The sequence below is a fragment of the Brienomyrus brachyistius genome, chromosome 12, assembly GCF_023856365.1.
Source record: "Brienomyrus brachyistius isolate T26 chromosome 12, BBRACH_0.4, whole genome shotgun sequence".
In the NCBI taxonomy this organism is placed as follows: domain Eukaryota; kingdom Metazoa; phylum Chordata; class Actinopteri; order Osteoglossiformes; family Mormyridae; genus Brienomyrus; species Brienomyrus brachyistius.
In genome coordinates this window covers 9,133,778-9,270,333 of record NC_064544.1, presented here as the reverse complement: position 1 = coordinate 9,270,333, position 136,556 = coordinate 9,133,778, and the positions used below count along the sequence as shown (strand labels likewise).

At 46.9% G+C, this 136,556-nt stretch overlaps 3 protein-coding genes and 1 long non-coding RNA gene across 9 annotated transcripts; 3 read left to right on the top strand and 1 right to left on the bottom strand.

Moving 5' to 3' along the window:
- The first annotated feature begins 21,223 nt into the window (after positions 1–21,223).
- On the top strand, positions 21,224–97,518 carry LOC125704542 (protein phosphatase 3 catalytic subunit alpha). 4 transcript variants are annotated; one of them, XM_048970214.1, is made up of 15 exons: positions 21,224–21,746; positions 58,045–58,245; positions 71,801–71,925; positions 73,252–73,363; positions 73,991–74,136; positions 76,204–76,343; positions 79,689–79,766; positions 80,845–80,939; positions 86,134–86,259; positions 86,572–86,643; positions 88,060–88,086; positions 89,848–89,932; positions 90,360–90,457; positions 93,108–93,137; positions 95,713–97,518. In XM_048970214.1, the coding sequence occupies exons 1-15, from the start codon at positions 21,686–21,688 to the stop codon at positions 95,904–95,906; spliced, it is 1,590 nt and encodes a 529-aa protein (XP_048826171.1). In that variant the 5' UTR covers positions 21,224–21,685; the 3' UTR covers positions 95,907–97,518. The 4 variants fall into 4 exon arrangements, with proteins under 4 accessions (XP_048826171.1, XP_048826172.1, XP_048826173.1 ...); XM_048970215.1 differs by lacking the exon at positions 88,060–88,086 and having other exon boundaries at positions 21,225–21,746; XM_048970216.1 differs by lacking the exon at positions 93,108–93,137 and having other exon boundaries at positions 21,226–21,746.
- Positions 97,519–101,915: 4,397 nt separating this feature from the next.
- On the bottom strand, positions 101,916–103,966 carry LOC125704546 (uncharacterized). The gene is made up of 2 exons (XR_007381170.1): positions 103,794–103,966; positions 101,916–103,290 (listed from the first exon to the last, which is right to left on the bottom strand). It is a non-coding gene; the product is annotated as an uncharacterized LOC125704546 (long non-coding RNA).
- A 4,407-nt stretch (positions 103,967–108,373) lies between these two features.
- Positions 108,374–121,826, top strand: LOC125704545 (mucin-5AC-like). The gene is made up of 13 exons (XM_048970225.1): positions 108,374–108,569; positions 111,260–111,337; positions 111,774–111,854; positions 115,068–115,109; positions 115,195–115,236; positions 115,331–115,372; positions 115,465–115,560; positions 116,284–116,352; positions 117,419–117,451; positions 118,106–118,204; positions 118,371–118,398; positions 118,823–118,905; positions 120,361–121,826. Exons 1-13 carry the CDS (start codon positions 108,518–108,520, stop codon positions 120,375–120,377), a joined length of 762 nt encoding a protein of 253 aa, XP_048826182.1. The 5' UTR covers positions 108,374–108,517; the 3' UTR covers positions 120,378–121,826.
- Positions 121,827–131,694: 9,868 nt separating this feature from the next.
- Positions 131,695–134,105, top strand: LOC125704950 (DNA damage-inducible transcript 4-like protein). Of its 3 annotated transcripts, none has more exons than XM_048971133.1 (3): positions 131,695–131,793; positions 132,049–132,176; positions 132,613–134,105. In XM_048971133.1, exons 1-3 carry the CDS (start codon positions 131,774–131,776, stop codon positions 133,101–133,103), a joined length of 639 nt encoding a protein of 212 aa, XP_048827090.1. In that variant the 5' UTR covers positions 131,695–131,773; the 3' UTR covers positions 133,104–134,105. The 3 variants fall into 3 exon arrangements, with proteins under 3 accessions (XP_048827090.1, XP_048827092.1, XP_048827091.1); XM_048971134.1 differs by having other exon boundaries at positions 131,721–131,793; positions 132,052–132,176; XM_048971135.1 differs by having other exon boundaries at positions 131,710–132,176.
- Positions 134,106–136,556: the final 2,451 nt, after the last annotated feature.

Below are 136,556 nucleotides of genomic sequence, written 5' to 3'. Positions count from 1 at the left end.
CGTCTGACATCGCCTGTCTTCCCCTGGATTTGTGATCTCCAAGGTAACAAAAATGGTTAAAAAAAGAAGCCCAGTAGCTGGGCAATTGTGGCAGAACTCTACTAATGACTGCCCCCCCCTCCCCCCAGTATACAAATCTTCATTATTGTATTATCATTTATTATACAGTTTTAAAAATTTTATTGCCGCTGGCACGGCCGCTACATGAGCCTCATAAATAATTAATGCCGATTTCTGTGTGACATCGGGAGTTTGTCATTTCTAATGACTGTCTAATTTAGTGTTTCCCAATCCGGTCCTCGGGGACCGACAGACGGTCCACGTTTTCACTCCCGGTAGGGAGCTGGGAGCTAGCAAAAAATGCGAACTGTCCGGTTGGGAGCTCGGAGGAAGCAAAAACATGGACTGGCAGTGGGTCCCCGAGGACCGGATTGGAGAACCCTGGTCCAATTAATAAAAACCTGCGCCGTAAGCTTTGGCTCTGGTGATATGAGTCTTCACAGTGAAAACAGACTGATTTGAGGGTGCAGTGTCGGCTACCTGACATGAGTCCCTGCACAGTGAGCCAGCTAGACCTGGGAGAGAAATCGAGCACTGCGTCCACTGCACGGAAGCCGCCGGCTGGAATTATGAACTGATCTCTATTAAAGAGGCCCCTTAAGTCATTCAAAGCTAAAGCACATGACTTTAAGCTGGTCAAGGCGAATTCATGCGCGACAATAAGTAGCAACCTGCCCAAGCACGGGTAGAATTAAATGTGATTGTAGTTAATTGATGCGGGCCAGCCTTTGGCTCCTATAAGTATGGTTACTGTTAACTAACAGGACAGCTCCCAAGGGCTGGTCATTAGGAGAATGAGCAGCGAAATAATGCAGTCAGTCCCTCACAGCCTTAGACCAACAGGACCTTAGAGTAAATACTTAATCTCGAGTTCAATAAAAAAAACTCTGCATCATGGCTATTATATAAATAATGTATCAGGCCCTTAATTAAATATTTGTATGCAGAAAGCATTTAAGCAAGACCGCCGGACAGATATTAAAAGGCAGAATAAATTAGGCTTAATGGAGTGGCTCTGCTTTCCTTACCCTGGCAAGCTGCACCTATTTAAGGAGCAGTACAAACACACGCTGAAATAAAGTAAAATCAGCACTATTCTGATATATTCATAGTTTATCCTGCTCTGAAAATAGTCACAACGGTGTGAAGCCTGCCATCAATCCACGCTTTTAAATACACACTTTAAATTCAAACAGGACATGGGTCGTTCTGGGCGCGCTGACCCAGCAAGCGCTCGGAGACCAGAGGTGCACTGGGGAATAACAGGTGCAGTGATGAGCGTACGGGAAGCAGATGACCAATCAGAGGGAAGCTACTATTCGCAGGCCTCCAGCAGCACATCACACGCAGGCCGCCATTGGCCAGAGCACAGTCACACCTGCCTGGCAAAGGGAGTCTCTCGCTGATTGGATTTCCTGCACTTCAGCTTTGAAAAACTTTCCCTCCAAAGCCCCTGCATTGTTTACATAATCCATTACTCTCTGAAACATATTCATTAAGTATCTTTTTTTTTTTCCTGAGGAACACTGGGTTCCTAATTGCAAAGACATTTAATAATTTCGTGTCATCACTTTCAAACACTAACATTGTAGCTCTTCAGCACGATTCTCCTGCAAAATAGGCACCGGGGTTTCTAGAAGCTTTTAAAATGGTGGGACTAGATTCTTAGCATCTCTTGTAGAATCTCTTATTGGCTTGATTGGCTACAGAATGAAATGAAATGGGGGGGGGGATAACTAACCTCAAATTATAAAAAACAGCAGGAGGAAAGATCATGGCTGTTCCACGCTTTTGTTGTCCTGGAGATATAGACTTCTGCGAAAACGCTGCCTGCCTCTGACCTGCTGCAAAGCTCACAGAGGCCCTGCCTCTCAGCCAGTGAGGAAACTTCCACTGTAACAAGCCCAGTACTTTCAATAGTGAGGACATAGGAGCTTGAGAGCACCCTTTGCAATCAATATGAACAAGTGTTGAATGAAAGTTCCATGTTGTGTTACTGATACTGAGTGCATGTGTGGGGATCCTCACAAACATAATCCATCCATCCATTTTCCAAACCGCTTATCCTACTGGGTCAAGGGGGATCCGGAGCCTATCCCAGAAGCAATGGGCACGAGGCAGGGAACAACCCAGGATGGGGGGCCAGCCCATCGCAGGGCACACTCACACACCATTCACTCTCACATGCACACCTACGGGCAATTTAGCAAGTCCAATTAGCCTCAGCATGTTTTTGGACTATGGGGCAAAACCGGAGAACCCGGAGGAAACCCCACGACGACATGGGGTCACAGACATAATATTGTGTCTAAACATGTTTACACATCACTGTGAAAGATGACTCCCTTAACTTATGAAGGGCTCATGAATTGCATACTAATACGTATTGTGTGCTATACGGACCCCTTTTTTTTTAGAGTTTTATTTGGATTTCAGTACAGAAGGGTAACAGAATGCAGCCCCCCCCACCCCCCCACCCCCGTTTCCATCTAATTCTGTGCCGGATGCTCTGTTCATTTTCCATGCAAAGTGAACAGACAGCTGATAAAAGCAGATGAGACTAGGGGAGCATTTGACACCTAGTCACGCATAAAGGCTCTAGTCAAATAAGGACCGTGTGGAATCCCTGTGTCTGAAACACAGGAAGTGTCTCAGAGGCAGCCAGCAGCATCTGAGGCACTGTCACAGAGCAGCACTGGCCCTGCGCTCCCACGTAGTCGGACGAGGAAACTCTCGATGCTAATTGTGCCCGCAATGTGCGTCTCCGCATCAGCACCTTTCAGGGGTCCTCGTGTCCCTGACGACGGACAGCCGAGACTTTCTTTCGCTGCTTGACTCGTTAATTAAAACCACCCAAAATGCCACTATTTCACTCGTCACTAATTAAGTCTGCATGCAGGAAGAAAACGAGGGCTTTCTGTTTCCCCCACTCATTTTCTTATTGCAGATGTTAACTTTCCTGACGCTTCTGACAAGCCGAAGTAAATACTACGAATCCGCAGCAAGCGATCAGTGATTCCTGAATATGTAGATGTTTCTTGAACTTTTCTGGCACCGATATGGCATTAACTGCTACGTAGGTGTAGTTAAATGTTGAATCTCTATGAGCTCTGAGGTGTGTTTACACACTGATGGGAGCTTAATAATGAAAGATGTTCCTTGTGGATCCACTTTTATTTTGTCCCAGGGTTCGTCACCGGGCCGTGGTACCAGCTGAGGTAAGATGCACCGGAAGGTCCAGAGATCACCCAAAGAGGAGAAACAGAACCGGAACTGTGATTTGCAAACAACATTAAACATACGAAGAAGCAAAAGCAAGCTACAGTAAAGTGGCTGACAAGTGGCTTGGTGGGTTAGGCTGCTGTAGTTGCGATTGGATGGTCGCTAGATCAAATCCCATGATCAGTAGAGTAATGTTCTTGGCCCCTGAGTAGGACTCTTAGTCTCCAATTACTCCGAGGACTGTATGACCCAACATTCAGCCAAATTATAAAAAAAAAATGTACCTCACTTTTGACAAAAGCTTCTGCCAAATAATGTAAGAAGTCTCTTCGATCCATCTGTGGTTTTATCCTGAATGGCTTGTACAACACAAAATTGCAAATCAGTAAACAAACATTACTGTGTATTACTGTACAAACGTCTTAGGCATTCAAAGAAAATATTTAAAGCTATACCTTGGCAGTAAGTGTATATTTATCTTGGTAGTAAGTGTATATTTGCTGAAAGAAAAAAAAATGACATTACAATATATGAAAATTAATAGAACGATAAAAGGTAACAGGAATTTCTTCTGCTTTGCAAAAAGTTTCTGACATCTCGCTGGATGGCTACAAGAATAGCACTTCTGTGTATTCGTTAAATTTCACCAGCAACTCAATTAATTCATTAACTCAGTGAGTTAAATAAGTCATCAAGTCAGAAGTCATTGATTAGCCAAACAAGGTGCATTTAGTGTTCAAGTCACAAAATGTGTGTGGCACGGGTGCGCTGGAGGGTCGATGCAAATACTGGGGTACGGACACGTTTTGAGAGTGTAATATAGTTTTTACACCAAGGCAAAAATCATTTAAACATCTTTGCCTGCCTATACCGTATATTCATGTGTATATGGGCAGTGCAGTTTCAGCATGTGGATAGACAGCTGCTGGCTGCAGATCAGATAGCGGTAAGACAGCGCGCCTACGGCAAAGCTGGGCTGCCGCAGCAGGGGAGTGGTGCGTGACCGTCATGAAGGGACGCGGTCGGCTACCCGCTGGCCACGTTAGGCTTGCCGTTTTGTCAACAGCAGCGTCCTCCCCGCCCAAAACAAACACGCCGCGCCAGCGTGCCAGCGACCAAATCAAAGACCCATTGTGCCCAGTCATGAGGAAGTGGGAGCCTGCAGATGCAGGGATCGCATCTTGCCAACCAGGAAGAGGCTGAGTGGCTCAGTGCCCAGGAGGGAATCAGCAGAAAGACCCCAATCATTTGCGCCGTGTTTGTGTCTCCCGGTTTCTGTGTCATCATTCCGCGCCGCCACTCAGATTCACGCAGACCGGCGATGCTCATGCCCGCACGCACACGTGCAACGTCTAAATGTCTTTTCATGTCTCTCCTTATCACTGCCTTGTGGTGGGGTTTAATTCAGGGCATGCCCCCCCCCACCCCCCCTCCCGCCCCCACACATCCATTTTTTTCAGGAGGGGGACAGAGCTGCAGTCTAGATCATTGCAATCTAGAGTGGCAGCCCAGTGTGCTCCCATGTCCACCTAGGGGTAACTGACCTACTTAGCAACTACAACAGACGGCACGGCAACCGCCTCAGCACCGGTGTGGGCTCATGCTTTTGCGCTCTCTCTCTCTCTCTCTCTCTCTCTCTCACACACACACACACACACGCAGCTCAGCCACATACACATCAATGCTCTGAGGAGATGAGGAACAATGACAGCCGTCTGCTTCTCAAATCTTTTTGATATTCTGGAATCACCACCAGTCTACCTGCGTGTTCACCTTTGAATACAAACAATTCATCCTTTTATTTTCAGTTATGATTTTTTTTTTTTTTACAGAAGGCTTCAATAAGACCACTGGGACAGAATAAGGTGGTGTATTAAACACGAGCCATTTCATCCTATTCCTTTACAAGGCCCTTTATAATGTAAAGTATGCTTGGTAAGCAGACCGGCATTAGATCTGCAGATGTAGCAAAGTCAGGCTCTGACCTTTAGTCACGCGGGGGGTTGGCAGCTTGCAGATTCACTTGCGTTCTGGACAGGGTCACATGGGGAGGGAAGAGAAGCCTGGTTACTCTAAGGCAGTGTCTCCCAATCTGGTCTTCAGGGACACATAGACAGTCCATGTTTTTGCTCCCGAGAATGGAGCTGGGAGGGAGCAAAAACATGGAATGTCTGTGGCTGCTTGAGAACTGGTTTTGGGAAAACTGTAAGACGGGATTGTGGCAAAAAGAAAACAACGTAACAGAAACGCAGTGTTACATTACAGTGGCCAATGTTTACACTTCTGGCTTTTTTGAACACTAGAGGCAGTGGCCTCAGGGCTGGATCCTGCCACAGCAAGGCGAGAGGCAGCAAAATCTCGGTGGTAACCCCCTTGTTTGGATGTATGAAACATGGTCAGTTTGGTTTATGGAACCAAGTTCTGGCATCGTATATTCACAGTGGGACTAACATGACTGCAAACTTACAAGCCAAAAAAACATTCAAAATCCTGGAAAGGAAATGGACAGCAATGTGTACAAATATTTACACGAATCGTTAATGGCCCACAAAAGAGCCTTTAACTCTACAAATAGTGTTTCTTTGGGCAGTGCCACAGGAGGGCTGACAATGGAGCAAGTCTGGATGGTGGTTGTTTTTTGTTGCCATGGTGATTGATCTCCAGCCCTGTGCCAACATTCGCCTGCATTAATGAAATTTAGCTAGCCCAGATTAAGCTCGTTATACTGCTCAGTACAAGTAGGGCCAGCGAGGTGCTTATTTTAGAGGAGGAAAAGATAAGGAAACATTTGTTGTGGTCAAGTTTGATTTAAATATTTTGTATTTGGCCCATATGTGAGAATATTGAGCCTATTTTTTTTTATTTTTAGTAAAAAAAAAGTCTATATCTCATTGTAACACGACTCTGCTCTTCCTCTTGGTTCTGCGGTCGACTTCCTACTTGAAAGGAGCCACGCCTCTTCGGTTCAACAGCCAATCGCATTGAATGATACGAGACTTTCAGCGTCATGGGTTATGCCCCTACAGAGGTATAGATGCTCCTTAGGTTACGATACGCTTACATTCCAATAAACCCATCGCAAGGCGGAAATACCATAAGGAAAAATGCATTTTAACACAGTACACCTAACCTAGCAAACATCGTAGCCTAGCCTAGCTCACCTTGAATATGCTTAGAACACTTACATTAGCGTTAGGCAAAATCATTTACATAATTTTACAATAAAGTGTTGAATATCTTATGTAATTTATTGAATGATGTACTGAAAGTGAAAAACGTTTACCCATCGTAAAGTTGAAATATCGTAACACAGACCATCGTAAGCCTGGGAGCCTCTGTACACTGTATGGTTTATGCATCCTTACATTTCTCCATTGTATCTGTGTATTGTATGCTAGAATCTTGTATTTAAAATCCTTTTAGGTTGTTTTTTCTATGGCATATTAATAGATATTCTTTTATTGCATTCCTCTTTAGATTCCCGAAAATATTGCAACCAAGGGATTTCCGCATGCCTGCACGTTCCTAATTATGGGCAGCTTGTAGAACTAAATGAAACTCGAAAGTGCCTTTTTTGCCCCATTAATTGTCGAGTCATTGTGATGTTTAACTCTCTGTTGTCAGCTAGTGCTGCCCCATATTTTGAAGTTCTACATCATGCTGATGTTTATCGCTCGTAAGAAACATATCGAACTTGCCAAGGATGGTTTAGGCTAAAGATGCAAGCCAGGAATTCAGACAGGTTCTCATGGGAAGTAGAACTCAATCCAAAGCTGTTGGATCATTGAGTTCCGCAAGGCAAGAGAATTTCTTTTCTTGTCATGTGACTTGTCATGTTGTTGTCATGGAAACTTGAATGAAGTCCCTTTATCAAAATGGGATAACCATGAATTCATATTGAATTCATATTGAGTTCCTTATAGTTTGGCTACTTTTATTTATAGTCAAATTACTGTCAAAGATGATTCTCATTTCTGTATATTTAGGTTTTGGATCAGTAGATGTTCTCATCCAGGGTGATGGAGATGGCGAAAAGATTACTATACATTCAGAGTGTTAAGAACTCAATCCATTAACCCATTTTCTGAGACTACTTGTCCTATTTAGGATCACAGGGGGGCCTGGAGCCTACAGGCGCAAGGCAGGGAACAACCCAGGATGGGGTGCCAAACCATTGCAGGACACCATTCGTGTTAAGGACTCACATCAGCAAAATGTAAGCATTCATATTGAATGAAGTAGTAGATTGGCAATGGAGTAATTATGCTTTTCGATTCTGCGTTGAGGTGCAGTACGGAGAAGTGAGTTTTCAGCCATATTTGGAAGAGGCAGTTGGTTCAAAGCCTGGATGGTTAGCTGCACACTTGCTCCTCCAGTGGGTGTTACTGGCTATTAAATGTGTGACCACTAGTGGTTGGGCTGGGTGATTGTCTTACAGATAGTGTGGCACAAATGTTTTTCATGTCCTGGTTATTGAACTTCGCTCTGGCTGCAACGAGAAGCCAACAGCGAACTCTCAGGAGAGTCGTGATAATCTGTGGATCTTCAAAGTCAGACTGACAGCTGTGCTTTACATCAGCTGCGGGCCCCCGTCCGATTTATCTGTCTGATTTATCTCTGTTTCGGCCTCGCGCGGCCGCACTCGTCGCGAGCATCAAACTGCGGTACGTGCCACAGATCCGGGGATTGCGGGTTCGTCTCCCCGGTGGAGCGTGGGTTTGAAAAAACCGGGAGTCGTGCAGCACAGACATGGACTAAGTGTGCTGCAAACACAAATGCCTGCACTGCGTACCAGCGTCTGCTATGCAAAGAAATTATGAAAAGCGAGCAAGCAGCTGTCTCCAATTAAGGAATTGCTGCTTTTGCGGTTTATGTCAACGTTAGAATAATCTATTAAATCTCATGAAGTCAATATTGTGACATCAGCCCGGATACGGTCAGCCCTTGCTCTAGAAGCAGCTGCCCCTGAAAGGCCGATCGACGTGGTAACATTTTGTACTAAAGTTGTTTGATGTTTTATTAACGGTTCCCGGTGTCCAGCATGTGTCAGACTGTGGCGGGTTTCCCAGCAGTGGCACGGGTAGCGAAGGGTTACGGCACAAGAAAACCGACCAAGCAGCCCTGATAAAATGCACGGTTAAAATTCTTTTGCATAATGTAATTAAAAAAAAAAAAAGAGCATGGGGCTTTGTGAGAAGAAGTGAGAATTTGTCAGACCGGGCGAGACGCCTCTGCATGAGTACAGATTGGGATCTGTCATAACATTTATTTTTTCATTGGTCAATGTGTTTATGTACTGCATGCTAATATTTGGACGCTTCCAGGCACGCTGATTTGAATACAGGTACTGCAGAAATAAGGCAGCATTGTAGAGCCTGCTATACTTGTCCAGTTTTGAGCTCTAGAATATGCAATGCAAATTAAATTAATACTTGGACGTATATTCCAAGATCTCGCATGCATCTGGCCGGCCACAGTCGTAAGGTGATCCGGGGTTAGAAGTTCCAGCTTCTTTTCTCCAAGTAAAATACTGGCTAGCTGTAGCCCTCAGAGAACATTAAATAGTAGGCTTGCAATACATCAAGTGAAACTCTAAATTCAGCCATGGCCGCTGTTCTTTTTTCTTCCCCCATCGAAGGCCCTCACTGACAGTGAACATCAGGGGCTAGCATGGAGATGCTAACAGAGCAGAGCTAGCAATGATGCTAAGAAGGCGAGTCATGCTAACAGAGCAGCGCTAATCCTGATGCTAAGAAGGGTATCCATGCTAAACGTCACAGCGACAGTTTGGGGGTCGCCCTGAGTGATAACATTTCGGGGGGCGATATGTAAATCTGCCACTGGAGATACATCACCCTTGTTATTGCCTTTTAAAGATTGGTTCTGAAAAACCATTGCTCACAGTCCTTTTACTGAAGTGGCTGTTGGCTATATATCTCCCCAGCTCTCTTGGCAACCCCCCTATTTTGTTGCTGTTATGGTATAGGCCTGCCAAGCAAAGGCGAGAGAGAGGATCCTTGTGTCATGAGCAGAGCCTGTGTTTACATTGCTTTTATAGAGGCATTCTTAAGCCTGCTGGAAATCATCAGAGGTTGACGATATAAGGAGCTAACAATTAATTTGACCGGGAACGTTCTTTAAAAACAGGAAAAGTGACAGTCAGTTGCAGTGCTTTTCTAAATTATATCTAGGTCACAACAAGCCTACTATGTGTTGCCTATTCAAATCAATGTCAGGAAAAAAAACTGGAAAAAAAAAAGTTTTTAAATTCTAAGTTTTCCTGAGAAAAGACACCACTAGGACCATCCGGGCACAGTCATGAATATTCATGATCGTTCGGTGTCTCAGTCCCTAATTAACTGTACAACAAACCAAACTGTCGTTAGTCTATTAACACAACAGCCACTGTTTGTGTGAAGAAAGGTTCTCAAAATCTCCAGCTGGAGTCACCTGATCAGTAAGAGAAGTGTCTATATTTACTGCCATTCAATAAATCACAATGACAATATCTCTTGTCCTGGTTGTGCAAATTCAGGGGAATCTGAATTTTGATTTGATTGTGAGTGATTAATGCAGTAACAAAATAGCTCGAAAAAGGTTTACAAGTTTGGGCATTTGTCTGTCTTTGCATATTGCTATGTGAGCCCGGACCTCACTGCACGCTCAGGACCGAGCCAGAACAATCACCAAATGATTAAAACTACCATAATTTGCTGGTCGGCCAGACTGTACATAAAATCTCTTTCGATAGCTTTTGAACCCATATCTTAGCAGCTTTTATATCCCCGCTGAATGAGAAAAGCATTTTCCTCTCGCAGACAAAGGCACCTTCAGGGTCCCAGGAAAACGAAAAATTGAGGCCATACCTGTTCCAGCTGGAGCCCTTGAAAAGGGTTTGGGGGAGGTCTGGGAGGAGGGGACGTGCCTGTTTTTAAAAGGGGAGGGTGTCCATCAGCATAGAAGCCTACCCTGCCCTCCCCCTCTTGCCAAGTCATATTTGGGAAATTTACAAGAGGAGAAATAGCAGAGTTTCAGGATCCTTGACAACAGACTCTTGGCCTAACCTGAATCACGAGGGAGCCTCCGCCCGACAGCTTTGGGACACACTGACCGCAGAGTGAGAATCATCACCTGGCAGTGATGCCTATGTAGGGCGCTCTGGGGCACCTCACAGCGCGGCGAATGTAAACAGAGTCATGCTTACCAGCGTCGCTTTCCCCCCCCACCCCCACGTCCTGGCACAGCTAAGGGGCTGTGGATATGATATCATCCTTCCTGGAGAACGGGACCAAGGTCTTTGGCTAATAACAAATAGGCTTCACCATTTCCACTCATATCACGCCTAATGATCTCACCCCATCTCCATTTTTGTCAGCACAACCCCCACCTCCAGGGGGCGCCAGCCACCTCCAGGTACTTGAATTGGTACTGTGTGTTTTTTTTTCCTTTGAAAGCCCTGAAATGCTGGGGATAACCATGTGGCTGACTGAGCCCCGATGGTCGGCTTTTGGCAAATGGCTAACCGGGATCTGGTGATCTGGTGATCTGGTGCTTTGCTCGTCGTGTCCAACTGATGGTCTGGAGATCCAGCATGCCCATGTAAACAAAGCTTAACTTCATTCCAAGTTATAGTTTTGAAGGATGAAAAAGGACTGCTTAAGGAATCACAAGCCGTAGGGACAAGATCTATAACAGTCACGTATGTTTAGCTTTTTTGCATATGTGTACTATTCTGTGTATATGCATTACATGTTGTATATATTTTGTATATATATCAATAGTTCTTGCCCCATAAACAGTATGTGTTTCATAGATTTTTTTCATAGCAGTCAGAAATAACACATTACTTGCACATGATTTTTTAATGCTTGTTAAAATCGAGAGACTGAAATTCACATTTGGCTATTTTCATTTGATATTGCATCATATTAACCATTTTCAAATGATATCCTTCAAGACATTAAAAGCAACCAAATCATGCCATTTTGAAGACATATATAAATAATTCAAAATCTCTGTGTAAGTTCCAATTGATTCATTCAGGTTCAAACCAGCGCTCCAAAAATTAATATTTATAACCTTCTGTCCATAAAAGAGGGTAGCAGATTACGTCAGTTTTGTTTATGACTTGGCGTCCGGCAGGGGAAACTTTGTGTGTGTCTTTCAGGCGGAGCTGCTGATTGGCAGTAGCTGAGACGGCTCTGGCCCCCATTTCAGGACCGAAACAGATGCCCCTTTCTGTCTTGTCTGGGGAGGAGTTGCTCGGTTACATCACTTAATCTGTTGCTGGAGATGACGGGAGACTCGCCAGTAACTGGCAGCATATGGCGGACATCGTGATCGCCGAAGCCTCCTGCCATTGGTCAGCTTCAGCTCCGGGTCACAAGCTTCCCTGGCTGCGAGTTGGTCCCCGTTTAATGCGCCCTCGCCGTGAGAAATTATTTCATCACGTTTGTATTGATTTTTTGTTCCCGTCGCACAAACGCTTCAAGATTAAGATTCTACAAATGTGGGGGGGAACATGTGTATATATGCCTGCAGAACAAACACGACAGGGCTACTAGACAGCTACAGGATAAAAAAATGCAGATGAAAGGACACTTTTTGAGGCTTTTCTGATCTGGTGTGTTATGTACATGTAACATTACTCTTGGCAGCGATATTAATAGGAAAGAAGCTTCTAGATGGAAGAATGGGCCCTTTGAAAGCGCTGATGTGAGTGTGTTCCCTCACAGAGCACTTCCCCTGCATAGCTTGGCAGCCCTGAGACCCCTTCCCTCTTCCCTCTTTCCTGGGGGTCTCTGCGACACATTAATGGTGTGGCGGTCGAGCATGGGGGCCTCTCTCCCGAGGCGTTTGGGACGCGTCACCTGCCGATGTCGTTTGGCTTGGCAGTAATGTGGCAGAGGGGTTAATGCGTGCGGTTTTGGATTCGTTACAGTGATTATTCCGGGGCCCTTGATGACAACATGACCCTCCTTAATGATATGCTGCATTATCAGTGTTTGCCAGCCCCCCAGACAAGAGGGAAGCAGTACCACACTTCACTGCTGTCACGGCAACAGCCGCCCTCCAGGCAGTGACTGCAAAGAGCGTTTATGTGCGGTGGGCGTGTGTGTGTGTGTGTGTTTATGCGGGCACATGCGCGTATGTGCGCCTGTATGTGTGTGTGCGCTCGAAAACCACACAGAGAGCATTATGGGTAGTCTATTGGTAAAAAACAAAAGAAACATGTAAAAGTACTGATTGGTGTGATTTCGGGTAACGTGCCTTACAGAACTGGGAGGGAACATTTTTAAATAATCCCAAGATGTATTGATGGATTTTATTCTTACTCTTTTCAGATTTTTTTCTTTCATTGAAGTTTAGCTAATACACCCGCATACATGTATATATATATATATATATACATATATATATACATATATATATACATATATATATATATATATATATATATATATATATATATATATATATATATATATATATAAAATAATTAGAGTATATAAAAAAATTCAGGTAAAAGACCTACATAGGATCACCAAGGATGGAGATATATAATTAAAGATCAAGTACAAATACTGATGGAAACACCAGACCTCTTTAATAAAATATGGCCCCAAAATGTTCACAATAACCTGAGACCCTACATGAATGATATCAGTTTGTTTTGAAAATATGAAATTTTAAACAGGCGATAGGACATTTTAAACATAGCTGTTTCGCTACTGACGGTAGACATAAGCGCTGAACCTCGGGGTGCCTCCAAGATGTAGATTCCACTCTCTCACTGCAGGGCGGCGCCCTCCGTGCACCTCCCCAGACAGCAGACAAAGTGTCACTTCGCTCTTCCTTTGTGACTTGATGTTATCCGGAAATGCCCCCCCCGTGCCCAATTTATTGATCAGGCTTAGGATTCCCTCTGTGTTCAAACACTGCATCAGATCAGGCTGAAACCGTATCCAGGAGCCAGACACCACCATACATGTGTATATGCTTCTTTAATGTAACGCTATATGGTTGTTATTGCCCCGGTGAGTCAAAATGTTTTATTGGGTTTAGGTCTAATTCGCAGATGGAATTTTACATGGAGAAAGACTCCTTGAATTTAGACAGACCCACATGCATAATTTAACCATTGCGGCAATAAAAGAAATCGCACAACCTGCATGAATAAATCACATCGTTTTGCTGTGTTCAGTGGCCATTTACTCTCAGTCCCTGCTGTGCCAGGGAGGTGTTGCTGGCATTTTGTTTCTCTGGGTCTGCGGCCATGCGCTCCCCTGCGGCACGCTGTCCGGCCCCTTTTTTTAACCCTTGCTGTCCGTGACATCCCCCCCCCCAATCTCTCTGCTAGCACTGGGGAATGGGGGCCATGCTTGCGACTGTTCTCATTTCATTGTTCTCAGTCCACTGAGGCCTCTCTGCACAGCAAGATCCAGACTGAAGCTAATAAACACAACCAAAAAAAGATGCACACAAACAAACAAAGATGCACACAAACAAACAAACATGCACACAAACAAACAAACATGCACACAAACAAACAAACATGCACACAAACAAACAAACATGCACACAAACAAACAAACATGCACACAAACAAACAAGCAATGTGCATACAAACATGTCCCACGTTCACAAATGTGTTCCACTTCTACCCACCTCCCAAGCCAGCGTGACACCTCTTGGGTCCATTATGCATTTACTGCGATGCCGGAATCTTTTTTGCATCCTAAAAAAAAACGATTCATGGAACTTTTTGTTTTCATCTGAGGCCATTTTTCATTTTGTCTCCACAGCAGCAACTGAGCAAAACCAGTCAGCTGACTGCGATTTGAATGTGGTTAAATAATGGCCAGGGAAAGACTGGCAATAGCCACCGTGCCCCTCCCCTCCCCCCCCCCCGCCTCAATGTCGAGGTAATAGGACCTACCCAGGAGCCTGAACGTCATGACAAGGGCATCGCAGAAGCTGGAATATCGTCCCGGTAAAATCCTAACAGCGTGATATACGGGACGCCATCCCAGAGCCTCTAAACATCAAACTCATCACTTCACTTTGTGCCAGAGTCACATTGCATGAGCTGTCTGGGAACAATCACACTCGCAGCTGATATGTTTTAAAGTTTCAGCTTATCGTGATGGGGTGGCTCAGCGGGGAGTGCTGCTGGCTCACATCTACAGCGTTTGGGGTTCCAATCCCACACCCACTAAGTATCTGTATGAAGCTTGCACATTTTACCTGGGTTGCATATGATCACAGAGAGGCTGTTAGGAGATATTTAAGTGGACTATAGTGTGTGTGCGTGCGTGTGTATGTGTGTGTGTGTGTGTGCGTGCGTGTGTGGTGGCATGGATCGACATCCAAGGTCTTCCCCAGCCTTGTGTGCCTGGGCTACAGGCCTGTGATAAATTACATGACATCTTTATTGTCATTGTTTTTAAAAGACAATGGAAAAAGGAACAAAATTTAGAAATTAATTTTACAAAAAATAAATTAATAAAAAACAACAACAAAATTACGTTTAGGGGGTGTTGGGGGGTGGTGTCTGGCAACCCTAAATTTTGGTTGTTCCCCCTCCATAGATTTTGGTGACTTGGGGACCTGAACAAAATTTCGAGGGGGGTGTAAACTTGTAATTGGACTACCTGGCTATGTGCCTGCTATGTGTTGCCTAGGACAGCCTCCCAGGCCACCCCCGTGACCCTCTACTGTGGTATATTGGTATATTCCAAGGCACAGGCTTCACTATCTAAAAGCCCTTCAGTACTTCGTGGCTGCAGTTTCCTTCTTCATCATGCTGGAACCCAGGAGCAAATCGACACTTTTGAGCGCAGTAGCTGATTCTCTGCTGTTCCAGAATCAGCCAATCAGAAGTCAGTCAGACAGAGATGGATGCTGGCTGGAGACGTTGTGTAGCTTCGCCTTGACACCTCATGATAATCTATCGAGAGCTGTGCTCAGTGTCTTCATGTTCTCTGCCAACATGGAGAACAAGAGAGATATTACTAAAGACAGGCATGTCAAAGCGACGATGGTTGTTCCGGAAATCCTAGACTTCTGGTCTGCTATTAATCCACTCACTTCACTATTCAGTCACTCTTTATTAGACAATGTAAGCATTTCTTTATCTGTCATTCTCAAATGACTGACGGTGTACCGTTTTTACAATATCCAACCAGCTGCACGTATAAGCATTTAAAGCAATTTTCCACAAGTAGAAGCATAAGATTCATCCATCCCTCCATCTATCCATCCATCCACCCAGATTCCAAAATCATTTATCCAGTGTCGCACTGTGGCATCTAAGTTACCCAACAGGAAATGTATTACTTGGATATTTTACTTTCTCACAAAGTGTTTCTGGTGAAAAGTGACCGGCATGTGTTCCTAAATCCGCCTCTGATATATAATATGCTGTATAATATGATGTATAATGGTGTAGACACTGCCGTCTAATTCCAGCTCTGACAACAGGAACAGCCCACATACCGAACGAATCAATTAGGTTTGTTCTTCCTATACAGTATGTTGTCTCGGCCTAATCTTGTCTTTGTATTTCAGTTTAAACCTGGTTTCGCTCCTGGTCCCAATGCACCTACAAAGATTTTACTTCAAATAGTTTCTGTCACCTATCGAAAAAAAAGCCTTAATAATTTCCTTCTATCGCCGCAAATATTGGTTCTTTATTTATTGCTTCGTTTAGCTTTGCTCTCGATCCATTGTCACAGTCTTCGGTTTCAGACGCAATTTCTGCCAGAATCCCCCATTTTGCCACCGCCCTGTCTGACTCCCGGGACGGCTATGATGTCTGGGATGTGAGTGGGGGGTTTTGACTTATTACAGACAAAATCCCACGTCGCACTGCAGCACAACTGTCAATAAATTGCATTAAGTGCCTACAAATTATTGTATTACATCACAGATGCTAAAGAATCCACAGGAAAGGATTTTAAATCAGGTTTGTTTACTGATCCGGCAGATAAATGGATCTTAGTGATTAATTATGGAGCCACTTAAATAACTGTATGAAACTTGTGTAAGTACTCTAGACAGCTCTCCTAAAGATAACAGTTACAGTTTCGTTTACAAACAGATCGGCAATATCAACTGAATTAATGGCAGGCTGGCTCAACATTTTAATGACTTTTTAATGTGCAACTTGTTGAATGTTGTAAGTTATGGCCATGTAATTTGCAGCATCTGAATGTCACGCATATTTGCTTAGGAATGTGTTTGTCAGACTTCTGCAGCCAGAAGGAAAATTGTTCATTGTTCAAGACACCTTGATACTCAGTCCCTGCAAATCTCACAGTGATCCTCTGCTCTAGGGTGACCAGATATTCCATGTCAGAGGGGACACTGTGAGCTACTTCGGGTTTTACAAACTACTTTCAAACCGAAAGGCTCCTGTGCTCAGCTAAACAGTTCAGCTCTTCTTGTGCTTTGGCTGGTTTGTTTCCTTGATTGACAGACTCATCCAGCTGTTTCTCACATTAGCATTAGTGACACATGCGTGATTATGGGAGACTGACCAATCAGCACACAGCAAGAACTCAGTGCTGAAGTGAAATCCAGGTCCTTTTAATTAAAACGGCAGCCCTGTCCTAGCAGAGTGTCCTGCCTGGCGTGGATTAAGTGGTGACCCAATTCTGCTGTCGGTTTATCACCCTAGACCAGTTGTGAGTGACTTTACATCCACACATAACATGGTTGAAGGTGCCAGGATAGTCTTTAGAGGGCAACAGAGAATACCCTGTCATATATTATATTGTATATATTTTTTATTTATTCCTTTCTTATTGCTATTTTTATTATGGCAGAGTTGCCCACTGCAGGTTATAGTCTGACTGTGTATCCACCTACCTTGAAAGTAACAAAAATTCTTGACTCCTTCTGTATCTCAGGCAGGCATCACTAAAGAAAACAGTTAAGGGGGGGGTGATTTATACCTTTCTACATATTTAGCAGATGCATTTATTAAAAGTGACATACAATTTAGACAGCAGGGTGAGCCAGTCCCTGGCCCAATGATGACATCATTCTGCGACCCGTGGGACCGGAACCAATAACCTTCTGACCACAGGCACGGTGCCCTTACCCGCTGAGCTACACACCACCCCCACTCGTTCATCCGATGTGAATATTTTCATGTCTTAAAATCAGACTAATTACGTTGCAAATATTTATAGGGCGCACAAGCAACAATGTGAAGGATCTGAGCGACCCAGTGGGTGTCATTGGCGGAAATGGTGTGAGAAGAACTATATTTTTACATATCCATCCATGCATCCATCCATGCATCCATCCATGCATGCATCCATGCATGCATCCATCCACGCATCCATCCATGCATGCATCCATCCATCCACTCACCGCTTATCCGGGTCCCGATTGCAGGCGCAGCAGTCTAAGCATGGATGCCCAGACCTCCCTCTCCTCAGCCACCTCTTCCAGCTCCTTGGGGGGGGGGGGGTACCAAGGCGTTCCCAGGTCAGCTGTGACATATAATCTGTCCCACACGTCCCAGGTCTGTCCCAGGCCCCTCTTCCTGTCGGACATGCTCGGCGCACCATTTCTAAAAAACATTTTCTCGAATTTCTAGTTTTAATTTAGGTTTGGTAGTTTACCCCTATTAATAAAACTTGCGGCTTTCAAAATCCCAGCGATGGATATCGATTACCCCGACTGGGTTTTGTATCTGTACACCTGCAGCTGAGGAACGATACCGACTTCACTGGAAAACACGATCATTCCAGTCCTGTTTCTCTTTATTACCACGTTGCTAATGTTGCACCGGCCCTGTTGGCACTGCGCGGTTTCCTCATAACGGTGATCCTGACATCTACGCTGATGGACGCTTACCATGTTTCATGTTCACTAAAGCACATTTGCAGCTTCGCAGTGAGGGAGATTATTATTCTTTTATGTGCCACCAGTTAAATGTGATTTTTCCCTCACGCTGCCTTCTTCTTTACCAAAACACTGTAAATCAGAGGTGGCCAGTCTTATCCGCAAAGGGCCGGTGTGCAGTCGCATTTTTGCGATAACCTTTAGGTCAGCTGTTCAAATCCAGGACTGAGGACTCTTCAGCCAATCAGTGCTCTAATCAATAATGTAATTAGGGATCTACATTGAAAACCCGCATACACAGCAGTCCGTTCAGGATAAGATTATACTCCCTTGACATGAATATTTTCTACTATTTGTATAATGCCAGGAGCTGGGAGGGAGCAAAAATGTGGACCAGCTGTGGATTCCTGAGAAGTGGATTGTGAAACGCCGATATAATGCATCCATCCATCCTTTTCAATAATCACTCATCTATTTGGGGTTACAGTGATCTGGAGTTGATCCAAGCTAAGTATAAGTATAGAGCAGAGCAAGCTGTCAGCATGTCACTGGACGTTGCAGGAATGGCATGCAACCATGATCCTTGGCTCTTGATCAGGTCATAAATATCTTTCCCGTCAAATGTAACAATATCAATCTTTTCACAGATATAAGTTGATGACATTTTTCAATTGTAAGAGTATCTGCTCATTCTGTATTCGGTCTTCTTCCGGTCATTGGTTAGGGCAGGTCAGTTACACTAAAATGTACTTTTCGTTCTACAATCATCTGAAGCGGATGATTGGGTTTTAAGGACGATGATGTCCGGTCAGGCCTCAGACACAGACTTAGAGGTTCTGGAGATGTAGCTGTGGATGGCCCAACTTAGGCCCAGGTTTTCCTAACTCCCCTACTGTCGGTACCAATTTGCTCATCACTGGGGCTGCACCCTCAAGGTTTGCCAAATATACCCTAGTTGTAGCTTAATGTACCTTTTAATATAATTTAAGGTACAGAAATGGACTCTGAGTAACATCCCAAAGGTACAAACAACATTAATGTATCAGCAATGGTACAAAAAATGTTCTTCAGAGTCCATTTCTCTACCTTAAAAGGTACAGTTACCTACACCTAAGGGTACAAGCCCTTGAGGGTACAGCCCCAGTGACAAGCAAAGGTACAAGTTGCTACCCTTTCTTTCTAACGGTGTATAAAACAAACCCACAGTGTTGAATTAGTTTGATGAAGGAGACGGTTGGCCTAATTATGCACCTAAAGCTCAAGAATCAAAGCCTGCAGGTGCGCGGGGGACGCGGCTGGCTCACAAGGTGGCGAATCTGCTGGATCAGGTAACAGCGAGGCAGTTTTGGCCGCGGTACAGATGGGAAACGCTCATGGCACAAACACAGTGTAGCACTTACCAATCCTCATGCGTCTGGAGTGCAAGCCAAGAGGTGGCTGTAGTTCACAAGGGGCCCACCCTTCTCGAACCCGGGACATCGATGGCAGTCCTATTAAATCCCCACCCCTACTGGGCACTGTGGATACAGTTTCTCTTTCAAACCTTTCTCTTCCCCACAGAGGTCCACTTCATCCTTAATTATGACTTACCTCTGCTTTCCGTTTAAGAGATATGGCAGGTTCTTCCACACTAATTCAGGTACCGTCTCGGAAAGTACAAAAAGGGGTATGGATAATTATCTCCGAGACATGGCTAATTAAGTAATTACGGGGCCAGGTTGGAGGTTCTACCATAATTGTACCTTGTCAGGTTTCGTGCTTCAGAATCACAGCCAATATTTGGCATTGCATGGTAGTACAGTGGTTAGTACTGTTGTCTCACTTCTCTGGGACCAGACCAGCGTTGACGTCTCCCCTATGGGTCCATGTGGGTGGAGTCGCCATGTTCTTCCTGTGTTGTAATGGGGTTTCCTCTAAGTGCTCTGCCCCCCCCCCCCCCCATGATCCAAAAACATGCTGAGGATAACTGCAGTTACCCAGTTGTCCATAGGTGTGCTTGTGTGAGTGAAAGATGTGTGGGTGTGCCCTGTGTTGGGTTGGCACCCCATCCTGGGTTGTTCCAATAGCCTCCCCGGATAGGCTAAAGACCCCCCAACCCCACCCCACCACAGGATAGGCTCCAGAACAACCTTCCCCCACCCCCCACCTCACGCAGTTACAGACGATGGATGGAGGAGACAAAGGGTCAGCAAATGCAGTTCTCAGGTGTCTCTTTGAGTGCTTGTATTTGGATAGTAAGTCACTTTACTTCATGTTTTCAGTGCATATAAGATTTTTATTAAAACCCTACTCCATGACCTGAACCTCAATACATATTTCAAGGTGCACCTTCTAACCCCTGAGACAATATAACGATATTCCTCCCACTAAGACCGAATGTGTTAACGTAGACACTGGAACCTGCGAACGCGGACTGATACCTGCCGGGTTGCGTAATCATGATGGTAGATCACATTATTTTAATCTATTTTCACTTTGTCCCAGTTCGTTTCTAAGCTACACCTTTGGCAAGTGTCAAACCGAGATACTTAGGTGACGTATTCAAGGAATGCGGATGAGCGAACACCTCATTTACATGACATCACACCAAGGAGTGGCGCTACGGTGAAAGACAGCGTCCTGTAAGTAAACGTGCCAAACACCTGAGAAGAAAAAACAGACCCTTTTGAAAGTCAATACTCAGCTCATTTATAATACGCGTTTATTTTGTTCTGCACAAACGGCACGTATTTCCTGCCTCACATGCAAAATCAAATCAAATCCTTTTATAAATTTCACCACCGAATGGACATTTCCACCGTAATTTACACCAGAAAGGAGTCTTAGCTTTGGGATCGTAAATGAGGGTCATTTTTGTTCATTATCGCCTGGGATTAAATACCATAGCTATTCAGTCGCATTGTGTGCCTCAGATTTAGTCCATTTTAAGGCATGAATGTGCTGATTTTCTGTGTCATAACTGTCTCCAAAATGACACCTCCCTTGCCCCCCCCAAAAAAAAAACGTATGACGAAGCTCAACCCGCATCGACGATTAAATAATATGCTACCTCTACCCTTACCCACAGTCAATGTGCTGTTGCTTCTACCAGCGTGACAACTGTCTTCTGCAGCAATATACTGTAACAGAATACACTATTTAGCGAGCGAGAGAGCGAGCGAGCGAGCGGCGTAATCTAACATGAATTTTAACCAGGGATGATTGACAGGCGCTTCGTCCGTACGGCGAAAAGAGAAAATCTGAACAAGATGTTTACAAGACCAATTGGCAGGCGCGTCTTGATAGAAGGCGGATCTATTTGAACTTTAAACTAGGTTGCGCCCAACGTTGGGAGACAGAGAAATTGATACAGTGTAGCAGTAAATCAGAGAGACCTTACAGTGTAGAAATTTGTAACACTGTTGCAAGTATTTTTGGCGACTGAAGGAAGCGAGTGAGATCACAGCGGCTTCCCGTTTGGGAAAGACTAGAGTTGTTGAGCGAGGACCACCGCGGATCGTTTCCAATCACAGTTTAAATTTAATTGATATATATCACGCTGGAAATGTCCGAAAACAAGCCGAATGATGATCCGAAGTTGTCAACGACGGACAGGGTCGTGAAATGTAAGTATATCTGTACAGCGATCGCCAGTTCAAGGGATTTAATCGCGTTTTGCTTTAAAGACGGTAGCATTTTAGGGCCACCAGCGGTTATGTCTGCGAAAGAGTATAGTCGATGGTCATTTCGAACTGTGTGCTATACCGAAAATGAGAAGCCTTTGCACTGGGGGAAAGGCTGTTAGCTAGTCGTATTAGCGTAAAGTAGGAAGTAGAGGTAATTATGTCCAGAGTTTGTAATGCAGTCCCCCCCATATTTCCTACAGTTGTTGGATATTTGGCCATCTGTATCACACCCTTGTTTATGTAATTCTGGAAATGTGCTTGCATTACCCGCGATCTGCCAGTTCCTGCTTCCCCTGCCCTAACGGTGTGTTATTTGTTGTATTGCTGCTCGGTCCGCCAGCAGTCAGACGGCTGCCGCCGCTTGCACTGTCAGGCAGAAACGTCACACCGTTTCCGTATTTCTTACTTTGTTTTATTACCGTTTTTTATTAAAAAAAAAAAAGACGGTGTATGCTGTTGCGACAGGTTTGTTTTGCTACAACACCCCCCCGCCCACCCGGAAAAAAAAACCAAAATTGCACACGACCATATATTGGGAAAAATACGTCGTTGGATCCAGGTCAATTACTTCACTCTCCACTGAATTGTAATACAGATACTGCTTGCGAGGACGGTGCATTGCTGATAGTTAAAAGAGGAAACTGGTATACTTGAAATCGTATTTTCTTCCAAAACAGATGCGAGGCAGTGTGAATGCATCCCTGTGCCCTGATTACTGTTTAGCTACACGAGTCAGTAAATTATTAGCGGTGCGCCGTATGCGTGGTGGAGTCTGCGATGATACCGAAGCAGACCGCATTCATACCCGGGGTAACTTACTCTCTCGCAGCCCCCTGCTTCCCGTCTCCACATATGGATACAGCATCTTTTTTCTTCGATAGATTCCTTTAAAAATCATTCCACCATTTCTGTCATTGTGGGTGTCTATCGGTGGATGCAGATCGTTCTTTTATAATATATAAGTGGTTTACTCCAGTTGCATTTACGGTGTCATCCTTATGCGTAGATTAATTTATGCTGTAAATCCGTTACTATGTTTGTCTATGGGCGTCTTGCAAATGTAATGGGGGAAACGATCCCGGCGTCGCATTAACTGAGCCGATAAGAGGTATGCATGCTGAGAACACGTTTAACGGGGGGTGTATGTGTGTTAAATATTTCAGAAGAACAAGCAGGGGTGAGTGGTCAGGCGGCCGAAACGCCATGGCCGCGAATGGCCTTGGCTGGGAAGCCGCTGAGAATCGGAGCGTAATGGTCACGCACTTCCTCGTGCTATGCCCTATTTCAGATTAATATGAGTGAAAGGCAGTAATGCAGCCTGACTGCTGGCTCATAATTTTCCCATGCAAAGGTCAGAGGGCACCTTTCACTTATTTTTTTTATACATGTTACATAATGTATGTATAAATCTAACGGGTATACTTTGTAATGTTTATTTGTAACGTTTATTGCATTTAAATTAGCATTTTAACAGCCTTGGATACTTCCATGCACTTATTATGCAGCTGGGAAAAAGTCTTTTGCTAATTAATTTTTCTGTTTTGCATTTCCGTTCGCAGTTCCGCTTTCGGATTAGTTTTTATTGCTGTATGGCCCTGCAGTTATCAACAGGTATAGAAACGTCTCCATGAAAATCTGGGGGAGGGGCAGTATTTCTGTTTTCAAACATGATTGCTGATTCCTCCGTAAATTCTGTGGGCGAACTTTTTTTTTCTTCGAAGTCTTGCTCGTGTTTAGCGGTGAACGACCGGACGTCGTGGGGGGGTTCCATGTTTGGGCTGTATGTGATGTCGCCGCGGCTTGCGGGTGGTGTCTCCCCCCTGTCCCGTGCGGTCCGTTACGCACCGTGCAGCTTCTGAGCCGGGGGTCCCCGGGCCCCTCCCGTTAGAGCTCCGCTGTCACCCTGAGTCTCCTCTCCTCTGCCAGTTTAAATTCTGCTGCTTGCTGGGAAAAGCAGTATCGTTTTGTCTCACTTGGGGGGAGGGGGAAGTGGGGGGGGGGAGGTATTATGTATGCCTTATTCTTCAGTGTGGTTTATACTCCTTAATGAAAAATGCAGGCCAGATAGGATGACACTGTACATTTTTATCTTTTTTAAATTAACATTTTTTTCCGACAGTGTCTGCAGCTCACAGACACGCACTTTGCACAGTTAATCGTGCCTCCACTATTTTTAGTGCTAAGCTTGTGCGTGTGGCTCCTAACAGTAGACACCCACCTGTGCATATTAATTTAAGGTGCAATACCTGTGATGCACATGCAAGAGCCCCCCCCCCCCCAGTAGTACTCTGTGACTTCCCTCCCAGTAAGGTCCCTTCCACCACCCTGAATGCATACTTCTCCAGTATAACGCAACAGCTTCTAACACTGCAAAACCCGCGACGGTGCTATTCTCAAATGGAAGCCAGCAGCGGGGCGGCCGCCGCACGCGTGACGCAGCAGGTCTGACGCGGTGCCATGCAGGGGTGCCGCCCCTGCGACTCCTCACGCGCGCAGACGCCACTCTCCGTGACGGGCGCTTTTCCAAAAGTCACGGGGCTGCGATTCCGAGGGTCCCCACCTGACGCGTGGCATTCTGCAAAACTGCTGATTCTGTAGCGGCGCATTTTTCACGTTCTGGCTGCGCGGCTGCTGCCAACCGCTGCGCCAACAAGTCGCAGAGCCATCACTGGGTGACACTTTTTTTTTTTTTTTCTACCACTCTTACATCTGTATCGCTGTAGTGATTTGCTTTTCGGTTATTGACTACAAAAACAACATGTTTTGAAATATCCAGATGCCGACCTGCTTTTTTGTAAATCGGAAGAAGCAAAACGATTGGCTCACTGCACAATCTCTCAGGCAGCCTATCAGATTGTGCGATTGTTGTTTTCTTTTTCATGAATTTTTTGTGCATTGTCATTGTACGGCTCCTGTCTGAGGTGTTTTATCAAGTGACACAAATGGCACCTGATATCTGACCTTTTGAAGAGGGACTGGCCCTGGTTGCTGACGCCCGCAGCTCTACCCGGGCGACGGCCACCGGCAGTGTTGGCTCCAGTGCACCTTTTACGGAGAATGCGCCAGAAGCTTTCAGTAGGTGCAGGCATGCTGCAGCTTGCCTGTGCTTAAACCCCCCCCCCCCCCCACCGAATCTGTTAGTGCTCCTCAGTTTTGACTTCTGTTTGTCCTGAAGTCTCGCGTAAGCAAATAAGCTCACGTCACCCGGCAGGTATGGTGTTGCTCTGCCACCCACCTGACTCTCAGCCCACCCACCTGATCGGATGATGGCCTTGTAACCAGGTGAGTGTTGGTTTGTGTGTCATGAGGGCGTGGCACAGCGTGGGGCAGGGAAAGGAGGCCGCGTGGGGCTCGTTGGAAGAGCGCGACACGCCGTTTGATGCGTCGTAAACAGAAACCCCTCACCCTGCCCCCTCGGCACTGACTGCACGTGGTTTGCGAACGTGCAGCGGCCGGACGTTACAGAAACAGACCGATGTTGCAGATTCCTCCTCTGGGGGGCGGGGTGAAAACTACCCCCGTGGGAAGACCTGCCAGTGGTGGCACCCCATGGGACACCCCCTTGCTGGACATATTCATTTCCTCCTTGCTTGGACTCCTTGCAGGAATGTACTCTCCTTATCCAAACGCTACTTTTAGCTGTAAAGCTTGCAACACTTTCTCTCTCTGCCTCCCCCCGCCGTCCCTTTCTGTCTTCCTTTCTCTTTCTCTCCTCTATCGCCGTTGAGGTGGGAAACCCTTTCTGGAACTCTAAAAGTAGCCAATCTACGGCCCCGCCTCCCTGGGGGGGTAATGTGATCCACGGATGTATGGTGCTGGTGTCCCGAAAGCGGACCTCGCTATCCGGATGTGGCCTGGCTCTTTCCTAGGTTACTGTGGCCCCGTACAGGGTGCAGCTAGAGATCTTGGACCCCATGAAACCGTATCATATTGGGCCCCCTATTCAGAGCAGTCCACTTGTGTTCCACTTTTTTAGGGCCCCTGTCACTCTTGCAGGCTCTCGCTCCTTCCTGGATCTCCCAGCGATCGTGCCTCGTATTCCGCCTCCCGATGTGAGGCCCGTTTTGTTGGCAGGCCCCCGATAGAGGGCCTGACATTAAAGCAGAGCCACGCAGAAATGAGTCACAGCTGGTACCGCGGTGCCACGTTCCGGTGGCTTCCCCAGTTCTCCCTCTAATAAGAACCCTTTTGGTACGTTCCACACCAACTTGCCTGGCGTCCGGGCCTCTGCACGTGCTCAGTGCTGCACCTGGAGCAGAACAAGAAGTAAAGATCATCTGCTGCTCTGTGTCAGGCGTTTCCCCCGGCGAATCGCGTGTCCCAGTCGCGTGGTTTTCGGACCCGGCTCCCTTGGCGTCCAGCTGTCGATTCCGCCCTTAAATGGACGCGGGGGTTTTGGGGAAGCTCACCGCCGAGTGTGAGAAGTCTGCCCTGTAGATATTTAAAACCAGCAGTCAAACTGTAGTATCTTTACTATCATCAACATAAGGACGATGAAGAAGGCCATGTAGGCCTGTTGATATGCAGTTGGGCACCGGCATCGTTGAATACTCAGCTTGGTAAACTGAGTCAAACCTGGAGGGAACTTTGTAAGCTTCTGGTAAAAATATCTGCTAAACAGTTCGGTAGTAATGATGCTAACCGGTAGTAATGCGGGTAGTAATAAAAGTTGATGATGAGTCAAGCAATGGTCAGCAATGTCCGAGACATTGTGTAGCCAGTTTTCTAATGATGAAAAGCAAGAGTAATAGTATTATGTATAATAGTACTCTAATACAGCTATTACTCAAATATAATGGTATGATAGTACTAATAAGCTATTTAGGTATAAGGTTATTTGTAAGAGTCAACACTGTGGGAGGTAATGGGTTCTGGTGAAATGTTATATTAACAAAGGAATCTAGCAGCCCGGAATACTGAAGTCTCTTTGCTGTTTGCTTGTGTAAAATGTTGCTCCCCTGCCTGTAATTTCAGTGGCCGTTATAGAAATAAGCACCACCACCGGTCCTGAAGATTAGTAACACCTTATTTGACATCCTGGGCCGGGAGGTTTGCTGTTTTTCGATTATCTCCGTTAGCAGGATTCCCTGGAAAAACAGGCCGCAGATTACAAAAGAGGAAGAAATGATATCATCTCGGGGATAAATTGCGGTAGAGTGAGGCTTAGACAAGTAATGTTTACTTTTTAATTTGGCCGTGTTTAATAGCTTGTGTGATCTGGCATTGTCCGTGTTTGGTATTGGTAGCTATTGTCTCCCCCCTGTTGTATGCGGCCTGCCATTCAGCGAGCCTTTATGGGCTCGTTTCGAGCACTCGCCAGCCGGTATAGCAAGTAAACATACCCAGGAACGTAAACACGTACAAGGCCGCGGAGGCTCGCTAAGTAAATAAGCACGAGAGTTCCTGACAGATAGCAGGCTGCGTTCTTTGCTTTGAACTGGATACTGACGCTGTTTGTCCTGCATGATCTTGATAACTGCTATTCGCTTGCTTTACTGTCCTTGAGTGTTGGCTTATTCCATCTTTTTAACACGAATCTTTTCTTGCGAACTTCGGGGGCTGGAGGCACGTTACACACAAACATGACTGTTCTGTTTATTGCATCTAAACTGACGGCAGGAATATGTCCTGTTGGATGATCCGAGTCACCCTGCTTGGTCCCAGTTCGGTGTCGGACCCCTGCTTTCTGCTCTGGTATTAAGTGAAACAGTTTGGCATTTTTGCCGATGTTTGTTTGTCTTTTGTTTTCTCCGTTTGGGTCGTGTGGCGACGGCGCTTCCGGATAATTGGAAGCGCTGGTGTGTCAGCCGGGTTCTGAAGTGTCCCGCGTCGGTCCATTTTGGTTCTGCAGTCTGAGTGGAGGAGATATTTTGTGGTGTTTATACTGACATCGGCTCTCCACATGACGCCCGAGATCAGGGATTGTATTCTGATGGGGGTCTTAAGTAGCCCGACCGCCTTGGCATAGCCGGCGTCTCTCTGCCCCTCCTCTCCCTTCCCCCGCTGGATGCTCTCTTCTCCCCATCATCCTGACCCGTTTTTCTTCTTCCTGCATGTGGGCAGGGCCCGTTTTAGTGTTGACTCCGGGACCGTGGGCTGAGATCTTGGGGCCGAGCGTGAAGCTTGGAGTGGGAGGGGTGTTTATATAGCTTTAGCGTATGGAGGTGGGCGGGGCACTCGTAGTCTGTACAATCCCTGCTCCACCGTTCTGGCCGCGGTGCTTTCCGACAGCAAGATCCCTGGTCCGGTTCTGTTTGGGTAGACCTTTTGGCGGTTCTTTGGTAGTATCAGCACGTTTGTTCTGTGACGAGCTCTGAAGCCTGCGGGGAGGAACAGGAAACTGCCCACGGTTTAGATTTAATCAGGTGTTAGGCAGCCCGGCCGAAGCAAAGACTGTCATGTTAGGCAGGGGAGTTTGGCGCTTTGCATTGTGGGATACTTGGGAGCCACAATGTGTATCTCTGCATTCTCTCTCCATGCCTTCCCGTTGTGTTCTATTGCGGCTGCCCGCAATAGACTCGTCTGATATGTTCTTTGCTCTCTCACGCTCCGTCAGAAGCCCCTTCGATTCATCTACACTGGACTCGCCGCCTTTTCTTTGTGCCTCTGTCGTTGTCCCCGGCTCCTGAGGTGCCAGCCTGGCCCCCCCCAGCCCCCTGGCGCTGCTGCGTTTTCTGCTGTCTTTGCGCCTCCGCGTGTTCGTTTATTGCATGCATTTTTAATGCGCTGCCATGCATTATTCAGGGGTGGGTTTAAAAACCGGCCTCTTGCAATGACTGTTGGATGGACTCTTAGTTTGGGGGGGGGGATTGATGGACTAACTGGTGAGTGCTGCCTTCGGGGGCTTTATTTAAGAGAGGGACAGCACTGGGAAAACATGCAACCAGTTTTCACCAACTGTTTTCTGTTATTGTTGTTGGGTTTCCCCCCCCCACCCCTGTTTTCCTCCAAATATTGAAATCTGTGGTCAGCAGAAGACCCAGCAGGCAGAAATGTCGGTCGCTCTTATACCATGACCTCATGCGGGTGTGATGCCTGGGGTTCCGAGGTCATTCCTGCATCCCGTCAATCAGCAGGCGTCGGACGATTTACCCATCGAGGGTGTAATGTGATCTCCGCGGTTAGGCAACTCGAGGCGGCCCACAGCAGCCAGACCCCCTCCCCTTCTGCGTGTGTGTGTGTGTGTGTGTGTGTGTGTGTGTGTGTGTGTGTGTGTGTGTGTGTGTGTGTGTGTGTGTGTGTGTGCCTCTATATGTGTTTTTCTTCCTGGCCATTTGAAGGGTTTTTCAAATGTAAACGCACGCCAAACTTGTATTTTGCCAACTGCTGTTTTTTACCCATAAGTCTCGGCGACGGTGTTTTTATAAAGGGCCTGGCGTTTGTTTAACGGCTCAGGTATTAGAAAGGGGCATTGTCTCCCCCTGTCACCGTGCTTTTGTGCACGTGATGATGTCATAAGGGACACAGATAAAACCACTGTTCGAATGTGCCTTCTTTTTCTGAGAAGTTCTCAGTACTTTTTTTTATGTAATAAATATCGGCGATTAAAATAAAAAATGAGGAAAGGTGGTTCCTGTCGGCTGCTCAAGGAAACCTGCAACGGAAGAAAAGCAGAATATTTTCGTAGACGTTTTTGTAAACGCATAGCGGGCTGTTACAAAGCCCGCTGCCATATGTAATCACGCAGGTTCACAAGTGCGGTCTCTGCGCTGAGATGGGTTTAGCGTAAGGGAAGGTGCTGGAATGGCTTAGGTTCCACCACTAAAGCAGATGTTCCTGCGATTTTGATCAGATGTACATTGATCAGTGTTTCTCAGCCCGGTTTTCAGGGACTAACACATGGTCCTCGTTTTGAAAGGAAGCAATAATGTGGACTATCTGGGGGTCCCTGAGAACCGAGTTAAGAAACGCTGATCTGTCTACTTCATTAATCCCAAAGGAAATTGCAGGCTTACAATACAGCAACACATTTAGACGGTAAATAAGCCCTTAATAGACAGTAACGGACAGTACCAGTAAATAATAAATGACAATTAGTAGTATAAGTGCAAAGAATGTGTTTAAGTATAGCATGACATTCCGTGGTATATAAATAGAAACAAATAGTGTCCAGTGAACAGTTGAATGTTTTGTGATTAAATGTGTGATTGAGCAGAGCACCTCTCAAGCATCAAGGACTGATAAACTAATTTGCTCTCTGCTGTATGTAAGTGACAAGCGTGCTTTTGAAATGGCCCTTTGCTGTTGTGCTTGGCTGTGAAGTTGTTTATCTGCATGTGACTCTGGTGTCCCACGACGCCCTCAGCGAGCCTGGAGCGTGTGCCCCGCCCACACGCCCCGCCCACACGGCAGCCATGGCAGCCGAGCGGGCCCGTGTTATCCGAGGTTACCGGCGACAGACGCCGTAAGACTCGGCCCCCGGACTTTAGTCCCTGCAAAATTGAATCCCGTCGCCACCTGTCATCTTCCGAATGGATTTCTGCATAATTTGCTTGAAGTTTTTCGCCCTGTTCCGCTGCCGCGTCTTAAGCGTGCAGCGTTACGCAACGCAAGTGAGCCTGGGACTCGCGCTGGTACGTGTGTGACCGTGCGCGTGCGGCTTTGTGTGTTTGGGCGGGGTTTTCCTTTTACTAACGGTCCAAAATGACGACATTCAGGCACCAGCATAGATTTCTCTTTTTCTTCCACGTTTGCTTTCATCCAATGAGTCCGTACATGTTGTTAAATTGGAATCCATCGTTCGGCGTTGTCCTGTAGTTCGTCAGGAGCTCTGCCGTGAAAGTGTGCGGAAGAAGAATTGCGAGGGAGGGAGAGAGAGAGAGAGAGAGATGGAAAGGAGGATTGAACAGAGGAGTGCTTTCAGATCTCCTTGGGTGAGGGAAGCGCGGACGCTCCCGCCCACCCCCGGCCTACGGTGAGACGCTTGGCCCCCTCCAAAAAAACGTGTCCGCTCACTGTGTTTTTTCTGGCTCTGCGGAGATGTGTGAAGCTGCCTGCAGAGACGCAAGCAGCTTGTTCGTTAGGGGAATGTGCTGAGCTTTCGAGGATTGCTTTCCCCCCCCCCGGCCCGCCACAGGGCCCTCCTGCCTGGCGCCAGTGGTCTCTTCCGGTGTCTCCGGCACGTTAGCCCGTTTAGCGGTGCCGCTGAGACCCCAGCTGTTTTTCCTGCTGTACCTCCTCCCTTCCAGCGGGGGCTGCGCGCCTTGCCGTCCGCAAGAAAGCGGCAAGGAGCCGAGTGAGAGCACGTACACAGGCGTCCCCCAGGGTGACGGGAACCTCGGAGATGAGTGCTGCTGTCATCCTCGCTGTGAACAGGTGCCGAGAGTGTCACTCATACACCCCTGTAGAGAACCCACCCTCCACCCCCCCCCCCCGCCATTTATCTCAGCGTGTGAGTACGCAGAAACGGTGGGGGTAGTTAATGCACAAGTCACTCTGGCCGATAACTGAACACCTGAGCCTTTAATGATTGTTCCCGTGGTGTGTGAAGACCTCCACTGTGCGCGCATGCAAAGGTACGTTTTGTGCGTATGTATGTGAGCGTAATTTTTCCAGAATATGGACTCGGAACGTTGTGGGAATATCCTCACCGAATACGCTTGCTTGACTAAAAAGTAGCAATACATGTTTAAAATCTTTTTTGTTTATATTTATTTCCCATTAGTTTCCTTGGTAATCATCGATTTATTTTGCTAATTAAGTCCCCAAACTGTGCAGATTGAGTGTGTTCTCCTCAGCGTGTCATCTTCAAATAGTGAGCAGTGATGTCTTAATAGTTGGGGAAGCGCACTTGTAATTGAAAGATTGCAGGTTCGAATCCCAGACCAGCAAAGCACCACTGAGCAAGGTACTGCCCCCAAGCACTGCTCCCCGGGCGCTGAATTAGCTGCCCCCTGCTATGTCACGAAGTCATGTATGGATTTAATACAGAGGACACAATATGTTGTTGTGCGCTGTGTGCTGTGGTGTGTCAACAATGACCACTAAATTCTAGACCGTCACATGACCGGACCCCGTGAGCATAAAGGGAAGGTGCCAAAATTGGCGGCTTAGACCCCCCCTCAGCCGTGCCGGGGATCCCAGTGCAAAGAACCTCTGCAAATCGCCAGACGTAGAATTCTGCTCCTCTCTGGGTGCTGGAATAACATCACAGGAAGTGTGTTGTAATGAGATTTGCCCGTAGAAACCCCTGGGAGGCCGGCTTCAAAAGTGCTTATTTAATAATTCTGCACGTAGGCACGCTTTAATTAAATCCAGCCATGGCATTATTCTCTCAACAAGTAATTCACTCTTAATTACCAATTACTGTATATCCAAGTCAAATACATTCACACATGTAAAGAGCTTCATTCATTATGAATTAAGCATTTTTTTTAAATTAGTTTTTACATGTGTGTTCCAGGAAAAATGAACTTTATGAAGAGCAGCTCAGTGTTTCACTGTAGCTTGCCAGGTGATCTGTGTGCCAGTGTCCTGTAGTGTAATTTTAATGTGGTTGTGTAATATCTTGATTGTGGCTGAAATGATGACTGATCATGGAAGTGAAACCTCTGGATGTGGCGTCACCCGGGAGACGGTCTCATCATTTCCATGGCGAAAGACCGGAGTGTCGTAGAGGCGAACGTGGGTCCCGGTTCATCGTCGACGTCTAAACGAGTTATCAGCCTTGACAACTTGTGAGTCTGTGGTAAATCTGATCCCTCCCTGCATAACGTCGGTAACCCTCTGCTGGAACTTTTGGCATCACTAAAAGTCTGTTTTTTTTATTTATTATTATTATTAAATGTCCCAGTGTTTTGTGTTAATGACTGTCTGTGTCAGGGAGATCCCAGCTGGCTCTGGTTTGGGGTATGTAGAGGTGGCTCGAGTTGCTTTCTCATGGTGACCCCCAGTTCAAGTGGGAGAGAGTTTTATCCAGAATGCATTGCACGTGTTCGAAAACTCCGGTCGTTTGCCATGGAGAGTCGTGCGCCGTCAGAGTTTTTCCTCATTCTGTATGTTAAAATTAGAGCAAAACTCTGCCCTTTGCATATTCCGTGATGTTCATCTGTCTGTGTGAGTGCTGGACTCTGGATATCTACACTTACTAATTAAGCCAGCCAGCCTAATTGTGGTACGATAACAAGGGAAAGAGACTTAATAGCCTGCAAATGGACATAAGAGGCTGACATCTGACCGTAACATTGTCCTGCAGCAAAGAATTCTGGGTCATGGGCATCGCGTTCTATCCAGTGCGTTTGACATTTGCACCACTGAAGCAGTCCAGGAAAATGTGTTAAGCTGCGTAACAAAGGCTGAGTTTAAGGCAAGCCCAGAGGTCCTAATTGCATGCTGGGGATTGCGTTTCAGGAAGGAAAAAAAAGATAAATCCTGTTGGGCAAATCGCCTTGATATTTTTCTACCTCACATCTACTCCAGTAGCTAAAAGGGAGACTGTAAAGCTCAGCTTTTGCCTGCTTCCATGAGCAATGACAAGTCGCTATCACCAGATGTGTGTAGCGGGGGGCAGATAAATTTGTGTCCTCGTACCTCCGCCCCAGAGAACCATATTCCCTAAGAGATCAAACCCGGCAAAGTGGCTCGGGAATGCTCTTCAGTCTGTGTCCGTGGTTCCAGTAATTCCTGGGGGGGGGGGGGGCTGTATATTTTTGGTGCACAATAATAAATATCTAGGAGGGTCCCCCATCTGCCATTTGTGGGAGGGGCCATACTGGTTTGAATATCCTTGCATCAGCTGACGGCTGGACTCTTCAACCCCCCCACCTGCCATGACCCACGTTAAATCAGTCTCAGGAGAGGCTGCTGTGTCCTTTTCCGGGGCGACCTGCTGACTTACTAAGGAGGTGTCTGTCAGACACCACAAGCCTGGCCTCGGGATAATTAATCAACAGGGTGGTGGGGCTAGACGAGGGCAGCTCTTAGCAACCGCGGTCAACAGCCCCCAAAAGCTGGGAGTGGGCTTTGGAGCAGTGCCCTACTCTGCCACCTGACCATATCGAGATGGACCCCCTCCTTGGACCTGCCCACCATTGGTGCTCGACTGCGGTGGCCCACGCACGTTCTCTCTCCCCCACTTCGTTTGTTTGTTGTCATGGCTCGCTGTAGCTTATCTGAATCCCCCCCCCCCCCCCCCCTGGCGTGGGTGTCTCTGACAGTGTAGGCGCTCCTCTCGGGGCCCACTGCCGTGTGATCTTCCGGCTCCCTGGCCCACGTTCAGCTTGGATATCCGCAAGAGGATTCTGCTTGCCAGCCTCCCTCTGCCACCCCCTACCCTCCAGACCCCCACGTGAAGGTGCGTGCTAGGGGTTTGACAAGCCATCTTTGTCCTGCCCGGCCCTGCGGTATTACCCCTGGTGGGTTTCTCACCCGGCCTTTGATTGCCCGCAGGAGCAGAAACAGTCGTCCGCTCGATCCAAGGGCAAACCCTTGCCCAACAAATTGGCGACTCTGCTCCGGAATCCTCTTCATCAGCTATTGCGCACCTCGGCCACCCTGCTGGTCATATGAAGCGAGCGTGACATGACAGGAGGGTGGCCCGTCTATTTTGGTGCGACCTAACTAGACATGAGTCCAAGTGGACCTTCAAGCAAGGTGCTGTCTCGAGTTACAGGGCGCCTTCTATTTATACGGCTTTAAAGCGAGCCGAGCGATTAGGCGCGGCGATTTGCTCGGCATCCGTGGAGTTAAATTGCTGCATAATGGTGGGGGGAACCCTCTGGGTTTGTCGATAACCCCGGCCTGGACAAAGCCTTCCGTCGTGTTTCTGGGTTACTGTTGACCCCGGAGACAAAGTGTCCTGACGGCACTTGCTGAGTCAGGGTGCTTTTGGGGTCTGCCCCGGCTCCCCTGTCTCGTCTGGCTGGAGATGGTGCGTGTTTCCCGCCAGCGGGGCCCACGGCTCGGTGCTGCTCCACGGAGCAGAGCACTGGCCTACTTTCGGGGACGCGGGAGAAGAGCAGGGAGAGAGGGGCAGGGGGCTTGTTTGGATGGGAGATTTGACCGAGTGCCGGCTTCATTCCTGTGTTCGGCCACCTGTCTCCCCTCCCGCCCACCCAACGAATGGCAGCGCCGAACGCGAGCCCTCCCTCCCTCCACCAAGCAGCCCCTCCCACCTTCCGGCCCGGTCCGATCCGCTTGCGCGAAGAATGCCATCTCCTGTTGACACGGGCTTTGCCAGAAAACACAGTGATTAGGGGGGGGCTTTGTCTAATTAATCCTTTCCACCTCGATGAAAGGGGACAGATTGCCAGGGTGCAGGGGAGGCTTTGCAGCCTAGCCGCAGTGTACCGCAGCCTAGCGTAGCCGCAGCATTACTGCAGCGTGGTCATAAGACTGCTGCAGTGAAACCTTCACGTAGCTGCACATAGGTATAGCCTAGCCTAACCACAGCTTTGCTGTATCATATCCTTAGCATAGTTATATCCTTAGCATAGTTATATCCTTAGCATAGTTATAGCCTGTCCATAGCATAGCATAGTTATCGCCTGTCCATAGCATAGCATAGTTATAGCCTGTCCATAGCATAGCCATAAATTCTACACCTTAGTCATGGGCTAGGATTCACCTGTGACATTATGCCAGCTTAATAAATCGCACTGTGAACACAGGAAGTCTTATGGCAGATCTATATTATGCCATTATAAACCTAAAATTAGCTACATGAAGTCTTGGAATATTTTGCAGATCCTATAGACTGTTTACAAGGTAATGAAACTCTTACATACATGTAAATGTGCATGCAGACTTGTCTCGAATTGAAAACCTCACGCCATCTCTGCCGTGCCATGGTTGTCTTTTTGCCAAATATGTCAGGTTTTTCAGGTACCATAAGTCACATTCCTGATGTGAGTCGTCTCCCACGCCGACAGCTGAACCCGGCACTCGGATGATAGGAATTTGGCTCCAGAGGGCCTTGGGTGACTTTATTCCCCGCTTGGCTTTTATTTCTCTACAGATTTTGACCTTCACCACCCGGAAGCAACTAAAACGGGCAAATGTTTCTCTGTGCAGTTTGTGCCCCAGCCCAAGTGCATCTTTTCAGACAATCCAAGGGTACCTGATACAGCACTGACACTTGCAAGGCCCCTCCTCCTGGGCAGCTTTGTGGTGGGGGCTCAGCCTGGGCCAGGCAGCATCCTGGGCTGGGTTACCCCCTGCATGGGATGCCCAGTCTTCTCCCGGCACATACCCACGTTTATGTACAACATCCTATTTTAATATGATTAACCTGGTCAACCTCACTGCATGTTGTTGGCGGGTGGGAGGAAACCCCCTGTGATACTGGATGGATGTGCAAATTCCACAGGTAGGATTAGGTGCCCCCCCCCCCCCCCCGTGTTGCCGTGCCACTTGTGGTATCATTAACACCGCACCAATGGGGGATTCTTTGTTAGAAGATGTGAGGTACTATGGTTCTATGCAGACAGGTGTGAGATGATCAAGCCTGTAATGGTAGCCTGTAAGTGTACAGCTTACTGAAGAGAATTCAGAGAGAGAGCCAATCAGATTGGTGAGGAGGTGGGTCCAAGCAGCTACAGTAGGCTGATTGGTTGGTCCCACCTCCTCTCCAATCTGATCTAAAACTCCTCCCCCCTCATTTCGTCATGAAATAGTCTGTTGTCAGATCAGCGGCGCTTTGGCTGTATAATCAGCATTTATTTGGCCCCCGCTGCTGGTTTCATTAAGGTGGTGTTTCTGTGTTTTTCCCAGGGGGGATTGTTTTCATTTAATCTGCCTGTCGACCTCATGGTCTTTAGTGGCCTCTTAATGCGACGAGACGACAGGCGGATTGAAACGGTGGGGCAGGGTGATGGAGGCAGGACTCGGGCATCCGGCGCGGTGACGATGGTTGGCGCCGGGCCCGCTGGGCCAGCCCCTGTCTCTCTGCTGGAGACTGATGGGGACCCCACACAGATTTGCTGGGTGGCCAAGATGACGGTGTGGATGGCAAGTCGCGGGAGGGGGATGGCTTTGGATGACGGCTTCTTCATCTGTCTAGCGGTCAAGCTTGCCTGGGCCTGGATCTTCCTCGGTTTTTGTGGGTGCAGTCGGTGCTGACGAACGTAAAGATGCTCGGCGTCCACGTATTTTCTTGCTTTTTAAAACGAATAATGTGCCAGCCTTAATTATGGCATATTAATTATTGCTCGAATTCTCTGCCTTTCTGCAATTAAGATCCTGGAAGATAGATGAGTCTAATTAACATTGGATGTTAATTTGTATTATTTTCTTGCAAGTGAATTTTTGCATTCAAATATTTTTCGGCGCTTGCAGTTATTAAATACGTGCAGATCTATAATTTATGATGACCCAATCAAACTTGATTGATTGATTAATTAGTATCTTAATTAAGACATTGGTGAGGTTGCAAGGTGGCATAGATCTGTGTCAGTTTTACTGGGGGGATGCTGTTGCATTTGCGTGCTCTTAATGTGAACAGTAGGGGGCGACGTACGGCTCGGTGGCATAGGACTGTACCTATGATCAGGATGTCACTGGTTCAGATCTTGTGGCTGGCAGAGTGATGTCACCATTGGGCCCTTATGCAAGGCCCTTAACCCCAATCCCCCCCCCCCCCGGGGAAACTGTCCGACTCTGCTCTCTCATATTCACTCGTGCATCACTTTGTACGAAAGAGAAATACATTTAAGGTGTGATTTCTGTAGAGAATGTTATGAAAGTAACGCAACACAATTCTGCAGATTTTATTTTCTCTCTTATGCAGTGAGGAATGCTCATGGCACTGCATTTGTGCATGTTAAGGAATGCTTTGTAATTTCCTGTACAGCGATCCACGCTAAGGGCGCTTTCAAACTTGAAGGAGTCTGGCTCGGGGAAACCTGTTATTTTTCCTGCTCTGAACTCATGGTTTCCTCGGCGACGGAGCAGTGGGGTTTCACCTCAGACCGCGAGAAGCCAGTTTTGCCTGTTCTCAGTTTGCACCTTGACAATTCAGCACAGGAGGTATTTGCTCCATCTGTGATTTCTAGGTTTTGGACCCGGTTCACTGCCATCATATCACATGCGTCCCATGCTTGACATGGTAGCTGTACACTAATGAAACTGAGCCCCCACCCTCTGGTCATGGGATGGTGTAAATGCCAGTGGTCACATACCTAAAACACCCCCATGTGGACGTTGCGTGTCTGTTATACCTCCCATAATTCTCACATTGATCGCCTGGTTGCGGAAACCCGTTTTTGTGAGTTTCTGAGAACCCAGAGCCAGTTCTCGGCATCCAAACGTCCTTTCAGTCGTGTAGAGTCACTTGTCCGCATGGTACTTGCTGGCGTGTTTCCTGCCACATGTGACACAGGGAAGACCCTCATACTCAACAGGGGGCGGTTGGTCATCGATACAGCTGATGGTGACAGGCTCTTCAGAACCTTCCTGCCCCGTGTTGCTTTAATAAGTTCTTCTTGGCCCAATCCTCAGGCACCCCCCAGACACTTCACATTTTTGCTCCCTCTCAGCTCCCGTCAGACCAGGGATTCTGTGTTCTTGGTTCCTTGTTTGCGTGATTCGGGTGTGCTGAGAAGGGGCAGAAATGTATGCTGAGAGACACCGGTGTGGATGATTCAGAGGGAACGGAGTTGTGGTGGCAACGAGATACGGTGGGGAAGGGTTGAAGGAGACCGGGCCCCAAGCCGATAGTTACCAGAATGCTGTCAAATCACCCCAAACACACACGCACCCCCTGTCCCTCAGACCGTTGCCCCATCGTCTTCTCCTGCAGGCTGGTGACTGGTTTGCCGCCGCAGCCTTCGAGTTGCGAACCTTGGATCGATGGTTATGGTGATATGGCGCATCGAGCTCCAGGGGGCGCTAGAAAGCACTGCCTCTTGGTGCCGACCCGCACGTCAGCTTATGTGCAATTGTGAAGCCGAAAACCATAACAAAGAGCTTGGGGGGAAAAATAGATGGACCACTGGAAAAAAAATCTGCTTGAATGGGAAATATCCTCTGTTGTTCTTTTTGGTAGCTCACTCTTCCTGTCTGGGCAGGATTTTCCTGGAGCTCAGGGTGCCAGAACCCCCGTGATCAGAGCTGATTTGCTCACCCCCGCCCCCATGTCACTATGCATCACATCTTATTATCTCTGCAGGTTGCCCCATTAGCTAACTACCCTAATTACTAAACCTGTAGGTGGAGTAATGGCTAAGAACTGGAACATGTAGTTCAGAATCGGAAGCAGAATCATTTTAACTTGCCAGTATACGATAGGTACAGGAATTTTGCTTTTCTAGGTCACCCTAGGGCAGGGGTAGGGAACCTGATCCATGGAGGGCCGGTGTGGGTTTTTGGGATGGCCTCTCAATCAGCCAATAACAGTGGATTCCAAGGACTGGAGTTGAGAATCGCTGCTTTATTATTGGCTGACTGAGAGGCCATCCCAAAAACCCGCACCGGCTCTCCATGGATCCGGTTCCCTACCCCTGCCCTAGGGAGAGTCAGTGCCAGAGTCCATGAGTTAAGGTATTTAATCGGAATCATTCGCGGGAAGCTCCCAGCTGTATCAAAGGGTGAAACTCTCACGTCGCTTTACGACGAAGGAATGGGCTCGGCGGCGGCACGTGAACGTGGATGATGGATCTGCGGGGAGCAGCGTGCAGTATTCGCTTGTCCAAACGCTTTTTACAGTAATGGCATCTCTGCGGAGTATTATTTCCTATTGTTGCCCCCACCCCACTCTGCGAAATATTCTGACCCTCTCGTCTCATGCCTCGGTTTCCCTGGCAACCAGTTACATTAGATCACTCGGCGTCGTAACCTGGCGACTGACTCCCGGGAGACGCAGGGCCAGCGTAGGTGCCACGGCGGGTCAGCCGGAGCCGGGATCCGGACCGGGGAGGGATGGCTCAGAGCGAAATCGCATTTCGGCTTTGAAAAAGAGTATCGCGAAATAATGTGTTGCTGCCTGCGGACCTGGAGCAATAAAGTGTAATGGAATCAAGTGATGACCAGCCTTAAAAACAGTGAAGTGTAGGAGCTCTGTCAGTCCCACCAAGAAAAGCAGTGTGATGAAACTAAAGGGGCAGATAATTCATAGTTCTGTTTGCTCCTCTTGTACTGTAGGATTATTATAGGATTCCTCTGATATTCCTTTTTATTACTTTTCGTAATGAAATCTTCAGGTAACTTTGAATGATGGGATATACTGTGACGTGCGATAGCCGAGTTTATCAAACGTATCCCAGAATTCCTTGCATCCCATTCTTTTATGCGCTTCAGCATGCTGAGCTTATTAAGAAATAATTAAAACTCGCACAGTTAACTGGATGGGGGCTCTCTTGCCTGCAGTTTGTTCAGGATACATGTTGAAATGTGAGCCTGCGAAGCCTTTCCTTGTGTGTGTGTGTGGGGGGGTGGGGGGGGGTGTTTTTTCCTCTTTTTCAGTCCCTCTGTGTCTCGGAGAGTCTCTGCTTGGATTTCGCGGGGAGGTGCAGTTGTTTTTCATTCCGCTTCTCCCCCTGTTCATTCTCCCTTTTCAGCCGTGTACTGGGAGCGCCCAAAGCATGTGTGGGAGTTCATTTGGTGTCCGCCCACTTTATGCCCCTAGCCTTCATATATCGGGGTCCCACCCTCCACTATATCCACCCACACCCCCTGCTACTTTTCTCCTGTTGTGAATCCGAGCTCGGGCACATTAAAGTTGCGTTGCTGACTGATCGCCCGCTAATGCATGTTAAAGAGCAGCATGTAGATGTTTAAATGACCCCTTCCTGGCCTGCCTGTAACCTTTTTATGGGAGGGGGGGTAGTGCTCAGCCGAGTTGGGTAATTCAGGTCCAGAATGTAAAAATCTAGACCAAGATTTTGTTTCAACCAACCAGTTAAGTATAAAGAGTCACAGTCACAGAGTAACTCAACTGGTTGGTTGAAACAAAATCCTGTTCTGGACTTTTAATTTCGGAACCTGAATTACCCGACTCTGCTGTTCAGATCTCCTGTGCATCGGACCCAACCTATCAGAGCTACGGTTCCTTGGTGTTCAAAACCAAAGTTGGCAGCAGAAGCCTGTTGTCTCCAATAATGCTGAAATATTTCCTTTCGTATCGGAAGAGAGACCCTCTGTCTGGCCTGTCCCTCGGCTAGCGTTCCGTCCTTTGATAGCTCGGCTTTCAAATTCGCTCTGAAGTGAAGCTTCGCCTTTGCAATTTCTGTTTTTTTTTTTGTTCGCAGGCATTTAAAGTATCTGTTGTGGGAAACCCGACGCTTTGAAAAGGGACAGATTCAGCACGATGTTTTTGCATCTCCTTGTGCGTGACGATCGGATTCAGAGATAAGGAGACGAATAACTGCGACGGTGTTAATGCGTTGCACGGAGAAGGCAATTTCACAGGAGTCACAAGAGGAAAAAACAGAACACCCAAGGAGAATTACTTAATTGTAATTATTGCTGGTACCTTGAGGCCGGGTGTGTAATTTCAATCACTGCTGGAACATCTGCACCATCATAAGCAATGTGCACGTTTTCTGATACCTTCTGATGACTAAGACTCGTCACTGAAGGCATGCACTATGTTGGAGGTAAATCACCTACCCGGATAATGCAGAACCACTTTAGCCTTTGGCTCTTAATCGCCTTGGCAACGCGGCAGATTCTTGCATTGGGTCCTTGCAGCGTTCGCTGTATTGGATTGAGATGGAGCAGGATGCGTATTTGAATCTCAATCAGGTGCCTGTCTTTGTACCCTGTGTGTCGGCAGGCTGCCGTGTGAATGAAAGTCCAGAGGTTGGATCCTGGTCAATACCAGCGCCTCCTCAGCCAATATTGCTTATTTTTGCCCCCCCCCCCCCCCGTCATTGGGTTTCGTGTCCTGACGCTTGAGCAAGGCTGTAACGGTTTTCAATGGTTAGTGTCACTGGTAGGCCATGGTACGCCGTGACATAACCATTAAACGGTGACTCTTCTCCCGGCCAGATCCTTCTCGCCGTGTCTTATTGATGCGTCTGCCATGGAACATGCTGATGTGTAAGCAGCAAAACCGTGTGTGTGTGTGTGTGTGTGTGTGTGTGTGTGTGTGTGTGTGTGTGTGTGTGGTTTTTTTTTTTTTCCCTCGGAATCAATATACTGATTATTAGTCATAGGACTTGCGCTGGATAATTAAATCATGTTCATATTGCTCATTCATTTGTTGTTCCTTTTTGATCACTGATCCCTGAAAGATGGAGATGCAAATTCTGGAGTTGTGCATCAAGAAATATGGAAGGCGTGCGGCTCGGGGGGGGGGGGGGAGGGGGTCCTGGCCGCGTGCTGGTGACGGGCAGGTATCTGGGGGAAACGAAGGGGGCGCCAGGCTCGAGGGGTCTGGGCCGTGTGCCGCCGATTGCCGGCCCTCTGGGGGGGGGGGGGCAGTGCACTCTCTCTCCTCAGCATGGAGATGAGTCACCCACACTCTCCCGGGGTAGGATCCGCGTTGGCGTTGATTAAGAGCCTCAGCGGTGTTTGCCGTGTTTACGGCTTTCTCCCTGGGGCTCTTCAGAGCACTGAAGCGATTTTAAAGGAGGTTTGGAGCGGCCGGCCCCATAAAGAGGGGGAAAGCCCAGTGGCAGCGTCTCTCTCTCGTGATAAGTGTGGTGGACGGCAGCAGATTGGGAAAGGAAGGGAGGCTTGAAATCCGCATGCATTCAGGGATCACTCTGCCCGTTCGTCTCGTTTAGTGTCATGGGAATCCACGTCCCGATTCCGTGTTGTAATTTCATCGGAAGGTTTTCAAGATATTTCGAATGTTGAATTATTGATTAAAACATTTATGAAATTCTTAATGAGGGCTTTTGTGAATGGAAGACACCTCGGTATATAAAATGAATATATCGCACGTTCATCTTCCAGTTTCTTGTACTGGTTGAATTTGTTGGGGGGGGGGGGGGGGGGGGTCTGGAGCTTATCCCAGGCAGCATAAGGGCACCAGTTTGGGGTCCAGTCCCATCACAGGGCGCAGGCGCTATGGACAGTTTAGAGATGCAGGGAGAAACTCGTGCACATGCACTCTCACGCGCAGAAGTCTGACATCACACGTGCATTAAACTGGCCATTGCCGAATATTCAAATGCAGAGCACAGGAAACGTAAATCCCTGCAGGACTAATGAACAGTGTACATTTGCTCTGCGCTCCCTGGTCACATGACCTCCTTGTGGTTTAGATGAAGATGACATGGCACTGTGCTTAGTAGGGTGACACGTGGCTGCAGTCAGTGGTGGGCAGCAGCGATCACCACCGCCGCCCCCTGCTGGTAACGGGACCCCAGTGCAACCTCCTCACCGGGGAGCTTCGGCAGAGCAAAAGAATTTTAACGAAAACTGAGCCACAGGTTTAAAATGCAGTGTTTGAATAAAATAATAACTGTGCGTTAAAAGAGCACGCCTGGAGTGGATCCCATCCATGGCGCTTAATTAGAGCGCACTGCGAGAGCCGCGTAATCGCCGTTGGTGTGGGGTGGGCTTTGTGGTTCACTCAGCACTTGGCAATTCAGCATGAGGATTCACAGCGCCTGTACTGGGGGCGGGGCTGGGGGGGGGGGGTGGAATCGCAGATGTGTGGGTTATGGAGATCTGTTGATAGATGCTGGTCTTCGTCAGCGATTCTCTCTCTCTCTCTCTCTCTCTCTCTCTCTCTCTCTCTCTCCTCTCTCCTCTCCTCTCTCTCTCTCTCTCTCTCTCACACACACACACATACACACTTTCAGTCACTCAAACCATAAGTACAGGAAACGGGCAAACTCAATTTCCCTGATGCATGCTGGGAAATTTCATAACTCCAGCAGCTCGCTGGAGTGTTTGCTCGCTGTTCAGTGGATCCCCCTCATGTCCCCTACAGTGTACCTAAGGTACAGGAAAAATGGCTTTACACCTTTTACGTGGGAATCGCACGTTAATCGAGCTAAAGCAAGTCTCTTCCCTTGCTTCTCCTCCATCTCTTTCGCTCGCACCTCATTTGAGACCCACCCCTCCCACCCTCCCCCGCCAACGAGGTGGGTCTTTCCCAGAAGACGAGCTCAGTCCGGCCATAGCCCGGGTGACCGGTGGGTGCTGCCCGTTAAGGCCTCCCTGAATCCTCCTTATCAGGTGTCCTTCTCAGCCTCAGCTGCCAGCTGTTTAATATGTATGCAGGCAGTCCTCACTCTTATGACTGTTTGCAGCGGTCACTGTGGTCTCGGTTTAAAATGATTGCATTTTTAATGGACCCACCAGGCCCTGGCCTGCAGCCGAAAGCTTTGCTGCTGCAGTCACTTGCAATTGGACCTGGCGCCCGCTATATATCTATATTTATATATCTATATTTTTTTTTTATCGGTTTCTTTTCCAAAGGAGACCAATTTGTAGCGTGTGACCTCAGGCAGGTTGGGATGCTGCTCGCGTAATTGGCCCCATGGCTGGGGGAGCCCCGCGGAGCTGGGGGAAACCCCCACCTCTTCCCGTCATCATGCCAACACCCTCTGACAGCGGCATTGATGTGCGCTGCCACCCCTCCGCCGCCGCTTTGCCCGCCAGGCGGCATGTCGAGGGCGGCTACGCCGGCCAGCGACAGAGCCTGTAAACAATCGGCCCGCCGCGACACCCCACCTTCACGTGGGTCGACCCGCGCGGCCCATTCCTGTCTGAAGGGGGCGCTGATGTTTCCGTCTGCACTTGGCCGTCGCCGACATCGCTCGGAGCCTCCCCTTCCCGTGAGGTTTTTATTTTTCCTTTGTGCGGCGCAAACTGGATTGTCGGGACATTGCTAACATTGTTGTCATTTTTGTTATCCGAGCCGGTCAGGCCTGGAGCTCAGGAGCTTGTTTCCAAACAATGTCCTCCTCATCTTTCCGCCACGTGGGGGCCTGTAGGGACGACTTCGCTGAGGGCGTCTCTGTACAGAGCTCGGCTGTCATTCACAATACGAGTAGCTGGTTTTTTATTTTTTTTGCACTATGAAACACTCACTGCTCAGTGGTTTTGTCTGATTTCAAATTGATACATGATAGAGATTTAAGATTTTGGCTTAAATCCTTCCAATCTTAAACCTTTCGATGACGCATCAGTGAAAACTGGCACTTGGTAAATTGTCCTAAAAATGCCTGTCGCAGTAATTTCTGGTTGGCCAGCCAGTGGGATCCTTAGAGGTGTTGGAGGTGCCAGCTGTCTTTTCGAGGTCACCGCTATCCGATGCCGTCCGCCATAAACTGCGGCTTGTGTTTTGCTTATAACGCTCCTCCTGTTTTGGGCAGCGGCACTTATAGTGATGAATGTAGCTAAGTGGAGTAGCATGGGGGAGTAGCTGTCCTGATCGCTGCTCCAACGATCTTACCGCTCCTTCCTCTCTGAGCCGCTGTGACCATACAGGCCTCCGGCACTATTGATCTTGAAAGATCTGTTATTACAACATCCGCATCGTAGAGGACCTGCTCCTTCCACCAGTGCCACAGCCACCCCCCCACCCCCCCCCCTCCCCAGGCAACCGCATCCTCTCCTTCTGGAACGGTCCTTCAACGGGCTCAGGACCATTAGGAACGAAGCCGCGGAAGATGCCATAATGGAGCTTTTAGCTGCGGATACCGGTGGAAGCCAGACCTCCCCACCGCATACTTACCCTCCCGACCTACTCAGGACACTCAGGGGTGGGGGGTAGGTTTCCGGGCCTTTCTGGGATCCGCCACCTTGGCGTGCACGCTGACAGGGGCCTCAAAAGGCGAGGGCTGCCACGGTGCCCAGCCTGCGTCAGAGGGCCCGCGCGCTCTCTTCAGCCCGGTTACATAACACTGCCTGGATCCAGCACTTGGCCGGCACATGCGGAGTCGGAGAAAGGAGGGCTTGCGGGAGGCACCACGGGCCGGGCCGGGCCCACATCGAGAGCTTGGCCAGTGCCGGCATTGTCTTCTAATTGGCCTGCTGTATGGGGCCATGTTATGCTCTCTTCAGTTGCGGGATGGTGTATACTGGGATAAGATGTGAACCGCAAAATGCCGTTCTTTCCCCCCCTCGTTTCGCGTTGCTGGCTTCGCCCCCGGCCCGCTGACCCAGACGACCCCCCCCCCCCCCCCCACCACCCCCGTCTCCCGTGGCCCGGCTGATGTCATTTTCATTCAGTTCCACACACCACACAGGTGGCAGGAATTTGCACCAAAGCCGATGTTATTGCTCCTATTTTTAGTCGCTTTAGTGACACGTGCATCCAAACCTACTATGCAGTTTTTTTTTTTCCACACTCAAACAGATACAAACTTTTTGCCAAATTCGGGTTCGGATTCCTGCTCCATCCTAACGCTACAATCGCTGGCCTCGGGGTTGTGATTCCGTGCCTTTAATCAATGTGTTATACAACCAACGGCATAGGGATGGACTAAGAGCCCCGGCCTGGGTATTTACAGCAGTCCTGGGCGGCACTGCGGTCGATCCAGCCAATATATGGACTGTTCGCCGCGGGATTCTGGCACCTCGCGGACGTGTTGTGATCAGTCAGCCAGAACAGGCTCGCTTCCATGGCAGCCTTCCTATTGGCCATTTTCTGGCTGCTTCCAAGTGTGTGGGAGGACTGTGTCCTTCCGAAACCTCGCTAATGACACTGAGGAGGCCGGGGCACATCCTTGCAAAGTATTTCCAACTTCAGTACCTGTATTGCCAGAGGGAGAGAGATAAAGTGAGAGATTTCCTAACACTGCTTAATATCTGGCCGCTGTTGGAACTAGACGACTTTGTGCTTGTGTTTCGCTTATCGGAGTCTGGCCATATACTTTGTTTGTGCCTGTGTGTGTATTTATAAACAGTGCAAGCTTTATCTCAGCGCTACGAGAAGCAGAGAATGGTCCCCAGGACATGATTTAATTCAGAAACAAGATATCCACTATCCAGCTTTGATGACCTTCACGGTTTTTAATAAATTCTGCCGATTTTCTCATCATGGCAAACTCCTACTTTGTGTCCACAGACAATGCAGAAGGGAATTAATTACTTTCCCTGCACCGTCGGAGCATTTCGGTCCGGGAATCGGCCTGAACTCCTCTATGATCTCTGTGCATTCCTGCTTTTTCTCTGCAGTCCTCGGACTCATGTGGAATAACATGATTATACAGCGGCAGGACTCAAGACTGTTAAGAACAGTCTAAGAATGAATATCCATGTACCTGAATTCAGCCTCCTCTCCTGCAATTTTTATGCCTGATGTGGGTTTTTTTTTTTAAATTCCATAATACCTAAGCATTACTTCCTGACTAAACCAGTTAAGAAGAAATGAATACAGTAAACATTTATTCATTCAGACCAGTGAACCGACAGGGAACAGGGTAAATATACTGGTCGTTTCAGCGGCTTTTCAGTGTTTCCAGTCCAGCACGGCACAGATGCTGACCTCTTGTTCTGTCACCAAAGCGGAAGGACTGTTGCCTAATGTCGGCGAAAGCTCCATCCCTTACTTCCTGTGGAACATTCCCATGGTGCCGCGGGGCTGCACTCGGCGGAGCCTTGTCGTCGCCTGCCGTGGCCCCGGATGTGTGGGCCTCTCCTCCCCTTCGCGATCCTGACCGTGTGCCCTGGCCGGCAGCCCCGGCGTGAGCCTGGCACCGTCAGAGGAGCAGGTGTAGGGCCTGCCTTGTGACGCCCCAGTGGTATCCTGTAAACAAGCACTCTGTGGTCCCTATGAAGAGAGGGAGGACCGCTGCTAGTCCAGAAGGGTGCCAGGGGCCCGCCTGCGGTTGATCTAAGGGGCTGGTAGCCATCTTTCTCCTCTGACTCTCTCTAACAGCTGGAAATGCCTGATATCAGTGGTTAGTTCAGGGGTGGAAAAAGCTGATTGGCCAACAAAGTGCCCCTCCCCCCGTCACTCACTGATTCAAAACATATCATTGGCTAGTGATAATGTTGGTCCCGCTGTGTGAATTATAGCCCCTCTACGGCAGCACCTTAAATCCTACAGTCGCCCCAAGGATGAGTTAAGTCTCTGCAGATCGAGAGCAGGATCTGAGCCTTATTCCACAGGCCTGCTAGATGTAATCCCACCACTTCCTGGTAGGATGCCATCCTCGATAACAGCTTTAGGTATCTGCTCCTGGGTGAGTGTGTCTCATACGCGGAAGATCCCCGTGGCTGGTTACTCTGCCGGGTTCTGCGTTACGTAAGAGGCGTCTGAGCGATGACTAATGCCACGGCCACAGGTCCGCGCCGATGGCCATTGTGTAAGTGACACAAATCGCTCTCATGGATAATTTATGTGTGGGTAGAAACACTGCTTCAGATCAGCCCTGCGCTTCGTGAACCGTCCCGCTCTCGTGTTCCGGTAGCCTTCTTTTTCCCGTCAGCTCCGTTTAATTAATGCTTTATTTATGTCCGCATGTCCCCCAGAATGGTTTGCCTGCTTCCCAGTGGTAGATGGCGTCCTTTGGCGATTCTCCTCTATCGTCCACGTATTCGCACATGAATGGGAGTGAAATACCTGTTATTACTTATTAAACTGTCATGTCTGTCAGTTTAATACCCGACACCTGCTTCATAAATGTCCACAGAGATGCAGGGAAGGCAGAGTTGTTCTGTAAAAATGGCAGTTGGGTCGCTGACATGCTCGCTTAGAGAGAGAGAGAAAGTGATTTGTTCCCCAGTTCAGTTCAGATGTTATGGAAAGTCTGTCTTGGCTGTCTTGAGGAGAGCCAATCACGGCGGCCGTTACATTTCGACCACGTGGGCGCCTCAGTTCAGTGTCATTGAAAGCCTCTCTTGCAGAGAGCCAATCGCGACCTCCGTTATATCGTGAACCTGCGGTGGCCACCTGCAGCGAGGTTAGTAAACATTCGCCGCTTGAGATCGAACAGCTGTCAATTCACAGCACAACACCAGCCGACAAGCCTTAAAATATAGACGACAGAGGAGCAATTAAAAGTTTAATGCGCGTCGCATGTACGGTGTGTATCACAGTTCAGGGAGTATTGTTCTGACTGAATATTGTCCTCCTTTTGAATACGTTTTGAACTGTTGGATTTAGTGCGGCGTCGCTGTGTATTACATGTTTAACTCACACTTCCGAGGCTTGAAGTGTGAACATGTTAGATGAACACCAGTGCAGTGTGTACTGTTCTTGTGCCCTGCGTGGCTTCCTGCCCAGGGTGTCCCATGCCCTGTGCTTCCTGACATAGGCTCCAGATGCCCCCCTCCCTCCCCCCCCCCCAACCCAGGTCTGGATAAGCAGATGGATAGTTGGGCCTGGCTTTCAGCCTGCATGCGAGTGCGTTTCATTTTTCAGCAAAGCTCATTAGCGCCGAATGGGTGCCGAGGAACGTTCGCCGGGTTAAAGTGGGTTATCCGCCCACGCGCCGGTCACATGATCGCCCAGCACGGCCTCAGGGCGCACACACACACACACACACACACACACACACACACACACACACACACACACACACACACACACACACACACACACACACACACACACACACACACACACACACACACACGCGCGCTCGTGTGAAAGTTGGAGAGCATGGTGATGAGCAACAACATTTTCAGTCATCAGAGGCCAGTTACAAAACATACAGCCTCACGTGACAGATCTATATCTGGAGTTTATGCGACCATCAAGCCAACTTGAGAGTTCTCCGCATGCTTTAGTAATAATTGGTAATTAATTTCGTTAATGATTAGTGCACATACTGCTAGGTACAGTCTCAAAGTGTTTACTAGGGGGGGGGTCTGATTTTAATCCAGATGAATGAAAACACACAAGTTAAATGAATTAGTGTATGTTTATTTTGCGGGGGGGGTAAAGAACATTTAAACTCCCTAAAACAGCCCTAAAGACACCCCCCCCGTCATCTGTGTCCATGGTAATGGTTTCTGTGGGCTACATTTCTAAGCAGCACGGGGGGGGCAGTCTCCCGTTCGCAGCGGCAGTAAAAACAGGAACGCATCACGGGACGTTACCCAGCAAGCTCCACGGATCTGATGTCGGGCCCAAATTGGATTATGATCTCTGAGCGCAAACGAGCTAAATCCTAAATTAGACCGTATTACTTTCTGCTCGGGTCTGATTTCTTGCAGCACGTGAGGAGAGATGCATTGTGGGATTTGGTGTTTGGGACCTGCTTGGGTCACGATCGACACCCTGCTGTCCCAGATGGTGTGATCCGGCATTCATGCGATGGTTACTGTCTCTCCCCTCGCTGATGTATACACGAATCGGACCCCCCCTATTCCCCCCCCCCCGTGCACCTTAGCAGTGACGCCTCAGGTCTCCATGCAGCAAGTGGGCCATTTTGTCAGAGTTTCTGGATTAGAAGCTGTCACTGTGGCTGCTGCGTTTGGGTGGTGCGGGGGGGGTGTGGATTCGGTTTCATCCTTCCCCCGCGCAGGATGGTGGCGGCTTCGCTGGTGCCGCTTTCCATCCTGTCCTGATTTATTAAAAATGTGGGGGGGGGGGAATCCATTCTCCAAACTGCAGACTAAAAACAGCCTGGAAAATGCAGGCTGGGGCTCTCCTAACAGCACTTCCCTCCAACCCGACCAATTCCACTCGGATTTCTCCATCTATCACTCAGGGCCCAGACGGGTCATGTCTCGGCGGTCGGAGGGCATCCTAGCCAATGCTGATGCGAACCAATCTGTTCCAGGTTTAGGGGCGTGCAAAATGGGCAGCCAATCCTAGCCTGTAGCGGGTCTGCCCCCTGGCCTTTTAAAACCAATGGCAATCAGGCAGCTCTCCATGAAGACTATTAAAGGAGAGTGGCCCGGTGTAGCTATTAGCGCTTAGCGATCACCGCACATGCCATCGGGAGCCCCCTGTTGTTCTGGTGGGACGTGCCCCCTTGCCGTTCTATACCGCCTGTACGGTGGCGCAATTCCGGGGCACCAGTGTCCTGGCGCGTTATCAGTCAGTCAGTCAGAAAGCCAGATGTCTCTCAGCGTGTTAATTAGTGGTATAAACGCACCCGTGCTGGACACCTGGATACCCGTGTCACCACGTACGCTCACAGTTGCCCCTGCCCTGCTAGCCAGGTCATCAGGATCTCCCCCCCCCCACCCCCCCGACCATCAGCATCCGTGCACCAGCCACTCAGACGACCCGTTTCCATAGTTTCTGCTAGTTGTTTTTTTTTATAGGTGTATACCTCAAACGTCGCCGGCTCTGAAGGGGTCTGAGCATGTTTCTTCCCATGCATTTCTGGAACCGAAATACTGTAAATCACGGTAAAACGCTGCTTTGTAAAGATACGCCGTCATAAAACGGAATGTGATTGATAGGCGGAGTAAACCTGCCGTAGTGGAGCAATGGGGAGGAAAGGGTGTCCTGCTCTCACATGTTTGCGCACGGCTTCTGCTGTGATCCATCATTTCGATGATAACACGAAAGCAGCCGTAGAACTAGCCGCAACTGAGCACGGCTCAGTGCGTCCTTAAGGGTGACCTGCCTGCACACGTATAGAACTCGAGGGTAGTCTGTCCGTGCCGCCTGTTTAAAATCCCCTTCAGGATCGAAACGCACGCCGTTGGACGCATTTCTGTCAGTGGGGAAACATTGTCGATTTTTTTATTTTTCCAGAATGTCCTGTTCATGCCGATCCGCGTAATGTTAGCTGAGAAAGCTCCAGAATAATTTCCCCTCTAAATCATCCACCATGTCAGGTTCTCCTTTAATTGTTCTTCCTAAGATTAACCCCATGCTGGTCTTTTAAGCAGGAGATCCACCTCTGTAGCCACGTTCAGTTGTATTAAACAGCTGTACCCCAAAGCGAGCCCCCCCCACCACCACCACCACCGGAGTGGTTCTGTCCGGAATCTTTTATCTTTTCGTTTGTTCCATGTACACATCCATGATGAGCATAATTGACCTTTGGGCAAATGATGGCAGGCACAGTGGGAATTCCACTCCTAACCCCCCCCCCCCCCCCCCATCATCACTGCCATCCCAAGAAGTAATAGTTTTTGGTTTAATGTGTGTATAAATTTCATTTCTCCGTACCACCAGGCAAGTGATGGAGGGGAGGCTGATGAGGGAAAAAAACCGCTGACTCGGGCAACACCTGAGCACAGCTCCGGTGGGGGGGGGGGGGGCTATAAAACACGAGGGGAGAGACAGGGTGGACATCAGCAGGCCCTGCACATCGATACCATCTCCATCGGGATGGCTTTGCAGCTTGTGCTCTACAGCGCCTCACGGTGGCCAAGTGGTGTTTTGCATCCAGTTTTTTCTGGATTATTTTTGCCTGGTGTCAGGGTAACAGGTACTTTGCCTCTGGAATGTAGATGTGCAGACTCTGTGGATGTTTTTGTGCAGGGGATCTTTCCATCAGGCTGGAGTTTTTTTTTTTTTTTTTTTTTCTATCTTTAATACCTCCCTCACCCCCGTGTTCTAACGTGCCGTGCGCCCTCTTTCGATCGTGGTCCACGTGCTCCCGATCTGTGATCATCTCACCATGCCATGGCGAGCCTGGGGCAGCAGACACAGATTTGGGGCGTTTACACACCAGCGATGAGTGTGTAATTGGCCAGACGCGCCGTGCCAGCCTGGGATTCCAGGGCGACGGCTGAGGCGTCTGTGCATGCGTGTGCGTGCTCATGGTCTGCAGGGGGGGCAGGACAGCGTGGAGCGTGTTCTCTGGGCCCGGATAACACATTAAAGCTTCAAACTCAGCCGCCTGCAGGTTTCATTCGATTTCTTATATACCAGGCACCCCCCCCCACCAACGGGGAGCATTTATAAGAGGGTAACTACAGTCTCCCTTGCTCTCTGTATACATTGGTATGTTTTGGGATGTACTATTCTGTATGTGTGTGTGTGTGTGTGTGTATGTGTTTGGGGGAGGGTCTTCACCTCTGGTGCTCCTTGAGGAGTTCCTTGCGGGGGAGGTGTTCATAGCTGTGAAACTCCCTGCCCCCTTTTGTAACGTTTTGTTTATCATTTTGGCCGGCAGTGGTGACACAAAAGCGGCAAGTCTGGGGACGTCAGGTGCTGTGGGCGGCCCGCTTACCCATTCCTGCTCCTGATAGCCCATGATTTATTCTCCCCTCTATTATACCCACCAAAAAGGGCTTTGCACAACCCCCCCCCCACCCCCCAAGGCCAAACAGCGTAATGACACTTTCACTGCAGCAAGATTCATTATTACCATCGTGCCACTGAGCTGAGCTCTAACTGAGCTTTCATTTTATTCAACATTTTTATTCGTATTGACCTAAACCAGATTTCAAAAAGATTATATTTAAGGTCTATCATCTAAGGTGTCTAAGTTCTTCATTCACTCCAGGCAGTTGAAGATTCCATTAAAGAGTCAGGCCACTGAGGTCCCCCCGTCACCTTAATTCCACCCAGGGTGGTGTTTAAATGTGCCATGCGTCCGATAAGCCCGCATCCTTGCAATATTCTTAAGGTGTCACTCGGTGTCTGTCTAAGAAATGACCCACCCAGAGCTGTGATTGGCTCTCTGTACTGAATGCCACTGGCCAACCAACATGCATGTTACAGGGATTTGGTTTGATATGCAAAATGGTATCTTGCGTGTCCGATCACTGCAAATCTTACCGATTTACCTTATGTCAGTGTTTCTCAAACCAGTCCCTGGGGGGCCTTCAGACGGTCCACATTTTTTGCTCCCTCTCAACTCTCAGAGGGAGGGAGCAAAAACGTGGACCGTCTGGAGGGGGGGGTCCCCAAGGACTGGTTTTGAGAAACGCTACCAAAGACCAATCAGAGGATATCATAGTCCTGGCGGCCCTGACATATCGCTGACAGTGTCACAAATGGGGGAAAATGAAGAGTGCAAATGAGATCCGTGTGGATGGAAGGGTGCAAATTGGTTCTCCAGTCCGGCCCGTTCCCCGCCATCCTCCGTCGCCATGGCAGTGATAACACCAAATGGGCCGTTCTCAGTTCGCTGCGTTGTAGCCGTTCCTCGCTCACTTATCGCTGCCCCGCTCGCATATTTGTCCTGTGCTCCACTCCTCCTTTGGTTACCATGTCCAGCACAGTATCCAAGGAAACCTCTCACTGGCCACAAGGGTTTCACAGTGTACGAGGGGTCGTTACAGCAGAGATCACGTCGACAGGTGGATTGCCGCTTCTGCGTTGCACTTGTGCTCTTAGAAATAATTAAGCTTTTTTTTTGTCACTGTCCTGAACTCGTTTTGAGCCCATGGTTGGGTCTGCTTCACGTTGATGGATATATGTTATTACTCTTCCTTGGGGGACATGGCGAGATGTTACACCCTCCCTTCCATGCCCGAGAATGCTAACCGGGGCTGACAAAGGCCTTCATCCATTTTCCCACAGTTTCAGCCCGTACCTCATGACTGGCCATTTTCTTTATCACTTTTCTCTCTCATTCCTTTTTCATTCCCGTTGGGTTAGGAATCGTCATTTTTATGTACGGACATGTGGATATCGGTGTTTATCTATACACTTTCGTTTGCCGTTGTTTAAGCTTTTCATTACTTGTTCCCCTGAAGGTGGTGTCTTGTTGCTGGTTTGTGTGTCCACCCACTCTGCAACGCGTGCGCATTTATACACACACACGCATGCATGCATGCTTATATCCTCCCACATGTTCTAGAACGCTCGGCCAGTTAGGCTGTCAGCGTGTTACTGTGTTAATGATATTGTCAGCAGTGGGATAGCTGGGTGTGTTTCGGAGCTGTCGCTGAAGCAGTGTGATGCAGTTATCCAGTGTAGGCTGAGGCTGGTCCCATGTGGCCTTTGGGTTCATCCCTGCTGGAGCTCGAGGTTCGATCACGGGTTCGGGTTATTGGTACGTCTTGAACGCAAAGCTCGATGTCATTTAAGGGGTCCTTAATTTTGCCTGAGATCGCGTGGCCCCTCCCTGTCCTCAGCATCCAGGTGATCATGGCATGTCCTCACAACCTGAAAGCAGACCAGAGCAGTGGAGTGATTTTAGGTGCCTATTTAGCTTGCGTACCCTCCTGCCCCCCTCCCCCCCATGTAGGTGGGTGCTGTGTCGAAACAACATGTCAGGTGGAACCGGAGATCAGCAGGGCAGCTTCCCCCCTGCGGTTAATGAAGATGAGGGACCTAGCAGGTGTGGTGAATGAAAAGGCCTCTGTGAAAATCCAGCTCAGGAAACATCATGTTTTCCACATCTCCGCGCCCCGAGGACCCGGTCCGGTAAACGCTGGGCGGAATGAGGGATGACCCGGCCAGCCCAGTGCTGCCACTTCCCAAGGACCTGTGTGTTTTGGCTCGACTAGCTAGGGTGGCTCGTTAACAGAAATCGTTAGGGAGAAGGTCATGGTGTTCTTTGCCGGCGTAATAATTAAGAAACGTCCTGTTTTTCCCTTCCATCGGTGGGTCCATTAGTGATCGCATTTCCTGCACGATGAAATATTCAGTCAGATTTATTAGGTTGTTGCACAGGTGCAGAAATGCGCACCTAAAATAAAATGTCACCCTTTTCGCTGTGAGTTTGGCCCCAAATGTGGCGTTTTGTGCATTTGTCGGGCAAAGCGACGACGTAAGGCGCAGCGTGCGGAGAACACACAGCGGATACCCGGCTTCTGCTGACATCATCGCAGCTTTCGAGCGCTCGCACGAGGTCGCAGCTCAGGCTGGGGGCAGCCGGGTCGGCCTCCTTAAAGGAAACGCGTCTGCTGCGGGGGGGGGGGGAGTCTGCCGGCCTGCACCTGCCTAACCTGCTGGCTGCACTGGTTAAGTTAATAGATAACATGTACTGGGATGAAGACATTTGCAGACAACTTCCAAGGTCACTTGGAAAGTAGCGCAGTGGAGCGTGGGCTCTCCCACCCTCCCCCGTGCCCCCACCGAATTAATCTGCTGTTCAGGAGGGAGCTCGATTTCCATATTTTCCAGCCTCATACCAGTCAGTGTTTGTGTTCTGCTGGTTGCGGGGTTCAGCAGCGCCCCCCCCCCCCCCCCCCTGCGGTGCTCCTTGGGTAGCGGGGGGGGGGGTGTCCATGCGGTCGTCTCACGGGGAAGGTTGGGCAAGCAGAAGCCCGAGATGCAGTTCTCATTTGTTGAGACAGCGTGGGGGGTGGTGGCGCGGCTCACTTTCACATTCTGGTGTGATGCACAGGAGGTTCTGGTCCAAATGACTGGCAACCAAACACCCAAATGTGTACAATGGGAAGGACGGAGAGCCCCCACATGTCCCTGTCTCTTCCTATTTTATTGCCTTGTGCTAGCTTACCTCCTTGTACACAATATAAATGAGCCCCCTTTGTAATGGTGTTTGCTGAAGCTGGGGAGTTTGCCATATTCACATCTGAAAAGGGCAGTAGTATATTGGGGAGGGGGGGGGATTTCTGTCCTTGGTGGCAGCAGGAGCGTCCAGCAGCACCAAGTTAACGGTCTCTGCCCCCACAGATCTATTCCGTTTATTTCTTTCTATTCAGACATATTTGGAGTTCCAGCATTTCCGGGTTGGCTGCTTACGCCGTCGGCACTCTGCCCGTGATACCGCTTTCAGGGGAAGGGGGCTGGCTGGCACAATGCCGGGCTGGTAAATGTATAAACCTTGAGGAATTTAATAGACCCGCGAGGCGAGGTGTTTCGTCGTGGCATGGGGGCTTGTGATCTTAACTGCCACCGACACTCTCGCTACTTGAGAGAAGCGCCTGGGACCCCTGGCGTGGAGCCGCGGGCATATCAGGTGGAAACCAGCTCTGACAAACGGGGGCGGCCGAAGAGGAGCCCCCCCTCCCCCCACCTTAAGGGTGGTGCCCTGGGAGGTGCGTGGTAGCCACCATGATGGAAGACCGGGAGAGGAGATCATTACCGGTGGGAGAAGCGTTTAGCATCTGCGACAGATAGCTCTTCCAGTGAAGGCTGCCAGTCGATTACTGTCTAATTAACTAATTTGGATTCTTGCTTGCCCTAAATAACAGACAGTTTGTGCAGAAGAAAATTCTCCATCCTGAGAATGCATTTGTTCAGTTGTTTTGTTTAATTGGTTTGTAAATTTTTTTGGCTTGTTTGCTCATTCGCTTGCTAATTCATTTGCTCCTTGCTTTGCTCATTATGCATCGGTGTGTCAGGGGTCAGACGCTGCGAAAACCATGAACCAAGCAGGTGAGCAATAACGAGAGAGTTATTCAGTAAGTTTTTCAATAAGAGATTTTTTTTCCCCCGTCTTAATTTAAGAAGAAACTAAACTTTCCCAGCAATTACGGGGATTTGTGTGACACTTACGACAAGTTGGGGAGCCTGCTCTCACTTGCCTTTGAACACAATTACCGCTTTGCAGCGGGAAGTGTCAGCTTCACACGGACCACCATGTGCTCATCGTAATTAACCGCTCTTAGAAACACCGTTTTGCGTATGGCGGGATGGTTGCGCAAGGCATCGTCTCGCTACTGACCAACTGCAAACCGCTCATTCTCTTATATTAGCTAAATGATTTCCCTCGTTGAGGTAAAGCCCCCCCCCCCCAACTCTCATTTGGCCCTATTCACAAAAAGGTTTGGAGACCAGTGCTTGGCATTGCTTAGACGTCTCGTAAATGTCCTTCCAAAAGCTGATTGGACGCGTTTAGCCGTGTTAGGGATGGCGTCCTGCAGAACAGCTACATCACGAAATGCGACTGATTAGCAACGAAGATGCGGAATGTCACAGCACCCCTATATAAAAAAAGAAAACCTTAAACAACCCAGGGAAGCTTTTAAATATGAAAGGAGTTGCCATTTAAGAAATGCTGGCAGCCACAGGCAGCGAAGGCGAACGGTCGCACTCCAGGCTCCCTCGTCTGACGGAAGCACAAGACGCTCCTTACAAAAGCATAATCGGGCTAATTGACAGCGAATGGGAAGGCAGATGTCGCCTTCCGGCGGCGGAAGGGGAAGCCCCCTTTGGCGGCTCGTCGCCGTGCAAATGTTTCAAATTGGATCTGAGCTTCTGCAGTTCTGTGTCATAGGCGGGTCGCTGTCGCTGTCGGTTTTGTTTCGAAAAGCGTGCGTTTCATGCCAGTGGGGCAGCTTCAGCCTCTGTGGACGTCACAGCTTCCGAAGAAGGCTTCAGCACTGCTGCTTGCTTATTGTCCAACGCGACATTTAAGTGAAGATCAGGGTCGGCCAGTGACCCTGGGGTAGTTGGGTTTAAGGGTCCAGAGGCCCGACAGTGATGTAATTACTCCAGCAGCCGTGGGTTTTGACCCTACGACCTTCTGAACATGGACACAGACCTCTGCCTGCCGAGCTGCGCAGCAGATATGAATGTTCTGAATGCGAGGGGAGCCCTGGGTCCCGATTGCTCATTCTCTGGCCTTTACCTCCTCTTCTCCGCCCATGACCTCTCCTCTCTTTTTACCCACAGCGGTCCCTTTCCCGCCCAGCCACCGGCTGACGGCGAAGGAGGTGTTCGACAGCGAGGGCAAGCCCAAAGTGGACGTGCTGAAGGCGCACCTGACCAAGGAAGGTCGTGTGGAGGAGGGCGTTGCCCTGCGCCTCATCTCTGAGGGGGCGGCAATCCTGCGGAGCGAGAAGAACTTGCTGGACATCGAGGCTCCTGTCACAGGTGGGTCGCCTGCCGTATCCGCCCCCTTCCACCAGCCCTGTCAACAGTGTTTGACATTTCAGGCCCAGAAGCTACAAATCCAGTACAAGACTTTGTTTTTATAAAGCAGCTGAGTCCTCTGTGCCTCTCTATACACAACTGGTTGGTAGAAACACAATCCTGGACTGGATTTGTAGGTTCTGGACTTTGAAATGAAACACTGCCTGTCAATAGTGGATCTAAACCAGGCCGAGTCTGAATGTTGAAATAGCACATCACCAAAACCGAAACCTGGTCGAAAGTTAAATGAAACTAAAAACAAAGCCAATGATTCTTGAGACGAGATCCCAGCACGTCCCACATTCCGGGGATTGGCCTGCTTTTCCTCGCATCCTGTATCTCCCTGCATGCAACAATCTGGAGGCTCCAGTTTCCCGGGACGACTGGCTTCGACCCGCACTTGATCCTCGAGTGACTAACTGAAACACCCTTTCATGACGAGGGCAGGCGCGCCGCTTGGGGTGAATCACGCCGGCCGGCTCTCCTCGCCGTCGTCGGCATTGTGTTTGTTTAGCGTTTCATGACTTAATTATACTTTATAATGAAGTAAGGGGGCCCTTTGATGATTCAATAATGGGATCATTTGCAGACATGAGGCTGAGAGAGAAGCCGGCAAATGATGTTTTCGCAGAACGTGTTCGGTACAGTGTGAGGTCGTTTCCGGCTCCGGTGAGACTTCAGCTCGCTAACCTCTGTCCACGTTCAGTGCACACAGTGCGGTGGATGTACAGGCTGCCCCCGGCCCCCGACTGTCATCACAGCCCCAAACATTCACTTTATTCCTTCCACTGTCGTCCCCGGCATGTAGCTTTTCGGCGAGCCATGATGCTTGAGTCGGTCTTCCCAGAGAGTCGGACTTTATCTCTCCCAGCTCTCCGTCCAGTTGACCTCAGAGCTCTTGCATTTCCCCCGAATGGAGTCTCTCTTTTTAATGATTTTTATCATGTCACAAGTCGGCGTTCTGGGATCCGAGGACAGTGCGCACCCTAATTGGATGCCACTGGTGTTCGTCGACCACTCTTCACCCCTGCGAATGAAAAACCGAATCCGATGTTTATGAACTGCAGGCCCCCAGCCCATGAAATCACTTTTCCTTGCATTTCGATTTCTGTTTGGGGGGGAGGTTGAATATAAAAGACGCTGGTGTGCTGGCCAGTCTCTCTGACTGCGTTTGAGCCGGAATTGGCAACCGGCTGCTGTTTTAAAGCCCTTGGACTACAGGCATCCCCCCCCCCAATGGAAAGCAGCCTGGAAAACGGAAACAACAGAAACAAACCCACAGTATGGCGGTGCTGCTTTGTTAATCCCCGCCCTCTCCAGCTTCCTACAGACATGTGACCCCAAAGGCTGCAGGTCATTGGTTGGGGGGTTGGTCCTGGAGGAGGCTCCTTACAATGATCCATGTCATCAAATAAAATATTATTATTATTATTATTATTCATTTATTTGAACAATTATAATAACAATAGATGCTTCACCTCTCTGAATTGGTGTTGTGCCCCCCCCGGCTGTCTGCTTTCTCCTGTTTTCTGTGGCAGTGCCGTCCCCCCCCCTGTCCACCCCCCCCGGGGCACTTGAGTGTGGCCGGTGGGCAGGGAATCCTGGGTATTCTGGGCACTCTGGCGTCTGCCGCCACCGTTCATCATTTGGCCCATTCTGTCGCGCAAATCGCATTTGCGAGTGAGACGCTGCGCTTTGAAATGCGCCTCCCACGCACAGAGGAGCCCCCGTCATGCGGCTGTGCTGCGGTGGCGCCGACAGTCACATTATCCTGGGAGCTCGGCTTGCATTTCAGGCTGCACATTTTGGATCGCGGGCGTCGGCGTGGATTCCGGTGTCGGTGTGCTGATACGGTGTGTCACACACCTGGGGGGGGGGGGGGTGTTCCCTGCTGCGGTCTGTTAACTCTGGTCTTTGCTCATCTCTGTGATTTTTTTTATTTATTTTTTTTTTTCCCCATTTTACTGACGTGAACGTGTCGGTGATTTCACTTTTGACCAATCAGACGCTGTAGGTAAGTCTGCAAATTTGAGCCCCCCCCCCCAAAACCGCTTCTCTCTGTTAGGCGCCGATATGCCTGCTTGCTAATCGCCACGAGGACCAGCTCAACCAGGAAAGGCAGCAACCGACTCATATCTGACTGCGGTGAAACAGGAGAAGCTCGCCGTCTCTGCACGTTAAAATGCTTATCTCCCTCCCCCCACCCCCCACCCCCCACCCCCCGACAGTGTTTTGTAAACACAGCCATCGCTCGTGAAGACGTGGCCTCAGGCCTCATTCCCACGTGCGAGAGGCCAAGGAGGTCGTGTGGCTAAAGGCGGGAGGCTTGCGGCCGAATGCCTCAACGCCGCAGGTTCCACACACGTGGTGAAGAGTGCCACACACACACACACACACACACACACACACACACACACGCGGTAGACAGTGCCACACACTTCCTGTATAAACATGCACACGCAAGAGTAACCGGTGACACAGACCTCACACACACGTACACCTGCCCGCGGTAAACGGTGACACAGACCTCACACACACGTACACCTGCCCGCGGTAACCGGTGACACAGACCTCACACACACGTACACCTGCCCGCGGTAACCGGTGACACAGACCTCACACACACGTACACCTGCACGCGGTAACCGGTGACACAGACCTCACACACACGTACACCTGCCCGCGGTAACCGGTGACACAGACCTCACACACACGTACACCTGCACGCGGTAACCGGTGACACAGACCTCACACACACGTACACCTGCACGCGGTAACCGGTGACACAGACCTCACACACACGTACACCTGCCCGCGGTAACCGGTGACACAGACCTCACACACACGTACACCTGCCCGCGGTAACCGGTGACATGCCCCCCCCCCCCCCCCCCCCCCCCACCACACAGACGCTTCCTGCACGGACCCGCTGGCTCTCATTGGCCTCCCTCTTGCCTGCAGCGGCCCGAGGTCTCGGCTGCCATTTTTCCCCATATCGTCCTCATTTCCGTGCCATTAAACTTGCATGGAACTTAATGGAGCACAGAGAACAGGGCTCAGGGGTCGCTGGGGGTCGACTGTGTGTCTGCGTGCATATTTGCATATGCGTGTCTGTGTGCGTGTGTGTGCATATTCCCATATGTGCGCGTGTACTTGTCTGTGTGCATGTTGGGGAAGATGGTGGCACAGGAGGTAGTGCTATCGTTCGGCAACCGGAGGGTTGCAGGTTCGAGCCCTGGTTCCTCCTGACTCCATCAAAGTGTCCTTGAGTATGACACTGAACCCCAACTTGCTCCCGGTGTGCAGGTATGAACGGGTGAATGTCAGGCATGAAATGTAAAGCGCTTTGAGTACTCGTAAGAGTAGAAAAGTGCTATATAAATGCAACCCATTTACCGTTTGCATATGCGCATATGTGTGTGCGTATGCAGGTTTGTGAGTGTATGCATGTGTATGCGTATGCAGGTTTGTGTGTCTGTCTGTATATCGTGTGTTTTTTGTTTTGTGCTGCTCCTGCTTGATAGAGTGGCTGAACGGTGGGATGAGCTCATGTTTATATTCAAAATAGGTGAAGGGACTGATATCTGCAACATTCTGCTTATAGATATCGTGCATGTCCTTAATCGCTATGCCCCCTGCTGCTCTGAGACTGCATAGCAGGGTGGAAGTTTATTTGCCTCACTATCAATGCACAGGCACACTCACAAACGCACACAAACATTCACTCTTGCACACAGTGAAGGGGATGTCACCTGCCGCGTTCCTTGGAAAGCAAACATTAATCACTCCCACACACACATGCTCTGCTACTCCAGCTTCCCTGGGTGTCACAGTGTTGGGGTTTCCTCCCAGGGGCGTGCCCACGGCACAGAACACGTCCACTGTAAGGAAAACCAGAGCGATCCATATGTGCCTCTTGGACCTTCCGGTGACGTAGCAGACAAATGCTGTCTGTTGGTGGCAACGTGTGGAGAGGGGATTATCCAGCAGGAGTTGGTGCAAAACGGCACCCCCTTCTGGCTGGCGGAGGTTTCTGCGGGGCCTGTGTTCTGACCCCCAAGGTGGACAGGCCTGCCCCCACTTTCCGCATGGGCTTCTGGGTGGAGCAGGTTTCTGGAGAACCAGACCTTCCGTCCCACCGTGTGTCGGGCCGGCGCCGAATGCGGGGGAGACAGATGGCGTTTCGGCGGGGGCGGGGTTGAGGGGGGTGTTCAGTACGGTGGGGGCCGAACCCAGTGGAGCTGGGCCACCAAACACAATCTGCTCCTTCATCTCCGCACAGCCGCTGTGTCCTCAACTCCCCCCCCCCACTGGTCATTATTCACACAGCCGGGCCCCTCCTCACGCACGGGGGCCGCACATGGCTGCGTTTCACACGCATCGACTTCCTGCCAGAAGCCTGTCCCAGCCAGCGCTGACAGAGACCCCGCATGAGTTGTGGGTTCCGACTCGAGTCTTCAGAGGCTGCAGGCCTGAAATGCTCACATGAGATTTACCCTAAGATGACTCCTCGCTATGTAAATGTATCCAATCAGCAGTAGAGGTTTCTGGCTAATCACATGATCTTTCCTAGTGTGGCTATTGGTCGGTCTGCTGGGTCCCACAGCGGCCGTCTTGGTGTGTGGTGTGGGTTCAAGCATGCGCCTTGAATCTTATGCGCATGGACCCCCTGCCGCCCACCGCCCCCAAGGCAGGTTAAGCAGACGCTGAGCAAGGGGATTTACTGAGAATAACATGCTAGAGAATAAATCCTGCTCAGTCACGTGACAACAGAGCTGATATGCAACAGACGCCTGCCCCCTATGGAGAACTGGCCCGCCGAGACTTGCTTAGTCTGCAGTGAGTGCAGTGTAGTGAGTGACGTGCAGTGAGTGACGCCCCCCGCAGGTATTCCTCATCATTCACAGGTGTGAAGCAAACCTCAGTGCAGCCACACTGGATTTCTTAGTCTTATTTTGTGGCACTTTCCTGCAGTTCTGCCAAAGAATTTCTCCCATTCTAGAGGCTTGTCAGTCACAACTGTCTTAAGTTCCTCCCGGGACTCAATCCAGCAACCTTCTGGTTACGAGTCTGCAGCTTTCAGCAGCGTCCTACCCACGGCCTCTAAGGTGATTTGATTAGGCGGGAATTAGCGATAACGCTGTGTGTTCTTTTCGGAATCCTTGAGTTGCCTTGCCGTGTGGGAGTGTGTCACATTCTGTTTGCCTGTACAGTCCTGCGCCTTAGATTAAGACTATCCCAGAGTTCCCTGCACCTCTGTACTCCCACTGTGGCAGCCAGAGCAGCCAATGGCCTGATGATGCAGGCACCCTGGGGCAGATGCCAAGGCGTTTCCCCAGATCCGCCACAAAACCAGCGATGTAACCTTTAAAGGATTCGCGTTTATAACTCCCCCTCATATGCAGTATTGTTTCACTGCCAGTGCCATGATTTAATAATGTTATCACTCTGATTATTTTGCATTAAGTCAGGTCTTTGCAGGAGGACGTGCAGGCAGGCTTCCACACTTCTATCCCATTTTTTGCACTGAGAATTCTGAGTCATCTTCTCTGTACTGAATGTGCCCTCAGAGGGCCTGTGTACTGAGCACGCTCAGGAACATCCTCTGTACTGAGCGTGCCCAGGAGCCTGATCTCTACTGAGCATGCCCAGCAACCCGATTTCTACAGAGCGCTCTCAGGAATCTCCTCTGTACTGAGCGTGCCCAGGAGCTTGGTCTGTACTGAGCGTGCCCAGCAGCCTGCTGTGCACTGAATAAGCCCACATTGTGGCCCTGTGTAGGTTAGAGAACAGAGTCGTGTGCTTCAGCCTCCCACTCGCCTTAATACCACCTCTGCTGGTGAAGGGTATGGGGGGGTCCGCAGTCATACTGCCTCTTGAGATAATATACTCCCACCACTTCAGCTCACATAGGCCAGTTGCTTTATATTTTATTATTTTATGTAAATTTCAGTATGTTTTTGTTTAAATGTCTATTTATTAGCCAACCTAGTGAATCTTTATCTGTTTTGGTGGTATTTTAAAGGTATTGGATTGGTATCTGTGTACTAGAGATGCTTTACCCAGCGAGGAAGTTTTATATATAGCAGTGTTTCCCAGTCCGGTCATTGGGGACCCGCACACCGTCCATGTTTTTGCCACCAGAAGCTGGGAGGGAGCAAAAATGTGGGCTGTCTGGCAGGGAGCTGGGAGGGAGCAGAAACCTGGGCCATTTGTGGGTCCCTGATGACTGAATTTTGTCAAAAGCAGAAGATACTCTGATCTCCTGTAGTCCAAGGGCATGCAGTTAGGTGAACCGGTGTCTCTAAATTGCCTGTGGAGAGTGTGTCTGTGTGCGATAGGTATCCCCTGCCTTGTGCCCTCTGCTTCCTGGGATGGACTCCAGGCTCCCTTGTATCCTAGGGGATGTTATGGAAGATGGACGGACAGACAGCAAATGGTATCCGGCACCCTGCTACCATGCTGAGACCTTCCTTTGCCATCTGCTTCTGTTCTCTCTTCCTCTGCAGGTGGATCGTAGCGTGTCAAATAAGTCAGCCTCACAGCAGAGGTTGCGCGGTCCATCCACAGGAAGTGATGCGCAGGAAGTGAGGGAGGGTGGTGAGGGAAGGAGTATCAGCCTAGGCCTGGGGAGCTGTGGGTGGCATCTCTGGTTAATGGCTGAGGTGACTTTCAGGTCGCAGATTTCACCCCATCCCTCACAGCTCTGGGTATGGGCACAGGACTCGCGACTTTGGGGCCCATGGCAGTTTTACTTACTTTCATTACAAAATGAAAAATCATTTGCTTAGAGAGCTAGCCAATTAGATTGTAGAAGAGGCGGGGCCCAGCAGCTAGAGGAGGCTAGACCAATGAATGAGTTGTCTTGGTCCTGCCTCCTCTAGTTGCATGGGACCCACCTCCTCTACAATCTGATTGGTTCAGAAAGGGAACCAATCATTTTTCATTCTGCCCTTAGAACATTTTTGTGCAAGTAAACCTCCCTCGAGCGCCGGGCCCATCTGTGACGGCATCTCCCTACAGGTTTTTGTTCCGGCGGTCTGGCTTGCTTGAAAAGCCCACTTGTTATGTAAGTCGTCCGAGGACTGAAGCAGCATTGCCTCTCCGGCAGCTCCGACAAGAGGGCCAGGCCGCACATCCCTGCGCTTCTTTTCGAGGGTCCTCGAAAACCCGCGGCTGGCCGTTTCGAAGCGGGGAAGTGTAATTAGCATCTATATATGCCGAACATTGTAGAGCAACGTGAGCCCACAGTCACCTGGGCTGAGGAGAGGAAAGCCGGGTGTCACTTTGAAACCTGTTCCCAATATCATCCTTAGGGGGGCGCCTGGGAATTTCTGAGGCAGTTATCGGAGCTGAACGCTTTTGTTATCCCTGGTGCTACCTAACTCATGCAGAAGTACTTTTATTAAGCGTTGTGTTTTTCAGCTATAAAAACAGCTCGCAGTGCATTAACCCACTTAATCCAGTTACTCCACATCTGCATACGTGTTTCTACCAAAAGACATTATTTTCACGTTTAACTGAAAACGCATTTTTTAGTAGTCCTGCCGTCTTCCATTTATGGTTAAACGTTTCAGTTTACTTTGTTTTAATTTTGAATTGTGCTCTACGCCTGGAATTTTAAGTAGCGTTAGTCAGAATTAAAGATTATAATCGCACTTTGGTTTAGTGCTATGATTCACCTGACCAGCGCTATGTGTGCGGCTATAGAAAATCAATCAGCACCCTACGAGAATTCAGTATCGTAATTGATTGGCCTGTGCTGACGTGAGTCTGTTTCCTTAACCGACTGCCACGTCCAAACACAGGAGCGGTTTCCATTCGAGCTCGAGACCATGTGTGCTGTCCCTTTACTGGCCTGCCGCTCGCACGCTTCAGTGTTTTGCGCTGACCGTTATAAATAAAAGGCCGGACAACTTTTACTGGTGGCTCCGGGGCAGTTTAACATGCCGTGAAGATAATTATAGCATTCTGTAGTAATCCCCCCACCAGCACCACATAAAAACCGGAGTGTATAACTCATGTATAACTCAAAGTAAATAAATCATTCTTTAAGTATATCCCAATACTTAAGGCACTAAATTAGTCTTTGTTGAGCATTGGAATGCTGAGGCAGATTGATTGCTAGATCTTCCATGGTCCCCGACAGCTTATGAGCGGATTCCTGTGTTTGAACAACGATGCGTGGCATTTAGCCGTGAGAAGTTCACTTTCCCAAGATGCCGGGCAGATTATCGTTCGTTCTTGGTGATCTTTCAGAGGCTCTGCGCGTGTTCCTCTGTTGCCTGGAATGACACATATCTGCTGTGCCTTCCATCCGCTGTCCATCTACCGTGATTTTTGAACAGAGGCAGTTACACAGAGTAAATGATCGAGACAGCGTTTGCCATCTGTTCACAGTTGCTGTCTTCTGCTGGGCATAACTCTGTGTTTCACAGGCTTGTAGAGAGCATTTTATTGCCTGTGTTTACCGCAAACCCACAGAGAACTGTTCCCAGGTCAATAAATACATATTATCCATAGGAACAGAAAAGCCATTTAAGAACTGCAATGTCTTGGCAATAATAATTTGAATAATTGAACAGGTGAATGATTATAAAAACCCTGTGAGGAGGAGATAATGTATAAATATGAAGACATTGCATCTCTAGATTGTAAACAAGTCTTGTGTCCAGTCACTGCAGATTATCATCTCTTCTTTTTTTAGAATCTATTTACATTTTCCTGTCAGCTTTATTGCTTTTCCTTTCTTTTGCTCTTATTTTTGCATAGTCTATAGCATCTTTTAATAATTTTAATTATGTAATTATTGTTTCAGACTGTATTGCGTTAATGAACTGCCTCATGATAACGCTGTGTAGTACATCTATTGTGTAAAAAATATGTAGTTCTTTAAATATATACTGATTCTTATTAAAACGTGTCATTTCAACAGAAGTCTTAACTGTTTTCTGCTGCATATCGTTTTGGGGGCCGTGTTCCGTGCCGTTGTGTAGTGTTTCCATGGCGACCGCTAGCCGCTGTCTTCAGGGATCCTGTGCCGATGCTCGGAGGTTAGCAGGCGCTGTTCGCTGTTTGTTACCGCCATCATTCAGCCGTCAGTCGCTAAGGGACCTGGCAGCCATTGAGAATCCACTTACGACATACTTAAGACATGGTGCTGAGGCAGGTAGCATCGACTGGGGCCGTCGTTAAGCTGTCGGCCTCCGGGATTTGGGTGGTGTGGGCGCCGTAAGTCCATGTCGACCAGCTCCCAGAATTCCAGGCATCCACCTGTTAGCAGTGATTCCAATACAGTTGGGTTTTAAATGCAGTCAATAGCAGGTCAGGTGTTCATCGCCTGTGTGTCGGGGCCCCATCGTGTTCTGAATTATCACTATTCTCTCTGCCTCAAGAACCCAGATGTTGCCGAAACCAGCACAGCCACCTGTGAGTTGATTCCCTGATGACCTGGAGTCTAATTTTCCACGCAGCGCGTTTTTGCCGCCCTCTCAGGTCGCCAGGTTGTGACGTCGCTACCACAGCCCTGCCCCTCGTTCAGTCACCTCGCAGACACATCACAAATAGACACGTCATGCCTTGACTCACTAGGGGGTCCGATGGGACTCGCTGAATGAGGTGTCAGCGCCGTTACGGTTATTAGAAGTCGGGTCAGTCTGTGAAGTGTGTGATTCAAACATAAACATCATAAAGTGAGGCTTTACGGTCAGTGTGAAGTGATCGAATTCTCTGCTCCACCTGTCCCTGGAGTCCAATATCTCCACAAATGATTTTCCGGCAAACCCCATTAACACATGTTAATTGTGAGCCTTCTGGAAGAAATTGTTGCTATATTTCTCCTAGTGCCTGGAGGGTTAGGAATTCGCTGTCGGAGCCAGTGACACACAGACGTTTGATTCGAGAATGGAGGCCGTTTTTGCAGTCTCTCATTCTCCGTTCCCATCGCGAGCAGCCATTCCGCTTCTTAGCACCTCCAGGCAGCTTTTTGGTCTCGGGTTATTTGGCGCAGTACCCAGGTGCGGTGGGAGGGGGGGCGCCGATGAGCGGACGATAGAGCACCTTCATTCACGTCATCCAAAGGTAAATAGGGGTTTGTGGCACGGTTCCGATGATGAGACACTCCTCCAATTAAGTGCCGCCGTGATCTCGAGAGATTCAGCTGCTCCTCATTTGGTTGTAAATGGGTCGTTCACATTGTATAGGGGAGGGCAAAGGAGCCTCATCGCAGCTATTATATTATCCGTGACGACTTTCTGTCACTGTTCTCCAGTGCAGGGGATGAGAATAGAGACATAGAATATTATCAATATTGTAAAAAGGCGCAGCAGAAGATGGCAAGGATGTTACAAGGCTGTAAATCTGAGTTACTAGCTTTCACTAATGTGATTTGTGATTCCTGCTGTTTCGCCGTGAATGACTGTCAGATAATCCGGACCCAACCTATTTTTGTGTGGGGGAAACTATAGCAAAGAGCTGACATACCCATATAATGGACAAGCATGGGATTTGAACCAACACCCTTCTGGATACAGACAAAGATTGCTAATTCAGTGAGCCGCACGGCACGGCTTTATACAGAAAATGAAAGGTAGAGGGACCTACACTTACTTGCCAGGTGTAACTTTTCTGCTGCGATGGTAAAAACTCCTCTTTCTCCCATAGCATCAAGTCTCCCTTCCATGAATGCAGGATGAGGTGATAATGAAGCATAGGAATCATAGCCAGAAGCTTACATGTGGGCTTTAAGCAAACGGTTCCGCTAGAGGCAAGGCGGCTACCACTGAGCGTTTATCAGCCTGGCAATCACCAGGAATGTGTCAGGCTGCATAATTTCCATGTTGAATACCCAGAATGCCTTGCACAGTTATCAAATTCATCGCTGTGCAGCATTTTAAGTACCCAGCGACACTTCCTTCCATGGCTGTTAGGTGGGTGTGCTAGGATTGCACGGCTGATGTTCCGGGCGGTGATATCCGTCGCAGATCAAATGTTGGGTCCGGTAGTAAATATGTCGGAAGAGGTGATTCTTTCTTCATCGACGGATTGCTGGGGGATTCTGCTCTTACAAGTGGCGTGGAAACAGCGTGGCGATTGGCTGGTGACTCGCTCATGCAGCGGGGTGGGGGGGGGGGGGTGATGTGTTCTGGAGCCTTTTAATGTTTTGAGAGAAAAAGTCACGGGGAATGTGGCACCAAGCGATGAGAGACTGGGGACAGGAGAGAGAGAGAAAGAGACAGAATATCGCAATTGTGCTGTGGACTGCCTTTGTGACCAGCTAGTACAAAATGAAAAATAAAACCTTTAAGATGTGCCGACTAGGGGGATATCTTTTTAATCTACCTCGGGATTGTGAGGATGAATGAATGGTGTGTGTTGATCAATAAAACACATCTGGGTCCCATTGATTCGTCCTTTAATAAGGAAGGAAATGTCACCGCGGTTTTAGTCCGGCCTCCGCGCAGCACTCTCGCTGAATCATCCCGCCACTGCGAGCACTTCCTCTGCCACACAGGAAGATCGCCCATTCTTCCCCGGGTCCCTCTCATTTCCCTAAACGGTCGGCACATTACCTGGCACCCCGGTTTTTTCCAGAACCGCCAACCTGCCCGACTCCCACGTTCGGGCCGATCATTCATTTTCCTGACGCTTCTCCATTTAATATGGCCTGTATAATGTAATCAGGTCAGAGTAGAGTGGGCACCGCCCTCGTCCTAATCCTATTAAACCTCATTACTGGGCCATACACCCCCCCCCCCCCCCCCTGCACACACACACACACACACAGCCACCTTCTGTTTCTGGGACCTTCCGTTGGCTCTCATTGAATGGTATCATATAGCAAATGCTGTAGAAATGTGTCCCGGCATGTGTGCTAAACAAGCTCACAGTCATTCACCAGGCCCTGGTGTTTTCAGGCCCTCCTCCGATTCCTGGAGAAGTTTCCTCCTTCAGCGCTGTCCTCGGGGGGGGGGGGGGGCGGGGTGTCTGGGGAGCGGCCTGTGACACTTTGAGTGTTACCTGCTACTTTCGGTGCTTTTCCACTGGCATACGGGAGCCGAGCAGAGCCGCGAGTTCCAGTGCGGTTCCAGCTCGCTCCAGTTTCCCACTGCCGGCTTTGGACAATGACGTGAAACCAAAGAGATGCTTATTTCCTGTTTGCATGATTTACTGTCTGCTCATTTCTGCTAGCGCGTCTACGGGAATCGCTGTCTTCTGTTAGGGTCGAACAGAATTAGCATTTACTTGTGTAAATGTGCAACACGAATCCATTCCCTTTTCTGTGGTACTTTAAGTGGGTAATTGTAAAGTTCTGAGTTATTGGCCACACATCAATGCATTGCAAGGTGTGATGCTACTAAAAATGGATCTATGGAATATTTGGCTTTTCCTTCAGATAATCCATGCATGTTGGAGCAGAACGTTGATATCTCCCAGTATTGCCACCCATCGCCGGCGACACAAGTAGCTTGATTTGGTCATGCTTTTGCCTCTGCTAATAAGCAGGGCCACGTCAGCGTGGGTACAGCTCGGCTAATTTACAATGGAAAACTGTCAGTTCACAGCATATCTCAGTTCCTGGCAGCAGTGGAAAAGCTCTACTTGAATGCTTCTCTCCAGCCAGGCTATTAGGAAAACACCTTCCTCTACAAGCCTTACATATTCCCCATTGTGACCTCATTGTAGTTTGTATGTGTTCCATTCAGATTCTAATCAGTTTCCACTGCTTGATGCCTCGGAATCCCGTCGCTGTTCGTTGTCCGGCCTCCTAAGCGACCTGTGAGGTGTAGGAACCGTGTCTTGGGTAGCCCCCGGTCCCCAATCAGACTGTAAAGCAGAGAGCAGCACATTTCCTCTGTAAAGGATGCACGCATTCCAAGTGCTGTGAGAAGCGACATCAATTATACAAAGTAGCAGGCAATATCTCAAAGGCTCATTCATTATTCATTAAGGTAGAGACCAAGTAATCTTTTGTGTGCTTATCAAGGTAGCACTAATGTTTGGCAACAGGACAAAGGGTACCTTTCAATCGTCCTCAGATGTTCTCAGACTTCAAAGGAACAGCCGCGATGTTCTTTTGCATTTTTCGGAGGGCGCTGGAAACCTGCATGGCGATCGGGGTTCTGGGGTGATTCGCCATGAGGAACCTGAAAGATCTCATGATTATTAATGCTTCTGAATCTATAAAACATGCAGGTTGAGTGGTCTTCAGTCTGAACGGGGGGAAAGGGTAAGTGGGGTTTCAGTGGTGGATTGAGATGTTCATAAATGCGCGTGTGTAGAAGTTCTGAGGCCTGTGATAGGAATTCTCGTTTTTCTTTTTCCCTTTTTAACTACTACATAGATCCTGCTGCCTCCAAACCAAAGGTCACACACTCATGGGCGCCCCCTACTGCCAGGACCCCTGCAAGTCCTCCTCTTTCTCCTCCCTTATGGGGTGACCCTGATTTGCACCTGACCGTTCCTCCTCTTCTCTGATGACTGCTGACCATCTCTCCCGTCTCTCCCATCTCCCCAGTGTGCGGGGACATCCACGGGCAGTTCTTCGACCTGATGAAGCTATTCGAGGTGGGGGGTTCACCTGCCAGTACACGTTACCTGTTTTTAGGCGACTACGTTGACAGAGGATATTTCAGTATTGAAGTAAGTGGATCAGTCTCATTTCCGTCGTCCTCGTTTTATCCTAAATAATCTTTTAATCTTTTATTGAGAGCAATAGCTAGAGTGATTTTTAATGAACAGCACCGATGAGCTGATACGTTGTTTGCTGTTGGTGGGTTTGAATCCCAAATTACTTCTGGAATTTTTGCCACAAGGATTTGTCATTAGTGTGTAGATAATCTCCTTGACTTTAGGGGAGGGGACATGTTATGCCTCGGTAACAGAGGTATGTGAAATACAATATCAGTCAATAGTTTGGACACACCTACCCCTAGAAAAGTTTATTTGTACTCATCTCTGCATCCATCCATCCATCCATCCATTTTCTGTAATCGCTTGTCCCATTCAGGGTCCGGAGCCTATGCCGTAGACTGCGGGCACATGACAGAGAACAACCCGCAATGGGACGCCAACCTATCCCAGGGCGCACTCTCACACCATTCACACCTATGGGCAATTTAGTAACTCCAGTTAGCTTCAGCGTGTTTTTAGATAGGTGGGGGGGGGGGGGAGGGGAAGGACACCCTGGAGGACACCCCATGACAACACGGGACAAACTGCACACACATGTGACCTAGGTGGAGTCTCAAATCCAGGTTCCGTAGGTGTGAGGCAACAGTGCAACCACCATGCCGCCCCCTATTCTCTACATTTAAAAATAATTATAAAGACATCAAAACTATAAAATAATATATGGAATTATGCACTGAACAAAAAAGTATTACGCAAAAAAAAATATATAATGTTAATTTGGGGGGGGGGCAGCTCTGTGGGTTGGGATTCAGAAGGTTGTTGGTTCACATCCCTGAGTCGGCAGAGTGATCCCACCATTAGGCGCTTGAGTTTGGCCCTTAACCCCATCTGCTCCAGGGGCTGACTAACCCTGCTTTCTCCTCTATGCCAGTTTCATGAGGTGGCCTCTTGGGACGCTTTTCCAGCTGTCCTGTAGGAGGTCCCACATATATACTTGAGCACTCATTGGCCATTTTTCCTTCACTCTCTGGTCAAACACCTCCAAAACTCTTACTTTTGTTTTTGGGTCAGGTGACCAGGCCATGTGATGCAGCACTATCACCTTTGTAGGTGGCTTGGCGTGTCCAGACTTTTGACTTTGTATTGTATTAAAACTGTATTAAAACACACAACCAAAACAATCAAATATACATCCAGCTCTGGTCATTTTGATGGCTTTGAACAACTCCACGTGCATCCCAGAGCTTGATTAAAAGAATTTGCAGTTATGGTGTTTGTGCAGGCCCCGAATCTCCTGCTTCGTACGTCTAACCACTGTTCCGTTTTCCCTTGCAGTGCGTGCTGTATTTATGGGCATTAAAAATCCTTTATCCTAAAACACTGTTCTTGCTCCGTGGGAACCACGAATGTAGACATCTAACAGAGTATTTCACGTTTAAACAGGAATGTAAGTACATGACCCAAGCCGGCACGTCACCCGAAAGCACGTCAGCGTGTTTGTTTAGAGTCTCGTAGTCTGCGAAGGTGTCGTCTCCCAAATCCAAGATGTGAACCACGCACACTCTGTGTATAAATATCACGCTTACCCTCATGTCGTCGATATGCGTCACGAACGTTGCAGGTTCGAGGCTCACATAGGGTTTTATACCTACTTGAGACAGCATGTATGTTTGTAATGTGCTATTTGTTTCACTAGTTTGTGGATTTGGACGGAAGTGTCTGCCAAGTAAAATGTTAATGTGTGTTATGTCGGAAAAGACAACCCTGAGTGGTGAGTGCTGGGTCGTGACCCCCACCAGGGAGTCTAGTTTAATGCTGCTGTTTGGAGTCTGAAGCTGTAGCTGGACGCCTCTTGCTATTTACAGATTACCGAGCAGTGCTTGTTTGCCTTGGACGTCCTGTAAATGCCAGCTCAGGGCCGGGGGCCGGGGGCCATGCGGCGTACCTCTTCTTTGCAGCGTGTGCTTCGCCCCAGCATGATGGTGGACGGCTCACTCTGTTCTCCTTTCCTTCATTCCACCCACACGCGATGCCCCCCCCCCCCCACACCACATGCCCCCCCCTCCCCCGACAGGTAGAATCAAGTACTCGGAGAGGATATACGACGCCTGCATGGACGCCTTTGACTGCCTTCCCCTGGCCGCCCTCATGAACCAGCAGTTCCTGTGTGTTCACGGCGGTCTCTCACCGGAGATAACCAACCTGGATGACATCAGGAAAGTATGTGCACTTCTCCGACCTAGGCCACCCTGCCGCTGACATCATCACAAAGCGCCACGTGTGCAGGCGTAGCGTCAGCCGTAGCAGTATCAGCAGTTATTATGAGCTTCAGGTGGTGAGATGCTTAAATGCTTCATAAACTGACAAATTCAATTTGGCAAGCATCTCACTGGAATGCGGTGGTACTTGCAGAGTAGGGAGGCGTTGAACCTTAAGCTGGCCCACATGCTGCACTTGCAGGTCAAACTGACGCTATTACGGCAGTTTATGCGAACAAAACATAACTCCACATGAAAAGCTACGGCTCTTCTCCCCCTCCTGCCTCAGCAGGCTGCAGAGGAATCTAGCTCGTGCTGAGATGGGATTTTTTTTAATCTGCACATCAGGAGGAAGCAGGGGAGAGCTAAAGTCTTTCGTCTTATCTTTAATCATTAGTTGGGGCATTTAATGTTGCTTGACATACGTTGTGTTGTCAGCTTTAGCTGTGGAGTTTTGGCATCATGTTTCTCTCTCACTCTCTCTCGCTGGACTCGCCCCCCCATCGTCTGGACACTTTCACGCTGGACTCCCTCACTTTCTCTGGACACACTCCTCTCTCTCTCCCTCCCTCCCTGGACACACTCCTCTCTCTCTCCCTCCCTCCCTGGACACACTCACTTACTCTCTCTCTCCCTCCCTCCATGGACACACTCACTCACTCTCTCTCTCCCTCCCTCCATGGACACACTCACTCACTCTCTCTCTCCCTCCCTCCCTGGACACATTCCTCTCTCTCTCTCTGGACACTTTCACGCTAGATTCCCTCACTCTGTCTGATCACGCTCTCTCTCCCTCCCTACCTCTCTGGGCACACTCCCTCTCTCTCTCTCTCTCTCTCTCTCTCTCTCTCTCTCTCTATACACACTCTCTCTTGCTGGACTCTCTCTCTCATTGGTCTCTGTCTCCAGGCTTTCTCCTGACACTCTCCTGACAATGCGTATCGAAAGTGAAATGTGATACCTTTAAATAGGCAATATCTGTCTTTAGCTCTACCACCCGAACCTCTTCTCTCCCATCTTCTGAACTTAAAACGCCAAATTGAATCTGCTCTCTACAGCTTTGCATATCCTCCGGTTTAATCTCGCCAGTGCCCAGGGAGTTGGGATTGAACTTTCTTCAGTTTACCTCTCCTTCTGTTCCTTATCCAAAGGGAAGAAAAAGGGGGGAAGAAAGAGATGACACATCCTAAAAAATAAGAATAAAGATGGTGAAGCGCTGTGTTTTTATGGCGGCTATCAAAATTCTGATTAAAGGAAATTTCTTTCTTTATTTGATAACATTATAATCAAGTCCCGTTCTTTTTAAAGTGCTAGAAAGAGAATGAATGTGGCAGGGAATCTTAGATGCCATGATTAGTCTTTAACTTCAGTACGAAACATTTTCGAATGTAGGTTTTGTGGGAGAAAATTAGCAAGGAGGAAAAAAAATAATTGGAAGCTAAAGAGAGTGAAAGTGCTTTTGGTCAGAAGCTGTTTTTCTGAGTGGCGCCACACTCGCTGCCTGCACGCAGTAATGCATGCAGAAGGAGGATTTGGAGAGGAAATGCGTTGGTGGGATGCGAAAGGGGTCTGGGCCAGGCACTTAATGGGAGTCCTTGTTTTAACTGTGGTTTTAATTGGTGCTTTTTCTGACTATTATGCATTAAATCACTCGTACACGAAAGGCTTTTAATGGACATTGGCAATGCTGTCAGATCGGATTAAGCCATTACTGTGTGATGGGTCTTCAGGAGAAGATCAACAGATGAACGCCGGAGGAGGAGGTGGAATCGGGTGATCTCAGGGTGTTCCGTTTCTGGAGCAATGGAAAACCCTGCAAGCGTGGTTGTGGGTCCTGCTTGTGGAAGCTTGTGTTGATCCGGTGGCAGACGTGGCCTTTTGATAAATGGCTCACGCAGATATACATTCACAAGTCTGTTAGCCAGGCGTGCAAATTCTAGCTTCAGTTTGGGAGAAGCGCAGACTTTCGGGGTCAATTTGCCCCCACTACTAGCTAATTGTACTGCCTTTACACTTTACCCCCTTCCAGTTAGACAGGTTCAAGGAGCCCCCTGCCTACGGACCAATGTGTGACCTTCTGTGGTCGGACCCCCTGGAGGACTTTGGCAACGAGAAGACTCAGGAGCACTTCTCGCACAACACAGTGCGCGGCTGTTCCTACTTCTACAGGTAGGGCATCCCCGCCTCCAATCAAGAGATGGTCTATCCTAGGATTCAAAGCACGGCAAGAAGAAATGTCTGAAATGCGGCGAATCTCACGCAGCGCGAGATCTAAATTAATGGCTTTGTACTTCAAACTGCGAACGGCCTTAGCCTTTCTGCATTAGCATATTTGTTTTGTTTTGGGCTCATTTTAAGTGTCTCCATTTTCGAAGGCTTTTAAGGCCCAGACACAGAGTGGAAATTGCCGGAAGCACCGAGCACTCGCAGTCGTGAATGTAATGAAGTCATGAATTACCGCGAGCCCCGAGTTCCTCTCAGATGCATCATGGCTGTTTGCGCCTAGCGGAGAGAAGACTCATTTACGAGCTGCCGGCAGGACCTACTGCCACTGTCAGGCATGTCAAACTGCCTCCCCGCCTCCGTAATTGCGGCCGCCGGCTCGCTTTGATGCAAATCGGCCCTGATGCGAGGAGGAGCCTGAGAACTGCAGTCTCCGGTCTGAAACTGCTGACTAAATTAACCGAAGCTAATGCGTGGCAGTACATCTTAGTGCTCGAGTAGCGCAGATCTTTGGTTCGACTTCCAGGAGTTTGGCGACCGGCGTACGAGGTGCTTCATCTCGACTGCGGGGCCTCTCCCAAAAAAACAATTTGGGCCGCTGAGTATTTGTTTTTCCATAAAGTAGGTCCATGACTTTGAGGATGTGGAGCTGTAAGAATGACATCGTGCGGGATCGCTGTCTACATGAACGATTAGCAGCGGGCCTAGCGCCTTGTGATGCCTGTGGTCTCTCTGCCGCCCCCGGTAGAGAATCAGGCCTGTGTTTTATCTAGTATGATCCCATCAAGGTGTTTTTTTTCCCTCTATCAGTCATACCAAAGTTCTGTTGTATCCAGATTTTCTTTTTACAGTTGGGGGGGAAAATGGAGGGAAAAACTACGGCATAAAAACCTGGCGCTGCTGTGCTCCCTGTTAATAAAATTCAGTTTAGCTCTAAAATCAACTGAAATCACCTAAAGAGCCAAACATCTGTCTGTATTGCTTGGCCTTCAGGTTTGATTCCCTGTGAATAGGTCAGTTGTATTTAAGTTGAATTTAGATAGAAAGTGTGAGGGGATGAGCGAGCAGTCAGCTGTCTCGGACCACTTGGATGAAACAGCCGGGGTGTATAAGAGTGCGTTTGCACGTCGACAGTTTCCAGCGCTGGAGTCTGGCTGTGGGACGTGGGTAACGGTGCCGTCGGGTTTATCTGCGTGCCCCAGCGTCAGCTCCCGTTAGCGGCGACAGAGGTGTGTCATGGCCTCGCCTCAGGAGGCTGAGCAAAACCTCCCTCTTTATGCCCCGAAACCTCATGCCCCCCTTTACTGCACGGGCGACTCTAGTTAATTAGGGGGATATAAAGAGCCATAATTCATACTGAGGGGAGACCCTTATAATTATTCAATGATATGCTTTGAATCAGTGAGTGACAGTTTAGGGGACACTCCGAGGTCCAATCAGCTTTCAGCTGGGGCCGGTGTCCCTGTGACCCAGCCCCTCTCTTGCTATTGCAATATTTTTGGGGTGAATTGTGTGAATTTTTTTGGGGTGAATTTGTGCTCTTGTGACTATGAGTTATGACTATGAGTGCATTTCCGAGTCCTTGGCAGTCCCATCCTGATTATTATGCTTGTATTACATGCCAGGGATTGTGACACATTTATATTAGAAAACAAAGTTGCAGAGGGTAAATATGGTTGTTAGGGGGTTGGGGGATAGCTGGTTTTGAATGTATGCGTAATTGGTAAATGCCAATGAAACAATGCTTTAAGTGATGAGTTCACTGTGGAAAGCCGGTGACTTCCTCCATGTGTCATTCCTCATAAAACGCAGACAGAGATATAACAGATGGATCGAGGTTTTCAATTTGAATCTAGCAGATTTCTCCCCCCCCCTGCTTTTAAGGGTAGGCTGATATATGGAGACTTATGTGTCACGTATGTGAAAAAAGAGGCATTGGGGTTTTCAACGTATGGGGCTGTTTGCCGTCGATCTCACCCTCTCTCGTTCACCATCGCTTTTTTCATACCTCCCCGTTGCCTGGGCTGCAAAGTGGGGGGGGTGGGGGTCGGGGTAATGCCTCTAGCTGAAGGCAATTGAGCTTTTCCATGATCTGCGGAGAGTCTACAAATTCAGTTACGGTCAGATTAGAATGAGCAAATGCCGGCATATGCAGACAAGCACAACCCCTTTAAGGCCCGGAGATTTTTTTTTAATGAAGGAAAATCTAAAATGGCTGTCATCAGTCATACCTCATTGTCTGCCATGTGTGGAAGTGTGTGTTTGTATCGCATTAGTAGGTCCCGTGGGCCTGAGTTTGGGCTTATAGGAAACGGTCATGCTCTGATTGGATGGTTCAGTGTAAATGTCATCGGATTTAACCTGTGGTACTGCATTCCCGGCAAATGTCACCTCATCTGGTGGCAGGAGATGCGAGAGCAACTCCAGACACCATTGGCTTTATAGTCCCATCATGGTCATTAGGAGGGAAAATGAGATGAATCAGCTGGAGACGTATTTGTCAAAAGTTCTCTGTTTTCGCACTTGGTGATTAAAACGGGGCCCCGTTGGGCTCAAGCACCTCAAGAGCGTCACCACCTGCTTGTCCTTGACAGGTATGAGAAACCTGGCCTTCTCCACGGCCCTGTCTTGCGCTGTGAAGGGCCCCTTCAGCTCAGTAATTATGAGCCTGTTGGAGAGCAAGAGGCCCCTTCAGCCCCCTTGTGGTCACACTGTCAAACTGCAGCCCAAATCTCCCCCGTTTAATTGATGCTTGTGATTTTTCATGCTAAGCATTAATATTTTCCTCATGAATACATGAACCAGTATCTGACACCCCGAGGCTGTCGGTTCCCACGGGGAGAATTTCGGTCTGCCCGACTCCGCCAAAGCGACTACGGGTCACACCTCAGGGAAGTGCGGCCACTGTAGACCCTGCAGTTTTTTTCTGGTCCTGCTTCTCCAGGAGAAGGCGGACCCCAGCCACCTGATGGCTCCTCCCCTCCAATCAGAAAAATCTGAAGTCACAGAAAGACATGTGAATCACCCCTGCATCTCCACACATGTAAATCCCTAATAAGGAAGCATGTAGATACATACTTGAAAGGCACATGTAGCCAGGTCTAGAGGCCATGCGTCTGGTTTAATGGGTTTGGCCAGTTTCGTTCTGTAAAAAAAGCAAACGACCTGGGATCTGTCTGGTAGGAATATCCTATCAACGAAAAGCTACTATGATCCATATGCTGGCAGCCATGTTAGAAAGCTGCTGATTGGCTTATTAACTATGTTGTTGCTCCTCCTCTTTTCTTATAGTTACCCTGCAGTCTGCGACTTCCTACAACACAATAACTTGTTATCGGTAATCCGAGCCCACGAAGCACAGGATGCTGGGTAAGTGACATCACACCCCCCCCCCCCCTTTGCATCCATCATCTTCTGACATTGGAACTGATGCGTTAAGCCCCTTAGATCCCAAGATGTCTATGTATATAAACACTGGGGTCAAAAGGGAACGGAATTGTTGGGGGTGCAGGACGCCACGGTCGCCATGGTTTCAGCTGCCGTCTCCAGCGGCTCGACGGTGGGACGACGTCATCGGTGCCCGTCTGAAGGCCAAGCCAGCGGGGAATGAGAGAAACTGCAGAAAAGAAACACAAGCGAAAGGGAAACTTGCTAAAGCGCTAACAAAAGAGATGCTACTTACCCTGCAGGAAAGGCTTATTTCCAGGGTAGCTGGCGGGCAGCAGAGGGGCTGTCCTCACCCCCTGCTGCATGTCCCCTGTGGCATTCTGATCTCAGGGTCCAGTGTGACAATAATCAAGTAAGGGGGAGCTGAGTGACTCCTTGGCTCCCCCTGGAGGACTTGCGGGGAAGTGCACCCAACCGACAGCATTTAATCACATGGCACTTGAAGCTGCGTTGTGGGGGGGGGGGGTGACAGTGGTAGGTGGGATGATGGTGCTTTTTATTTAAGCTGTAGCTCAGAATGCCATCCCCACATCGTTTTCCATTCATAACGCCCGCGGCCGAGAGGGATGCTGGCAAAAACACCGCCTCCTGCAGGAGGTCAGTGGCGTAGCGCCCGCGCCTGCTCTGTCCATCCCCACCCACCGCGCGGCCAGACGACATCCCCTCTGCAAACTTTCATTTTTTTTTTCTTTCCCATCTGTGATTTACGGCTCGGTATCCGAGGCCGTTTCGCTGAGCGTGGAATACCTGCTCCTTTGCATAATGGCAGACTCTCCTGACCGGCACTAAAAGCATTGCTTTAACGTCGGCGCGAGGCCCTCGGGTTTCCATCGCGGGGATGGAGCGGCCAACATGCATTAATGTTATTAGTTTGAGCCGTTCCTACGCACTTTGAAAGCATCCGCAGCCGGCTTCCTGTTAAAGTGCCGTTTGGGAGTCTGATCGCTGTGCTCAGTCTTTGGTTCTGACACCGAGTCTTTCGCTTCTGCCCTCTTCTCAGATACCGGATGTACCGGAAGAGTCAGACCACAGGGTTTCCGTCGCTCATCACAATCTTCTCGGCCCCCAACTACCTAGACGTGTACAATAACAAAGGTGAGTGTCCACAATGATGCGGCAATGAATGGGGCTGCATTATGAAGGAACTGGCTGTTTGCACGATCCGCAGGGAAGCATAAACGGTAAATAGAGAGAGATCCGCTTAGCGTCTGGTTCTGCGAGTGCCGTTTCCAACAAGTGGCTAATTAGCAATGGACAGGCTGTTCCTCTCGGAAAACCGGGATTTCTGAGCAGGCGGGGAAAATCTCACTCTGGACCTTATTGTACCCTGTGAAAGCTTTGGCACGTCGTTCTGGGTGTCCCTCAGGCTTTCTAGGGGCTGGAGGTGTCGGGTGAGGGGTACGAGCAGTTCTCTGCTGATGGCACACTGAGGGTCCCTCGGTTAAATGCCCCTCCCTCCGTAACTCTGCTGGAATTCGAGAGCGATTATGAACAGCTGTTCTGAATCTGACTCAGAGTGAAGTTTGTCAGTATATAGATTGAAGGAGAACATCAAGCTCTGATCAGAATAAATGTCAGGAATACACTGGGGGTAGGGGGGGGGAATAACAGTCTGGAAAGGGGTGCAGAGTCACCTATAAGGCTCTGGGCCCCCATTGACCCCAAATCAGAGCAAAAATGGTGGAGGTTTGGGACTGTGAATCTTCCCTGAAGTGACCGTCCTGCCAGAATCTGACTACGATTAGGTGCTAAATCCATCCAGGAAATTTCAAAGAACTCTAGGACAACATCCTGGAATCATCAGGCCTCTCCGGTGTCCGCAAAAGCAGGATTTCCCGGTTAGCTGGATAAATGTGAAACTGTCCAATAGGAAGAGAGGTACGAGACATTCCATTTGGACAATTCTTACATTTGGCTTAAGCTATCTGGCTAATGAAGAAATCCTGCTTTGTGGAACACCCCTCCTTTTAGTCCTATCCTAGCTCAACTTGTCCTGCCTGACATGGATTATCCGGTCAGCTTGTCATAGGGCATGTGGGACAGCAGGCACAAACTGTATAACTAGTGTATAACACAAATGCCCATCCCAGTTTGGCCAAAAACTTTGATCTCTGGAGCTTGTGTCCTGTGGCTAGATGAGGTAGAAGTTCAGCTTTGGCCGCCACGTTCTCCATTACGATGATAGACTAAACATCACGTTTCACTGGATCCGCCTCCTGCCACGGGTCAGGACCAGCTGGTGGCTGCTTGCTGGCTTCAGCTTCGCTTCATCAGGAGCTAGACGACACGCCGTCAACGAAGTAACCGGGGCTTCTGCTCTGCAAGGCAGACCGCTGTTGGAGAACGTCTGGATGAGCAAGGTTAAAGCTGCTGCGTCATGCAGCCTTGCTACGTCCTGAAGCGTGTTGGCGAGTTCCTTCGGGGCAGGCGAAAAAATTGAGGAAATGGAAGCGTCACATCAGCCTAGTCTGAACTTAACGTCACTGAATCAGTGCAATAGGACCTGAATCATGAAGTTCATGCAGGTAGCCCCAGAAACGAACTGGAGAAAACCACTGGGAGTATCTGCAGTTACTGATAGGACAGGAGTGTAAAGTGTCGCTGGAGAAGCAGTTGGATATTTTTCCTTCCACATTTTTGTTTCAAAATTTGATTTATTGACTCGACTCGGATTCTCTTTAATATTATCTGCAGCGGAATATCAGTGCCAAAAATCTGCTAACACAATATACGGATTGGGGGGAGTGCTTTTTCAGGGTGCTGCGTGTAGCTCTTCATAGTCACTCCCCAATGTGTGGCCGGCCTGAAGGATGCTGGGTAATGGGCCGTTATCTTTGTTGTGACATGTGGGACAGGCCCATCGAGGCATCGTAGCATCTTGACATGTCTGCAAGCATTCTTGAGGGGAGGGGTATCTTGCTGTGCTTCTTATCTGCATTCAAGGGCATTAGAGCTTTGCTGAGATGGGGAGGAAGGTTGTCCAGTTGCGGAGGTCCGCCTACACATCCAGCATGGTCTCTGTCAGCCTGTGATAACCGACCACCCCCCATTGACCCATAGCACGGGCCCCAGAGCATGCTGGGACCGCGGAGCCTGTACTGCTTTCCTGCGGTGTGCTGACTTCACACCACTCGGAGCGGGCCGGTGTTGCTTTTATTATTTATTCAACTGGCAGACGCCGTAGCCCAAGGTGACTTTCAGGACAGCGGGGGATGCCAGTGCAAAGTGCGGGGCTACGTGGAGATGAAAGAAAGCATGCAGCTTTGCTATAACCGAACCGATTTTGATTGTCACTCAAGGTAGCCAATATCCGCATTTCTGATCCTCAGCTGGTTTAGTGTATTACTGCCCTGCTGTCCTCCCACCACTAGGGGGATCTAGAGGCAAACAGAAACAGAATTCCAGTCACCCTATTATCTTGTTTTCTATAGGCTAATAGTTTATAGGTTCAAATTTTCCTGAAGTTTGTGGTGTACTTTCTGCTCTACTTTGCCATTTTCAAGGAGTATTGGTTTCCCAGAATGGCGTTCGTGGGTTCATCCACATGGAATATTCTGAAGAAGATACTTTTATGATCCATGGATCACAAGTAGAAAACGCTTATGATTCTTTAGGTAAAAAACCGTAAGTGCAATACTTTTGTTTTGTTGTGAATATTGGTCACATTAGGCTGTATGGAATTACAGCCAAAGCTCTTTTGGGGTGTGAGGTGGACCCTCACTGGGGATAATCGTATTCCACACTGGACAGTAACTGCACCCAGACCCTTCCAGGCTTAGGAGGGTCCGCCAGACTTCATTACTGAGCTTTGCCGTAGCCCAGGCTGCCGTACACTGGTTTCCAGGAGACCTCGGCCACCAGACAGGGGTAATGGCGAAGTCGGTCATTTCTTTCAGCTTACCATGGCATCCGTCTCGGATAACAGGGATGGGGGAACACGGGCTGTGACTTTCTCCAGACCCTGCAGTACTCCCACAGTAATGGCTGTTGTTCCCAGCATGCTCCAGGGCTCTGTTCTTCAAATAGACTCGCTCTGTCAGACCAGTCATTTTAACCAGAATGTATTCAAGCTGAATCGCCACAGCTGCCCTCTGGAGGGCGGCAGACTGCCTCGCCCAGCGGCCCTGTTTGGTTTCATGTGATGTTAGCAACCTAATAAATGAGCTCAACACAAAGTACCTGGAACCTAAAATGTTCTGCGTCAGAGAGGCTGTGACCACCAGCCCCCATTAGCTTATTTTGTCACTGTTCCCAAACAGCTTAGAGTTTCTGGGTGTTCTATGGCCCCGATTGCCCGGTGCCAATTATATGTGCAGCCTGCCCAGGTGTTTGGCTCCATCTCAGTGTAACAAAGCTCACCTGCCCCCCCCAGCATCTGCAGAACAGCGTGTCAAATGTCAAAGTCCATATCGTACCTTCCTGCCTATTTCAGTCCCTTTATAATGGAATGTGACGGGCTCGGAGGGATGAGTGCTAGGAGGTGTGCATTGTTCTTGGGCTCCTCCTGTTCCATTATTTGCTGGATCCTGTTGACTCTGACCCCAGTGTGCAGGATTGAGGCATGCAGTCAGCACCAGGGGGTCAGAAATGGCAGGGCGGGGGGGGGGGGGGGGGGGTTTCTGGCTAGTTCAACACGTAGCATAGCGGCAGCAGGTCTAGCAGCAGCATGGGGGCCCACAGGACGGACATCCAAATGCAGATAAGGAGTGCCGTATTTTCGTCGGTCAATCAGGTCTTTGGGATGAGGTGAGACCTTGGGTTTGGGTGGGTGTGTGTGTGTGTGTGTGTGTGTGTGTGGGGGGGGGCAGTTGTTAGCTATTAATTCCTGACTGTCTCACCTTGAGATCAGCAGAGATCTATCTGTCTGTTTGGATCATTTGCTATCATGCACAGGGCAAGTTTTATTTCGGCATGTCATATAAGAGAAGTGTACAATGCTCCCCCCCAGACACAGACAGGTTTTAAAGGAAACCTTCAGTATTGAAGAGAAACCCATTTGATCGTGTTGATCCGCCCCTCTCCTCCAGTAATGCGGAAGGGGTATTAACAGTGATTGGGTTCTCTATCGATGGGAATGCTGATCACATGATTGCAAAAGCACAGGAATGGGGTCATTTCGTTTCAGAGGTGTATCGCAGATTTACTGGGCCAGCTGTAATTTGAACAGGCCGAGGCTTCATAAAAAAATGAATCGGCAGTTCGGCGTCCCGGCTTATTATCTGCCACGGAGTGCAGCGTGAGCAGTGTGCCGGCCCACTGGAGGTGGCAGAGCCAGCATGGAGCCTGCCGTAAATTAGCCGCTCTGCAGCACTGCACGCAGGTTGGGGCTCCACCGTGTCTGTGGAAAGGGGCACCCCCTGGTGGTGACTGAGGGAATAGCACCGCCGGCTCTTTCCCTGATGTTGCAACGGCACCTGTCTCTCGCGTTTCCACCATATCGGTATGTAAGCTCTGCAGCCGGGCCGCTGCGTGTGTACGTATCTGCATCACTATGACAACAGCGAATGTGGCCGTCAGCGTGGACCCGGGCAGGATGACACTCCTGTCATCTATTCATAATCTGGAGATTGACGCTAGGAAATGACCGTCCTTTTAAGTCTGCATTTATGATTTAAATTTATGATTCACAGGCAGGTTATTATAAAAAAAAAATGTTTTAAAATGTGCGTTATAGCTAAGCTACCCAGGCCTGGTCTGCGTGGATCTTGCCCTTTCAGCCGGCTTCCCTTATTGACCCCTCGTACTTTCTGCTTATTTTTTTTCCTCTTTATCCCTCTGCTTTATTTACTCAGTCTATCCCCAAATAGGATTTACGGCCCATTCTGTTCTAATAAAAACAAACTCCGGGGAAGCGAGGCCGGCAGAGAGCGACCATGGAAATGTTTCCGCCCGTCCTGCCTTTCCATCCCCTTATGCCAGCACCCTCTCTTGCTTTGAAGCGCGCCGCTCCTCGCTGGGCTCCAGGGGGCAGCGGAGCACAGCGGGGCCCAATCACTCAGCCTGGTGGTTTCGTGCTCCTAATCCTTTTTAAATTATACTGGGTCTCCGGCTGCAGTGTGAGATTATGATCGGCGTGAGGAACAGCGCGTAGGAATGCCTAATGAATCTGAGGGTACTACTTCCCGTAATGCTCAGACGTTTTTACTAACCTGGATCTGTCCCAGAGTTCTGTTGGGTGACGCTGACTTTCTCCTGTCGCCTGTATGGCTTGAGGGGTCGCTGGGTTGGGGGCGTGCGGGGGGGGGGGCAAACGGTGTCCATCTGAACCTGTCGTCATACCGCCCCACAGCCGCAGTATTGAAGTATGAGAACAACGTCATGAACATCCGACAGTTCAACTGCTCGCCCCACCCCTACTGGCTGCCCAACTTCATGGATGTCTTCACCTGGTCTTTGCCGTTCGTCGGGGAGAAAGGTGAGAGCCGGCCCGGTCCCACCTTCCCAGAAGCCGCCCACATTACCTGCAGGCAGACTTAAGACTTAACCCTGCAGCAGACAGTTCGCCCATTAGCTGGAGTGAAGCTGCAATCCAACTGCAACGGTGACATTTCTGACTGTAGCAGAACCTTTTGCTTGTAAAATATGTCTGCAGTTTAGTTTGTAAATTATACGTCCCTCAGCCACATAGGGACTGTGTACCTTTTTAAGTCGAGCCATGCATGAGAACGTCGCGATACCACATAAGGGTGTTAGACACTGTCATTCCCCCCCCCCCCCCCCCTCACAGTTACAGAGATGCTGGTGAATGTTTTAAGCATCTGCTCCAACGACGAGCTGACAACCGAGGACGAGATTGATGGTAAGTCATCACCTCTACACCGAGATGCCTTTAACACTAAAGGAAGCCCTGTGGAAGGTGTTTCAATGAAATGTTCCAGCAGGGGGCGCACTGTGCACAGCGCCAGTGTGGTAGACGCTGGGGCTTTTTATAAGACGTTGTCTTCACTCATGATATCACTCAGAAGTACAAGCTAGATAGAGCGATGAGTCTAATGTGGTGTCCATGTAGGCAAACGGCAACCTAGTTTTTACAGGATGTTCATGAATCCTAATGATTTACGTTTATTTCTGTGGGTCCTTCCAAGAGCAGTTACACAATACAGTCGACAAATAAAAGTGCGAAAGAGCCTGATTCGTGACGGCCGAGATGCTCATTTGCATATCCACCACCCTGGCTGAGATTGCTGCGTTTCTCTACAACGCCTGGAAATTGCACATTAAGGCAAATGCTTCCCATATCAATATCACTGTAAAGTTCAGGGATTTGGCTCCAGTATACAGAGAAAGAAATGTATGAATTTTTCTATTATTTTGCACTAAAATCTAAATTAACCATGAGAGGACAGTAATGAAATCTTTGCATTTGCGTACTTGCGAGTCCAAACAGGTGCCCTATGTAGCGCTGCATGCTGAAGCTCTGGTGGCCAGTCGTCCCCGTCAGTCATTTTCGCTGTTCATTCCTCTAGATAAACGCCTAAATCGATGAACATCCTTATACGTAAATGATGGCAGCTCTCTTAGCTTCATGCCGACGCATTACACAAAGCCACAAAGCCCAGCTGGTCTCTCAAACCTCAGTTCCCCCAACTGGCACTAGGCATCTCCTTAGTCGCTTAATTTGTAGTGATATTCTAGGGATTTCCATGCACCAGTCTGCCTTCTGTTAGTCAGGAGGCCCGAGAGTGTTAGATTTAGTTCAGCGTGATCCAAACTCCCCAAAGTGCCCTTAACTGGCCTTCTGCTGCTGGACCCGGGGCCGGATTTAGGGACGGGTCCTGCCCCATCACCTGTCATTTCTCCATCCGCGTTTCGGTCGCTCTTAGCCTCTCCAGGATTCTCCGTCTCGGTCTCGCAATCCTCCCGCGTCTCTGGACATTCTCTCATTGTGACTGTTTCCCTACCTTGGTTGCCATATCTAATCTGTTTCTGTTTTTCTGTTTTTCAGAGGTTTTTTGCGTTCACGTTGCTTTCCTTTCTCACTGTCGTGCTTGTGCGTGTGCGTGTGCGCGTGCGTGCGCGTGTGTGTGTGCGTGCGCGTGTGTGTGTGTGTGTGTGTGTGCGTGCGCGTGTGTGTGTGTGTGTGTGTGTGTGTGTGTGTGTGTGTGTGTGCTTCTTATCTCCCCGCCCCCCCCCCCCCCCCCCCCATTCTCTCTCTCATTCTCCAACCATCCACTGATCTCTCTGTATTTCCTCTCTTCCGGGTTTTCTTGAGAAGGCCAGCTAATATATGCCCCCAAGAAAGGTACAATCAACTAACATGCTAATGACTTGGGTTTGCACCAGTGTTTCTCAATCCACAGACGGTCCATGCTTTTTTCCACCTGGACCGGGTTGAGAAATACTGATTTTACTCAGTGCTGCTTGGGCCATGTGAATCTATTTGACTATTAATGTACGTTTCTTGAGGCCAACTGATGCCCATTTTTGGCTGAACAACAGTGTAAGAACAAGCACAATATTATCGTTAGTCTTGATTAATCTGCCTCAAGAAACATGCTCTTATTTTACGGAGTGATCTGTGTGCCCACTGCTGCTGCCACTACTTGGAGAATCTGTTCGAAGACGCTGTCTAAGGCGGTCATGTGACCTCCCATTCCAGTCTCTGCTCTCTGACTCCTTACGCACCTGTTCTCCAGCATTACTTTCGTACCGTTATCTCTCTGTGGCTGCTGTACTCGGCTAGGCAGCTTGTGCCTTAATCTGTGTGACGCCTTCACTACTGTGGATATTACACGAATCCTGCAACACCTCGATGCATGGCGAGTTTTATGAAATTAATGTCAGATGAGTGTTGTGGCTTGCCTTGTATGAAGTTTGCAGACTTTTGCGAGGGTTTATTAGCTATTTTAAAAAAAAAATCAAGGGCAAGTGAGTACAGACCTGGAACCTCCATTCAAAGTAATTGCCGTGTCGTTCTTTAAAAGAATTCTAATGAAAAAATATTTAAGAAGCCATTATTCACAGAAGTTGATATGCTGCAAGTAAAGTTTTAAGCAAGGCCTTTAACCCACAGCAGTTCCAGGGAGAGGCCGACACTCCTTTCTCAAAAAAATAAATTGTATTTACGGCGTGAATCAGCCCTATTTCCACAACACATGTTCTGATTCACTCTTTTGGGCCTGTCATCTGCGGCAGTGCGCTCCCATGACCCATCAGGGCATGTCTCGCTCTTTAACGGTCAGGACCCAGCCAGCATGGCCAGTGTAAGGAGGACCAGAGCTACTGCGGAGCGCCACATGTCCTCCAGCTGTTCATTCTGTTCAGCATTCCCACAATGCACCAGGGCAATGACTCAGTCTCATTGGCTGCATTGGCTGGCATAGCTCACATGTAGATATAAATACATATTTTAAAAGCTATTTCCCCTTGTAGTCAGCCAGGTGGAAAATCAGTGACTAGTTGTGTTCTAGGAAGGTTTTGTTCTTCATAAGCTGTACTGTAATTTAGTGAACAGGGGAATGAAAAGCAATGAGACACAGATAAGGTATGGGGGCAGGGATCTAATGTGACACCGTAATAAGATGGTTTATTCAAAGGTCTGTAGAGATTAGTGGTCTGTAGTGATATGGATCAGTGCTTAGTGATTGAGGCAGAGTATTGAGACTGTGTGTGTGTGTTTGTGTGTGTGAGTGTGTTTCTATTTACCACATCGTGGGGACCGAATGTCCCCACGACGTGGCAAAACCTCTTTCTTTATAGCTTGTGGGTATACTTTTTAGGTCCCTACAATGTAAACCAAAATCTTGTAAAAAAACTGTGACTGCAATGAAATAAACTGAAGATTCCAAAAGTCTTGTATTTTGTTTGGTTGCTTATGGTTAAGGTTAGAGCTGGGTAGGGGTTAGGGTTGTTGAAGTTGGGATTAGGGCTCTTCTCATAGAAATGAATGGAGAGTCCTCACAGTGAACATACAAACTACGAGAGCATGTGTGAGCGCGTGTTTGCACGTTTCCGTATCTGGGTCTCCTGACAACGTCCATGCGTTTCCTTTCCCCTTCCACAGGTGCCACTGCCTCGGCTCGCAAAGAGGTCATCCGGAACAAGATCCGTGCCATCGGGAAGATGGCCAGGGTGTTCTCCGTCCTCAGGTACTAGCCGGACTCCCCTCGCAGGGCTCAAAATCCATGTAACCTGCACCCGATTTTCCAAGTACGATGGTCGACGATGGCTACAGGAAAGGTCCTCTCTTTCAGGGTTTCTCAACCCGGTCCTGGAGGAGCCCCAGACAGTCCAATTTTTTTGCAGGCAAGGAGCTGAGACTGTGTGGGGGTCCCCGAGGACCGGATCTGGAAACATTGGCTACTCGCATACCACGATAAACAGTCAAGGGCAAGCCAGGGAAAGGCAGATACCTGGGGATGGGTTAAGGGCGGTATACACACGTACGCGATGAACATGCCGAAGATCGGTGTGCCCAAGGTTGCCGGAGTACAGCACTCTACATCCGCTTTCACCCCGCCCCCCATTACCTGTTCTGTACCACGTTTCCCCGAACCCACTGTCGTTGGCTTGCAGAGAGGAGAGCGAGAGTGTCCTGACACTGAAGGGTTTGACCCCTACTGGAATGCTGCCCAGCGGCGTTCTCTCTGGCGGGAAGGAAAAACTCCAAAATGGTAAGCCCCCCACCCTGGTGTGCCGAATCCCCCAAACCCTCACTGGGCAGCGCAGACCTAATCAGGCCATAATTATACCTCCGTGCCGTTAGTGCCTTTAGTTACCCAGCAGCACAGACCGCTAGTCACTTCGGTATTCACACGCTCTAATTACTCTTAGGCTCTAATAACGGGCGACTGGTACGTAACCCCCCCCCTCCCCAACATACCAGCACATGGCATTTCTGCAGACGGGTAAAATTAATTGGCCCCCTAGGACTGTGTTAAAGGCAGCGCAGCTTAAGTTCTCCTCAAGGGACACAGTGCAGTGAGTAGCCTGTTCTCCAGCGTAAACGCGCTCTTCTCTCACGTGCTCTCAGACGGCGCCCTCGCTAATATGCCGCAGCTCGCGTACGCGTTGTGGTTTCCCAGACCCGCGCGTTTTTTCCCATTCCCTTAATCTCTCATTTTGGACGCTCAAAACGATCGTAGAACTTGAAATGCTGTCATCATCGTTTTACTGAACAACTTCCGTGGCTTTTAGCTAGACTTTTGTGTTATTCTGTTTTCTTTCTTTTAGGCATTGTCCTTATATGTTTTTTTCCCTCCCTTTTTTTGTTTCTGCCTCCGCAAACCAATATGTCCAACTGAAATCTGTCCGGCTCTCCTCTCTCTTCGTTATCTCACTCGTTCTCTGTCTCCTTTCTTTTCTCTTCTCTCCCTAGAAACCGCAGGTATAACCCTTTGCGCAAGTATTCTTTCAGACGTGTGTGTGTGTGTGAGACACACACAGAATTCACCCCCCCCCCCCCCCCATGTCGAACACCCCCAGCTGGCCCACATTCCTATCTCCTTTACATCATACAGTAGCTTTGCTATTCCGCTCATCCTACAGGGGAAAAAGGGGGTGCTTCGATTTCACCCGTACACCTTACACAGTGGAGCCAGAAATGGTGCTAAATTTTACCGGAAGGTTCCGAAGTCAGAAATTGACTCTCGTTCTTGCGTTTGTTGGTCCGTTAGCCCGTTGGTTCATTTTAACCACTGTCTAGGCAAGGGGGAGCATTCCCCTCCAGCAAAGACTGACTGTAGACTGTGTATGAAAGGGGATAACCAGTCTATACTTTGTCGTTGAAGACAGAAAGGCAGGAATCCAAACAGCGCCACTCTTACCCGTGAAATATGCTTGGTCTCCAGGGCTTTTTGGGGGCCCCCATTCCACAGACCCCAACCCCTGCTAGGTGACCCCCCCGCATAGAACTCTGAGCATCTCTAGGTGTACTAGAGGTTTCTGGAATCGATTGGTTTTTCTTAGACCGCATCCAATAAATCCAGGTTCAGAGTTCGAGACCAATTACATCTTAAATCTCTAACCTTCTGGTCTGAAGACGCGACGTCTTAGATTGTCCTTCACTCTTGGTTTGCTAGACCCACCAGTCTGTGACAGATGGTCGGTCTCTCCTGTGCCAGGTGTTCCCAGCTCTGCTGCCTCTAGCCCCTCATCCGTATAGAACGTTCTGGATGGGGGCACGTATGTCGGAGGTGGGGTGGCACTGTCAGGATTCCTGCCGCAGCATTCGTAGAATCACAGCGTGTCGAATGTGCTTCTACCACAATGGTGCTTTTCTCGCCATCCGTGCCTTTATTTTTCCTGTCTGGTTAAGTGTGTCATTCCCGTGCATTATTCTGTCCATTAGCTAGCTGCTAATCTCCCTTTTGATTTATAAATATATGTGTGCATTTATTTACCCATATATTTATTTTTTGTTCCTTTTATATGTGTGTGGAATTAATCACATGTCCTAGTATGAAGTGAATATATATATAACACATTAAGCGCACTGCCACTTAGTCATGAGCAAAACGCTGAAATGACCATGTAACAAGCTGAGGATGGTAAGTGTTACACAGGCTTCGCTGGTCCAAGGTAACTGTACTCCTTTTGGCTGTTCCATGTCCATGATACGTACATATTAAGTGACACTATACATAATGGGCTTCTGTGTGACCAGAAATCGGACGTGAGGATATTTTAGGCCGCTGGCTTCTCGCCGTCCTTCCTGTCCGAAGTGCTCATTCACAGGAATGAAACCTGTCACTTGGAACTGCGCAGTTCTGTTTGGGCTCCTTCGGTGCAAAAGGTCTCCTCACTCAGTCCAGGCCCGGCTCATGCAGTAGTAGAGCCTAACCCATTGTTTGAAAGTTTGCCCGCAAAGCCAAGGGCACTGCCAAGCTGTATGCCAGCTAGCCCGCCACCCGGAGCACCTGCGGTGACGTATCTCCCTTCCCATGATGCCTCTGTGCTGTAGGCCCCACCCACCTTCCCTGTCCGTGTCAAACGCTGCTTGCTTCATAGAGCCAAAGAACTGAGTTCCAAACAGGTTGTGAAAAAGGTCGCATCTTCCCTCCCCATGAGTTATTCAAAGCTTTTTTCTTTTCCCCCCGAAGCACATCCTACCATAATTTAATTTACTTTTTTGCCATTTATTTTTATTACCTCTCACTTCCTTCTCCTCCCACTAACATCCATCCGTGTCCTGATGTCTGAAAGCCAGACGGTTTAATGTTGTGTCTGCCAGAGCTCTCTTGCTGGTCACTGACTTGTTCTGAGAATTGACCTCCTCTGCTCACTTTTCTCATTCGTTTTGCAACTCCCTTTTCTTCTCTTCAGCTACTATTGAGGCTATTGAGGCTGACGAAGGTAAATAGGCCAGTTTCCCCCTTTCTGTTGCTTCCGCAATAGACAAGGGTACCGCTGGGTCCATTCATTTTGCCGTAGCTTGTCTAGAGTGTGTGGGTGTTGGGCTAATACATTGTGCCAAAGTATTATCAATAATAATTATATATATTTTTTTTTTTTAAAAAAAAACAACTAAAAAAAGAGAAGTTCGTGAAAAGCCACTCTTGCTTTAAAGGGGATCAGCTTTTGGTGCAGTGAAGTGTGCTCATTGTCGTGCTCTCTTCACGTTCAGCATAGGCGTCCATCACAACAAGGACCTCCAGGGTAAAGTTCAAGTCGGCGCAAGCCTTTCCATATAGCCCCTCCCCCAATTCAGCTCAGCCAACCGGCGTTCTCGGCACTGTGCGAGCCGTCCAATAGGAATCGAGCCTCTGGCCGTGAGTCTGCCTCTGCTCTCGAGGATACTCAGGGTCAGATCGCCCACCCAAGGGAACCACCGCTGGGCCTATGGCGTCGCCCTAGACGCCGTGGTAACCCTGCGCTCACCTCAGCTAGTTTCAGAAGCTCCACCAACTGTTTCCCCTTTAAAACAATGTAGAGCGTGCAGTTGTACTTTGTGTTTGCGCCAAATATTCCATATCTTAAGGAGACGAAACGTGGGGCGAAATTTGCTCAAGTTGGTACATTGAGAATGACTGACTTGTCCAGTTTGAGCAGCTCAAACTGGATTCGAGCCAAAACCATTTGGGGAGCAAATGATAAATAGGGAAGCAAGGACAACATCAACTGCGCGTTAAATAGCGGTTGGATAGCCGCTATTTACGTTGGAATTGTCAGCGAATTCCTACTAAGCGACCCCAATGGATGGTGTGTCCATGTTGAGATCTTTACCTGCTTTTCCATGTGACTCCTGTGCCCTGCTGTGTCGTCCTCTCTGTAAGCTGCTAATAACCTGTGTCTGACCTCTGCCATGCAGCAACACACACCCCTCAGTTCCATTCAGCTCCTCCTCAGCCCTAAACCTCAGGGCATGGGTTTAGAATGATCCCGAGTCAGACCCCCGAGCCCCCCCCGAAAGCAATCTCCAGAAACTCAGCCCAAAGTGGTTTGCTGCATGCTTTACTCAGGCCTGACAAGTGGTTAGCGCCCAGAGCCATTGTCCGCACTTCGTACTCAAGCCTAGCCCTCCATGTGATGGTTCTCTTGTGTTGTGTGCCAGTGGTTTCTGTTCACATACACCTCTGGTAGTAAATGTTTGGTTTCATTCTTTTTTTTTTCCCTTACATGGTTGTTTTTGTTTTTTGGGATGGGTGGGGCCGGGATGCGGGTTGTTGTCATCACTGTTACATTTCGCTTAGTAGAACTCCGTAGTAGCGCTGCTGATTCAGTGTGTGGTGGTCACTGCTGTAGTGATGATGTGCCTTTCATTACGTGACGGATTTTCCTTCACTACAAGTTTCATTCACTACCTCTGCCTTACTAGTTAATCGAACACCTCTCTGTTCATTATGTGACAGTCCTCTCTTTCTACAGTAAAATAAGTGTCTATGATTTGTTCATACCTATTGGGTGTACAACTCCAATTCATGGGGCCCAAGTCCTGCTTTTTAATTAATTTACCCATAATGCAACAGCTTTAGTTAATTATTCCCGCTAAGCAATGAGGCACCCCAGCATAACCCCATGGCCTTTATGGACCAGAGTTTTGCACCCCAGGTGCAGTGTATCACGATTCATCTTGAGTGACCATCCATAAAGTTGAGTTCGGCCACTCTGTGCTTTAAAATCTGCCCCCCTCCCCCAAATCCATTACCCACCCACCCACCCACCCAGCCAGCCAGCCAGCTCATTACCCACAGAGTTCTTCCCTTCTTACACCTTCACATCTTCACGCTGCACCTCATTACTCTGCAAGTTCTGTGTTGGACCACAGGATTATAGGATAACACCCCCCCCCCGCCCATCCCCCATCCCATGAATTTCTAGCCTACTCAGACATCTGGCTCTGCCTGTCCTCATTCTGGTTTTGGAATCGATGATCTCCCACTCCCTGGTTAACTATGTGCCGTTAACAGTACAGAAAAATCAGATTTTCTCAAACAAAAACGGAATGATCATTATATTTACCTACTTCCCCCATCTTTCTATACGCTATTAAAGTTCAGTCTTCGAGATTAAAATTCCCCGCCCCCCCCCCCCCCCCCCCCCCCCATGGTGTTTTTGGCCAAAACCCACAATATTCCACAAAGCTCAGAATCCACAGTTGTCATCATCTGTTTCTATTGTGACATCATCTACTTTGTTTCCAGTCAGAGTCCTTGGCGACAGGTAACCAGGTAAGTGGCGCGTCCAGGACTCCGGTTTAACGTCTGCTCTCTCTCTTTTTTTTTTCTTTTTCTCCGTATGTTTCGACCTTTTTCCTCTCTCCTTCCTCTGTCCTCCCTTCTTCGCCCGCTCCTCCACCCCTTCCTCACTTGGTTCCTCCTCCGCCACTCCCCGCTCTGCCCTTTATTCTGACCTCGATCTCTCTCGATCCTGCCCCCTCCCCTCACTGCCATTCCTCTCCTGCCTTCTGGTGCCTTCCACGGTGATGCAGCCATCAAGGGCTTCTCGCCGCAGCACAAGATCACCAGCTTCGAGGAAGCCAAGGGCCTGGACCGCATCAACGAGCGCATGCCGCCTCGCCGCGACACGCTGCCTTCCGACGCCAGCCTGAACTCCCTCAACAAGGCGCTCTCCTCCGAGACCAACGGCACCGAGGGCAAGGGTAGCAGCAGCAACATCCAGTGACGGGTGCCGGGCACCCTAGTCGCGGGGCCTGAAGTGGGGGGGTAGGGGGTGCCCTGGCCCCCTCCCCGTCCACCTTGCTGCGGGGCGGAGTTATAGGAGAAGGGGGCCCCGCTTGTTTTGCAGGGTCGAGGGACGGTGGACTGAGGGGACAAGAGTTGAATGCACACAGAGCGTTATTGAAACCTAAATTTGGCGGCATGTCACGTCCTAGACTTTAGATATGCCTTTAAAACAATGCTTATAGAAACATGACGACTTTTTGCTGGTTAATTACCCTATGAATCTTTGGGGGTGTACTTGATTGTGTGTTGTTTCTGGAGCGAGAACTTAATGGGAATGTTTCGAAAGGCCTTTGCTCTATTACTGGATATGGAAATATTTTGTCTATCTTCTTACTAACTCTTGTACGTTTACAAAATACAGCACTAAAAATGGACAGAACATAAAAAAAAGTTTTTAACATATAAGGGTGTACAAACTGAATAGGGACTATTTATTGATGATTTTTTTTTTTTTTGCTACTCTTATCATTAAAAAATAGCTCAAAATAAATTAGGCAGTCTTAAAAGAATGTTGCAACATGGTTAAATGCCAAAAAGGAGAGTTTTATGGTTTTGTACAGTTCATGCTTACCTCAGGTTTATTTTGTGTGTGCTTCTGCCCTACTTCCTGTATAATGGCTAATTAACTCGGCAATGAGTAATTTTTTTTCTTCTTGGAGTTTAATGACTGGAATTTACACGTCTTTCATTTGCAAGTTTTTTTTTTTTTTTGTCCGTTTTTAAAAATTATTGAATGTGGCTTGCTGGAGTTGTGTATGAGAGGTAAACGTTTTCTTTTAAATATAGTGGAAAGACACCCTTATAATGCGCCTGAAAAAGCATCTTTATTCTGTAAAACAAAATTAACTGAAAAGAATTTGCCTATGCATGTTTTAAAAGAGATAAGTAAATAAATGAATTAAATTAACTTGGCTGCAAAGGTCTACTGGGAACTATAGTGTGCTTAATGGATATATATACTGGAAATATATACCGACGTTCTTTATATTCCACCCCATAATACTGCATCATGCCTTCAGTTTTCTTTTTTTTGTAATTAAAGCGTTGAACTATTTAAGATGAAAGAGGAGTCATGATATTTTTAACATAAGCTTGTAAGTGCACACATAGTCCAATTTAGCATGTTTAACGATTCTCGTACTATGAGTTTGTGGTTACATGTGGAACTGAAAATGCATGGTAGGTATTAGTGTCACATAATGGTTTAGTCATTATATATTTCCGTTCTGTTTTGTTACGTGCCACAAAAAAAAGTGTAATTTTATTATTACTATAATTATGATTATTATGATTATTATTATTTGGAACTATTTTGCTTTGTATATCAGTTACAGGTTTTGTTACTGCTTCAGACTTTATGATGAAACAAAGAGGAGATGCTCCTTTGATCTTTTTTAACAACTGTTTAAGTGCCCGAGTAATTCACTACAACATGAAGCCTTGCTTTTGTAATTTGACTTCTAAACTGTTGGCAGACGAAGCATGAACTTGCAGCAATGAAAAGTATTTTATATTTACTGTTCAATAAAATGTGCATGACGTTAAATATACCGAAATTGTGGGCTTTTTGTGTGTTGAACATAGTCGACTTCTCTTGCCCTTCAACTTTCACGTAGTAAAGCAATGTAGAGGTGGAGCTTTCAGGTCCAGAGAGTACAAATCCAGACCAAGATTTTGTTTCAACCAACCAGTTGAGTTACTCTGCGACTGTGACTCTTTATACTCAACTGGTTGGTTGAAAGAAAATCTTGGTCTGGATTTGTACTCACTGGACCTGAAATCTCCACCTCTGGATATAGTGCATTGCATGATTCAAGAATGTTTTACAGCCTCTTTTGGGAGGCATTTGTTTCTGCTTGCATGTGTACCATATGTTTCTGTAATAACCATGGACTTGGGCAAAGTGTGAAACGATATAAACTGCTAAATATAAACTGCTGCTGTATTTAAATCGCAGGTTAAGCATGAACATGCTATGCTTTTCTTTTTATTGGTCAGGTCCGGAGCCCTGTGGAGCTTAGTTCTTTCCCTGTTCCCTGATTCAACTCAAGAGCTGTGTGGTAATTAACATAAGGAGTTGAATCAGGTGTTAAATGAGGGAAAACCCAAAACTGTGTAGGGCTTCGGCCCTCCGGGACTGGAGTTTGACACCCCTGAGCTGGAGAGAATCCGGAGTGATTGAGCACAGAAAACGAGCGATGCCTCGATATTCAGTTTCGATTCAGAGGACGGGGGATGTTTCTCTGTCTTCTCCTTCCTCAACGTTATCTGGCAAAGCAGTAGGAACAGGGAGTGTACGGGAATCCAAACTTGGCAGCTGTTTGGTGTAAGATATTTCCCATTGTTTATGTTGTTAAATTACTTGATTAAACAGGGGTGGGGGTGGGTGGCTCAACACGGTGTGGCCTTTTGGAATCTGAACTCAAAGGATTTCTTCAAAGGCACGTATCTAACAGGACAGCTCCAGTGTAACAAAGGCATCTCAAAAATACCATGAACTTAATTTTATTTTTTATCACCTACCAAATGTTTTTGGATATTCTTTAAATAGGATACAGATTTTAAGCTTGTTTCCAGTTTCCTCATAATTATGCCATGTAAGTTTGTCTTTTAATAAGGAAACGGAGGGTTTTTCCTTGAATGGCGTGGTTCATGCTGTTTGAAAAAGATATATAGATTTCTGCGGGTGGTAATGGACAGTATTGATAGCTGAAAGACATTTCGAACCAGTAGGCTTCCGTTATTTCATTACGTGATGCGATACCGTGACCCAAAACACTGTGTTAGGGTCTCTTTGGGAACTGCTGATGCCTCGGCTGTCCTGCTGGATTGCGGATGGCAGTAGAAGCCTCCACTCTTGTTTCATGGTATATTTCACTCTTCTAACACATGTGCATTTGAACACGACGGCAACGTAAAACACATCAAAATACCGGCCCCTGATCCCATCATATACGTTCACATATGCAATCTCTGTCCAACCATCTTCCAGATACTCATCCATTACAGGGTTGTAATGGGGGGGGGCTGGAGTCTATCCCAGACTGCAAAGGGCACAAGACACCTTGGATGAGATGGCAGGACGAAGAGAACACATGAGCTGTACTGCTGTAGAGAGGCAAAACACCATAACTGCATGTTTAATCAAAACTGAGTTAGCTCTTGGGAGTTTTACTTACACAATAATGAGGGCAGAAGGCAAAATGATTGGTTCAGAGAAGTAACCAATCAGATTGTAGAGAAGGTTGGTCCCAGCAACTAACGGAGGCAAGACCAAGACGACAATCATTTTTGTGTAAGTAAAACTCCCATGAGCACTGAGTTATGACTGAAATTGGGCCTCTTAGGCTCTGTTCCATCTCACGACAAAATCTTTTACTTCAACTGTGGCTGGTTTTGAAGAAAACAGAGTGGTGATGTCACTCTGCTCCTATGGGTGGACGGGAAAAGCTTTGAAGCCTTTCTCCTCAGTCCCTTTGTCAGCGTAGCTACTGTGCTTTGCCTTTGTGGGGCGATATGGGGAATTTAAAAGCAAGGAAGAAGTCTTTCCATGAAGCAGCTGTGGAGGTGTCAGACAAACACTGCGACCCAGTGAGCCGCTGTGTACGATTTCAAAATAATAAACATCTGTGGTTTTATTTTTGTCTAACATACTGGCCGGTGTGGATCTTAAAGACTTACACCTGCGTTTGCCTGCATTACATCATGGCAAATGTATTTCAAACCTCCACTAGGCTTTGGGAAGAAATATATCCTTTGTCTTCTTGTTCTTGGGTCTTGGGTGCCGACTATCATTGTCTGCTCAGTTCCATTCGAGGGTTTTGTACAACTTGCATTTTGTGAATCATTGCATTCTGTTTTTATTTACCTTTTACATAGAGCCCCAACTTTTTTTGCAGACGCAGTACCTGTAGATCAGGGTCCCGTTCTGTGAGCGAATGCACCCTACCACTTCACACCTGAACTCCTTCCCAGACGTTTCTACTTTGCAGTCGCTTTGGTTTATCAGGGCAGTGTTAGCAGTGCAGAAATCTGGCAGACTGACTTGTGGTAAAGATGGCATCCCATAATGATGCCAAGTCACTAACCTGCTCTGTAACCTCCTTTGCTGCCAGTGTTTGTTTCTGGACATTGCAAGGCCGTGCGGTAAATTACATACCTATGTAATTATATGCCTGTGGCTTAACTAGCCCATTCCTCTATTATTACTCAAGGTTCCCAGATATAGTGTTTGTCTTTATCATCGCAGATGCGTCATGTGTCCTTTTTTAGCCGGTTTGTGGTCAGATATGACACTCTTATCTCAGCTCGCCTTATCTTTTCCTGAAGCTAACTTTGGTTTATCTCCAACAAAACTGCCTTGGATTTATTTATTTGCTTCCTTGTGATCATAGAATGTACAATTCCTGGATAAAATGGTAGCTTCATGGAAGGACCAGCTAAAGATGCAAACACATCAGGCAATTTACTCTCTATTTGGAGATTTTCATATTTAAATAAGAATAAAATCTGAGGTGGGAGCATGTTTTGGGCTTAGGGTCAGCCAGTGTCAAACACCACTAGAGTATTTCGGGATTATGCTGCCAAATGCAGGCATCACTCTAGTAGTTATGGGATTTGAACTAAAAACCTTCTGGTCACGACCATAATCCAAACCCACAGAGCCACACACTGGCCACATGGGGAGCCAAGATAATCATAGCATTCAATGTCAAAGACTCTCTTCCAAAGGGCCAACTGTGGGTGTTTTGTTGGCCGTGGAAAGATTTTGCTGAGCCCCCCCTAAATGCCCCCCCACCCAAACAAAACAAATTTTGTCAATTAATTTATATTAAAAACATTTCATTGGCACAGGCTATTGGCTGCTGACCATATAGCTCAAATCCGTTTCACAAGGAACGTAGCCAAATATGAAAACTAGTGAAAACGCCTGTAATATCGTGTGTTTCTTTTCATTTTTTATCACTCACTCTTTGGCGCCCTCTAATCAAATGGCTCCCTAGGCAGTCGCCTATGTCACGTACAGTATAGGCTGGGCCAGCCATAAGTGTTTGTAATGAGGAGCTGGTCTAAAAGGCTGAAGGTGAATTCATCTGTTGTACTTTAAATCACTAGTTAAGTCTTATGTTGCTGTTACATTTTCATTATTAGATTTCCTGCATGGGATGCCCCCAGTTCAATGACAAAGAAACCAGTCCTGTGGAGGGAGGTGTCAACTGGGAGATTATTGACAAGATGCCCCCCCCCCCATGAAGGACAATATCGTTAATGCCTGATGGAGGTAAAAATGTTTAAAAGGTGGCCAGATGTATACACTTCTGTTACGCATACAAAATGGATCCAGACTATTTCACTAAGTCATCACTGAATTTCACAGTGCATATGATTGCGCACTAAAGCATGTCAGAGTCTTATTGAAAGCAGTGCAGTTTACAGGAAAAACTTCACAGTTACCATTTGCAAAAGAAAGCTGCGTAGATATTGTTAGTATATCACAGAAAACTATGGTAACAGCCACACAGAATCAAAGTGGAGATGAGCAGGTGCTTGTTGCTTAACAGCCAGAGTTTATCCTGCACGGTTTACTTTTGGAGACTCTCTTGAACCAATGTTTCTTTGGAAAACTGAGTCTGAGCCAGCTCTGTATACAAGAGGCACAATAGCTACTGGAGGAAGCAAAGTTATTTCAACATCCTGTTCCGGGAGCAGCCGTCCGGCAGTTTATATGAGAAGCAGAGGTGAACTTAGGTAAAGTCCTCACTCCTAGACCGATGAAGCGTGTCACTATCTCTACTTATTACCCAGAAACACTGCTCAGATGAGGTTCTCCACCTGCAATTCTTTGCATACTGCTCACAAACTACAGATTCACATGCTGTGTGTGCATGCATTTTAGGCAGGTAAACAAAAAGAATGTTTTTAGGATTTAATCACAAAATACCAGAGGTTCGGAATAATCATGACTTTATTGGGGTTTAAAAGCCTCACAGACGATATCCTGCAGGTGTCGTGTTTTTCATCCTGCTGATAATCTACTTACAGAAACATCAAAACTGTCTTTTGTGACCGTGTGTGTGTGTGTGTGTGTGTGGATTATGTTTATATTATGTTGTGGGGACCAAATGTTCCCCACGATATAATAAAAACTGTAATTTTGACGTTGTGGGGAACATTTTTCATTTCAGATCTGTGAATGCAATCAAAAAACAAAAAATATTGTATTTGGTTACTTATGGTTAACCTTCGTCCTGTGTTAGCTTTCTGTACGCAACTCTTATGTTAGACTAATGTAGATGCAGGCGAAGTGCAGCTTTAATTCAGTGGGTAGAACAAAAACATTGCATAAAAATGTGGGGAAATAAAGTAATTTTTCTACACAATCCCCTCCTTTCAGGGGGATCAAGTAACTGGACAAATTAATATACCTGCAAATAAAATGTTCAATTCTAATACTTAGCTGAAAACCCTTTGCAGGCAATGACTGCCTGAAGTCTTGAACTCATGGACATGAGCAGACGCTGGGTTTCCTCCTTTTTAATGCTCTGCCAGGCCGTTACTGCAGCAGCTTTCAGTTGCTGTTTGTTTGAGGGTCTTTCTGTCTGTAGTTTAGTCTTTAGCAAGCGAAATGCATGCTCAATGGGGGTGAGATCAGGTGACTGACTTGGCCATCCGAGAATGTTCCACTTCTTCGCTTTAATAAAGTCCTGGGTTGCTTTTGCTGTGTGTTTTGGGTCATTGTCCATCTGTATCATGAAACACCGGCCAATAATTTGACTGCATTTGGCTGGATTTGAGCAGACATGATGTCTCTGAACACCTCAGCATTCATTCAGCTGCTTCCATACAGTGCCACATCATCAAGAAACACTAAAGACCCAGGGCCACTGGCAGCCATGCATGCCCAAGCCAACACACTGCCTCCACCTTGTTTTACAGGTAATGCAGTGTTCTTTGGATCATAAGCTGTTCCAGCCCTTCTTTCCATCATTCTGATACAGGTTGATGTTGGTTTCATCTGTCCAAAGAATGCTCTTCCAGAACTGTTCTGGCTTTTTTAGATGTTTTTCTTGCGATGTCCAATTTAGCCTTTGTATTCTTAAGGCTTATGAGAGGCTTGCATCTTGCAGTGAACCCTCTGTATTTGCTCTCATGCAGTCTTCTCTTTATGGTAGATTTGGATATTGATACGCCGACCTCCTGGAGAGTGTTGTTCACTTGGTTGGCTGTTACTAAGGGGTTTCTCTTCATCATGGAAATGATTCTGCGATCATCCACCACTGTTAACGAGCTGGAACCCTTCATCCAGCTTGAATGTGGATACCCTGAAATGAAATCTGAGAGTCCATGACCATTGTATAACTGCATGTATAACAACTGGAATATATTTCAGTAAACAGATAAAATAGTAAAATATTTATGATGGTCTTGACTGTGTGTGTGTGTGTGTGTGTGTGTATATATATATATATATGTAAAAATACTTCTATCCACTTTGGACTGTTAGTCTTGGTCAGGGTCATTGGGAGCCTGGAGCCTATCACAGGCAGCACAGCACAGTCCATTTCAGAGCCCTTCAGAGTCACTGATCCATCTAACTGCATGTCTATGAACTATAGGCCAAAACCCATGTGACACAGGGAATACACACAAACTCCAAGACGCCACATTTGACCCCTCCCCCCCAAACTCTTAATGTTTGAGGTACCGTTCCTCCCTTTAAACAATGCGTCATTTTTGTATCATTTCCTCCAGTTGACTCTTTGATTTAGATTTTTTTTTTTTTATCTTATGCACAGTTGTCCACATTATCTCCCGTCATACTCACTTGGCAGTTGAGCACTGCGTCAGCCACCACTGTTCAGGACAGTGACGGGGAACTTCAGACACTGCAAGTGACAGGTAAGGCCGCTGATTTGCTGCAGTTTGTTCAGTTTTGTTCCATGTCACGTCGAACTGGATTGCGAAACGCCTTCATCCTGCGGTCCATCATCCCAGCTGTCCCAGACCCGAACTGCCCGTGTGTTCCCCGCCCGATGACGCGAGCTGTCAGGATGAATGGGATTCAGCACCTCCGTGAAGTTAACGTGTATGATTATGCCTCTTTGAAGCAGGACAGAAGTGACAGTCACGGCGGTAATGGGTGAATCTGGGTCCATCCCGCGACAGAGTTGGCTGGCAGCAACACAGGCTAGATATAGAAAGGAAAAAAAGACACTGTTTCCTGTGGGTGTTTCCGCGTCTGTGTCTGTAGACACAAAGCATGACGGCTTTGCTCCTAAACTCATAAGTCTACCAGTAAGCCGTGAGAATCCCTTTCCGTGCCGTTATGGAAACAATGAGATGGTTTAGAATCCCATGTTGTCCATCTGGTGCTCTTGACTGTATCCTGCTTGATTTAGCGTATTTACCTTATGACTAGGGTGTCCACCTAAACCATGTCAGAGGGGAAACTATGAGCTAGGGAAGGGTTTGTAGACGACCGTTTCAATCAAAAAGGACCTGGATTTCACTTAAGCACTGGGTTCTTGCTGTGTGCTGATTGGCCAGTCTCCTATGATCATGCATGTGTCAGTAATGTTAATGTGAAACAGCTGGATGAGTCTGTCAGTCAAGAAAATAAAGAAGAAGAATTTAAGCCTTTCAGTTTGAAAGTAGTTTGTAAAACCTGACGTAGCTCACAGTGCCCCTCCTGACATGGATTAGGTCACCCTACTTGTGACACATCTCTAAAGGTCAGACACGGAACAGGCATCTTCACTGCAGCTCACATGCATGTCTCAACCAGTGTTTACGTGTATGTATACGTACTTGGTAACACATATCAACGGCATATGCTTATCCGTTAATTAATTTTCAATGAGCCCTTATCCAAGCATGGAGCCAGCAGTCCGGCGGCTGTCCTGGGGACTAATGATGGGGGGCACTTCCTAAAGATTCTGGATTCTCCATATCCATCTCTAATCTCCACATTAGTACATAGGAATTCTGACTCATGCCATCCAATCAGTAGCACGTAGCATATAACAGGATTAGATAGCACAGAACCATACGATGGCGCTCACAAAACATCAGCTGACACATAGATCTAGTAACTGCAGAGGTAGAGATTTATGGAATAAATTTGAAATACATAAAAGAAATAACTAAAAAAGTCTATATATGAATATGTGAAATAAATAATAAATAAATTCATAAAATGACTGAAATAATGAATCAATGGATGAAACTTTATTGTCGTCATACATTCAGTACAATGAAACGCTGTTTCGCTACGCTCTCTGGTCATTTGAAAAAAAATTAGATCAAATAAAAACAACACGGAGGGGCGGCATGGTGGTGCAGTGGTTAGCATGGTGACGCAGTGGTTAGCATGGTGACGCAGTGGTTAGCAAGGTGGTGCAGTGGTTAGCACAGTCGCCTCACACCTCTGGGACCCGGGTTCGAGTCTCCGCCTGGGTCACATGTGTGTGGAGTTTGCATGTTCTACCCATGTCGTCGTGGGTGTTTCCTCCAGGTTCTCCGGTTTCCCCCCACAGTCCAAAAACATGCTAATTGGAGTTGCTAAATTGCCCATAAGTGTGCATGTGAAAGTGAATGGTGTGTGAGTGTGGCCTGCGATGGACTGGCCCCCCCATCTTTGGGTTGTTCCCTGCCTCGTGCCCATTGCTTCCGGGATAGGCTCCGGACCCCCCGCGATCCAGTAGGATAAGCGGTTTGGAAAATGGATGGATGGATGGAAAAACAACACAGGACACCAGATAGCATAAAACTGAACACAGACTAAAGGAAGCAGCAAAGTGACCGGCGGCATGAAGTTAAACAGCACAGGAGTCCAGCAGCAGCGCTTCTAGTGCAGATTATTAAAATCCTGTTCCCAGATATTCCAATCCGCTTCCTTCGGGATGCTTCACTCTACCCCCTGGGATAAACCCAGCGGTGACTAGCAGCAGGCGGTCCATCGTGGCTCTCAATGCCTCACATTAGCAAAAGGAGAGGGCGGGGGACACCGTATATTTATAAATCTGGCCCTAACATTCTAACTGCTCTGTTACTGCTAGTCCACTTAGATCATTAACATTTTTCACAAGTACTGGAAAATTGCTCCTTCTCAGCAGCAAATAAGCGAGTTAATGATTTCCTGGGAAAATGAAGAGAGACGGCTTTGTGGGGACGGCAGATGAGTCAGGGGCCAAGTGGTGCATGACTGCCCACCTCCGCATGGCTGGTGTGGGCGTTGCAGATGTAATGCGCTGATGTGTCGGGCGGGTCAGTGGAGGCAGGTTCCAGGGGCTTGATGCTCAACCGTTAACCATCATGCATCAGGCTTCTCCCAGTCCAGTCCTTGGGGCTCCCTCTAAGCTCCCTACTGGACAGCCCAAACGTGGTCTGTGATTGGCTCCCCAAGGACCGGATTGGGAAACCCCTGCTCTAGAGAGACTAAAACCCCTGACTCCTTCCTCCAGACACTTCCAATGTGCACAAAACGGCTGTGCATCAGACCCGAGGATTTCTCATATCTACCTTCATGCTTCTGGTTAAGTTCTGGGTGGATTCAAAATGTATATTAATATTAGCTTTTATTCTTTTTAGGGGGTGGCTCAGTGGGGAGTACTCTGGTCTCACATCCCCAGGGTTGGTGGTTTGAATTCTGGCTCCACTCTATGAGTGTGAAGCTTGCATGTTCTTCTCCGGCCTTTGCTGTACAGAAACATCCACACATGGGGGGGGGGGTTGGGGCTACGTTGGAGGGCCCCAGGGAGTTTTTGCCTAGGGCCCCTAGTGTCCCTAGAATCACCTCTGTGTGGAAGGTACACACAGGTATCAGCTACACCGCTAATGATCTGCCGGTGAATGTTTGACAGGGCCAGACCATTCCCAACCTTGCCTCTGACCAGACATGCTCGTTTACGATCTGTGGAGAAGCGCGGTTTTGATTTTCAAGACCTTTTACTCCAACAATAATACAAAGTAATGGACACAGTCCACCATGCCCACAGGTCTGTTTTGATAAAGCTATAAAGCATCAGTGTTGGAGCTTTGAAGCAGATGGGAGTCGTCCGTGGAACACAATGCAAGGAAAAGTGTAAATATTATTATGGACAGGAAGAGTAATTACGGCCTACCTTCTGGATACTGGCACAGCCAGCGCTGCTAAATTTCCAACAGGCAGAGTAAACTGGCTGCTCTCTACTTGTACACAATGGGACACGTGCAAGTTATTGTTATTACAGACAAATTACTGAACGCTTCCCATACCGTTAAAGGTGAGAAGTACAGTAGCTACCTGTGGGAATTCTCATTTATGTTTTATGTTTCCAAAATATGCTTTGGAATCTGTGCTCTGTGTGGCCCCTCGACCATGATGTCGATAATGGTTATTATTGGCTACCTAAATTTGAAATAAACAAACGTGCACGAGAACATGGACAAAAAGTGATGTGGCACCAGAGGTGGAGGGAGAGGACAGGCAGGGGAGGCAACAGCCTGGCCCTCCGATGGCAGCCATAGTGCATTGCAGCTACAAGTCTGATTTATTTGTGTGTTCTGTTTTTCACAGTGAAGTGAAAATTCTCTTTGTTAATATTATTAATTCAGACTTCATGCTAAAATAATGGTGATAAATTTTACCATGTCGGGCGGGGTGCCTTGGAGGCCCCATGGAGTGTTATTTCCTAGGGCCCCCAGTGTCCCTAGAATTGCCACTGTGCAGTGCTGTGGCAGTAACTTCACGCCTCCTGGGTTGTAGGTTCGATTCCCCATCCAAGCTTGGCATGTGTTCTGGAGCTGCACGTTCCCCTTGTTTTCTCTAGGAGAACCTTCTATTCCACAGTCCAAAGCCACATGGGTAGATAAATTGTTGTCTTAAAATAGCCCTTTAAATAGGCCTTAGTGTGTGACTTTTTGCCCTGGGATGAACTGGTATTCCGTCAGGGGGTTTCCCTGCCTCACGCCCTGTACCTCCTGGGACAGGCCCAAAGTTCACCCAGACCATGCATTGCATAAACAGTCATGGAGATGAATATCCCTTAAAAAAATCCCATGCTTAGGAGTAACCTCTAACTTATATGACCTCTATATCATGCTCAACAGTACAGAAAAAAAAGAGAAATTTTGCTAACCCGTGTACCAGCTAATTTTTGCTCCTAAGTCTCGCTGAGACGCTTCTGATGGGCTCAAAGCGGCACCTGCCCGGTGCCATCGGCCACCTCATGCATGGGTCGCCGAGGAATAACTCCAAGTTTGCCTTAATGTTGCGTTAAAGAGCTGGTCAGCCGCAGGAAAAAACAATCAAGAGACGTTGATGATGGAATACAAACAAAGGCCTCCGAGTTCCTGTGGGCAGGACAAAAGCGCTCCCACCCTCTCCAGGGACACAGGCTGTTTCCTCCCCTTCTTTATCCGAGGAAACACCAAAATAATCAGCACTCAACTCGTGAACACCTTGCCCGGGCTCGCTGGCTCGCCGAGGGCAGAGCCTCAACAAGGAACCACTACTAGAGTCAAGGACAAGGACAAGGACAAGGACAAGTCTCCCCCAAGCCCAACACCATGAAGACCTCAGCTGCGATCATCATCGTCGCATTCTGTCTGTTCATCACAGGTATGGGTGCTGCATGCCTCTTTAATAACGACGAATGAGAGAGAGGGCTTGTCGAGTTGCTATGGGGTGACACTCCCCATGGGGTGACATGGCTGGGGGGGGGGGGGGGGGGGCATGGGGCGCTTATTTACTGAGATATGGATAGACTTTGATCGGCCAAATGATGTGCCGAGAAATACATCATCAGATGGATCTCGCTTGTGATTTTTTTTATTTAAATTAGATTTTCTTTTATCAATTTTATTTTTATTTGTTTATTTTTTATTTTCCACATACTAATCTACTTTGTAAACTAAACGTTATTTATCATTCCATACTGTCCGTACAGTCAGTGCAGGATGCATCAGGCAGATGACCATGCAAAAGCCAGATTAAATTTAAATATATATATATATATATATATATATATATATATATATATATATATATATATCATATTATTTTCAATTTTGTTCATGATGACGTGATGGAGGCAAACAGTGAAATAAGGCAAAGATCCCTACAAAGCAAATGTGATAATAGCCTTACCACTGCATTTGTAGGTTATTCAAGGTGTCTTTTGTCAAACATCCTTAAGCTATATTCCCTGGAAATCCTTCAAAAAGACGGCATACATTCTTCAGGACGATTCCAAACGCCACCATTCAGACAATCAGCATTAAGATCAGTGTTTTTGCTTTCTTCCCACAAGAAGCTCCGTGGCATGCTGATGATATTACTCGTGAGTTTAGTTAGAGGTAGTTTCCGTCGTTTGCTATATGTATGACGTTAATTTGTCAGGAAAAAAGGGTCAGTGGATGTGATATGGACGGGTATCACAGAGCTTGTAGCGGCTGTAGTGGTTTAGGAACCAACTGCGGGTTCAAATCCCTGAAGAGGATCCATGCTTATATAATCAGTGCAAAACCTGCAAAGAAAGAGTGCAAAGGGAGCTGGGACAGGATGGGGAGGGGGGGTAATTGACCAGTCTGAACTGGTCTGGGAGGACACAGGAGAGAAGCTCTTAGGTTCCATAAAAACTGGTTTCTTTAGTTAGTCTATCTGAGTTTTCTTGTAACCCTGACCCATCTCACCATACTGTCTGACGCTCCTGTGCTCTCAAATGTTCTGAGAGGACATTTGGGGGAAAACAGACTTTTAGTAGTGTTACATTCAGCATGACCTGAGACCGTGCTTTTGATTGATTGCAGCAGTTGTATAAATATTGAAATGACTATTGAAAATTGACTATGCCTCGACAACAAAGGAATTTAGACCAAAAAATAGGCAAGTTCTCGTATCCGCTTTTGTGCACATGTTAAATTAACAATAGATTTCTTAAAAAATAAAAATAACAAATCATGCGCAGGAGAATCCTGCTGCTGTGCCTGGTTTGTGGGAAATGAGTGGAGGCCATTTTAACTGGTGATACTGGCATGACGGAAGGTCTTGCTCTGCTCTCTGTCACAAACAAGGGTGATCTTTGTGAAGATAGGCAGTGTACCCAAGCCAAGGACAAACACCCAAAGTTCTTTTTTCCCTAGACAGTAGTTTCTTTAGTATCTGTGGTAGATTTGGTCCTAGTTTGTAGAAAATATGTTAATTAAATTGACTGCGGCCTTGGACAGGCCCTTAAAGACAAGCCCAAGACAAGCAGTTACGGTAGTTTAAATGAAAAATGCGTCAATCTTGACTAACCTGCCCCTGACGCCTCATGCAGCACCCTGGCACTCGACTCCGCTTCCCCACATCTGTTCTGTCCTTAATGTTCTGCCACAGGATTATCTTCAGTGTCAGCGTCCTCTGTGTCCAACCGGACGCAGCTTGTCACACGCCGCACAGACATGAAAGAGCAGCCACTCTACCAAGTCAGCAATACGGAAACGTCTATTGTCAAAAAGTCACACAACAAAGAGAAATGGCCGTCTGTGGCCAGTCAGTCTCATCGCTTTCTGAAGACTATGACAGTACTCTGCAAAAGTCTCAGAGTTTAAATGATCTCCACATCGGCGTAAAACTAGGATATTGTGTCTGTCAAAGTGTGTCACTTTATCCATTTCAAAATCTCTTCTAACATCACCCCAGAATCTGAAGCTTCCGCCCAATGGGGAAGTGTTTTTTATTTTTTACTTAACCGCTACCCTGCCTAGTTTGGCAAACTGATACCTCATCGAGATATTTAACTAGTTAATTAGAACCGAAACAGTGATCTTCTAGCCATCTCGTGAGATCGGTAACTTTCTGAGGAACAGAAGAGATTCTTGTTTATTTTTTGTTGCGTTACTGTTCATCTTAATGTTACATTGTGTGTGCATTAGAATTAGAATGGTATGTAAAAAAAAACCTGGAGCCGAAATCTTGGTATCCAAGATTTCATCCGGACAGGCTCACACATGGTAAAGGCAACACCAAATTCACTTAACTGTGAATAGCCAATGCATCACCATGCAATCCTTCTACTGGAATTTGAATGGTTTATATGTTTCCTTTCACAACAAACTAACACTGGACAGAGTTACTTATTTAGACCAGAAATACAAAACGTAGATCCATATTGAGACTGGGAGCATAGCTCTGAAAGATCCATACAGGGCCAGGCTGCATTAATATGAATAATGGTAGAATTTTGTAGAACCAGATTTAAACTGCTTAGGTACCACTGCAGTCTGGCTGGTTAACATTCAGTTCAACTGATCTCCTTATCATTACAGGAGCTGAAAATGCAGCAGAACCAAATAATACCACTACAGCACCATCAACAGGGAAACCGACACCTACTGCAGCTGGAGGTAATACCTGTCACGTTTCTGCACGGACCTCTAAAATTCTACCAGCATAAATGATCTGATGATAATAATGCTTGTTAAAATAATGTTTATTAAGCGGTAGAATCCGCATGATACAGGTGTTTTCAGAGAACGGGTAAGGAAAAGTATTTTCTGAGCTACGCTTTCTTGTTGCTGCACTGACAAACATATTACATGGCTACAGATCTCTCTGTAGAGCTCAGAACCAAATAATACTAATATGACATCATCCACAGTGCCAGCATTGATACATACATACTACAGCCAATGGTAATACCTGTTATCCAATGGAGTTTTATAAACCCGTAAAACCTAACAGCAGACCCATTATGATGCAAGTGTTTTCAAAGAAAGGGTAGACTGAATTATATAGAAATGGAAATGTTATTTTTGTGCGGGGGGTCTTATTACCTTTCAGAGATTTCTAAACCAGGTGACTTTACAAGAAGTACGGTGGCTGCTTCTCCTTCCTCTACGGCGAACACAACAACTACAGCAGGTACGATCTAACCCTTAAATTACATGTTTGGGTTCACACTAACAGTACAAGTAAACAGAAACCTCTTAATTTAGTTATTGACTTTATTAGCTGAAATACAATTAAACTGTGAAGCTGTATGTAACTTTGTGGCAATGGCATGTGAAAATCAAATTACTCAGAAATGATTTCTGTAACTATTACTATTGCAGTAACTACGGCAGGTTTGAGGTGGGGGCAGACCTACTTCAAAATTACCATCTTTATTAATAAAAAAATTATATGTGCATAATATAAGCCTGCATACATTATAAAACATGATCATATAATGCTAAATTAGCATCTGTTTGAATCCCACTGTCCCAATCTGCAGTGAAATCTTCCAATAAAGAGTTAATGCTGCTGGCTGCTTAAAAAAAAAAACAGCCAGTCATGTTTCAACGAGATACACAAAGTGAATATGCGCTAAATCCTTTCAGCACATCACTAACTGTTACGATTGTTTCTTTATCAACAAAAAGTTCCCTCTATCGTGTGTCATGATTTCAGCCTCTTACTCCCCTGAATGAACAAGACAAAAATGAAACAATTCATGGTTCTCACAACATCCGACGCCACTTATGCTTATTAACACTTACGCTCATTAACACTTACGCACATTTCGAAACGCTTATGAACATGAAATTCTGTCATTGTAATACGCGTAAGTTACAGCAATGTCAAAAGTATAAAATAATAATACATTGTACTTCTGTAATGCCATGGTTACATTTTATAATTCAACATATGGGCCTAAGCTTTAGGATGTCCAGGCCGTGACGAGCCAATGAGTGTCCGACGACAGCCGTCATGTGGGAAAAACAAGGCTGTTGGTGACAGATGCGTAACCTCAACTCCGTCAAATAACACAGCTAATCACTGCCGTTAAAACACCATAAACAGGAAATGGGTGAACCGTCAGATGGTCCGAATTCTTCACAATGCTACTACAGGACAGGAAAGGTGGGGGGGCAGAAGAGCGGAGACGGACCGCCATGGAAGAAAACAGTGGAGAGTTGAAGCAAAGTGGTTCTTGGTGAACTTTGCTGGGGGGGCGGGGGGGGTTTGTTGCGTAGCAATAACAGTCACTATTGATGTGGTACTCATACATACCACACAAATACAGCACCATCAGTTGGTCTGTGTGTTTAAGGATGGGGAGCTGGTGCCATGCCAGAATTTCAGTCTGGCAGAAACAAATGCCAAGATTAATGGGGGGGGGGCGGGGGGGGGGTAACTACAAAAATAGCCTGAAGTCAAAGGGGCGTGTTGGTGATTTATACCTTGATGTGAAAGACAGGTGCGAGTCTGCAAGACCATAGTTATACAGGATACCTGACACAGTGAAGGCAGTATGAAAGCATGGAGTAAAGGGAGATGTAACTAGATAGATAGATAGATAGATAGATAGATAGATAGATAGATCCATTCATCCATCCATCCATCAGAGGTCAACACCATGGTGTTCTGATGGACGCAAATTATATTTATATATTAATCTCTCCCTGTGTTCGCGTGGGTTTCTGCTAAGGGCTCCGGGTTCCTCCCGCGGTCCAAAAGCATGCAGGCCGGGATGATCGGTGAGTCAAAATTGGCCCCGTAATTGTTTGAGTGTGCATGTGTCCGTGTGTGAGTGTGTGCCCCGCGCCCATTGTTCCCGGGATAGGCTCCGGTCCCCCCCATGACCCCAGTTGGGATTAAGCGGTTACGGTGATGGATGGATATATATTAATCCCAAAGGATGCTGGGAAGGAGTATAAAAAACGAAATGCTAAGAAAGTAAAGCGAGAGGCCGCGGGGCCTTGGGAACGGCCGTGACTTGGAGCAGCATCTGTTCTGTGTTCTGTGGAGCCCAAAACAAAACCTGTATGACTGGGTGATCAAGTGCCGGTCATCCGAATGGTGAGGCTTGTGATCTAATCCCATCTCCACCCAGAAGGCTCCCCTGTTACATTAAACCCTACAGCAGTTTGCAAGGATTCCTATTTCCTTGCCCAATATGCTGACTAAAGTTACATCTCTTCAGTGAGCTTCTGTAAATGCCTAAAAATTCCAATAATATTAAAAACCACTGTGAAAGTAAAAGGTATTTATGATAGAGGATTACGATGCAGAATTTAATACACATTAAAAAAACAGAAAGAACCTTTAATCTTATGAAACCATCGACTTCGTTACTGCAAAGGTGTCCATTTAATGTTAATTTAATAAATTAAAAAATAGTAGTTTGCTATTAAATTCACGGGTACAATCTACATGTTTGCCACATTACTTAAAAAATATTTCACATTTCAATGAAATATAAAGAATATTTGGTTGTAGATTCTAGAAAGTGTTGCGTAATGACAGAAATCAGTCAGAATCAAAATTTTGATTTAAAAATATACATTATTTCAGAGTTTCAAGTAACTCAGCATGACTGTTAATGAGCATGACTGTCAATAAGCAATTTTAAAAACGTGAAAATGTATCGGCTTTCTTGATGGTCTTGTTTTGGAAAATGTTAAAAGACGTGTTAGATTTTCTGTGAATGATTTTAATTTTACCCTTACAAACATTTCTGACCTGGTTATTAATGGCTAAAAAAGATTTTGTTGATGCGAATCTTTTTAAATACATACGCTCCTCTATTTACGAATGAGATACGTTCCGAACGGCTGTTCGTATCTGTAAATGTTCGTAAGTCAATATTCAACATCATTTTAAGGGTATACACAAGTACAAAGAACTAGGATGCTTAGAGTACGCACGCTACGCTGAGGCGCGGCGGGAGTAGCGGCCAGAAGTCGTACTAGGCGGAATTGGCGCGCTGAAAAAAAATTGATGATGCGGACAGGAAATGGGAGCCAAACTAACACAATTTGGGACTCCTCTTCGTTCGTACATTGAAAGTTCATAAGTAGAGGAGCGTCTGTACTTCATGTTTGAAATCTTCGAAACCAAGATTTCATGAGAATCACCCTAACAGACCTGCTAGTTTAGGCTTTGGCTGTTCACGCCATCTATAGTGAGCATAAGATATATATATATATATATATATATATATATATATATATATATATATATATATATATATGTACTATAACTCCAAGAATGTGGAGAAAATGTGGAAATCTACGATAACAAGCATTATGTCTGGTGAAAGATATACACTATTTTCGTATTATGGTTCAAATGATTTCTTTATCATTACAGCAACAACAGACCCTGGAGTACACAGTACTCACACCGTATCAGGTGAATATATGGAACCAAATTTGAGCATTACTGCTGGTATCTGAATGGCTAACATTCCATTCAACTGATCTCTTTATCGTTACAGGAGCAACAGACTATAAAGTGCCTCGAAATTATACAGAATCAGGTGAATTTATAGAATCAGATTTGAGCTGCCTTGGTATTACTGCTGGTATCTGAATGGTTAACATTTAGATTAACTGATCTCTTTATCATTACAGTAACAAAAAATCCTGAAAGATCTGAAAATGTAACAGAATCAGGTGAATGTATTGAACCAAATTTGAGCTACCTTGGTATTACTGCTGGTATCTGAATGGTTAACATTTAGATTAACTGATCTCTATCATTACAGTAACAAGAAACCTAAACAGAACTGAAAATAACACAAAATCGGGTGACACCGCTCCAGCGTCATCAACCAGGAAACCGACACCTACTACAACAGGAGGTAATGCCTGTCAGGTTTCTGCATGGTCCTCCAAAATTCTACCAGAATAAATGATCTGATGATAACAATATTTGTTAAAATAATGTTTATGAAGAAGTAGATTCAACCTGATACAGGTATTTTCAGAGAACGGGTTAGGGAAAATATTTTCTGAATTACACTTGCTTCTGCCATCAGATCACGTTTGTGGTTTTAAAATCGTACTTACCCACAAATTTGGGTTGCACAATGCCCCTGGCCACGCCCACCCCATCTACCTCATTTTAGTTTAATTTTTTTTATTTCTTATGTGCAATCAGTACATTTCCACATCCTTTACAGTGCTGACATTGAACTGCAGGATACCTTCCTGAGCACAATTTTTGACGTAAATATTTGCTGATTCGAAAATGTGTCAATTTAGGTAATTTAAAACAAATTATAAGTAAATATAATTGATTTATAATGTAGTTCTAAATCATCTGATGCCAGCTAAATAGACCAGCATTTTACAAATTTTCCAGTTTGCTCTAGTAATTGTTGCAGTATTTATAGGTCCGATAAATCACAATGTTTTATTTTGTTATTGGACAGGTTTATTCATTATGAAATCTGATTTAATGGTGAAATGTATAAAATCTAAATAAAACTCTGTCCTTACACAGGTCTATTCACTGTGAAAACTGGTTTTGATGCCGACGCTCAATGCTGGTGTTTGAATGGTTATGGTGCGTCTCTCTGCAGGTACAAAGCACAGTGAAGGATACAGACCGACATCATCCTCAGCGTTAGGGAATGTAGTGATGGACCCAGGTGAGAATCGTCACGTTACAGAGTCCAGGCCCCACATTTTAACTGTGTAAAAGCATAGGAAAGCTTCTGCCACAGCCAAAACGTGGACCGTCTGGGGGTCCCTGGGCACGGAATTGGGGATCACTGGTTTAGAACTTACCCCCTGTGCCCACTGCATGTCCCAACTACATGGCAATATCATACAAACCATGGGACAAGAACAAAGTCATCTGCATCTGTTTATAATAGAGAAGGCTGACAAGATATTTCGGTAAATAAAATGCTACTTACCTGGCCTGTGACTGCAATCAGCATATCAGTATAACTGCATTTTTAACAAGTTTGGGGCCACTACAGAATGCATTCATCAGTTCCAATCCAAATCAGGAAATGGACCTGGAGTTGGAATTTAAATCTTCCTGAAATTGAAATTCAATTCCAAATCTGTTTTTTTTTCGATCCCAACTCCAGTTCCATTTCATGATTTGGATTGGAATTGATGCATGCATTCCGGAATGGTCTCGATGCTGATTTTTAATATACTGCATATTATTCTATGTGAAGAATTTTTATTGTGTGTGTTTTTTATTACATTTTAGGGCAGTTAAGTTCATCCTTGCTATTGAAATATCTTCTTCATGAGGGATATAGTTATATTATATACGAAGGAATTTATTAATTGCTAATTAATAATAAAAAAACAGATAGAGATTAGCACTCTATGAATTTGCAAAACAGCACCATCCATTTAATGATGGGTTTTTCATCTTTATTTTTTGTTTACTTTTTATAGCAGTTTTTTTGCAAAAGTATAATAAAAATGTTTACCGCAAAAACATATTTCAAGTTTCTGATCAAAATGAACATTGATTTCCTACAAATAATCAGGTGAAGGAAAGAACTGTTTAATATTTTCCTTGCATATTTAATTACTATCATTATCGTTGTTTTTGTTGTTGGTGACGACGATGATGACGATGATGATGACAGCAGTGATGCTGCTACATTGTACTTTTGAAGTATTTTTTGTTTGGAAAACAATGGTAAAAGCTGCAAAAAGAAACTATTGTATGCTATTGTCTTTCAGACAAGCAAAAAAATGGAGAAGCAGATCGCAAAGGTAAGGTTAGCGTGTTTGCCGTCGTATCGCGGTGTGTTCTCAGTGTCTGTGTGGAAGGTCACCGCATGCAGACGCGTAAAAGGAAGCGCTCTTTTTAAAGCGCTCAAATGTCTGGTGCTTAGTGCAGTTCATGTTCTTCCACTTATCCGAGGCAACAGTCCTGTGCTAGATTTTGAGGGCAGTCATATGAATGTGCTGTATAGTACCTGGAAATGGGGAAAAAAACAGTCTGGCAGCAAACATGTTGAAATGCAGCAGGGCAAAAAAAAAAGAGGGACCTCACCTGTTCTCATATGAATTAGACGGTGTTGGGCGTTTCATGTCCAGGAACTACAAATCCAGATCAGGATTTTGTTTCTACCAGCCAGTTGAGCATAAAGAGTCACAGTCATAGAGAACTTAACTAGTCGCCTGAAACAAGATCCTGGTCTGGACTTTTACTCTCTGGACCTGAAATGCCCAGCACTGTAATTAGAGTGGTTAAGGGTTACAGTAGCTGTACTCCCCAGGTGTCCTGATACAGGCACTGAGCAAGTCGACACTTGTGCTACTGTCACGTTGGATTTGGGGGGTGGGGGTGGGTGGGGGGTCCGTGGTTCGCAGCACCCTGAGCCTTGCTCACATCTCGGCCTGGCTTCTCATCTCTTCACTCAGAACACAATCCCCTGTGGGCTCTAGTGCTTCTGGTCATCCCGGCAGCTGCCGGCATCTACTACTGGAGATCCAAGGTCAGCAAGAGTCACTCGCATCCAGGCAAGTATCCAGGTCTTATTGTGGGATCACTGCTCCTTTTACTATGATTTTTATTATAGATATAAAAATACTAGATTGTTATTTTTCATAGAAAGAATGTAACCTCATGGCACATCTTTATAATTTAATAGATCCAATCACCTGATACATTTTGTACTGTTTTCAGGAGATACGACTGACAACGGGATGGAAAAGTGAGTATTACCTCTGACCTGTATGCAGGAATGTAGCCACATAGTAAAATAATGGGTTTGACCCCCTCCCTGACCAGAGGTGACAGAGTAAAGACCTGTTTGTTCCAGACCAGACACATAGTAAGATAGTAAAACTGTGAGGTTTATCCCTCCCCACTGAGGGGGACCAATCAACAGGGTTATCGAACTCTCTCACCCACCCCCCACAGGCCTGCCTCTTTGTGTTCTGTCTTGGGTGTTGGTCCCCAGGCCCTAAAATCCTGACCTCACTCTAACGATACGGATATTATTTTGATGGATCCGTGGTCCCACAAGCAGGACTGTGACCGTGCATGCCAGTCAGTGTGAGTGGTAAGAGTTTGCTGGTGAGGCTGGGCGGCATCTCGTGCCCGATCTCACACGATTGTGTCTCCTGGAACTGCAGCGCCTCGTTCCAGAGCAGACCGGAGAGCATCAAAGATGGTGTGATGCTGCTGGGAGTGAAGACTTCAGGGACGGACGACGGCGGTGGGTTCCTACAGCTACTCCGAGGCACCCGACCGTCTCGTGGGTTTTCTCCCGCATAAAAAAAAATGTTAAATTCATAATTTTGGAATCTTATGTAACAATTTGACTGCTGAGCTGCCTCTGTCCACAGAATGCAGCCAGACATTTACAGACAGATATATGGAAATGAGAGGTTCCAGAAAGCAGCATCTTAGAGGCACGTAGTTTGTCCTCGTATATAGATTTTGTTTCTGGAAACAAAGTACTGACAGCAGCAACAATAGAGGCAGATGGGCATAGAAGATAAGGACCACGACATTCGGCAAAGGAACGGCCTTTTTCACTCACTGTACTCCTTCCTGAGACATTTGGCTTCCTGACTACTACAATGTGGTCCCTCGGGCACATACTTCCAGGCACTTAGAGGAAGTTTCAGGCTTTTAATATCTCATTGTGCCGAGAGCATAATGACCCACACTATTGGGCTGCGCAGAAGGTGTTTCCTGCGATTTGACTTCCCCGCCCCTGGAGGACCAGTGGGGGGTGACGAAAGATGGAGACTTCCTCAGTCAGGGTGAGACTGTTTTGGCCAGGGCTTCATTGTGAGGCCGCCTGGAGTTTGGAAATGTCCGTCACTCCTGCAAGGGCTCGGACACAAAGGAGGCTCATTGGTGGCCATGGCGACGGGTCTATGCGCGGAGAGACCTTCGTCATGAGCGCTTCCTCTCTGGCCCAGTAATGGGTGCAGGGATGGTGAGGTCAGCATTTAAAAATCTGAGATGGTGATAAGTCTTACAATCAAACAGCAATGCATTACAGCCCCTTGTGGCAATAGATCTCACATTGTCTTGTACCCTTTAGCAGATGTATGTTGTTCAGTGTGACCGCTGTCTGTGAAAGGCACTCTATAAATAAACTTTCCGTACTTGTTCTTTCATGTTAGCCGCTTAGTTTTCCCGGCTTCTGCAGAAACATTTTTTTTTTGTCCGTGATAAAGACCCGGTTGGCCTTAGACAAGCTGCCACGGTCACGAGACGTAATGGGATGTCAGTCTTACATGCAACTTTAGGGTTAGCAAGTGGGAAATGAATAAATAAAAACAAAGTCTAGAAAGCATTTTTACTAAAGACGTTCTAAACACTGAAATTATTTTGCAGACTCAAGGTAACTTTCACTTCTATATGTGACAATGTAGAGAAGTCTCTGTATTCGTTTTGGTGACATATGAGCTTAAGAACTGCCAAGGTCCAAGTTAAAACCTTTAACCTCCTGATTCTTAAAACCTACAAAACCCTGTCATTTAGCGTGTGTAACGCTGCCCTCTAGAGGTCAAATTTGGCAAATAACATATACGCTTTAGAAACATTAGTTGAAAGAGGCTATAGATTTACGTACATGTTACAATGTCTTCGGTAAAATGCACATTTTACATGAAACACAGATCTCAATCCCATATTTTTAATGTATGTTTTTCAGCGGCTGGAAGAGGCTGAGAATCTTATTCAAAGCACTGGATAACCGTGGAGCCAGAGCCCTTGCGACTGAGACGAACGAATCCCAGATGGTATAAATTTGACGCACGTCTACAATCGATAATCTGAAATCAAATTACGTCAAATTCTGGCATCCAGGGTGTTCCTTGACGTGGACGATGCTGTAGGGACCCTAAAACCCAGTCCTGGGTGGACGGCTACATGACATGATGGATGGATGGATGGATGGATGGATGGTGCCAAGTTATATTGCATACTTAGGTTTTATATTATATATATATATATATATATATATATATAGTGAGTAAATAATTATAGAAATAACAGATATCTTCTGAGACAAACTATGTTTGAAGTTTCAGTTACAAGATATATAGTGTAAAAATGTTTAGGGAATACATGAAATAATAATATTCATGTAATGATCTGTATGACACAAAAGTGAAAACTTGATTATACCCGGAGTTCTGTAAGGCATTAAGCATTTCCAAAGCGTTTCATAATATTAATATAGTATTAATAGCCCAGATCTGCATATTCCCAGCTACCCAGCCATCACATCTGTACTTCCTTCACAGAAACTGTTAAATGTGTTTTTTTTTTTGTTCTTTACGTTTCTCTTAATGTTTAACGCTTCACTCTAATTCTGTACAAACTCCTCTTATATAATGCACACGGTCATCACAGCACCAAGTCAAACGCTCCACCCCACTGAGTAGGAACCATAACGACAGAAAGAGTGGCTTGTTCAGTGTTGATTTTAATCATAAGATTTTTTTCAGGTATCATTTTATACTTTTCTATATTATGAGATATTTTTAGAATAGAATAGAACAGAACACAATAGAATAGAACAGAACTGAACAGAATACAATAGTTGTACATTATTGGTCCTTGTAGGGAAATTCTCTTCTCACCTGCCCCATCTTGCCCTCCGCGACACACAGACACCGGTGAGCTTGGGGGGTCAGACTGCAGAGCCCCATCAAGCGTTTTTGAACTTATGCCTAGAACTAACTGGGATGTTCGAACTGTTAAAATTTGTAGATTTTGCTATATGGTGATTATGGTAAAGTCAATGATATCATAAATTACTTTAGAGTTAGGGGAATCAGCACCTGAAATTAAAAATGCTGCTTTTCTCATTATTCTAAATTACAGATTATTCCAGATTATTCTTAAAATGTATGATGACCTGTCATCCGGTGAATGATTATTCCTGTTCTGTTAGATATTGCTTTTTTATCTAACGCTGTGACTCTGTTATACAAGCTAACATATTTTGTTGACGCCAAGTCCAGTTTTTGTTCGATGTTCAATGGGTATTTTATCAAACGTACGCTTATCTTTATTTTGATTTCTTTCCGCAAAGATTTTTTGTCACTTGCCAAAATGTCAATGCTTTACATTCTCATGTCTCATGGATTAAAAAATCTTAAACAGGAAGAAGAGATGGAGATTGTCCTTTGTCTAGGAAGAAGCACATAGCTCCATGTTACTCTAGCAGAGATCAGAATCGTTTGCAGGAGCTGTACGTCTCTTGTCACATGACCTCTAATTGGAAGGTACACACACCAGTGAGGGAGAAATAGCATTTCGGTCCTCATATATGTCTTGCATACATAAATGCCTGTAGTTTACTGTCATGATTAGCTGGCAGCCCAGTTACGATATAAAATGCACTTGCCATGTACCCTATGCTGCCTGAAATAGGCTCCAGACCCCCACAATCGTGAGCTAGATAAGCACTTCAATAATGGCGGAATGGATCATTTATGGAAACTTCTCTGTTGCCAACTGCAAACATGCAGTGATTCCTACCTGCCCGCAGTCTGCAAGCATGCAGGGATTCCTGTCTTTCCAAAGTTTGCAAGCATGCAGGAATTCCTACTTGCCCGCAGTCTGCAAGCATGCAGGGATTCCCAAAGCATGCAAATCTAGCCAGCAAGCCAGCCATGTCAAAATGGAGATCCATCCATCCATCCATCCATTTTCCAAACCGCTTATCCTACTGGGTCGCGGGGGGTCTGGAGCCTATCCCGGAAGCAATGGGCACGAGGCAGGGAACAACCCAGGATGGGGGGCCAGCCCATAGCAGGGCACACTCACACACCATTCACGCACACATGCACACCTACGGGCAATTTAGCAAGTACAATCAGCCTCAGCATGTTTTTGGACTGTGGGGGTAAACCGGAGTACCCGGAGGAAACCCCACGACGACATGGGGAGAACATGCAAACTCCACACACATGTGACCCAGGTGGAGACTCGAACCCGGGTCCGAGAGGTGTGAGGCAACAGTGCTAACCACTGCACCACCATGCAGCCACCCAACATGGAGATGCGAACCAAATCTGAACATGATAAAAATCACAGTAATCTCAATGAAAACACACAATCCTCCACAGAAGTAAAAAATAAAGAGGAGCAAGATGAGGAATAGTTGTATCTCTGAGCTCGATCTTGAGACCATTTGCTCGTCCTACCAGCTCTGCTGGACGTGTCAAGTATGTTTTCACTACTGATGTTTCCAAAAAAAATCAGCAAATGGAGGTTGCTGGTGAGAGTTCAGGGTGTGCAAAGTGCACGTGACACTGCAGGACCCAACGATGGGGTTAGATATCACAATGGCAGAAAAAGCTATTCACCTCCCAACCTTGCTCAAGGCAAGGCTCCATCTATGAAGGCATCCAGTCGTGCAGTAATGGAACCTTAATGACTAATTCCATGGAGGCTCTGAGAGTCACTGACTCTCTCCCACACGTCCAGGGAACCCTGCACTCCGGCATCCATGCAGCGAGGTCCTATTTCATCCAGCTCCAGATCTGCCAGCACTTTGCAGTTTGCTGTGAGATGGTGCGGCTGGCTGAAGATTTAATCTCTTGTCAAGCTGACATGGCAGGGATCCAGCTGATGGCCAAGGTTTCCTTCCTGTTACACGCCATTTCCTCAGGGCTGACCTGCTGGGCTTCCCAGCCTTGCCTCTTTATTTTATTTGCTAAATGTACTTAATAGGTTTAGCAAAAATACACATAATTTTACTGACAACACATAAAAAAGTGCATTAAAGCAATGTTCAACAGATAAGGGGACATTGATATTAGTTACAATGCTGTAAATAGAGATTTTCCACTGTCGGGTCTCATGGTTTTTCATATAAGGTATGTAGCATACAGTTAGAGTAGTTTCTAGAATACTGAAAAGAAAACTCAGTACCCGAACTGTGGATATTTCAGTGTCAGAGCACATATCCCAAACCTAAACCACTGCTTTTCTAGCAGATCTGCCCATATTTAATTATGGCCTAGAAAATAAGCTCATGCTGTGAACAAAACTAACGTATATTCTTACAAACTGTGTGAAACCTCTGACATGGAAAACCACGAGAAGTAAGAATTCAACACCTTGGTCCCACAGCCACATGATGAAAGACACCAACATGCAAGACAGGAGACTGGAGTTTTTCAGAGGACAAAGCACCACACTCCAGGGGAAGTACACTTATTTCAAAAACTCACACGGCAGACATTCTCATGAAAATTCCTGTGGACTTTTTTTGTGAGTTTTGGAAATGCAATGAAAGTTCTTCATTGGATACATGAGGATTGAGGAAGTTTTGGTTCTCAATCCTGTAACATATGATAAGGAAGCCAAACTCTAGGTCATTGGCGGTCTCATCTCCGAAACAAAAAAAATACATAAAAAAACAGACAGACAGGAAATGCAAAGCTGGACATAGAGGTGAACTTAATTTTAACCAGCCAGGCAAACCAGGCCTGCCCATGGACTAGCCCGTCTAATATCCAACAATGGGGGCCAGCGCACTCCTCTTGCGGGACAGAGGCAGGAACGACAGGGCACCGTGTGCCCACCCCCATCCCCAAGCGACAGCCGACTCGTAACACGAAGCTCACAGCCCTCTGTTATTTCTGCTTCACTTAGGGAACACATGGGGGGGGGGGGGGGGGTTATCTGCAGAAGGGACTGGCAACACCCACTTCACCTGACTGCTGATGTCTGAAAAAGGGCTGCTTTTGGCAGGCCTGGGAAACACAAGAAGGTGCCCAGCCTGGCACCAGGGGGCGTGGCCAGCAGCGTCACATGGGCACCAACATGTGTAACCCAACAAGGGTCACCATATGTCTCCTCGTTTTATACTAAACAAACAGCATTTAAAACCCTACCAACGCAGCCTCAGTCACCTAAAGCAGACACTCATATGCATTTATTAAATATTGACATCCTCGGTGGACTGTACCATTTTTTTCAAGGGGCAGAATAACACAACGTAAATGCTGACATATGTTTGCATGCACCCTCCCCAACATAAAGTTTTGTGGAAACACCTCTGGCAGCACTGAAAGATACATGAGGGCAGATTGCCCACAGACAGGTCCCATGTTGCAGATTGCCCACAGATAGCTCCTATGTTGCAGATTGCCCACAGACAGGTCCTATGTTGCAGATTGCCCACAGATAGGTCCCAGGTTGCAGATAGCCCACAGACAGGTCCTATGTTGCAGATTGCCCACAGACAGGTCCTATGTTGCAGATTGCCCACAGACAGGTCCTATGTTGCAGATTGCCCACAGATAGGTCCCAGGTTGCAGATTGCCCACAGATAGGTCCCAGGTTGCAGATTGCCCACAGACAGGTCCCAGGTTACAGATTGCCCACAGACAGGTCCCAGGTTGCAGATTGCCCACAGATAGGTCCTATGTTGCAGATTGCCCACAGACAGGTCCTATGTTGCAGATTGCCCACAGACAGGTCCCAGGTTGCAGATTGCCCACAGACAGGTCCCAGGTTGCAGATTGCCCACAGACAGGTCCCAGGTTGCAGATTGCCCACAGACAGGTCCCAGGTTACAGATTGCCCACAGACAGGTCCCAGGTTGCAGATTGCCCACAGACAGGTCCCAGGTTGCAGATTGCCCACAGACAGGTCCCAGGTTGCAGATTGCCCACAGACAGCACTTCTCAGCAGGCTTTATGACAGCTTTCAATAGGATACAACACAAGAAATTCTGTTTTTGTCCTATGATTTTAAAAATGTTTAAATTAAGGAACACTATCCAAAGTGTCTGTGCATGTATAAATCATAGTATAAATATATAAAGTCTTTGTTTGTTTTTACCTAGGGGTGGGCAATCTTATCCAGCAACTCCCTAATAAGATTACTAATCAGAGGACTGATTGGCTGAAGAGTTCTCACACCTGGGTTTGAACAGCTGACCTAAAGGTTCTCCGAAAAAACTACATACAAACATACATTTATATACCATATATAAAGTCAGACAGTATATATAATGTGCACCTTATAGGTCTATAACTATAAATATAACTATCATTTTCAGGAGACACACAGTACAGAGGGCAGCAGTAACTAAAATACCATTTATAAAGCTGAGTAAATGGTGTTGTTTTTGTCAGCTGATAAAAAGATTCATTCATATGTCCTCCTACTCCTACAGCAGTACACATTCTGCTACATTGTATCACCTGAAGAGCGTCCAGAGCATGCCGGGGGGGGGCATACAACCAAGAGCAATTGTGTTGAAGGGGTCCAGAGCATTAACGCTAAACCCACACCACCAAACATGGGACTTGAACCAACAACCTTTGGCTCATGGGCCCAAAGTTCTAGCCTACTGAACCAAATACTACCCCATAACATTTACACTGCCGAAAGTTGGGCCACCAATGTCCTACACTCTTAGTTTTTATTTAAAGAGCATGGCTTCTGTGATGGTAGCCCAATGGCTGCCAATGTGTCACCTGTGAGCTCTTAGTAGCCCACAGGGAGCCAATCATTAGGTTACATAACAGTTTATTGAAATCAGATCAAAATTAATTAATCAAACACCAGCTACAAGATATCTATTGATGACATAATGTTAATCTAATAAACTGATGAGACCATCTACAAAAGAAAACACTCAGATGGATATCTAGGGTGCCCAAAGACTGTGGTGTGTTGGTGCCTGCCTAGGGTTGGTATCCGCCTGCACCCATTGTTCCTGGGATAGGCTCTCGGCCCCCTACGACCCCAGTGGGGATTGAGTGGTCATGATAATGGATGAATGGATGGATATCACAAGAGGACAAAGACACAAAGATGAACAAATGAGGCTTTTTCTTATTCTATAACATAGTATAACCACGTGAGTTAAAGCCACGTGAAAGACAGCAGAATGAGTAGAATTAAAGTTAAATTAAAAAGTGGACATGCTTGGTCAGGCCAAATGTTATTTGTAGACACGAATACTGTCATGCAAACAGCAGGGTCCAACATGAGGGCATTGCCAAGACAATCTGTTTGGGTTAAACGCTTTGGGGAATGTAGGGTCTCATGCTGAAAATGGGAGGGTGACAATGAGACGCACACCTCGACACATTGGAAGAACGTGTGTTTGCACAGGCCTGGGAGATAAGCACGTTCGAGAATTTTGCCGAAGGTTTTGTCTCCCAATGCAGTTTGATAAAATATCCCTCATATGAAGAGAAGGGTTATTTTTCACACATTATTTCTTCCATGATCCTGAGATCAGAAGACCCCAGGCTGAAAGAAAATATATATTAAACATATATATATATAAACAAGCATATCATAATTATGTGGGAAACTATTCATAACATCCCATGAGGCCAGTTATTCAATGCTTAGGCAACATTTCTGCTGAAAATGACCAAAAACCCCCGATAGACCAAACTTTTGAATTCCCTGTAGGCCTCGTTAGCTTGCTAAACACCCACTATTCCTTTAGGCCAAGCCACTTGCATTTTTTTGGCCAATAACACATCAAACACATATTTATTTTGGTGAGTCCACCAATAATGTGCCCTTATTTGTTTGTGTCAGTGATATCTGGCTTTCAGGTGTAACAAAGTTCTATTAAAAATGTTGAGTATTTTTTTTTTATTTTATTATTGTGAATTGGGGGGCAAGCTTGAATATCACAGAAAAACAAAGATGGACGTTTGCATCGTCTTTGAATCCCTGCCCACCTGCTGTATCTGCCTGCATATCAAAGACATGCTGGTAAAGCGTGCACAGCGGGTCCGACAGCGGGTCCGACAGCGGGTCCGACAGCGGGTCCGACTGCGGGTCCGACTGCGGGTCCGACAGCGGGTCTGACAGCGGGTCTGACTGCGCCTACAGCTGCCTCACGCTTCTAACTGCTCTCGTTTGGGTCACTTTGTTTATGAAATATTTGCAATAAGTATCTCCAAGGGACTACAGCGAAGTTTGTTACAACTAATGTCTCACTTCTGCCCCTACGGCTGTCTCGTTAATATAAAGATAGCAAAGTAATTGATTTTAAAAGCTGAGTTATGTAGATTGCAGTTGTGTAAACACAGGGCTACGACTGAGGTATGAAAAGTATATTTATGTATTACAAAAAGAAAAACAGGTATAAAAATCAAATTGACATATATCTGCATGACACCACATATAAAAGAAAAGATTGCAGTAGTGTTGCAGAAGTGTTTCAACTTAAATGCTTCTGAGTATCATCAATAGATTAATTAATATGATTACAAGAGGTAAACATTCCCTGTTGTTATTCAAAGTGGTGCATATATTTTAAGCAGCTAATATTGACCTTGTCACCTGCTCCAGTGCTATAAATACCCTAGTCAGCTGAGACTCCTCTTTCCGACATATCTGAGATACTTACTAATCCACCATCCATGCAAGTGAACCCACACATCTCAGCTTTGCACTTTAACCCTTCCCAGAATACCAAATCAAATACAGAAACATCCTAATATACTCAGAATCTTTGGAGGAATTCTTATGGATTATTGCCAGGTTAAAAAATGCTGTACCTAACAGAATGCGGCAAATTAATTAAAAAAATTAAATGCAGTGTGGTTAGTGTGGTCCTCTCCACACTAAAAGTAGCATGACGGGTAATGATTAAATGCAATTCGTTATCAGAGAATAGCCATACTGAATAGATCTGAGCTTAAGGTGAAGGGTGCGGCGATTATGGGATATGTATCCTTTAAAAAAGGCCTGCTTGTGTAATCTGAATCAAACTGCTCGTTATTTGTTAACTACTTGAGAACAATACTCTGAACAGTAAGTCTCAATGCAACACATATTTGCACACTAGGAACTTTCCAGATCCTTCCAAGCATTGGGTGTGCTCTCAAGCTCTCAAAACATGTCTCTAGACCAGGGGTGTCAGACTCCAGTCCTGGGGGGTCGGAGACCTGCACCGTTTTGGGTTTCCTCTCAATTAACACACCTGATTCAACTCCTTGTGCTAATTACCACACAGCTCTTGAGCTGAATCATTTATAGTGGAACAGGGAAAGAACTAAGCTACACAGGGCTCCGGCCCCCCAGGACTGGAGTTGGGTAGCCCTGCTCTAGACTATAAACCAACATTGACCACCTGCAAACAGACAAAACACGTAAGAAATACACATATTTAACACGGCAGTTGCAGGAATAATTGCTTACTGCTATTGCAAGGTTCTGCTTTGGCGTAAAGACAGAGCTCAGTAGCACATGACGATGTTATCTCTTCAGAAGGGAGCCCCATTTGCTTAATGTGGCTAGGGTTAAGAGGCTTGGCCTCTCTTACTTGTGTTTTTTAGGTGCATCGCTAGTTTTATTCACGTCATTGCTGCATGCAGACTTGGAGGAAACAAACAAACAAACAAAAAACTGATTAAGCACGACAGCAATACCTACCTGTCGCTGTTACATATTTCACTTCACACTAAGGAAGTGCTACGTAAGCACGAATTAGACAGAAAATTTCAAATATAGGTGACTGGGTCCCAGTTCCAGGAATTGAAGAATACCACCCAGGAAAAGCTTCATGGTGTGCGTACTTGGGATCTGCTACTGATTTCTTTGATTATTGTCAGGAACGCTTTACTGCGTACGTGTGACCATAAGATTTACCACATGCGCTGCATGCTGGGTAAGACTTGAGGAAGTTGCCATACGCTACAGCTTTGAACACAAGGCTAGAGAATCTGAGTGCGCAACTGGCTTCTCCACTTTCTGAGCTACATTCAGCGGCCAGTGACCTTCAGCCTCTGCTGAGGCGCTCTGCGGCCATCCTGGTGTACAGTAACATGCCAACTCTAAAACCCACCTGCAGGAAAATGCCACACATTAATCACCGGCTGCCAGTGAGTTACAGTCAGGCTACCTCTCAGACATGCCAGATGGCAGGTAGAACAGGAAAAATAAGGTCCTGGCTGGCTTAAACAACTTCTTTTAATGGGACCTGGCGCACACACCAGGAAAAAGGAGTGCCTATCAAAACCAACTCTGATTGGACAGAAGCAAACACTAGAAAATGACAAAGGGCATGTACTTTACTGGATGTTTTTGCAAGACACAAGTCTCTGCCCACATTTACCCATCATGCAATGAAGGCAGCGCCTTCTATTAAAGATTCTTTTATTACTGCGTGATCTGACACTGAGAATACATTTAAACTGTCTTTATTCACAGGATCATTCAGGTTACACTTAACAGCATCTTAAGTATTTTGTATTAATAGTTCCAATAAAGAATACGTCTATACACGTGCATGCACACAAACACATAATCCATATATATATATATATATATATAATTTAAAAAATTATACAAGTATTGATAATTCTTTTGCCTATATAACATCCTTGCAAAACTAATTCTTTATTTAATTACATAAATACTGCTATCCATTTGCCACTGCAATTAAAACCATTAAGAGTGACTTACCAAACCACGGAAAGTATCTCATACACACAGATGCTTAGAGCAGTTTTGCACATACAGATTTTGTAAAAGCTACTGCAACTAGTATGAAAAGTACTTACAAGTTTGTGGTCAAATCTGAGTCTGACCTCAGTGTAAATTTCCTAAAAGGAAAACTCAAGTTGCTAAATTGCCCGTAGGTGTGCGTGTGTAAGTGAATGGTGTGTGAGTGTGCCCTGCGGTGGGCTGGCCCCCCATCTGGGGTTGTTCCCTGCCTCATGCCCGTTGCTTCTGGGATAGGCTCCGGACCCTCCGCGACCCAGTACGATAAGTGGTTTGGAAAATGGATGGATGGATGGATGGATGCAAAACTCAATGAGACAGAGAATGATGCAAAAGCACAAGGAGAGGCTTGTAATCATGTTACTGTACAACTGTTTGTCATTTCCTGTGTAAGGCAGTTACATGTTGTTTTTCATTCCTCTTGAATCTGAAAAGTTGGTTAATGTTCTTTTATGTTATGAAAACACTTTGGTAACATATGTTTTAAAACTAAAACACCAGACCTAGCATGTTGCATCACTATTTTATCATGATAAATATTCCATTACGCCATTAACATTGATGTTTGTTGCAGCTTATTTACTGAAAGCGAAATAGATTTATCTAAACATAAGACTGCCAATATATGCAGGCTATTTTCTATTAATAGGAAGATCTTAGCATTTCAACATACCTTAAGCATTAGAATGGTTGGCCATCACCATCAATAAATATAAAAAAACTAAAAACAACTTGACCCATTTTCTATAAAACTACATCAGTAATTAAATCAGTTAACTGTATAGAATATAATAATAGATATAATTAATACTATGTGTACTGTACGTGGCATGCATCCGATTAGTGCAAACCCAAAAAGTCTAAAAAAGTTCATTTTAAGTTTTTGGGTGGGTTTAACAGTTTAATGGTTTAACGTGTTAGACTTCCTAAAACGACATTAATATGACAATATTTTGCATTGTCAACAGATCTGGATACATAAAATGCATTTCTATGAAAGGAACTGCCTTCAAAAATAAGATTGCGAAAAACATCGTGTGCTGCATTTGCGTCGGAAAATATCCAAGGCCGGTGGAAATTTGCTTCAAATTACCACGGACGTTTACATTTAGAACATTATTAAAATATTGTTATCCGTTTTCGTTACGTTTACATGCTATTCCAAAATAAGAAACAGTGTCGCGCAAAGTGGAAGAGCAGAAAGTAAAAAAAGGAAAGAAGGCTTCAAGAAAAGAAACGGCTAAAAAACAACTTCGATTTAATGCGGTAATACTGCTACTCTTAACCAGGCACAAAAGTAACCCAGTGATGAATTAGGTCGCACTTGAAGAAAGGTAGCAACAAGCTGTTGCCGTTCGGTGATAGGTCGCCTCACTTTCGATACAGCCAATAATTTTCCTTGAAATCAATGGTCCCAAAGGGGTTTGCGGAGACCGGTAGTAGCGCGCGGTTCTGTTGTCTGGCAAACCAGTAATTTCGAGAATGTAAGGCGTTCGTTGATTGGCTGTGGTGGCGCATCAGCTGTGCGCTGGAAGGCTATAAATTATGAGAGCGCAGCATTTTGGAGCTTTACCCCAGTGTGAGTGTGTGTGAGAAAGTGAGAGTGATTTTGGATGTGTGTCGTAAATTTAAAGTAAGTTGTATTTCAGATTGTTTTATTCTGAGGTTTTTCTTTCGCCTTTTACACGCACGAAATATTTAGCTGAATAAATAACGGGTCGCACGGTTTTGCGAACCACTTCCTTGCAAGTCTCTTGTGCAACAAAAAAGGATTTATCAAGCTGCGTTTTACGAAGTGTTTTTAACACGAACCCCTATTAAGACGCGAGAAATAAGTATTGGGGGAAAAAATCAGCAGTATCGGTTCGTTGTGTTTTGTGTTCATCAGCAGCACTTCGGGACCGTCAACTACCCGGGATCTAAAAATGGTTGCAACAAGCACATTAAAGAACAAAAACGCCGAATGTATTTCCGAGCTGATAGACCGACGCTATGAGCAGGCTTTCGCCGAAAATGGTGAGTCCCAATCCGTGCAATGTTGCCTAGATCTCGCCTTGCATTGTTCTGCAAGACTGTCTTGTTTACTTCGCTCTTGCTGCATAGCAGTTGCGCAGAAATAATAAAGGGGGCAGTAACATCGGCAGCGATGAAGTAATCTTTTAGCCAACTTCACCGTCTCACTTCTTGCATATGAATGCGCTAGGCGCACTGCTAAACTGACGTACAGAATGTATATGCATGTATAAGAATGAGTTCTGAATTGGGTGCATGTTTTGATGGTGCACATTTTGTCGTTTTTATCCTTTAAACTGGGACAAGCATATAACGTCATTGACAGCTGCGTGGACGCAGCTTACAGTCTATAGTGTAAGCCAGGATCTCGCAGGAATGTTACAGATGAGATGTTAATCTCTCCGTGGTGTTTAGTTTCATGTCTTTCTCCCCCTCCCAGAGCTGGACTATTGGGATCATTGTCTGGCAGAACCAAGCCTGAACGGCAGCGTGTTTGAAGATAGCGCCTGCCAGCAACTGGCTAAGATGTTTGAGAACTGCCTGTCACGGGCCAAAAAGACCAAATTGCACTGCTCTGAGGTGCTGGTGCCTGAGAAACTGACCCGGAGGATAGCCCGCGATGTGCTACGGCTGTCATCCGGCGAGCCCTGCGGCCTGCGTGGCTGCGTGCTGCACATCCACCTGGAGTTGGAGAACTCCTGCAAGAAGCTGGACCGCATAGTGTACGATGCCAGTGTGGTGCCCACCTTCGAGCTGACACTGGTCTTCAAGCAGGACGGCAGTGCCTGGCCCAGCCTCAGGGACTTCTTCCTTATTGGTGCCTGCTTCACGCCGGGCTTCCGTCATGCGCTGAAGCTGAGCCCCGGCTTCCGGCTCATAAAAAAGAAACTTTACTCTTCTTCTGCCGGTACCGTGGTAGAAGAATACTGAGCAGGAGGAACGGAGGGTGGAGAGGGAACACGATGCACTTCTACAGTACCTGAATGTAAAGATCACTGGCTGTTTCATGTCCTTTTTGTAGCTTTTGTAAAAACCCCTTTTGTGAAACTAGTTTCCAAGTCAAGCTGTAGGGTTTCTATGGTGAAACGGACTCCAAATTTGGCACTGGCAGTATTTGAGGTGGCTCCAGTACTTGACTGATGATAGGTTTTTAGATTGTAACATCGAGAGGTGGAAAGTTCAGATTCAAAGTGTAAATCCGGACCAAGCTTTTGTTTCAGCCAGCCAGTTGAGTATAGATACATTTACAGAGTTCAACTGGTTGAAACAATCGTGGTCTGGATTTGTACTTTCGGAACTTGAACTTTCCACCTCTAACATCTGGCCACTGCAGACGAGTTTCTTGGACTTCACAACACAGATTTTTTTTTGTGTGTTTGTGGTAAATTCCTGCACACTGGGATTCAGCAAATTCGACATGGTGAACAACCAGTCTGCAATATTTTTGACCGTGAAGTTTTGCTGTTGGCCAGGTACACTTAGCAGGTACATGGTCCCTGGGTCTCATGCAGTGCAGTGTAAAGGCTCTGTGTAGGAATTTGTTCACCTATTGCTTTCAATTCTGAAAGCTTAGGAACTGCAATTCAAAAGGATGGGAGGGCTATTTGTTGGATGTCTATGTACAGATGCTGCTTTCTTTTGGCACGGAAGCGCTGGATTGTAGATGAGTGCCTTTACATCTTGGAATTGTATAAAGAATTGAAGTCTGCCAGTTACGTACGATTGCACTAGTTTCATTGCACTACAGGAGTTCAGTCTAAGTGACTATGTGTTGTAGCATTCATTTTTTTTTGTACTTTTGACATGATCTGTCATCTTAATGTTTATTGGGTATTAGCAGCTACAGTGCTGTTTCACCAGCCATTTTTAAATTCCTGTTATAGGAAGTATGGATCCTTGTCTATTTGACAATAAAACACTTTTAAACTGTTACAGTGTTTCAGGTTTTTTTTTTTCTGTGCACTGCACACTTTGGGTGATCACTGGCTTTCCAAATTGCACAATGAAATGATGAATAATCCTAATGTTTATGGTTCCTCCCAAGAAATAACGCTGAGCTCCAAGCACGTTTGGGGGGGGGGTGGATGATGTATATGCCTTACCTTCAATTAAGGCCCATGTATTTACAACTCAATACTACGTGGCTTTGGCCTAGTTTCATAACTGACACAATGAGAAGCTATGCTTTGACTTCTGACGGCCCAAAATGTTTGGCAATAACGCAGTGCCAGACTAACTGCAAAAAGTTTTTGTTTGGGAAGCACCTTTTGCATTTCTCTCTAGCCAATAAATTAAGAGGACACCTGTCCTAATCTTGTAGCAGCAACACTACAATAACCTCTGACGTACCAGCCTTCAGAGGGCAAAAGTGCAGCATGGCTGAAGCTGCCAGCAGTGCCAGTGGTTGTTGCCAGCTGTAGGTCTCGAAGGGCTGCAGGGAGAGGCAGGACAGCATCCTTTATACCCGACTGTGAAAGCGCCACATGACTCTACACGGCAGAGCTGAGCTGATACATTGACGCACAGTAGGCCTATTTAAAATACACTAAGGTTACTTTAAGCTCCTGGCTGGCAGCCAGCAAGCCAGCCTCCCGTCACATACAAAAGTATGTTTTGTGCCCATTATGAACAGATCAATACCGAGCAGGGGCGTAACATGCTTTGGGCTGTAGCACCCTCGGTAATCCATTTTTCACCTGTCTAGTTTAGTGTGGGGCTTGGGGGCGGGAGTGCTGAATAATTTGTGTGTGGGAGAGCAGATGCTGAACTGGACTCGGGTGTTCATTCAGGCTCGGATGTTTCTGCGGACTGCACAGCGACGCGACACAATAGACGCTTTCAAGCCCGCCTGATAAACAAGACCAGCAAAACACCCCAAGTGGCCCATTAACAGAGGCGGTGTGACGAGGCTGATTCAGTCAGAGCCAATCTGCTCGGGGGGCGCTCAACCGCCGGGCCGTCGCTACCATCAGAGAAAACACGATCGACGCTCAGCGTTAAACACCACAAACAGCAGCTCTCTTACTGCAGACTTACATTGTGGTGAACTGCATTGACATTGAGCACATTCTACATATCGCGTAGTGTCTAAAGTAGGCAAAAATAACAGACATTCCAATAGAGCTTGGTCTTTCATAAGCATATTGGTCATGGAGTATTTCCGCAAAAAAATAATAATAAAAAAAAAAAAAAAATCACTGAAAGGACTTGCTCTTCAGCTTCCATTCTTTTATTATCTACCAATTCAGTTGGTAGACGGATATGAGCAATGATTCCACAAGACCTTTCAAATCCAACTGGAGAAATATCCAGTGATTAACCCTGCTTTAAGCATTTTTAAATAACCAGAAATGTTTCCTTTGTTAATTGCGTTTATGGTAAGTCACCAGGAAGATTGAGGTAGCGATAAAAATAGGGTTCTGGAAATCTAAAAGGTATTTAGTCAATATGCACTTGTCTTGCTATCCCACACAAGCTTGGAGAGAATAATGAAATCAGTTCGAAAGTGAATATATTCCTTGCAGCTAATATCACCAAGCAGAAAAGTGCTCTGGAAAGGAAGTTGTGTCAATGTGGTCTTGAATCAGTGAGCAAACACTAAGCTCTGGGTGTTTACAGAGATGCACATTATAAGCTGGAAACTAGCTGAGCCCCAGTAGCTTACAATCTGCTTTGTAAGAATAAGCTACGTATTTTGAAATGAAAAAGCTATTATCATTTTCAATTATAATTTAGAAAAATTAGGGAGATGCCTTTCAATATGATTGTCTAGATCCTGAATATGCAGCATGATGACATAATATTGAAATTTTGCAAATAATTTGGAAATAATTATAAATAAACCAATAGCATCAAAAAAAAAGATTTACAACTTACTTTTTCATTGTATATATCTGGCTGCCTGCTCTATACTATCAGATGAGTGATGCACAAACAGCTATTTTTTACAAACCAGGTTACCCACAAAACAGCAAATGGAGCGGCAAACTCACGGATAAATCATGGGACAAATATGTCACCGAGGCCAGAAAAAGAGACATGCTCGCACTGGTAGGTCTTAAGGCGACATCATAGGGTCCAGGACTAAGGATTCTTGTCTTCATTTGATTTACAATGCCTGAGTCTTCCTTCACCAGGGGTTACAGAGCCACAGAGCAGTAAACAGTCTTGTAAAATTCACAAGTCGACTGAGTGCCGCAAGCCAGGGAGGAATAATTTAAACAGTAAAACTAAAAACTCATTATTCCATTCAGCCTCAAATGGGAACTTAGGGAACCTGGGTAAATATTTGACATCAATCACCCAGGTAAACAGTAGTCAATAAAAGAAAATGTTGCTTATCTACTGAGAGTCTAGAGTTAATTGTTTAAACAGTCATCCTTA

Coding starts and splice junctions, on each gene's coding strand:
- LOC125704542 (XM_048970214.1), top strand. CDS start 21,686: ATGTCCGAAAACAAGCCGAATGATGATCCGAAGTTGTCAACGACGGAC. Junction 73,364..73,990: donor TTTCACGTTTAAACAGGAAT/GTAAGTACATGA, acceptor CTCCCCCGACAG/GTAGAATCAAGTACTCGGAG. Junction 93,138..95,712: donor GGCTATTGAGGCTGACGAAG/GTAAATAGGCCA, acceptor ACGGTGATGCAG/CCATCAAGGGCTTCTCGCCG.
- LOC125704545 (XM_048970225.1), top strand. CDS start 108,518: ATGAAGACCTCAGCTGCGATCATCATCGTCGCATTCTGTCTGTTCATC. Junction 115,237..115,330: donor TCGAAATTATACAGAATCAG/GTGAATTTATAG, acceptor TTATCATTACAG/TAACAAAAAATCCTGAAAGA. Junction 116,353..117,418: donor GAATGTAGTGATGGACCCAG/GTGAGAATCGTC, acceptor ATTGTCTTTCAG/ACAAGCAAAAAAATGGAGAA.
- LOC125704950 (XM_048971133.1), top strand. CDS start 131,774: ATGTGTGTCGTAAATTTAAA. Junction 131,794..132,048: donor ATGTGTGTCGTAAATTTAAA/GTAAGTTGTATT, acceptor TGTGTTCATCAG/CAGCACTTCGGGACCGTCAA. Junction 132,177..132,612: donor GCAGGCTTTCGCCGAAAATG/GTGAGTCCCAAT, acceptor TCCCCCTCCCAG/AGCTGGACTATTGGGATCAT.